This window comes from Chaetodon auriga, chromosome 10 (genome assembly GCF_051107435.1).
Source record: "Chaetodon auriga isolate fChaAug3 chromosome 10, fChaAug3.hap1, whole genome shotgun sequence".
NCBI lineage: Eukaryota > Metazoa > Chordata > Actinopteri > Chaetodontiformes > Chaetodontidae > Chaetodon > Chaetodon auriga.
Genome location: NC_135083.1, coordinates 13,276,920 through 13,391,927, shown reverse-complemented (window position 1 = coordinate 13,391,927; position 115,008 = coordinate 13,276,920). Strand labels below are relative to the sequence as shown.

The following is a 115,008-nucleotide window of genomic DNA, read 5'->3' as shown; positions in this document are numbered from 1 at the left end:
CCACAGCTTGATTTAACTAATTTAAAGTGTCACAAATGTCGATGGAAATTGTAATTATGGCAAAAGCTGGAGAAGCAAGGGACTGGTTGAAAATACCCTTTTATGGCAGATTCAGTAAAACCTGAAGAAAATAAGCAGTAAGTAGCATAGGTAGTTTATTTACACTATGTACACTTCATTTGGATACTTTATCCTTTTTAACTAGAGAAATGAACACTGCTAACTTAAACACTGCTAAATTCACTATCACTACAAGTTCCCAGATATTTTAGCTATCTGCTGGTGTAGTATAATTTTTCCAGCAGATACGTGATGATTTGAGAGAACTGACAGAAAACACTGTAACCAATGGTAGATGATAGTAGCTGATTTGTTGAGCATTATATTTTAAGCGAAGATGATTTATTTGATGCGATATTGTGATAATGGTTCATGTGCTTAGAGTGCAGCTGATGCTCTGAATATGACACTGCAGAGAAGTGAAAGAGAAGCAGAGAGATCATGAAATCACAGAGTCACAGAGGACCCTTATCAGGACTCTCTGGGACTTTCTATGGCCTTGCAGGTGTCTTTACAGCTGCTTCTTTGTGTGGCTTTATGTAACCTTACTGTTTGAACAAAGTCTTTAAACATGTATTCTCTTATAACCCATATTTGTGTGTTCTACTATAACTACTGATAGATTGAACGTTCATATAATCACACTATGATCCAATATATAATCTCACTATGATTTAATGCAATCTCAAAGTGCACTTAATGACAATAGTATTGTGTGATATGCCTTTATACTTTATAATATGCATTCTTAGCTGCTATAATAAATTTTGTAAACCTTCTTTTTAAAAAAAAAAAAAAAAATCAGGATGTAAAAGATCAAACGATAATGGTTAAATTTGGGAAGAATAGAGAGAAAATAAAAAGAATGCATCCTTAGGATGCACCTTTAATGTATCAATGCAAATTTGGGAAAGATAGGGAAATCCAAGGCAGAACAGCTGCCAAAAGATGACGTAATGGTGTAAAATTAGAGTAACCTTAGAGAAAAGAGAAGATGCCCCCAGGGGCGTGGTAAACCATGAACTGAACTGTATAAAATACAGAGCGCAGACCATCGTAAGTTCGGAGTTCGCCAGGATTGCATGCTGTGCGTTTCTGAGCGTGTTCCCCTTTATTGTCGACAATAAAGTATTTTGCTCCTCGGACTTCTGATCCCTGCAGATCTTTATTTGGACACCTTCAAGAAGATTTTTTCTGAAACAATTGGACAGCTGAGTTTTAGTGTTTTTGGCCTTTGTGGTTTGTGCATTTGGCCTTCACATTCCACGACACTGGTTTGGTACTTGATACAGAACTGGCCTTTTACTACAGTTGGCCTGGGGACGAGTTTCTGCTCCTCTACTAAAAACTAAAATACAGGAATTAAAAATAGGACAAAAAGTATTTTTATAATCGTTCAAAAACGTGTGTTTGCAGAAGTTGAAGTTATTCCAGGTCACAGTGACTCATGTTCCTACTCAAGAAATAGAAGTAGTGGGCTATTCCTTTTCACCTCTGGTGTATTATTTGCCTCTTGACCTGAATCTCATTTAAGTGGACACTAAAACCAGCTGCTGAAAACGCAGACTGAAAGGCTACAGAGGGTAGGATCCAAGGGCCAACATGCTTGCTTTTGCACAAAGTCTGAAAATCACAATTTCCACGCCTTTTCCACGCCTGACCCTAGTACACATATTGAAATCTGCTTTTCTGCATTTCTTCACCAAATCCTAAACCCCACCGGGTTAGTTGGATGACTTGGCACTGGTGCAGTGGAATTTTCTATTTCTAGCAAAAAAATATCTCCTGAGTAAAACTGATCATTTAGGGGCTGAAGAGGAGGCTTGCAGGGCACGGTACCCCTAAGGTAAAGCCAGACAGAACACAAGAGCACACAGCCAGTGTGGAGTGTGGAGCACATCGCAGTGCTGGGAAGAGCGACTCCAATCACTACCGCTGTTCCTGGCTGAATTTCCCTGGCTGACGTCAGCTGACTGCCTCGGCTCTCCGCTCTCTCCGCTCCTCCGGACACAGCGCCGCGTAAAAATGCTGCTCTCTGTGCCGCCAAGGACAGGAATCAACCCATACAACGGCTACACCGGCAAAAACAGCAAGAGGGTGAGTGAGCCTACTTCTGCCCTCTCTTTCCCAGCGTCTGACCGTCTCTCGACGCGGTGTTTGTTCGAGCTCTGCCTCCTCAGTTAAAAAGCTGCTCGGCTGTTTAAGCTGCAGTGTCCTTGAAAAGTGGATCACAGGCGACGTTTTAAACTCTCTTGCTTGCGGTGACAAACCTTTGCTGTGGGCTTTTTTTTTCGCCTTGCTGTGACACTGTGGCGAACTAGCACGGGGCCCGTTACATTGTTGCCTGTAGATTACCACAGTTTGCTTTCGTTTTTTCCGACACGGTCGCTGTTCTCTTCCTACACCCAGCCCGCACACAGAGTACGGCTTACAAATGTGCCGGGGATGCTCGCAAGGCTCCGAACAAGCTTCTTTTTTTCTCTCTTTATAAGGTTAATTCGACTTTCATGTGAATTCGCGAGGTTTCAATCGGCTGCATCTTCGCTTAGGTAATGTTTTCATTGAATAAACCACAAGTTAGTAAAGTTTTTTTTTCTCTTTTACGCGTCCCGATATGCCCCACCCCTTCAGTCTTACTAATGATGACTGAGAGGTTTGCATGGCACTGCGAGAAAGAGGAAAGTTAAGGATCCCATGCAGGAAGCCTAATATATGTGTAATATATGTGACTAAATGTGCAGATCAGTTCTAGATCGGTGGCTGAAGAGCTGGAACAATATATGAGGTCTGATATTGATTAGTTTGTGTTCTCACGTGAATAATTCATGAGGTGACATTGTTATCTGTTTCCAGCCACTTCTTTTCTGAGCAGATTAGTTAGATTTTTCATGGGACAGCTAGAAATCCTTGGTTAAAGCAAACTGTTTGTCATGTCAAAGACCTGGACCATTTTGAGTGCTGATTAATGAGGAAATGGTTAAACTCTTAAGCTTTCAAGCCAAAATGTGTCTTAAAACTGTTGCGGCTGAAGCGTGACTGGAATGCCGTATGAAATATGTTGATGCCTCTGACTCTCAGCATTTCTTGAACAGCATTTGGACAAAGCTGAAATCAAATACCTCCCTGCTTCCCCATGTTATTCCCTTCCCTGCCTCAAGGCTGGCAGGAATTCAGATAGCTCAGTTTAATGACCTGGAATTCCTGGAATCCTGGATTCAGACAATGTGTGCATTTCAAGAGGGGCTCTACAAACTCAAAAACCTTTTCCTTGAAAGAGGACAAGCATCCTTTTTTTTTTCTTTGCACATTTTGGATTGTTAGAGCGCCAAAGTCACACAGAGGGAAGACTTGTAAACCCAGCATCAAGTGGTAACCCCTGGTCTGTGTCTTTTACTACAGGGAAAAAGGGCGGAGAGAAGAAAGGATTAAGAGCCCCCCCCCCCCCCCCCCCCCCCCCCCACACACACACACGCTTTTCTCTGCTTTCGATTAACTCCTCCTGTCTTTTTTTTTCCTCCCCTGTGTGTTTCACATACCTTGATTTCTAGTCTGTCAGTGGTTCAGTTCACATGGAGAGGAGAGCCTGAACATTCTTCCTAACCGGTGAATCCCTTGTCCTAAGAGTTCACTTTCTGACTTTCTGCTCTCTACAGGGTGCTCGATACCTGTTGAAAACAGACTTTTTGTAACCGTCTCTTAAGATTTTTTTTTTTTTTTTTAATGAAACTGGGTTGAATCAGGAGAAGGAGAACAACGAGGAGGAGTCTCACCTTTTAGCCACAGGACCCAAGGATTTTTATCACTTTTACTTATTTGGCTCTGTGCACCTTGCTGACCTTGCTGTCTTTTTTGCGTGCAGCTGCAGAAATATAATACAAAGACATTGTGTGTGTAGCGCTATGATCTTTTCCACGGTGCCTTTTAAAGTTTCTTTAGCCAAGCAGGTAGGACTCCACATTTAAGCTTTTTCTCTCTTGTTCAAGATCAAATGTGTCATTAAACATATACTTGTTGCAGAGCTTAAATGATAACAATTTTGGCAATATAGAGATTATGATTTTGACTTAATGCTACTGTATGGCAATGAGAAGTACCATTCTGTTGATAGTGACATAAAAAAAATACTAATTATTTTGGAACTAATTCAAATAATTCTTTTTAAAATCAAATTCTTTATCTTGGGACTTTGTAGGCAACTACATACTAACAGGGTAAGAAAGATAATTACATGAAAGAACTAAAGGGAACTACCTTAACACAATTTTGTAAGATTGTTTCAACATCCTCATTATCAGTTGCACAAAAGGTGTGTGTTGCCAGAGAGATGTGACATGCGAGCGTCACACAATCAGACTCATGTCTTTGCTATTACTAAAGATTTGGCACTCGTCGTTCTCTCTCACTTGGAAAAAGTCCTTGAGTCACCTGCGCTCCCTACAGACATCACCTCTGCTCCCTCCAACTGTAATCACCTCATCAGTCTTCAGCTGCTGCCTGGAGCACACTCCCTATCCCTGCATCACGGTGTAGGCCACTTACTGTCCTTAGATAATAAATAAAAATAAGGCAAGTAGCTGATATATCTTTCTGCAACTATAACTGCTTACTCTGTGATAGTAATGGGGATGTGAGGAGTGGCTAGAAGCAATTGAGCGTCAGTTGGGCAGGATAGGATAAATTAAAACAAGTGCCTCATGTTTTTATATCCATTTTTGTATGTCGGTTTAAAATCTTAATGTTGTATGTGCACAGGAGGACTTCCTATATTTATCAGGGTTGATCTTGTCTTGTCGAGAACGCTGGTTCCCACAGAACTGCGATGCCTCAAAGAATGTAAATCAATTTAATGATGACATCTTGAACTCTAATCTTAAACCCAAACCATGTCCCTCATGACCCCTGTCCACTTCAAGGAGAGAAACACAAACATGTGTGCATTGCAGAGGAACGTGAAGAATGCTCAGGAGATGACAGTGTGATGCATGTCAGGAACAGTGTAAAAATATGTGGGCGGCTGAGTAACAAGTAGGAAGGAAATCAGCAACATGCCAGGAGGTCAGGTTTTGAGCGCAGACTAACTGAGAGGATAGGCAACCTCACAAGCTGAAAAAATGAGAACTGATTCCCAAACTTGCACATTTTAAACTCTTGTCATACTTTCTGACCTTTTTAACTGCATGTCTGTTATCATCATACACATTTGCTTGTGTTTGTACCAGCACATTAGGCATTACCTTACAGCGGTGGCAAAACACCTGGAGCTGGTATTGGGGCAGATGGGGAGTAGGTGTGGATCTGATTCAATGCCAGCCTTTCCTCAGAAGGAGCCTAGCAGAGCGGTCTTAATGAGACACTACCTTCTGACTTGAGAGCACATGAGAGGGATTAGCACTTTCCGCTAACAAGCTCAGATCCCAATTAGACAGGCCTCACTAGCTAGGCTCGGGCTCGGACTCGGTCTCCCGTCAGATCCTATCTCCCCAGGCCTCTGCAGGTGCATCCCTCCTGATAGTCTGCGCAGGCTGCCTACAGTGAAGGCAAGGGAAAGCACAGGAAGAGGCTGTGATTGTGGAAAAACAAACAGTGTACTATTGATGCTAAAGAAGAGAGGGAGATTAGAGAAGAGGGCCAAGATGAATGGGCCCTGTGAGTCACTGTGAATTTCTCAGCTTGACTAAACAGGGAGTCTGAAGACCGATTCCTTTGGAAACAGTTTGGAAAACATAAGGCAGTTTGGTAGCGTGGATATAATAAAGCTTGCAGAAGAATCACTGGAGATGAATGTTGCTGTATTACACATATATACAGGTTACAGGCAATAGATATCAGTATGCACTTTCCCCGTATTCAGGGTTTAGCCGTCAGGTAAAAATTGCTTTGTATTAGGGAATACTGCATTCATGTTTCACACATGCATCCTGATACATGCATCTTTAATAATATGTAAATTTTCCTTGCTATCCTTACTAGACAGATGGTTTGAAGTAGGCTACTACATGGCTTTACATCCAGGTTTGATGTTAATTTGGTCTATGTAGAGTGAGCACAATGAAAGAACTTGTATTGTATAAAGGCTTCACAAACCGGAAACACGGTCAGTTTGACTAGAGAAAAAGTTTCAACTATAACATGGAGTTATATTAAAGATGTTATAGATTCCATGTCTGAAAGGGGCGTAGAGTTTGATCAGTTTAATCTTATCCAAGAGTGATTAACTTTACGTTGAACACCGTTTGATAGGTGTCAAGAACGTAAACTACCGTTCGACCTGAAGAAAACGTTTCATTTGCGCATCTCAACGTAAGGCTACAGTGTTTTGAAAACTAGCTAATGCTAACAGTTACCTCCAATGGCCGGACATCCAGCTAGCTAGCTAAATGTTAGCTTCGGCTTTCACAGCTCAGGAACAACTTGTCGTGAGTTAATATTGTATGACACGTCGCCAAAATTACACAGAAGCTATTTAGCAAACATTCTTCTTCAGTCTTAATTTGATGCAGCTTTACCCTGTTTCCATGCAACAGATTTGGGGCGTTGTTGTCGTGGAACTTCTGAGCTGACTGACATGACATGTGGCCAATAACAAAGCGCTTAGGACGGACTCTTTTAGTGGATTGGTTATGGTTTGTTGAAACAGACCCGATTGGTTGACTTCGTTCTTCCCACCCAGGCATGTTTGTCTGGTACGAACTTTGTTTTCCTCTCTGTCCCAAATCTTTCACACGTTATGTCATCCAGAACAGATGTAAATCTTTGATTCCCAGAATTTAGTTTTGTAACATAGAAGACATTAAAGTGCAAGCATTGTGAGTATGAGACAAACATTCATACTTTAGTTTTAAGCGTTCATGTCCTGTTCTTCACTTTTCAAACTGCAGTTTGAACGGTAAAAACTGGCTTTAAAACGTTCAAATCTTTGTTTTAATGCTGTGAAATGTGATGTTCCCTCATAGCTTTGTATTTCTGGAATCAGAATAAATCTTAAAGTACAGCTGGTTAAAACAGATCCACGGCAGAGAGCAAGAGAAGTCATAATTAGCTTGATTCCAGCACTCTTTTGACAACTCCCTCTCTGTTAATAAGCTGGTGCTCCAGTGCTGACCTTGTGGTGTCCAACAAGCCATCCCATTGTTCCCTGGGGCCAGGCCTGCTGACCCTAACTAATCAAACAGTTCCTCCTCCACCAGCACTGAGGGGAAGGCATTACCAGCTGACATTTTACTTCCATGCAATTTGATTTAGTTTATTCCAGACCATGGTCCATAGTATTAAAAGATTTTTTTTATTTAATGCAAACATTGGAAATCTTATAAAATTGTTATGCTGCACATACATTTAAGATTCCCTGTCCCTGCCTGAACATACCATGGCACCAATAACATGCTTATTGCATACATGGTTAGCAGATTGTCTGCGTACCAATACTTTCATACTTTGATTGTGGCAAAGATATGTGACCATAATGCTTATATTCTCTTAATAGGTCACTTTACCCTAATCTAAAAAGAAAAAAGAAAAAAAAAAATACTGGTATTTGGCCATTGAGATAGTTTAGGTTTTGAGTTTTGTGCCACCACCCCAAAGACAATAGTGGTGAATGGAATTTGTTATTGCTGCTCAAAGCACTGAAAAATTCAATTTGAAAAAGCCAATATAAGTTTCTCTCCAGAAACAATGTCCTGGTTACTGTGAAAAAACCACAGATCTCCCTGTGAACAGTTTTGATTGGAACTATGTCAAATACTCCCAATGAAAACTGTTCGCAAAAACACTTCCAGCTTCAGCCCACAACATAAAAGCCTTGCTCTCAGCAGCGTGGAGCTCTGCCACTTAAATTCCAGAAAGATTTAATATTATACACTTTGTTTTTACATTCATAAACGGGCTCAGCTGCCATCTCAAGATAAGCAAAGCGTAGCGCCTATGTATGCTACAAATGTTTGTAGTTTACATTCCTGCAAAAAGGCAGTTCTATACTATTGAGAAGTAGGTCAGTTTGAATGGAACACTTAAATATATAATAATAAAGGTAAGATCTCAGCATTTACAGTCAAAACAACAGGTTTACTGTGCTTCGTAGATGACCTGTGATGGAGCTCTGTGATAATTAGTGTGCCATGTGCATTCGATATACATACACAGCGCTCAAGCAATGATTCTGTGTCCCACCCTTCACTAATGCATTTAAAATACATTTACTAAATAGAGTAAGGTCAGCATCGCTACAGGACAATTTGAAATGTCTCGCACACACATTTTGTCTGAAACATTTGCATTGAAGTGAGTGAATAAATAACATCTAGTAGTCTATAAAGATAGTCAATCTTACAACATTAAAGACTGGATCATACTGAATATTCCAAAATATTGCCAGCCTCCCTCTACTTTTGTGCAGACTCACAGTCAACATTGACTTGTGGGACAACCATTCATTTATCTCCTGCCCAAGCAGTGTGTACTGTATTGCTGCTGGCTGCTTGTAGAGGAGTTTGATTAATTTTCACAGTAAATCTTTGCAGTATCTGCAGTACCTTGTAGCTGATGTTTATGATTCCCATCACTGCTGAACTAGGACACATTCAGAGCCTGTAGTACATTGCCTTACACATCACATGCAAAGCTATTTTACATGACCTTTTAATATGAACGTGTGCACATTCTGCTTGCGGTACATGTTAATGATGCATATAAACTGTGTCACATTAATATTTGTATTATATCACTTATTTGCGCTATAAATATAATAATGTTAATATATTGGATAGGAATTGGAGGTCCTTGATATACATCTTTTACATTTTCCATCTCATCTCACCTGACTGGTCGGGTCAGACAGAGCAGCTAAATTACCATTGTTATCCTGACTCTGACCCCATTTGGATACTTTTGGCACCATATCATTTGGTTAACCAGCCACCGGTTGGTCAGCCACCGTTGTCCATTTTCTTGCTTACTGTGTAGAAGTATCTGCTTTGTGTATGACTGCACCATCCCAAACCTGACTGTGGCCTCTGTTTGTTCTGCAGCAGACGTATGTGTCCCCCTCCAACCATCAGATGGCTCCTCCAAGCCCCAACAACAACAACAATAGCAACTCCACCAGCACCTCCATCAGCAATGGCAGCAGCAGCAGTGGGGGAGAGCAGCTGAGCAAAACCAACCTGTACATCCGTGGCCTCCACCCAGGGACCACAGACCAGGATCTGGTCAAACTCTGTCAGCCGTAAGTTGCCCAAAAAAACTGTTGCTCTAACCTCTACATGTGCACCCAGTAAATCTCTCTCTCTTCCCGCTGCGCCCATGAAACAGATTGCTGTTGCAGAGTAGATTAAGATAGAACAGAGTGATGGGTGCATGGATAGATGGGCAATGACTGGCTGGCTGAATGCACAAAGGACTGCATGATTATATACTTGCATGACTTCCTTACACTTGAGGTGCACGTGCACACTAAAGCACACCTTAGCAGGTACTTCTGATTGAAGAAAAAGGCCACATTTTCTCTCAGACGTTTTCAAGGCCCATCATTTAGTGGCCTTGTGGAAAAACCAACAATCATTTGGGCAGCAAACTAAGACCTTTCAGTTTGGCACAGCTAAGCACAGACTTTCCAACAACTAGGTACAGAATGTTTAGTCTCCCTCTCTGACGCTAATTCTTTCTGTATGTCTCCTCCTGCTCCTTCTTCGACTTTCAGCCTTCTATGAGTTATCGCTCTTTGTGCCTTAGTCTTGTAGATTGTCATCATACAGTTTGATGACGATGAGACTCTGCTATCATAAGTCAAAGTCATACTCTGCACTATAAATACCACACAATGTTGCTCATCATTGTGAGTTCGAGTCTTTGAAAGCTCTGTTGTGGGCAGCATGTAGTCAGAGATCAAACAACAGCATCATCCAATCCATCTGATATGTTTGTTAGGCCTTCAGTGGAAGACATCAAAACAAGTAGGGTTGAGATGAATGATCTGGGTTCACTTAATTGAATTCTGAAGCCTGGTGATGAGTACCAGAAGAGTAGACGAGAGGGGTGAGAGAAAGAGGAAAGGGGGCTAGAGAGGTTGAATAAGGGAGAGCGGGAGGGATAAGCTTGCTATTTTACAGCTGTCTGGGAGATATGGCTCACATGAGGCTGCCCAACCCTACAGGAAACGGCGAGCCCAGGGGAAAGGGAAAGACAAACAAGGGCAATGGCATGGGGGGGGGGGTTGGTTGGAGAGAATCAGAGGGGGAGGAGTGAATGGAGTTCAGGGTTTGTGTGTCAGGTGGTGTTCTGTGGGGGTAGTTCTCATATTTCTGCTTTTACAGAGCAGATAAAATCACTGCATGAAATTTGCCTTTTAGCAGAGCACATTAAGGCCAATGTAACTCTCAGTTAAGATAGACTGAGAGAAGATACTGTATGCAATAATAGTTAATAGAGGAAATGCTTGTAGATAAGGATGTAAAACAGTAGGAAAGACAAGTCATGGAGGGAATTTGGCTTTGCTGAACTCAAGTTTGAACAGTAAATGTGTGCATAGTGTTAGGACACAACCCCTCCCCCACGCTGAGAGTTGTTGCATGCATGCTCTGAGATGTACTGTGTTGGGAGTGAGGGATGAGAGGAGGGGATGGGGGTTGGTTGTCCATCTCCGGCCCCTGCAGTTGTCTCTCTGGGTGCCTCGTTGCCGCTCTGGTTCTTGCCCCAGTCCGTCTCTGGTGGTTGACCATGGATGGACATTGGGCAGGACTATGCTGTGCTCTCTCACACATGGCTGAGTCTCTAGCCCCTCTTTTCGCTCTACATCATGTAGTCAGAGTTCTTGAGCGCAATTAAGTGAACGGGTATCTCAACTGTGCAAGCAGGGGACTGCAGCAAGCCCAGCTCGCGGCTTAAGTGTTCCTCATAATGTGAGGTCCAAGACTGGATTTCTTCGTACCCACAGTAATAATGCATGTGAATATATAGGAAAACAATGTTGGCATATCCATCCAGTCCAGTTGGTGGTATCTTATCATGCAGAAATCATAAATGCATCATGAAATAGTAATGTCATATAGGAAGTCAAATGCATAATACAAAAGAACCTCAGTTAACCAACACTGGATGGATTCAGTTTACAGAGAATTTGAGAGACGTAAGTAAAATGTGAACATACAGTGTATTTAATACTTCAATATTTATATTCCAAACATGTAGTAATGTCATCTACTGCTGTAGCGTCCAATTCAATAATTTAAGATAGTCGAATACTCCCCTAAATGTTCACCTGTGACCTTAAGCCACCTTGGTAAAGGAATAAAGATTTATTTCTCTTTCTCTAGAGTGAAAGTAATTTTAAATTAACTTAAAAGAAACAACTCAATTTCCAAGTTGGAGTAATCCAACAGATCAACTGTCTGATTACAGTTTCAGCGGCTTGTCGCTCAAGCCTTATTGATATCGTATATTTTGAAAGTGGACTTCTCTAGCCTGGATGATATGTGGCAGTGGTGCAGTGTCACTGGATGAAAGCTGGATTGAGTTCTGAGGGGCACTAAGACCCAGTGGAGGGTTGAGCCAGAGGGTTGCTGCCTAGAGGGAAGCTGGTTAGTAGAATGAGAGTATGGCTGGAAGCCAGCCTTGGACAGGACAGCCAAGGAGAGGCATATCAGATTACACTGCATGCACATGCCTGGAGAGATGGGAACCGATAGACCCTCTGCTGCACAGAAGCATTTTCCCGAGCTGGGTGTTATCCTCTGCATCTGCAATATCAATAGCCGGCCAGCAAGAGAGATGATGCAGGATTTTTATATTGATAGAACACTGTGAAGTAATCTGAAATAGCAGCAGAGACACTGATTTTTGCTGTATTGTCACATTATGTTGGATTCCCCTTGAGTTATGATCCCTATTGACATCTGTGTGTGAGCTGGGATGAATAAGATATGGGAAATCTATAGTTCCTTGTAACATGCAGAAACCCATGGGACGTTACTCTTATTCCATTCAATTTATGTCCCACCCTCTCTGGAAAGATTTCTCTCATGCACATCATTATTATCAGATTGTGTAATTCAGTGTCATTGCATTGGATCTGTCAGGTGAATTAGAATTCAGTCATCATGGACCGCAGTCTCTTAGGGTGTGTTAGGTTTAGTGAAACATCACATTGCCTCAGCAGTGTTGCAATGCTAATATTGAATGTAAACAAGTCATTATTTTCAGTACACAGTGCAAGGACAATCCTTGAGTGTAAACCTCACTGTTTTTCAGATACGGGAAAATCGTGTCCACCAAGGCCATCCTGGACAAGACGACCAACAAGTGCAAAGGTGAGGTGTGAAGGCACCAGCTGCTTGAGAGCAGCTGTTGAGCGGAGGTTGAAATGCCACTTCATACAGAGGTGGAAAAGCAAGCTCATGTCAGTGCGTCAGGAGCTTCAATGGGAGAAGGTCCTATTGTATGAAAACTAAAATTACAGACAGGTTATTTGTAACTTCAGGGTCAGTAAAACCAGAATTTAACGGTCTGGGTAACACATTTTGTCTGAATGAGAAGAATTTTAGCATAATAAGTACTTGCCAAAGTAATATTTAGATTGTTCATCCACATTTAAATGTATTTTGTTATGACAATCAGTTTTGCTGGAAAAATGACTGGTGGAGAAATCAACTGGTTGTTGCAGCTCTAATTATTATTGTACATCCTGGTTGTATACCTTGCAACTCTGAGGTCAGTGTGAATCTGAAATCAGAAAACAGGAAATCCCTAATATTTTTATGTGGCTACAAATTTCTTTTAACCACCTTTTATGGCAGAGGAAAACAGGGAACAGGGAAAACAATTCATTTTCCACGCGTGGAGACTATGTTCTGTTTTCCCTGATCGCACCCATCCAGTTCACAGAGCTGCTGCTCTATTAATTAATGCCCTGAGTAGCTAATGTATTCATTAACACCATACCTTGTCAGCTGATGATTGTTTCACTGCCTATCAACAACAAAGTGGTGAAATAACACCACAAGCACGACACTACACCGTTTCTCTCCTCTGATTGAATGCGTGGAAAGTTACAGATTGAAGTTATAGAACAGTATTGATAAGATCTATTCAAGAACGTTCTTTGCTCTCAGCTGCCAAGTGTTTACTCTGTGCTAAGCTTCACGTTATACCTTCCATACAGGTGTGTATTATGCGACATAATATAGGCATCGTTGTATGACTCCACATCTGTCCTCCATGGTGAAGCACAGTCCAAACATAGCTGGCTGTCTCCTCAGATCCAAACCCCGTTACTGTGCGTGCTTCATGAGTTCAGATTACATGCATGTGTGCATAGAGTCCTGCGGTATGCGTAACTCATTGTCATAACTTGTATGTCTTGCCGTATGTCTCTGCAGGGTATGGCTTTGTTGACTTTGACAGTCCAGCCTCGGCTCAGAAGGCAGTGACGGCCCTGAAGGCGGGTGGAGTGCAGGCTCAGATGGCCAAGGTAACATGTCAATATTTGGTGGGTTTCTTTCTTAAAACGTGGTGTCAGCGTCACTCACATTGTTGGTCAGAGTTAAATTCTCAGGACAATGAAAGAAAAAAAAAACCTTTTCATACATTTTGATAGTGACTCAGCAAAAAGTTAAAAGATGAATTATTAATTACAAATTAAATGGTGAATTATTAACCTTGCAGCAGAAAGGTTGTTCCTTGGTCTCTGCTGTTTCCTCTGAATTGCTCTTTTAAAAGCTGTCTCGAGAGCTTTCTCCCCGTGTTTTTTGTTATTATAGGAGCCATGGTTCAGGACCCTAAGTCAATTAAGCCTCAGTTTGTGTGTGCGTGCACGCGTGTGTTTTGCTGGGCGGTGCTCTGCATGCACATGTGGGTGTGTGCTTAAATCTGTGTATTTATGGGTATTAATGCACTGTAGAATATGTGTGTGCACAAACAAGAGGGCGCGGATGCACACAGGTACATGTGTGTGCACATGTGTGTGTGTTGTGCTTCATAGTGGTGACGGTGTTGAGGGAGTGTGTCCCAGGGCCTGCTCTCTGAGCTTCATGTACAAAGGACCTGTCTGTTCTCCCTGGTGGCATCTGACTCAGTGTCTGAGCAGCTCCCCAGTCAGCAGGGCCCTGTGCCCAGCCACCCTCCCTGTCAACACACACACGCACACACACACACACACACACACACACACACACACTTGACAATCACACATGCACTTCACCAGCCTTGCCTCAACCGGATTATGACACACACTCGCAAGCACGCACACGCACACCACCAACACCCTGGGAAAGCTGATCTCTCGTTAAGCTGGATCACTGACATTCATACGGCTCTTCGCTCACAGAATAACTTGATTCCACTCACCCCTTCACTCCGGGTTTACAACAAGACTTAATGTTTGCGTCAGATTTCTCTCTGACTCATTCTGACTCATTCGTGGTTGAAACCCGCAGCAGGTCTCCTCTGCTCGCTCTCATGGGTTCGAGCTCCGTCTGCAGCTTGTGCTGCTGTGAAGGAGGCAGAGGAAGAGGGAGGCGAAGGAGAAATCACCTTCAGCACAGGTCACAACGATTACACATGCATTATTCATGGGATGGAAATTAATTCACACCGCATTTACAGGTTTTTAATCACATCTGCACTCTGAGATAATGAATATGCATAATGGTTAGAGGGGGATTCAGATTGGTTATCTTACAAGATGCTGTTGGTCAAATGAAATTTGTTTGAGTAGGAGGCAAAAAAGGGGAAAAAGCCTACAGAATACTTCAAAGCATAAAAGTAAACTGTGGCACTTTAAGAGTTTCTTTCTGGTTGTTTTCTAAAAATTTCAAATTCAGATTTGGAAAAGCTGTATAATGTGTCTGATTTATGCAAGCCAACAGAGCCGGCCCCTGTGCCTGCATTCAAGGTCGGGATTACCACACGGATCTAACTGCTTGAATGCAAGCGACATATTATTACCATGACCTAGGAAACAGGATGATAATGTTTGCCTTGTGGGGAGATGATAGTGCAATGCTTTAGATGTTCTGCAGATTATTTCCAAAGGTCTCTGTCCAGAGCATCTTTACTGTGATTCCCCACCCAGCAAGAGCACGGTACCATTTAAGATCATCCATGGATGGAGAGCCACTTGAAATGTAATTATGCTTTGATATCACATTACCTGGATCCTGTGCTTTCATCCTCTTAAGAGGCCAGTCTCACACAATGGGCCTGTCTTCTACCCTTGTGGTAATAACACATGAGAGAGGAGTGTGAAGACAAAAAGGAGGGAGTCGGATGAATAAAAGCATAAGAGGCAGATATAGAGTCAAAGTGAGAGAGAAGTTCAGCTGAAGTCCAGCCAGGAGATTATCTCCACCGTCACTGAATATTTCCCCTCAGCTGTGGAGCTCGCTTTCTCACACAAGGCCAAGATGAAATCCGTGTTTTTTTAAAACTGTCTAACGTCCTGCACCTGCTACCCATCCAAACATCAGACGTCTCACACACTTCCTGTTAAACATTATATAGATTCCCTCACACTATTGCTGACAGCTTTTGCACGGTTCTTGATTTTTGGAGAGCTGCTGACATCGTGGTTGTGATTCCGCTACAAGAAAACAAAGAGCTTTGTCTGCTCCCCGTCCTCCTCCTTTAATCCTCTCTTGGCTTGTGTCTGTTCAGCAACAGGAGCAGGACCCCACCAATCTATACATCTCCAACCTGCCCCTGTCCATGGATGAGCAGGAGCTGGAGAACATGCTGAAGCCCTTCAGCCAGGCCATTTCCACACGCATCCTCCGCGATGCCAACGGGACCAGCCGAGGAGTGGGCTTTGCCAGGTATAAGCGTTGGTTATTCAGTCACGTGTATTGGGAAGGATGGTTTAAGTGGATTAGTGATGGTGAAGCCTTAAGTGCTTTGAAGAAAACATCCAGCCTGGCAGAGGAAAATGTGAAAATTAGAGCAGTCAGTGCAAAAGTTACAGATAAAGTGTAGTTCTTCAGCATTAATCATGGTGAGTGAGCCCTCTGGTGGCCAGTGCAGGCAGAAGCTCTGCAACGCGCAGCGCGATACCTCATACCTGCTACAGTTTAACACAATGTTTTTAATGAACACTTAACTTTTTCAAATAGGATGGAGTCAACAGAAAAATGTGAAGCCATCATCCAACATTTCAATGGAAAATATATCAAGACTCCACCTGGAGTTCCAGGTGAGTTTTCTGTCTTTGAGATGGCATCTTGTTTTTGAATGTAGCATCTTCAAAAATGTCCCATGACACCATATTTTCTGGCCGGTCCAGTGCCGTCAGAGCCCTTGTTGTGTAAATTTGCTGATGGAGGCCAGAAGAAGCGTCAGAGCCAAGGAAAATATCTGCAGAACGGCCGACCCTGGACGAGAGATGGGGAGACTGTGAGTTTCTGATCATTCCTCACGTCCTCATATACCTGTGAAGACGATATGTGATACATTGATCAGCCTCAGAACGACATAACGAGTGCTTTGGGGTTTTTTTTTTTCTCCAGGGAGGAATGACCCTTACCTATGACCCCACCACGGCCTTACAGAACGGGTCAGTACTCCTAGTCTGACAAATCCTTTGTATCCCCAGAGGGGGTGCGATCGTCTTGTGGCGACTCAAACCTGTGTCTCTTCCTGCAGGTTCTATTCCTCTCCCTACAGCATCGCCCCCAACCGGATGATCGGGCCGACCTCCCTCTCCCCGTACATGCATTCACCTGTGTCCACCTACCAGGTAGCTTCAGACCCTCAGAGCTGGGGTGAAAAACATGAAACTGCGAAACGCTGGTTGCTTTAAATCTAAAAACAACACAGTTAACTTTACGGGGACTTGCTTGTCTCTTTTCTGCTTTGATAGAGCCTTTTGTATATTGTGTAACCTTATCTTTGAACATGTGTGCCTTTCTTGTTCCTGCAGGTACACAATCCATCCTGGTTACATCACCAGTCATACATCATGCCGCCCACAGTGAGTATCTTGAATTTTTAAGCTGCTGGCCTTCCTTCCTGTTTTTGTTTCAGGAGAAGCGTTTTAATATTCTGCTGCCTTCACGTTAGCCTGTCTGACTAACAGCCTCTTTGTCCCGATGGCAGGTGCTAACATTGCTGTATGTTTTTTTTGCAGGGAGCAGTCCTGACGCCAGGAATGGACCACTCCATGTCCATCCAGCCGACCTCGATGATGGGACCCCTGACACAGCAGCTCAGCCACCTCTCTATGGGCAGCAGTGGCACAGTCAGTAGAGAATTTGGCATTCAGCTGTCACTGACTGCATTTACCAACTTTCAAGACGATGGTTGAATGAATGAGAGTCATGTCATTATAAATGTCATTGCGTTGTGAGGCTGCATGTAAACGGAATAATAGTGGAGTATTCATCTTCATTAGACATGTAAACAGCTTAGTAGGAATAGTGTCTTTTTCAGAACAAGGGCAAAAACCAGAATATTTTAAACACAGCCGGTGATATTTAATAGCTACACTCAGCAAAGTGGCAGCAGAAAAATGCTTAAACTCAGACATGCAAAAGTCACGGGAGGTGATGTCAGTAAACTCCAAAAAGCACACTTGTGTATACAAAGCCAGCCAGTCTGCGATTGTGTCATCCTCTCATTAATTCACTGCATTTAAGGATCTGCTAAATCCTCATGATGGAGATAATTAGACTTTTGGGGGAAAATTGGGTAAAAGTTTGAGATTTGAGTGGGATGTTCTTCTTAAGTTGCAGCTCCCTGTTATAATTTAGGCTATTAAACATAGGTCTCATTTCACGTATAAATCTTGTGCAGTGCATCCTTATATGACACTGTTATTGCAAATGTTGCTGTCATGCCTGATGCACTCCTCGTCTCTGTTCTCCTGCAGTATATGCCTGCAAACACATCTATGCAGGGGACCTACATCCCCCAGTACACCCAAGTGCCTGCCACCAACATCTCAGTTGAGGTACTGACCTCTGTTTTCTCTCACTAGAACAGTTTAACATGAAAGCATGAAACAATCTCTCGTGATTTAATATTTGCTGCCTCCCTCTCAGGAAAGTGCCGTCCAACAACCCGTTGCCATAGAGACACCCACAGAACACACAACCTACTCCTACCAGCATAACAAGTGAAGAGGCGGCACAGGTGGGTTTTGATCATGGCTGTGCTTGTTTTGTGTCTCTGCACGTGCGTCCATTGAGATGCAGAAACTTTTATTGTGCCGCTGCGGTGTCGCTGCACAGGGCGGCGGCGCAGCAGTCGCTCTCGTTTCTAATTGGCTGGTCTTGTCGCCTTGTGTCAGATCTTCCTCTGGCGCCGGAGTGACTCTCAAGGGGCCCGAGTGCTGAAACTCGGCACGGTGACTCTGCACGTAAGGCTCCAGACACTCTGGAGGAACACGGACTGTTACACAGAAAGGACTAAAAAAAAAAAAAAAAAAGGAAAAAAAAAAAAAGATATTTTCTACAAACTCATATTTTAAAACAGACTCTTTTACTCCAAGCAAGCAGGGCTGGAGGGGGGCAGGCGACGGGAGTGGAAGAACAGAACGAGGAGCGTCTATTTTGATAACGGTCGAGAAAAAGGTCTCACACACACACACACACACACACACACACACACACACACACACTACACTCGTTTAAAAGGTTTTTCGAACGCTATTCATATTCTTGATACAATACTACTCCGGGGAGTGAGAATGAAACCAGGAAAAGAACATTTCAACACCATGTTTCATTTTGAGTCATGTTTTGTTTTGACCTTTTGTAAAATATGCTGATTTTATGTCACTTTTTTTTGTTTTTTTGTCTGATACTTTCAGGCTTTGAACCTGCCTTTTTGTACATAATTCTTTGTTTTGGTGTTTCTAGCTTCATGTGTCCTCGTTTGACTGATTGGTGCAAATATTCAAATACAGAAGGCTAAAAAAAAAAAAGTCATTCAAAAAGACGATGACTCATACTTTTGACAGATATGGTGCTGACTTGGATTAGCGTCTCTTGAAGTGGCAGCCAGTATATCAGGTGTGAAACCTCACCTGAAGTGGTTAATCGCTTCTTTTTTGGCACTTGACTCTCAAATAACCTGTAGTTCCAACAATCTTGACAAAGCTTCAGACAATCAGAAGATTACAAAAGTAGTGAAAATAAAGAGACGATGGTCATTAAAGACTTCTTGAAAAGAGCTAAACAGATTTAAAGCATTCCAGAGATTATTATCACAAAGTTCTGAGCATCGGTTCACTTTGAGCTGCTCCACTTGAAATGAAATCCAAAGTTGTTGAACAGGGATCACGTCTCACACAGAGCTGCCTGTAAATAAGAGATTTAAATTTATTTAAGCTTTCTTTTGGTTTCCTTTGATCAGGGTCGTAATGCTTCACTTGTTTTAGGAACAACCTAATACCAAATTGTACCGAACATGGCAACTCACGCATTGCTGTGTGTTTTTCTGTTTTTTCCTCATGTCCCTTTTTTTTTAAAAGGGGAAGCTGAATCTCCTCTAAATCCCCAAATTGTATTTTCTGAAGCAGGAATCAGATGTTGTTATCAGAGTATGAAGTGGTTGTTACGTAGGCGTGGAGATGAGCTGGTGAAGCGTGGCTCTGCCCTCTTTTATCTTCAGAAAACACTATTAAGGTGGATTATTGTGGCCAGCGTAGAGAAGCTCTCAAACTGGCCATTGCTGTGTTTGCATCTATTTCTGTTTTTCACCCTCATGTTTTTTTTTGTTTTTTTTTTACATTTCTTATTTAAGGTTTTCATAAGTTTTTTTTTTAATTCAGTTTTAATACTTTTAAGATAGATTGATCCTATTTTTCAAAGAAGCTTTGATTTTATTTTTGATAGTGTGTTTTGTGCTTCGAATAGTGAGAAATAGACGTTTTCAACTTTTTTTTTTTTAGTGATTTGTTTGTATGTTTGCATACTTCTCTTGTTCTGGTTTCAGTGTTGATGTCAAAAAGGCTTTAATGTTTTCTACAGACATTTCCGTTCTGTCTGTGTCACAAATGTTGGCACTTTGTGAACATGACTCCTGATCATGGATTAATTATGTTTGCTAGGTTCAGATGCATTGTTACAGAGTTGTCGCCCAAGCAGTTGGGAGCAATGTCAGAGAAATATATGTTCAAAACCTTGACTTACCTCATCCTGCCAGAGCAATGTAGATTCAGTTTGTGTACAAGGTTCACAGGCAATAACCACCTACAGTAGGTCTCATGGCTGTTCACAGCTGGTACTGTGTCCACATCCTTTAACTCTTCCGTCCAACGTTCGGAAAACACGCCCAAGGTCTGATGATCTATGCAATTAATTTATTATCCTTATAAATGCAATACTACAGATATCCAAGAGACACCTCACATTATGACAATGGATCACCTCACAATATGACTTCACATTCTGGCTCACATGGCTTTTTACCTTTCATCACACACACGTTGAGATTTGTTTCTTTCTGACACGTTCGCCTTTGGTTCATGGTTAGTCAACTTGCCGCATTAAAAGGGAACTATTTCAAACCAAAACGTGGTTGTTAATATGACAGTAGTAAATGTAGGAACTCTGAAGAAAAAAAAAGAAAAAAAAAAAAAAAAACTATGGGAGTTGTGCTTTGTGTGAATGAAGGCAGGTCGCCCACTCGTCTACCCGACATGTTTTTTTTACTTACATTACCATCGGGTTGTGTTAGATGTGCTTCCCCATTCCATCCAGCTGCAGCTTTTCTCTTACCGTTCTGTGTGTCCTGTCTTGTCCTGTGTGTTAACTTGCTTTCTTGCTGAGTAATCAGTGCTGTTTATTTGAAACCATGAAACAGTTCATTTCCAGGGGAAAATTAAACTTCACAGAAATGCCTTAGATTTCACTGGAAAGGATCGTGAAGTGCTTCTCACATTTGGTGGGCTTGACCTCTGACTGGATTTTATTTTTTTTTTCCATGCACTGCTAATGTTGAAAAGATTTTTGTTGTTATCAAACTGAACATAGATCTATGAAGCAAAGAAATACAACTTTGAATTACTATTTTGTGTCCAAAATATTGAAGAAGACCTGAATGGTGGCTTGTTGAGTCTAAAGAACTATTGCTGCTAACTTTGGATTGCTAAGTATTTAGAAATCTTTTAGCTGAAAGTCATTCAATATATCAAGTCAGTTTGCAACTCATGTTCAACGTCTGTGCAGTCTTGTTTTGTGCATCAAACAACCTCTCCTCAGTAAATGTTTGTCTGTGCCATGATGCAGGTCTTTGTCTTCTTAATATAAAGAAAACCCAACAGCTATTAAACTTTTAACTTGGTTTGATTTTGAACTTGTCATTTTTTTAATAAAACTTTTTTCACTGTGGCTTGCTTGGTTCTTATTACACAAGACCATTTGCACTACATGGCACACACACACATCTGTATATGTACATGTGTGCAGTTCAAATAAACCATGACACGTGTCCAGGTTCTCTCATGTTTATCAAATTATCAAACGTGGCAGTTTTTATATCAAACTCAGATAATTTTGAGGTAATACACAAATAACAGTTACAATACATGAGAATTTATTTCTTAAACAGACTTGAATCTAGATAAAAATATAGGAAATACGTAAAGAAAAGTATATTACACTGTTCAAGAGGCTGTATATGTTTTACGTATGTACAAAGTTTAAAATATACTGATTATGGCCAACAGTTGCTGTCTAACAAAAAGAGACTCTGAAATACATAAAATAGACTTTGAACCTTAATTTACAATCTTTTAACAAGACTAATGGGTAAGAATGAAATGGCAAAACTTTTTACCCTGCAGTTTTAGGGTGTAACAGAAAGTTTCCACTTGCAAGTCAGTGGCAAAATAAGACATTCTGTTTAACTATAAATCACACTCTGAGGCAATGTCAAATTTGAAGACTTTTGTGCAATTTAATAATCAAATTGAAAAAATATCCTGCTTCAGGTGAAATGCTCATATGGGAAAAAAACAAAAAACAGAACGTCTCAAGTCAAACGAGACCGATTTTTAGACAAGATGCCATTCAGATATCAGTTTTGTGGGCATTCCTATTTTCACCATCAAATCAATTTTCCTTTGCACATACCAGAGTATCAAACATCGACAGTGACGCCAAAATGTAGCATTACTGTCCTTATAAAAATGATGCAGCACAATGTGCTCATCTCCCTGTAAGACAAAAAACATGTAAACTTCATAGATCTGCATCAAACTGAACATTGCAGCTCAGAGTATGTAAGTCAGCATGAGCGTGACTTCAAAGACAGGTCTGGCTGGGTGATACAAAACACGCATTGTTTCAACTGCTGTACTGACGCTCCATGGGCGCACCAAAAAAAAAACAAAGTGGAGTAGAGTACTGGAGGCAGTGCTTGGTGCTCCAGCATCATCCCGTCAGCAAGGATCAGCTGAGGTCTGAGGGGATGCAGAGCTGGTTCCTGATTTGATGAGCTGGTGTGCAAGTCTATCCCAGAACAGGACTACCGTGAAGTGGATCCTGCTGTTGAACGTAGCTCAGCCATCATCGCGACTAGTATTTCCAACACTGTGAACCAACTATATGAGTTCACAATCCTCATACTGACATCACAACAACTTATGGTTGACAATCTCCCACACCATCCTTCTTCTGAAGTAGGGCATGTGTTTCTGTGAAAAAAGAGAAGTCATGAGCCACTTATAGGCCACTCCCACCATGATTACCAGTTACGGTAAATCTCCTTTGTTAATGTGGTTTGTGGTTACCTGTGTGAATGTGATTGGCTTGTCTTTGGTAATGTAATCTGCATATTTGCACGTGAACATTCCACAGTCGCTACCATTCATCTGCTGTGGGATTTCCTGAGAGTGAAGGAGGAATAAAGATGTTAGCGGGCATTACACAGAGGAAAACGACTAATTATCAGTACAAATTTGACAAGATATTTGATTAGCAAGAATGAAAATATAATAAAAATGTCTTTTTGTCCTCATTGAGCTGTATGTCATTTTTTTCTTATGCAGGTACACTGAGTGCAATACAAGAGTCCTTGTATGTGCACACATACTTGGAAAATAAAGTTGATTCAGATATATTGTCCAACAAAAGTAGTTATTGGTAACAATACTGCAGCGCAGCATGGATCAGGACAAGCTGACCAAGCCTGGAGGCACCACCAGCTCCAACAACTATAATCTGGAACTGTCTGCTGATAACTGTGCTAATAAGTGAAACCCATCCAGAATTCCTAAACGCATGCAGTTTGATGACACAGCATGACATGGAACAATGGAAACAGACTACCGAATGTTCTTCGCCCCTCACGTGTGTCGGACTTACATTACGCTTTTTGCTGTGGAGCGTCCAGCCTGAGGTATCCAGTTCTTTGCCCTTCTTGTCCTTACTTTCCTGTTGCAGGTAATCACTGGGGAAACAAAATGAATGTCTTCTATACACTTTGATGGCTCAAGAAAATCAATTTGCAGGAGCTACATTTAGCTCTCAAAATACACAGACATATCTGATACCGAAACTTACAACAATATTCTGCATGCTTCATCGTTGTTTCCTCCCATAGAATCAAAGTACAGGATAGCCTTTTTGCGGAAATCCACCACCTGCGAGAAAGAGATGCACAATAAGAAAACTGCAATGTAAATCCCACGATTGTGACTTCCAGGTTCACATTTATGTGCATTAAGACTTACAGAGAGGCACCAGTGTACCCCCAAGTGGACAGGAACCAGCAGGATATCTTTAGAAAAGATGTCCATCTTTTTGGTCCAACGGCGGACAGCAGAGTAGCCGCTGCTGCGCAGCTTGGGATAGAAAAAAGTGTTGAACGTGTTGACTGATGGCAGGCTGGGGTCCTTGCTGCGCTCAACCAGCAGGTTCATGTAAAAGTTGATCACCTGAGAGATGAAAGAGGAATAATTTCAATCAACTGGACAGGCACTACTGTATGGCTCAGCTGTGCGACAATTATTAAATGCACAATTTAACCATGGCAATGGTCACCGATTTCACCTTGAGAACACGGTGCACTCACCTCGTCATTGAGCCAGTTGAGGTTGCTGAGGGTCTGCAGGTCTTTGCGTGTGAGGCTGAGACCAAAACCTTCACTTAGTACTTCATGGTAACTACCTCCTCTGAGCACCCTGTTCACCTCAGCCTCCATGTCCTTCATAGAAAGATACAGCGAAAAGTAGGGAATGTTAACTTAATCGTATACTTGTTACATATGATTTTGTGTGTGAACAAACAAACAAACAAACAAACAAGCAAACAAAAATATGCAGATTTAAGCCCAGCAGAAAGAATACATAGCCAATACTTGTAATACCCTGTAATATTCTGGATTCTCATATTTTACTTCTGATCTCAGCAAAGCAAAGCCACCATCGAGGCAGACATTTAGTCTTCACTTTCAACTGCTTTTCGACTTTTAAAAATATGAAATGAGAGCAAGTCTCTTTGTGTGGGCCATCTAAATAAATTCCGTATATGGTAAACACTACATACACTCTAAGATACAATGACCACACCTCTGTGAGTTCAGGGAATTCTGGTCGTTCTTCCAGAGGCTTCGGTTCTTCTATCACAAGAGTCAAAGGAACCTCCTTCTCCAAAGGAACTCGAACATGGACCTCCACATCTGGGCTGCGTTGCCCCTCTTCAGACAGACGCTGGGAACCGACAATATCAATGCACAGATTGGTGAGGTCACAAGAGGTCAAGAAGCAACAGATGTGATATAACTGAATGTGAAAGACGGCTTCGGTGGCATCCACTCACCTGTCGCAGCAGCTGGGCAGCCAGGGCCTCCTGCTCTTCTATCTGTCTCCGTCGCTCTCTCGCCCGAGAGTCATACATACTAGTCCTTCAGAGACAAAAAATACATGATTTCCTTTATTCAAACACAGTATCAGTGAACAGTGGATCAATTATATAATTTAACACACAGGGGGCTACTTACAGTTCTTTGATCCATAACTCAGCCTGGAAACATGGCACACTGTAAAGACAGAGAAGTATGTTACTGTGTATACAAGAGAAACACTTGAGCTGACAGCTTTGTTGACTTAAGTCATTGTTTTTATTCCATGTACTCACACTTAGGTATCATAGACAAAGGCATTGTGTGTTGATATGAATTCAGTTTATATTTAAAATATGAACGAACTCCACAGCATCCGGCGTGACATGTTTAGATGTCTACATCTTGGATCATGCTTGCATAACTTGTTATCATATTACACATTACTATTAATGATTTGTAGATTATGATAAAACAATGTAAGATAAAAAATACCAGGAATGAATAAAGACAAATACTGACCTTGAGCTGTCTTGTTTTTTACCCTTTTGCTCATTTACAATAATTACAGAGTCACCATCATGAGCTGCAAGAAAAGACAAGGAGATTACAACCCAAGAAGAAATACAGAAGCAAACAAATATTCCATTCACTTACGGTATCCCATCACACTATGCCTACGTTTCCATGAAGTGTACAAGGAAGTTGGTGAGAATTGTACCTGATGATTGTGTGTCCTGAGAGGAGTTATCCTGCAGAGCAGATGGGGAGGGAGCTGATGTGAGAGTAGCTGCTCTGCTGGAGCTGAGGTCTGTGTCCAGAGACCATGTCTGAGTCCCTGGCCTGTTGAAGGTCCCCACTGGGCTGTGGAGGTTGCTGGAGCTCTGGCTTGACATGCCCCTGGGACTGGGGGGACTGCTGGGTGCCTCTGAAGTTCCTCCTGCTGCTGACCCAGTGGGGGAAGAGAACTGTAACAGTCTGCGGCTGGTGGTCAGGAAGCTGGTACTGATGAGAAAAAGACAGCGATTAAGCACAGCACAGTCCAGTGATAAAGGATAGATATAGCACTATTAAAATGTACTGATCGTCTAAATTCGCTAACCTATATGTAAGGGCAATTGTAGTAAAGCCTCATACAAAGTTGTAGTTGTTTCCTTGCATGCCAGTTCCAGCTACAAAATATATAATACATGCAACTACCATTGAATATTCCTCAACTATGGCACAATGGTGAACAAAAGATGGATTAGGTTCAATAACTACTTAAAACTTTGTGCATATACTGATACTAATATTGTTCTGTTGTTGTGAAATACAATCATGGTTTAACTTGACTGAATCAGAAATTTCTCTTTGAAATCTGAAGGCACCGCATTGCAAGTAATAACTCGTTTAATCTGACATCGCAGACTAAACAGAGGGGAGAGTTTTTGAACACTGCTTTCAAGTCCAAATGCTTGTGGGGCCCCCCACTGGCCTGTGACTGAATTCTCTCAGTATTCAATGCACCCATAACTCTGCATCCCTTTACATATTTCATTAATGGTTTCAGTATGGCATTATTAAAATCTACTGCATTTGTAAGGATACGTACAAATCTCTGTGTGACCTCATGATGGCATGTGAGTTGCCGTTGTGCAGGAACGATGACTGACCACCAGAGACCATGGTCAAAAGCTGCCTGTAGACCTCCTTCTCCTCTTCAAGAACAGACTGGACAAACACAGAGGAGAACAATGAAGTTAACCAAGATATGCAACAACTGATTTAGAAGGAATCACTTGGTGCCAATTTTTAGACTGATGTCTGACCTCCTGTGCTGTGCATTGGGGCCTGACCCTGTGTGCACGGCCAGATGAGGTGCTGTGTGTTGGACTCTGCACCACTTTGATGGGAAAGGTCTTCTCATACATGCTGGTGCAAGAGCTGCTTGCCAATCCACTAAATGAACTGCAGACAGAAAATGACAGAGTGGTAATCAAGCATCATCTGACAGTAGTTTGCACAGTATAATGATACATGATGTAACAAAAAACAATTCTTGAAATGTCCAAAGTTTTGTTCTCCAGGGAAAAACTGAGATATAAAGCATACCTTGGCATTCCATGTGGTCGGAGGTTTAGCGGCCTGCCTAACCGTGGAGAGGTTTGCAATTCAGGGGTGATGGGGTTTGGCAAGTTGAATGAGTGCCCATTTGTTTTTGGCACTTCACGATGTGTCGGACTCATGCACACTTGTCGCCTACAGACTTTTGATCCCATAGTTGACTTCTCATTACGCAAGCATTCTAAAGCTGGAAAAAAAAAACAGTAGAATAATTAACTTATCTCCAAGAGCTTAAAGCCTCTACAAGCACAACCAACCTTGATCAAAAGCTTATACAACGCTTTAAGTGGTAATCTTACCTGATTTGGATGATTTCCATGCCAAAGTGGTGGAAGGAGCAGCAAACGTCTCATCCAGAGAGTTCCTTTCAACAATCTTAAAAACCAAAAACAGACATCTTCAAATAAAGGCAAAAATGTTTTGACATTACCTGCAGTAAAGCCCCAAAAATTAATTCCTTACCGGCCTCCCTGCCCAGACAGCTGCTGATGTTGAGGGCTGTGGTTCTCCAGGTGGGGGACCAGGAGAGGCAGGCAGTATATTTCTCAAGGTAGGGCTCACGTTGTTCCTCATCCATGTAGCCACAACGGAGCTATGAGTCTTAACCCCTTCAGCTGCAGTCTTGACTGAATCAATAAGATCCCCTTGAGAAAATTGACACGGACCAACAGATAACACTATAAGTAGGCTAATACTGATTTAACTATATCCTCACACCATAGCATGCAGTCATTATTTACCCATTCGAGATTTCTTTATCATTAAGCCATCTTGGTCGACGTTATGTCCATCTTCCAAACTTAAGGAGAGAACAGATTGATGCCAGACAGTTAAAACACATTTCATTCATTTTGAAAATCTCTAAATAAACTGTTTCGTTCAAACTCTAACAAATGGTTGAAACACTGAATGAGCACCGAGGTAATGAATGGCGGTTTTACAGAAATGGCGATTACACTGAGTCAATAAATAACTTAAAAGCAACTTGGGGTCAATTTAATTCCGTGTCTTTTTAAACACACCGACTTTCGATTACGCGCTCTCAACTGAATAACGCAGTTACAGCACATACCATTCAACTGGTCTTTTCCTCCTCATCTGACCATCTCCAGGTGCCCGGTGTGCACCAGAGTGCTCCGCAGCTGGTAAACCATTGCGAAGATTGGCAAAGCTTGTTTCTATCCATTCGTAGATTTTATTCAGCATGGCTCAAAAGTTTTACAAATAACGCCGCTGGTTTAAAGATAAATCGCTATAGCTGCTGCTCTACCTGTCAATATAGTCAAACCAAATGAGGCTAATGCGCTTCATTCGACTGAGGCGGGTTGGCTGGGGCTACTTCAAAGGCTAGCACTCTTCACAAATAACATTTTTCTTCCCCACGAAACGAGCTAACCGTTAGCTAGTTAGCCGAGAATTAGCTAGTTGCCTAGCTAGCACACTATGCTAACTACCTTGCTAGCTAACGTTGTTAGCTAAACGGCTAATTTATAGAAGTATGTTTAAATTCCAATAGGAATGCGATAAGTCGCAACCAACGCCTTCGAAAAAACGGCTTTCATTTTCAGTCACACCCTAACTCATTTATATATCCTTAACGTGACTTTAAAATGCATATAAACTCGTTGAAGAATATTATCTCCCGCTTCTTCCTCATTCAAAACCACAACATGGCTGAACCGGACGCTCAACCATCGCACAATGTGATTGGATGACTGGAAGCTCTAAGTCTGAGTGTACACCAGTTTTACTGGTTGATTGCAGACTGGTGGAGACCATTTAATATTACGTCACATTCACCGGCATCAACTTCTGAACACAATTTTCTCATCTCTATCACATGTGGACACATGCATTTAGCCTTATCTTTATCACAAGTAGATCTGGTCTCTTCTGATTTTAATCATATTTTGAACGAAATAATTATAGGACACCTATATTTATGGCAAACATACGGTCATAAAGTGTGTTCTCACGTCTTAATCATAATTAGGCATAACATATTCTGATAGATTTTGAGAATGTATCTTCAGTCTGTTAACAATTACATTGTCAGATAGCAAAAACACAAACCAGGAAGAAAACATGTTCAGTCCAAAGCAGGCAGCTACATACTGCATATGACCACATATATTTACTGAATGAAAGTTAAAAAATACAAAACAGAGTGTGATATCAACTAAGTATGACAAGGTGTCATAATCAGACAACATCAGGACTGATGAGTTAGGAGGTCCAGGAAGATCACTGGTTCAGCTATGTATGGCCAATCATTGTATCATCTGCACATCATTACCTGCCAACGCAGCACCACATGGCCCTCATCTAGTAACAGGCTAAAAATAAAAGCAATGTAGAGGAGTTAAAGCACATTGTTATTTAATCAGAGAGAGCCAGCGAGTGAATTCATACACATTCACCATTTAATAAATTAATACAATAACACCAATGCTACAGTGAAACGCAGGGTGCTCTAAAACAATACACTGCATCAATATCATCAAATACAGGTAATCCAAGGGCACTTTAGAAGACTTATAAATTCATTTCAAGCTTCAAACTCAGCATTTTATCTCACACACTTTCTAAAATATATCATTGTGTCATAAGAAAATAAACTTCAGATGTCATGAAATATAGCATTCAAGCCCCTCCACATATGCAGGCCTTATCAAAAGTTATTGTAAATTCACACGTGTATGGCACAGTTCGTATGTATTTAATGTTATACTTAATTAGCATGTCACCCCTTCAAACTGAAAAAATAAGCTTAAATAATATTAAGATCAAGAAAATATAATGCCAACAATCACAGTTTGTTCAAACTAAATATCTTGCATGAAAGATTTCAGGCACAAACTCGCATTTTAGACAAATAATAAACATTGCAACAATGTACAGACAATCAATGACAGCCTCATAGTTAAGTGGAACTATACTATACACTGTTACAAACCAAGGCATAAATGAATAGCAACATCCAAAATCCAATAAATAACATTTTCAGATTGTCATTCAAAAAGCCAGAACATGTCACATACTCTATGCAGTGTGTCTTGTAATTCACAGTATTGAGACAACTTTGGATATGATTGAGAACACAAGAGAAGTATTTAAGTTTTTGAGGCTTTTTTAAAGTAACATGTGCTTTCCATCACTAAATCTGTACCTACAGCTATAGTCCAATGATGTGATGACTATATACACTTGGCATAGTTAGGGCTTTTTTTAAGAGTCACGCATAATGTATTACAGATCAAATACCTCTTAGAGAGCACTGACATCTATTGTTTGCAGGAGATTTGCGATATCTAGGCAGTCAAGGAACAACAACACCCATACAGCTTCAGATGAACACTCACAGTTACAATTTATCTACGTTAAATGGAGGGCAATCACAGATCACTGAATGCGTCTGGCTGGTAAAGCTAGTAAGCTAACTCCATGATGTAGGTTCACAACATGCCAGAGAGGAGGGAAAGATGCTCGACATGTTGGATGTGAATACTGACGGGTCTATGTACATGTATACCTGTACAAGAAATTCCCAAAGTATTTATGATCTTATTGGTATCAGGCAAAAAAACACAAAACAAAACACAAAACAAAATGCCAAAAGCCATTGCAATTGGAAGCACTGTCATCACCATCACCAAAATTTTAAAAGACTCTTGTCTTGTTTGCCTAAATTGCCATACTGGTGCATCCCCTGTCTGTAGGTGAGACAGGTAGGGTGACGGTTTACTCCCGTTTTGTTCCAAAGATTTGGAGGAAGAAGGAGAAGATGTAGATGATATCTAGGTAGATGTTGAGAGTGGCGAAGACGTACTCCTCTGGACTCATGGTGTAGCGCTTGTTCCCCATGAGAAGCTGGGTGTCAAATGCCAAAAACTGCAACAGAAAATAAAACAGCAAATAAGACATCTTTTTGTTTGTTTCTGATTCTGATAGTTTCCAATACATGAGTATTTCTATCAATAATAGCTTGACTGTCTTGACCATATTCTTACCATGGTAAACAGTATGGCCCCCAAGGCAGCGTAGATGCCATCCAACCAGGGTACCTAAATGGCACGAATGACTTGATTAGAAGTGATTCCAGTATTTAGATCACAACATGAAAGGTACACTATGTAACATCTGAATGCATATGATGGTACAATTATTAAATATGATCTCAATTTACAGATGAATCGACATTTTTCTGTCAATTACATTCCTACTTGATCTATATCTTGGTTGTCTGAAAATCCTAAATTTTTTTAACTTATATGACACACAACTAGTGCTACCTTCATCTGGATAGTCATACTTACATATTGAAAGGGGAGGACGAGTGCCAGCACCAGGCCTGAGATGAACATGACCATGCAGAAGACAAAGAGCACGCCTTGGTATGATGTCACGTCAAACTAGATGGAGAAAGCACATGAAATCAAAGCCAAATATGTTAAACCAACATATACATGGTTTTTGTTTTCAACATGCATAAAATACATCTGATAATATATAAAGTACAGAAAAGGAAACATGTTATTTTTCTCACCTTAGTTTGGAAGCTGAAGATGGTGACCAGGAGACAGACTGCTGCTGTGATGCCCAGACACATCACCACTGACTTGGTGTTATAGTAGCTATTAAAACAAAAAACATACCATTGTGCTAGGTCTAAAGGAGCAAAACACAATGTAAAGTAACATGAGACAGTCACATAAGAAAACATAAAAGTGTACCTGGACAACATCCCTGTCATGTAGGACAGCGACAGGGTCTGTAATGGAATATATGAGAGTCGTGTGAAAATGCAAACATTTGTTAAACTCTCTTTGGACAAGTTGTGACTGGAGAGCATTCATTTAGTCTGTAGGTTTGACTTGAAAACAGTGCTTATTTAATACAAATTTCAAATTGAGAAACAAAATTGAAAACATTTATTAAAAACATGACAAATAGCTGCCTTGAACTTACAAAGATGGCAAGCAGAATCAGATTCCATGGAAACTGTCGCCTGTAGGCAAGAATAAAAGACTGAAGTTTCACTTCACTGTTGGTGATTTACCTCTTTTTTTAATGTTGTATATTTAATTTTGAAAACTTTAACTTACCTTGGTGCAGAGCAGCAAGATAGGGTCAGATAAGTGACAAAGAATACAGCACTGTTAAACAAAATAAATATTAGATATTTTGTTAGAAGTGACATCAACAGTACAGAGTAGCTGTGTATTACTACCGACACTTGTTACTTACTAAGAGGCCCAGTACCACCCAGGGTTGCTTTGAATGTAGTCCTTCACAGGGTCACTAAAAGTAACATAGTCTTAAGTAAGTACAAGTGAATTTTATCAGAATAACTGTTAAACATGAAAAAGATTGGACTAACACTTACCAGAATGTGAAAAGAGCCACAATAGCGAGAGTGACCAAAAGCTGGATCATCAAGATGGTGTACACCTAAAAGAAAGCAAGTTACAGTGAAAAAAGATTGCATGATTACACATCTACTGGCATGGCAGTCCTTTCATGTTTAACAATGTTTTTGAGATTAATTATCAGTGAGACACAACATTCATAGCAGAGCTAATACTGTGACCAATGTGATGATGAAGCTTTTGATACCTTGCGGATGAAGACCCTCCTGATGTTGCGATCATCCCAGGTGAACTCTGTGAGCATCTCAGCGTCATTGTAGCAAGGAGCACTGGTGCCTGGAGAACACTTATATTTAAGACTTTTTGGTGGTTTAAACTTACACTGCCAACATATACTTATGTAATCCCATCACTACCGCATTACCCCAAAACATGAACATTTTTTTTAAATAATGCCACACTAACTTTGATTGAATAGAAAGGGACAAGGTGTTGTCATACCTGCAGTGGCTTCCTCATAGGTGGGAGGAGCTGGTGACACCAAGGCTTGTCCACTGGAGGAGCCATTAGTGGTCTTGTTTGCAAGTAACAGCTAGTAGGCCAAAAGACGAACAATTTGTTATCTTTTCGATTATAGTCTGCTACTCACTTTAGGTGAAGGTAAATCAATATTTGGAGGAAAAAAAATCTACTTTTAACCTGAAATTTAAATGTCCAGTCTTGAATGCTTCATTGTGCCAGTGTTACACATACATGCCTGTCTCCCTGAAGACATACAGCTGTATTGTTATTGTTATTGATCCACATTAGCTAGGCTACAGTTAGCGCCACTTTGTACCTCGCGTTGTTACTATCATAGATTGGGGTCACGGAGCATCGGTTTGTCGTAGCTACCCGGCGATGCTTAAACCCCCGGGGCGTTCAAAAACACATACCAGTGTTCTGGCCATATTGAATCATTAAAAACTCTCTGGAAGAAATAAAGTGACTAGGGGAGCTAACAGCGGGATTTAATGGCACCATTCACCAGAGCTACAGAAGGAGATGGGTTGTCGTGACGCAACACGGTTAGAGAGCAGTGACGCAGTTCACTCAAACTCAGGTGGCCTAACACGAACAGTTTAGCACTGGACAACACAAAATATATGTCAGCGTCATGGAAAATTACAGCAGGATTCAGATACCATTCATAACCTGCTCTGTGTGACAGCTCTTGAATCCTGTGGGATTATGCGGGCAGGAATACTACGCACGGACATTAAAACCCACGAGCCACGGTCGAGTTACCATTCATTAAAATGACTAACTCTGGAGGTGTTCACAACTGGACAGCCTGCACTGCTGTCCAGCTTCAAGGGATGAAGCAGGCAAACGTAACAACTGTTACGTAACAATCCAGGCCTCATACAGAAATTCCAAATACAGAACTGCTTCTACTGACCGTAATTAACTGTAGATGAGAACAGAAAGATTAACTGAAAGACACGATGAAAGCAAGATCATACCTTGCCCTGTGTCATTATGGCTCTTGGTCGTCCTGCAGTGGGTTGTTCTGTTCTGTATGTCAGCCGGTCAATGGGACTCTGGTGTCTCCTTTCTGAGTGATGTAGTTCTTGCAGAGTCTAGCTGAACTGTGAGAGGGGACCTCAGACTGATAACGCTCTTCTTGCCCGCTCGGACTGAACACCCTCTGACGATGTAGTGATGCAATCCCAAAACAACGCAGTTAAGAGTTGTGCAGATACCCCTCCCTTACCCACAGAGGGATGTTCTAGCAGCATCCAGGTGAAGCTGCACCATAGAGAAAGGCTAGGACTGTACCACAGCAGCAGGAAAAATGGGGAGGATGGAAGCCTGTTTAGAGAAACCTAGAAATACGGTCTGCAGCAAAGCTGAGAGGGGGGGATTGCAGGGGCTAAAATATTGTGAAAATTCCAGATTTACAACTTGGACCAATGCCAGTTAAAGTGTTTTCTGTGAATTTAAATGGATGTTTGATGTTGTTTTGCTAAGTTTGAGCTATATAAAAATGTAGTTATAATCTGCTTGGGTAATGTTTACTGGGAACATATTTTCTCTCTCAAAATACAATAAAATATGTGATATTGCACCAGTTTAGAATATTTGGAAACCTCATCTGATACCTCTGAATGCCAGTTGTAAAACATCAATATGCCACAAAAAGAAATCCCAGTGATATAAAACATAAATAGTCATATACAACATGTACACTTTTATTTAAAAGTGTCAAGAACAGAAATATTAAGACAATACAGAGTATTGTATACAAGGGTGGAAAAGGCATTCAAAGTAGAACTTTTCATTAAAACTACATAGATGCTGGAAAAAACAAAGAAATCAAAGACTTGTGGAAAAAGTACTGTAAGAACTGACATTCAGATACTGGTCTACATGTTAGTTGTGATTTTATTTCTTTGGACATTCACTGAGCTCTCTGGAAATTCATATGTCTGTTTGTTGTTGTCATGTCTGTTTCTAAACATATGATGGAACTACAACATTGCTGATCCTCTCGGGCATACTGACAGGTGATATTAATTATATCCTGTCAAACATATTACCCCATCTCCTTGTAGGTGGACACTAGAGGCAATAACATATTATATGTAATAGTTAATGGAATGATACAGGAGTTTTGGACATATCCAACATAGTTTCCAGAAAAAAAAATAACAAGGCAAACATATAAAAACTGAAATTCAAGTGAATTTTAATCTACCAAAACATCTACTTTTGACTTTGATTTCCTTCACTGATACATTTGGTAAAATGTAGACTTATGACTACTCCAGTGGAACACATTAGATTTCTACTTTCAAATACACAAAACTGGCACAGTATTTGAAACCAGTCAAGCATGAATGGATATGTAGTCTAGCTCCTCAGTACATCTCCCCCTCTCCTCTGGTTCCTTCCAGTCTCAAGTCTGTATCGTTTCTGCCCAGGGTGAACAGACTGACAACAGCCATCAAAGCCGCCAGCATCATAACTGCACAGCCTCCAAACATGTGTCTGGTGCCACTGCCGCCCTCCCCTCCACCTGTTCCTGACATCTCCCCATGGAGCGCCAGCAGCCCTAGACAGGCCAGCAGGTGCAGAGGCAGCCGGAACCAGGCCAGCACACCAGCCCGCTTCTCCTCTGGGATCACCCTGGCCTGCAGAAAGCTGACAGCAGGGAAGTAGAGGCCACAGGCCAGCTCCAGTAGCAGGAAGGCCAAAAACGATTCATGAGGTCTAGGCTGGCCAGGGGCAGTGGAGAAGGTCAGCATGAAGAGGGAGAAGAAGGCCATTAGCACAGCCAGGCAGAGTACATGGCCAGGTTGTAGACGGTAGCGTGTGGAGGTGGCTAGGCGGTACAGCAAGGAGCCAGCCATGCTTGCAGCCATCAGGCAAGAGAATACTATTCCCAATGGAGGCCCATGCGGGTCCAGTACTGGGGTCCACAGAAAAACAAAAATGTATAGGACACTTTCAAACAGAGCCTGTACTCCACCCAACAGCATGACTCTCCTGTCTGACAGCAGGCAGCGCAACCCATCATGGCAGCTGCGTGAGAACCGGGCCCTCGCAGACAAACGGGTCACACCTCCATTTGGAGTGCCAAGAAGCAGCGTTTGTTTGTCCCCTTCAGAAACTTCATCAGCCTCTTCCTTGCCCCAGTCTGTTAGCACAACCCAGCCACAGCATGCCAGGCAAGGAACAGCCAGGAGAAAGGGAGCCACTGGCCCCAGGTGGAGCCACTCAGCCAGCAAGTTAGCCACCAAGCCTGCTCCAACAGCAAGCCCATGGTTCCAGGTAGCAACTTTGGTGAAGGTGTTGGGGATCCACTCCTTTGGAAAATCGTGGACTTCTACATGACGGTGAACGTACCAGGCCTCAAACGTGGTGGCGAGCAGGGACGTGGACAGACCCCCCAGGACCCGGCCCACAATCAACACAAAGTAGTCTCTAGACAGCTTGGTGAGACAACAAGCGGAGTACGACAGGCAGAAAAGAAGACACGTCTGTCTGCGGCCCAAGGCTTGAGGGAGCCAGCCTGAAATAGGAGCAAACAGAACACAGGACGCCAAGCCACACACATATAAGATGGCTATTTGGGATTCCAGGAAGCTGTAATGGCGGTACAGTTTGTAGAGGTAAGGACCCTGGAGCCAGTCTGCCCACAAAGCCAAAAGGTATGCCCGCAGGAATATACTCTGGAAACGACGGAAAGCTGGGTTGGCTACAGCAGTGGGAGCAGACTGAGGTGGGGTGAGGCGGCGTGCTGTGAGCTCGAGGACAACACACAGGGCCAGCAGGAAAATGATGGCAAGATATGCTGTCACCAACATGGTGTGATAAACTGCACCCACTTGAGGTCAAACCTGAGGTCCTGGGGTGTTTTCAACTCTTCTCCTTCTATAGCTCAGCACCTGAGAAGAGACAAAGTGAACAAGTACGCTTACATACTCATAAAGACGTTACCACTGATTCATTTCATAGTTAGTAATTCGCTATGCTAATTGTAGCTAACTTAAGTAACGAGCTTTTACTTTCAGTATTTAGCAACTCAACAAAAACGGCATTAACAGTTAACTACTTGGCTCCAGCAAAGTTAGCTGTGTCAATGTCGGAAAGCTTGACTAGCAACAATTTAGTTTATTTTACTAATGCATAATTGATAGTGCTCAAATGTACCTGCAAACTATTGTTGTTTAGCTAACACGAACCTACAAGCTAACGGCTACTAACGTTAAGATAAAGTCGTTTTACCTTGCGTCACTATTCGACGACCATAGGTTTCCACTATACTGTACTAGGTGATATATCTTACCGTGCTGTTTGACGGCGGACCCATGTTAGTTACACGACGGACAGGAGTGATAACATAGAACACAAGTAAGATATGGTGCAAAATACATGCTAGTCAATCGTGCTTTCAGCAAACAGACCACCCACTTCCGGGATCCGGGATCTATATTTCACCACAAGGTGGCAGCCCTGTGTTGCTTTTTGATTTCCGGAGGTAGGAGAAAGTTGTACTATGCTGCCTGATGGCCTGTGCAGCAATTTTATCGGAGAGCCCTCTTACGGTTGGATTTTTCATAGTTTCTAACAGTTCGTTATTTGAAGTACGCAGTGCTCTGTAGTTTTGCCACGTCTACTGATGAAATAGGCACACAAACTCCAATATTACACAGACGTGTACACGATTGTATAATGGTAATGGACTACGTTGTTGTACGCTAACATGCTCACACTAATAGCACACAGGATATGAACCTGTTAGATAATGCCAATGTGCATCTAGCTTAATTCTTGTGTGCCAGCGTACACTTTCAGTTGCGTTGCTTGAGATGCATACTGAAGTAACTACTCAGCACATCTTCCTAACTGCATTTTGCCAGAATGGACACAAAAGGACACGCACGCAGAGTCATAGATAATTCGAAGTTTATATCATTTCTATTTAGGAATAAAGATTTACAAAATGTACAAGATGTCCTCAATCAGCCATAATCAAACAAGCAAACAGTGAGAGGACCAATCAAATACGATCTCTCACCCAATAATATCTCTTGTGTTTGTATGACAAACATCAGGGGCAGAGGAAGGGTGCATGTGGAGTGAGTGCTGGTGATTTTAGGGATTATGCTGGTTGGTTACATCATCTGACAGCAGGAAGTGGGTCTAAACCATCTGAGAATCCCTACTAAATATTTTCCTGTGCAAAGCCCCCTTGGCATAGCCATAGCCCCACCTAGTATAGGAAGGTCAGTACATTCTTCTTTACACCGAACTCAGCCGTCCGATTCATCATATCAGTTCAGTCATTGATACATAGACATTGGGGTAACATAATATTTACAGCAACAGAAATAAACAAAGGAACTACAAAACCCAACATGCACGGAGTGTCTCCATCCAGTCCAGATGTGATACAATATAGTGATGCAGACACGTTTTTGTGAAATTCTATAAAATGCCATTGACCTATGAAGTTGGCATATTTAAATCCAAGGTCTGCCAAATGTTTTCTGGAAGATCAGTTAAAAGTATAGTAAGAGACAGAATGCATCCTATTGTGTACAAGTGACACATTAAAATAGTGGTCTCATTGCAGTACTAATGCAGATGGCATGTGTGTGAAACAATGAAACACAATTACCTTAACATTTCAGATTTTTGCTATGTATTATGTACAGGTTCCCTTTCTCTTACACATGAACTGACACATAGTCAATCATCACTAATGGTCCCTAAATAATAACGGCTTGGAGCTACGATATCTGTCTTTCAGGTGCTGCTTAGTGATGGCCTGTTGATACTGTATGAGTTAAGGAATAAACAGAAGTGAACTGGCTTTTATTCTTAAGTACACTGGATATAATGAGCAAGTGCAGAGATGATTTGTCCAAAAGGGTAATAGTAACTCTACATGATAATTGCTGTATTGGATCAATGTCTCTGAAGAGGTGTTATGGTTTATATGTATACATGAGTTTATATGTGTATGTTTATTTGTCCCAAAACATTGCATGAAGATCAATAACGAATCAAAAATATGTTTGCTACTGCCCTCATTTATCTGTCTGAAAAACACTCCTCAGATTGCACAATTCCTTGGTCCTCAATTTTCAAGGAGGTCCTGCCCTTGGAAGATAATATCTATGTGTGTGTGTGTGAGTGTGTATGTGCTGTATTGTATATTCTTGTGTAAAACAGTTTCTGTTTCTGTGCTTGATGAAGAAGCAGTCTGATCAAGGGTCGATGCGAAAGGCCAACAGTTTGTCGGAGTGCAGGTTGTTGAGTGTGCGAAGGTCCGGCAGGCGCAGGAGGAGTTTGGGGAAGAGGGCGCTGTCATCTGGGCGACGGCGGGTGATGAGTGACCGTAGGGCACGGATCAGACCCTCCTGTAGCTGCTCCACAGCCTGCATGTCCGAGATGCCGGAACGGTCTGAGGAGGAAGGAGGATGGCAGTGTGAGTGCTTGACTGACACAGTTACTATGTGAATTATTGGTTCATTAACAAGGTGTCATTGCTATGCTGCTGCCGCGCTAAATAGTGCCCCTCTCTCACCTGCAGAGACCAGCACCACAGCCATAAAGAGGGCCATTTCATCAGGCTCTAGCCCCAGAGAGCCCAACTTCTCACTGAACTCAAACATTGCGTCCAGCAGAGAGCCCATGCCCAAGGTGCGCAAGGTGGACAGGGGGTAAGTTTGGCCATTCAGGAAGGTGACTGTTCGCTCCTCAGCATTGAACAAGGTGCAGAACCTCACCATCAGAACCTAAACACACACAGAACAGAGAAAAAAACAAGAGAATCCAATTGAGACGAACTCTTTACACCAATAATATGTTTGAACACACAAAGAAGATATTTTATATTTATGACAAACAAAATAACTCATTAGAAATGTGTGTCATTACCTGGAAGGTGCCTGATTTGAGCAGCATGACCTGGTCTTGTTGGCTAAGCTCTTGAAATCCTGGGATGCCCTTGGCAAACTCTACCACCTCCTTCACAGCAGGAGTGAAACACTGAGAAAAGGATTCCCATATCTCCTGACTCGTGCGCTCAGCCCCTGATACAGGCCATGCATTGAGAGGACAGGCCTTAGAGAAAGACAAAAGGCGTAGAAATAAGCATAAATTGTTGGTCAGACAAGATATATCACAAGAGTCTTGATATAATGTAGTAAGCTGCCTGCACTTACCAGCACTTTAGCTCCTGGAGCTAATTTCCATGGGCAGGAGGGCTGATTTTGGGTCGTTCCTGCATTGTGAAAACTGTTATGGTTGGCAGAGCTGGCCCTTTGACGTGCAGACTGATCATGATTCTGATTAGTTGATACTAAGTAGGTATAGCGGTTGTTGTCCACACTGTGGAATGTGTGTTGGTTGTCATTAGGGGCAACTGGACATAAAGTGGCAGGTGCAACAGGGCAAGACTGATAACTGTGGGCAGAGGTGGGGTGAGAGGAGACTTGTGGAAAATTGGCATCCTGAGAAAAGGGAGGTGTGTTGCTGGTGGTGGTAGTGATGTTGGCCCTCTTGGCTACTCTCTCCTGGCTGCTGTTGCTGGTGAAGATGTCACGGTATGCTCTGGAGATGGCTCCAATGGCCTCTTTTGAGTTGCCATCTTCTGTGCTGGGGGGAGTGTCCCTCACTGAAGAGGGATCCATTTCCATGGCAGCTGACTCATTTAGGCTGTTCATGTAGCTCTGCATCTCATCCAGAAGACGCTGCTTCTCTCTCTTAGGGATGCGGCCAAAACGCACAGCTAGGAAAGACACAAGCAGTGAGGACAGATCAGTTTCCAGTCACTGTGACAACATGGACATTTACGCTGGATGGGTTTTCTGCTCTATTTTTTCAGATTTAAGTTTTGCTGGGACAGGATGCTCTCTGAAAGATAAAATCACTCTGATGACAACCAAGGAAAACACATTTATGAAAGCTCGACAGGCCTTGATCTATGCAGTGGTGTTATGAAGGAAACACATGACTGCTATAGTATCTTACAGCATGCTGTCTATAAACTGAAGCCAAGGACGGTGAAAAAGCTACCCATTACACCTCCTTATACAAATGTGGAATGATTTCAAGGAGAATCATGTAAGTTGTGCGATAAAAACTTGTCTCTCTTCATCCGTATCCCCATCCCCCTTCCCACAGTAACCATCAGCTGGAGAGACTATTTATAGACCCCCTGCTACCATCTGCCTCATCCTCTCCTCTATCCACCCCTGTCTCCTTCCTCTACTGCTCCCTCTCTCCATTTGTAAGTAGGGCAGTGGGGCAACGTGAGCGTGATGTCACCGGCACTGAGATGGTGAGAGGGAGAAGGATGGGAGAGGTGTGCTTGAAGCGCAGACCTGAGTTGAGAGCGAGAGTAGTGAGAACATGAAGAGGACTGACGTGACAGACGGTGATGCATGGAAAGTGAGAGTGTGTGTCTGTGTGTGTGGGAGGTGTATGTGCATGTGCAAGGTGGAGTTGGATGAGGCAGAAAAGTTGAACTGGTACAACTTCAAATACTTTTGCAAGTGTGGGATTCCTGATTTTTGTGTACTAGAAAATCTGTACGGCAGCGACACTATTTCTAAAGCAATGCACTGTCATTCCCATATATTGAATATATTTACATAAAAACATAATGACACTTTGTTGGGTCAAGTGAGGTGATTTACTTGGGCCATTAATATGCACAGCAGATATTGCTATGTTTACCAAATGAACAGTAAGCTGTTCGTTGCCTGCAGTATCCCTTGATGAGGATGGGGCCAATAACGTGGCATGAGATTAATCCCTTTCATCATGGTTAAAAAGAAGCAGAAGCGGACGACTGAGCTGTTGCTCTAAAAATGATGCTCTGGTTAGAGGAAGAAAAGTGTGCCATCATGCCAACGGACTTAAATATTTGCCTATATTGCAGAGCCAAAGTTACACAGCTGCCTGGTGTGAAATCAGGGTGTACTATTTATTGTGGGCTGCAGGCAGTTGCATGCGGTTTTCCTGTTTTCGTAATGGTTGAAACGGAGCAAAAAGGGGTTTCTAGGTTGTGGTCCTTGACGCTTTCGAAAATCTCCTCTAAAAGGGTTGACCTGACTCTTTGTTCTCTTGTTGAGTCGTATTTTGCCACCCTATTTTCTCTGTGCACCAGAAGTGTCAAGCACATGCAGAAATAACACTAACCTCTTTACTAGATTAGGAAATGCTGGGTACTGGAGGGTGGAGATAAGCAGAAACCATACAGGGAGGAAGAAGACAGGCAAACTACACCAAGTAGGTCATGATGTATGGGTACATCATATGCCCAATTCTCTATTGTTTTTCTAGGTCAGACCAGCTGTTTTCTTAATCTGTGATGATGGATGATCAATCACTGTTCGGCTATCAGAGCTAAAACTAGGTGATGTGAGTGTCACGCATGATAACTCTTGTCACGACATCTTGCTGTTTTCTGCATCCCTTGCTTAATTGTTGCCCCATCCCTCATTAATTGCAGTAAGATGTTCTTTGGGCATACACAAGGTAATCAAGTTGACCCTGTTCCAATTTCCTAAAATAATTCTTGTGTTTGCTGCAGTTTTCTAGATGATAGATAGCTTCGGGGACTTCAAGGCTCCTCTCCTCATAAATCATTGTCTGAGGGGGAGATGTAGGAGAGCTGAGGGAACATGGTGGGTACATGGAGTGGGAGGGGCTCCTGAACAAGAGCACAGAGGTAACAGTGTTGTGGGAGGATGCTGCAAAGGGCAGGAGAAAGACACTTGGAAACTTAAGAGAGTGATACAAGGCCAGATGGTAATCTTTGGCAGAGCAGTGGCACAGGAGAAGGGCAAAGCAGGTGCAGGTCTGCTGTTAAAGTGAGTGACTGAGCTACTGGCACGATGACCTCAAAAGACTTTCCGCATTACATTTTTCACACAGACCTACATATCAGTGCTGTGCCTCTTTCGGGCTGCCCATTTCCCTGCTGCTTTGGCTAATCAGAGCACTGTGGCATTCTGGCAGAACCGCACGAGGGTCTCTCTCGATAAAAATGTGTCAGGATGTCTCACCATCTCTCGACATGCCAACAGAGAGGCATTTCTTGAAGCGGCAGTGCTGGCACCGGTTGCGGTTCATGCGCATGATCAGACAGTTCTCATTCTTCACACACATCTTGTAGTTGATGTTCTGCTGGATGCTGCGGCGGAAAAAACCCTGAAACAACGAACAAAACAAAATTGCGTGAAACAGCTGCACCCAAAGCAACCTTCTGTGGAATCATTCCACACTGATGATCATTGACCTGACTTTTTTGATCAGGGGCTTACCTTGCAACCCTCACATGCATGCACTCCATAGTGGAAACCAGATGCAATGTCCCCACAGACTTTGCAAAGCAAGACCATTCCACCTGTCTCTGAGGAAGGATAAAGAGACAGGTAAGCTCCAAAAACTTAGATCAATTAATATTTGAAATCTTTATGCATATCGACAGCGAGGAAGCACTAACTTGTGAAAGTTCCTGTGAACCCGCATGGCCTTTTCCCCGCGATGGGGTGTGCATAGGTATGCTGTGGAGTGGCTGCTGCTGTGGGGCCACTGTAGACCTCTGGGAACTGGAACACCAGTTTGGAGGATGGGGTGGTGCACCCACCTGCCCTCTGTTTCAATGCCCCAATCTCCGTGAAAGTAACCTCCTCTGGAGATGAGGGCTGGGAGTGTGAAGATGGTGACTGTGTCTGGTACCCACTGGAGGGGCTGCCAGGGCTGGGGCTGGAACTGCCAGAGGAGCCTGCGTACAGGATGACTCCACCTCCTGCAGACAAGGAAAGGAAGGGGCATGAGACCTCTGAGCTGAGAGTTTGTGGTCATGTGATTCAAGTTTAAGCTCTTAATTAAGGCATATAATGTCGTTCAGATACTGATAAGAAGTGGCATTCGTTTTCGTGTACCACACATGTAACTCAGTGGAAACTGTTGACTGACTTAAATGAATTATAAATGGCATCATAAGCTTAAGTTGGCAATCCATATTTCCTTCGAAACCGTTCTGCTACTCTACAACTTTGGTTATGATGTGATGTAATGTTGCACGACCTCTGGGCAGCAGAGAACAGCTCTAAGAAACTGCAGCGTCGTTGCCTCATCCTGAGTGTAATATGCGTAATGGTGCGCTCAAGCGGATAAGTGAGCGCTAAAAATACTGCTGGTAGCACAGCAACAACGCAGGAAGCCTTTCACTGGAAGCACCAGAGAAACGCTACTTTTTGTAAATAATTCCTGCGTCGCGCGAACACAGCATGAGAGCGAATACGTGTTGTGTTTTTTATTTTTTTATTTTTGTAGTGGTTGTTTCTGAAGTTATCCTCGCAACAGCCCCCCCTTCCTCTCTCTCTCTCTCTCTCTCTCTCTCTCTCTCTCACTTCTAGTCATGCGTTGTGGATGAGCTGAGACACGGCCTCACGTGTCTGCGGGGTCTGCTGCCTCCTCCGCTCCAATAATAGCCTCGCTCCCCTGGCACCGTGCCCAGCGCCAGCTAACAGCACGACACCTGACCGCAGCCTCACATGCATGGACTCCTGACACGGTTACTGCCCGAACCAAATCCGCAGTCTCGTGTTGAAATATACAACAATCCGAAGTCAGATCTGTGTTTACAAACATGACTGGGAAGCTCCCCGGGCGTGAGATGGCACCAAGGCTCTGCCGTTCATGCGCCACCAACAGTCGGAGAATTGTGAGTCACGTTTTTGCAAAGGAAAAGCCTCAACTGTAAGGACTGGGCTGCTGTAATGTTGGACTAACCACACCGTGTACAGTAGAACCCAGCAGAGAGACGCCCAGAATGACAAATTATATGCAAATTATGTTACATATTCAAAATTGGCTAAACAAATATGGGTATAATGGAGAAATTCAAATAATTTGTGACATCCAAAATGCATGCCATGATACACTTCTTTAACCTACTCGGCCTTGCAGTGGGCTTGTCCCTGTGTTGCTGTGTAGCCCTTTGCTGCACAAGGTATTTGTTTTAGCTCAGATGTTTTGATAATCCCTCAGCCAGCACGTGTTGGTGGTTTGTTGACTCATGCCGGAGCCATAGACAGACTCAACAGATGTAGGCCTGAGCCTCACCTCTCCCAGAGCTTACGTGCAGTCAGTGGCCCAACCCCCCATTCCACCCAAACACATTGCATGTCCACCTGAAGGCTCACATGTACAGTAAGTGTTTATGAATGACCCCTAGAGCCACCCTGCTGTAAACACTGTCAATTAACAACCTGTTTTACAGGCTGCCTTCGAGTAGTGATGGCTGGATACTAATAAACTATCACCTGCATGCCTCCAGCATCAGAGTGGGCAGGTTAATACAATTTAAATATATACTCTGCAGACTCTGTCTAAAATACAAATTCTTCTTACTTTTATTGTTATGTTGGGATCATAGCATTATCGCCATGTATGGTCAAAGTCCTCAGCGTGGTTGATGAAAAACACAATATTCTATATTTTTCACGTAAACATTGCAGGAGATTTGAGTTTGAGTTGCCAACCACCAGTCAATTATGTGACAGGCAGCATTGCTCGTCTGTAATATCAACTTCTAAACTTGGCTGGATTGTAGATGTATTCATTTATTTCAGTTTATGTGTGTCCTTCCTCACAGACCGTCATAAACTTAACCTACCCGTGCAAGGACTAATCTGCCTGGGACTGGAGGCAGGCAGAGAAACGTGAGCTCCTCTGCTTCCTGTTTTTCTCCTGTCCTTCATCTCTTACTGTTGCTAGCTCACCTTAAACTGCAGGACAAGGAGAGACAGCCACAGAGAGCCTACAGTTGAGGGGACCATAGTGTTTATTTGCCCTTTTGGTGTAGTTTATAAACATGGCAGATGGTTGGCTCTCTTATAATAATGCAGTGTGTATTACCCTGAAATAGAAAATTATATAGGCTGTGGCAAATAAGAATGGTTATTGTGTGCCACTGAACATGGCCACTCCGTGAGCAGCACTTGGGTGTTTGCTGCAGACTTCATTATCTCGGGCTTGTGTAAGTAGGTCAATATCACAGGAACTTGATAGAATTGTGTCTTTGTGCCTCTAGCACTTCTCCAAACTGATGCTGCATCACACACCAACTCGCGCAATTATCAGGAGAAACTGTATTAGATTATCACGGTGGATAGCTATAAATTAGAAATCTGCGGTCTAATGTCCTGGGTTTTACACTTGTGGTTGCTTCATGTCTGGCACGCGCGCTCTGTCAAACATGGATTGAAAAACATCCGTTTCAGGGCTGTGCGATTTGATCGGAAACAGAGATGCCTCCTCCGTGTTTTTAATCCGCTATCTGATTCGGCGTCGTTTGGAAAGCGCAGCGGAGGAGAGGAGAGATGTTACAGTATGTTTAACAGCGGAGTCACGTTCCAGCTCAAACACGCCCTGAGCGGATGAGTTGGGGACAGATGTTGCAGAGTCAAGACCGAGTCAGCTTCTTGCGTGGTCTGTGATTCAAACGAGTGCAAAAAAAAAAAAAAAAAAGCCTTTCAGTGCAAGCAAGAGGCGCATGAGGCGGGAAAACGTGACGAGAGAGAGAGAGAGAGAGAGAAAGTTAATGCATGGAATCGCTGACCCACTGACCAAGCTCTTCCTCACCATCACCGCAGGCGGCATCAACACAGAAGCGTCCGTGAGAGCGGGGAAGAGGCGGGAGGAGGGCCTGGCTATGTCTCACGCGTCGCACGCGGCTTTGCAAGGGAAGCCACGTGAGGAGGCTTTTGACGGAGCTTTCACTGGGAAGACATGAAGCTGCGCTCCAGCCAGGAGCCAGAGCTCCTACAGTCCGCCAGGGGCTTATAATTAAAGAGCCAAATTAAATAGAGCAGCATGTTATGTGGCGGGGTGGTCTGACTGTGCACCACCAGCAGCACCGCCCGCACTGTCAGCCAGGCACTGCACCTCCACAGGGGGATCTATTTGATGTATCAGTGTGTGTGCAGACCCAAGTTTATATGGTACAGAAATGCATCTGATAATGAAATTCTTCTATAATGATAAATCATTTCTGGTGAATGGAGTGATAAATATACATTTTTAATCTAATTCGACAATGATACTTTTGAATATAATAGAATAGGTTCAGTTGTAACATAGGTCAGTTGAACCACTCAGTTTCTTCCATTCAAAGACTGAGCCCAGCCTGCATTGCATGTCCTGAAAAAGACACACTCATATTTTCATGTCCTAAGTTGCCCTGTGCATCAGCGACCAAGCTATTCTGGTTTGATTTTGGGGAAGTTTTGCAAACTTGCTCTAACTGCCTATTCAAAATGGGTCAAAATAGGTCAGAATTGAAGCTGATGTCCTTGACGTTTCCCTCTCTCCTCCAGTCATCATAGACGATGAGAGAGTGATTTACGAGGTTGAGAAATAGAACATCTTATTTGATCCTCAGCATCCTTTTTTTTTTTATAAGGATATCCTCAAAAAGGACGAGGTTGGAAGGAAACCAGGGAGCTGTAGGGAGTTACTGTCCTCCAATAGAAACAAGGCTGATGAGAGGGAGTTTATCTCAGCACATGTAAGCTCGCTCACAACCACACCTCACCACCACATCGCTGCATGTCTGGTTTTGGTGTACTACTTTTTCTAATTATATTGTCCATATAATTTGGGGACACTTTTTGACTTGTAATTTGAATGGATGTGGATTTCATCACCTACATTTACCGTCCTGCAAACTAACATGGTTCAGTTTCATTTTCTGGATGTTTTTGCCAACCATGTAAAACTTAATTATGGTCTTCTATTGATGGTGAGGAACAGTCCTGAGTTGGATTCTGGCTGTTTAAACCTCTTCAATACAGCTTCAGAGTAATGCAGCAACCCTCCACCAGGGGCGTGCCATAGCAGGTATAGTGAGTCAGAGCATAGAGTGCATGAAGTTGTGCAGTGCACAGTGGGGACAGTCTGTTTTTATCATGTGAACATCATTTGACAGCTAAATGTAATCTAGCTATAACGCAAGTCAGCAAATTAATATTGGTGTCAAGAAAGTCTAAATACTAATACACCTCAGAGCACAGTTAAACCCTCACATGAGGATGTACAAGTTTGATGAAAATACTGATTTACATATTCCAAAATATGTTCAACTACTTGCATCGTGAAGATGTGCAGATATACAGCGATTGCTGAGTTTTGCATGTAAGACATGCGATAATTTTAATTAATTATTACAATAACCTCTTCGGTGAATTCTGCATTTACATGCAACCCCCCAACCAAATCATCTCTGCAGGTGAAATGGGGGTTCTGTGTCAATCTGCTCACACATGCACACACACACACATACATACACAAATTTATTTGCTCGACTTTATGAGGCAAGCAGCCCACCACTGCAGCCATATTTTTGCCAGGTTATGATGATGTTTATGGGCTTTGTCTACATCACTACACTGAACTCATGAGTGAAATGAAGTCATGTCTATTCTAATAACGTTATTGAAACATTAAAGGTCAGTAAACCCAGTGCAAGGTGGTCACTTACATTTAGATCAATGGGAGGAAGAATACAAGAAAACAGCTAAATGTAAACTGTCATTTAAAGAAGATACAGACAATTGTGTCAACTGTAAAAAAACAAACAAAATAGAAACAAATAAAGACCTGAAATTGCCCTCAATCACACAAACAGCCTCCAAACATCAATAGAACACCACCAGAAAAGGCCAGCATGCAGTCGTCATCTTTATCTTGTCACTAATACTACAGCTATTCTCTGTGATTACTCATTTAACTGCCTCCCTTGTTCAGTGCAAAAACGCTGGCCTAGTTTACCAGCATAAATAGAAAGTCATAACCCGGTGAGTGGGTTTAGTGCTGCCGTCAGATTAGAGTAGACTAACGTGTTGAGGGAGCACAGGCTGCGCCCATCACCTGTGCTGGAACGTGACCGTCGCTGCTGTAAATGATTCACCGTCAATTAGGAGAGGGAAGCAGAGAGCATGTGCACCTTTGACTGACCTCGAGAAAACGCTGCCTAATGCCACTTAACGGAAGTCCTGCAGTTATCAATGTTATGCAGACACTTAAGCAATGCCCTTGTAACAAACACAAACACGCCCTTTACGCCAAAGTTCCTTTTTTTTTTTTTTTTTTTTTTTCCCCTCTTGAGATTACAACTCGCAGTTTAAGTTCTAACTGACAGATTATGGTTTCAGTGACAGCGCCACGTGAGTTTGTTTTCATGGAGAGAACAGGAAGTGACCAGCCTCACTCACTACAACCATATGGTGCGAGTCTCTGTCAGTCGAGCTGCAGCCCAGTCGCCGCGAGTTGACGTTTGAACGCAACGCAGCAACTTTCTGACATGCGTAAAGTCGCACTGTTATTGAACTTCAGAAACAAGTGGAGTTGGTTACATGCTTTAAGAGCAAACTCGTGGATAAGCTTTTTTTTTTTTTTTTTTTTGGTTACAATCACGTCAAAATCACTGAGCCCAGTCGGACACTTTCATGTAAAATTTGATTTCGTGCACCTATTGATGCATGTAACAACTCACACTTAAAGCTGCACAAAATTGCCAATTATGCACATGTAAGGCGCAAGTAAATTTTGAGCTTTAAGTGTTTTACACAATCAGCCAAAGAATAAATAATAGACATGCCATTTTGTGTTATATTAGTCAAAAATGCATTACATTTAAAATTTTATTTTTGATTTAGGTTGAGTCACACATATAGATAGTTGTCCCCTATTGATTGTTGGCAGCAAAATGTATGAACTAAACAATGACTGTCAGTCAAGTCTGACTCGTTATAATCAGCATTGCTATTATCATGGAGCGTTTCCTGCATGTCAGAAATAATGTTGAAGTTCATCTTACCTGGGCTGTTATCCATTTCTCTTGTTAATGTCGATGACTTTTAAGAGACTTGAAGATAGACGTCCGTGACTGTCACTAAACTGGAACAAAAGTCTTTTGAAGACAGGTGAGGAAGTCAAGAAACAGTTTTGCGTCAAACACCTGTTCCATGGAGCGCAAAAGTGGGAAGCAGTGATGGAAATGTGTCCGGTGCGCGTTAAGATTTCCCAATAAACGGCAGACAGGTGTCTCTGTCAATGCTCAGCTCCGATCTGACGGAGGTGAGTTAGACAAACTCGTCCCCTCAAAGATACCTGGATGCTTTCTGCGCTCTGGACACCGCGCCTTGGCTCGAGCGCGCGTGATGTTGCACGAGCGAAGATTAAACGTTTCTCATGAATTCCAAGAAAGTGGAGTCAGCGTATCTATGAGCGGAGTGTCAAGCATGACGTACACACCCACTAATACAAACACCCACATCAATCACGTTTGCAGGTGAGTCGGAAATGTGACCGCCTTTCCGCCCGCTCAGCTTGTGTTGTGTCTGTTTGTGTGGGATTTGGCTCGCACTTTGTATCTCGCGGAGTCCGTTCTCTCCCTCTCTCTCCTTCACGCTTTTGTGCATTTTCATTGGCGGGGATCTGGAGCTGAGGGGAGTTTGATGCGCTTATTCGACCGTGGTATGTGTTCAGTAAAGCCACGCTACATGTGCGCTCTGCATGTGCCGGGGAGAGCGCTGCCCTACTGATACACATTTTATGCAAAATACAGAGCGCGTGGTGCGGAGGGATGGAGAGATTGGAGGATGAAGCACATGGACAATAGGCGTGGCTCACCGTGACTGCTTGTTCTCTGACAGGCAGCTCTGCAAACGGATGGTAAACACAGAGACATGCCAAACACTGACATGCCAAACAAGGAGTAAGTGCCAAGTTTAAAGCGCGTGAGCCAAAAGGAAACGGTCGATGCACAACTGGACACATGAACAACATGCAAAAACACTTCATTGCCAAAAAATGTAAAACCTATATGTGATTATTTCTGCACTTTTGTGACATTAAAAAAATAGACCTATTTTGTGAGCTTGAGGGTAAAGTAGATTTTCATTTTTTATTTTGCTCCTAATTTTGAAATGTGTTTCGGCAACAACAAGTTCTCTAGTTCATGTTCTATAACATTCAGTCAACAACACGCCCTGTAGCCTGCGGTATGTCTCAGATCATGCAAAACCAACTATACACAGCTTGTGGAAAGCGCCCCTTAGTGGCAAGACGTGGTATCGGCACATATGCAATTCTATCTATCTATCTATCTATCTATCTATCTATCTATCTATCTATCTATCTATCTATCTTAGAGGTATCGATTTAAGAGTACACTTTAAAAGTGATAACACAACTGAAAATCAAACCGCCTTTTTCATAAAATATGGTCTTTTTCAGTTTTCATTCACTAAAATAATGATTCATGGCGAGCTACATGATTGTCTAAGGCCATCAGAAATGACTGATTGAACAGTAAGATAAGTATATATCACTGATAAATCACTGCTTTTAAAAAATCAGGTTTTAAGCAATAAAAAGATATTTTCATTGTATTAAAATAAACCTGAAATGGTCATGATAATCTATAATGGTTGTATTACAAAGCTTTTAAAAAAAAAAAGCTTCATATTATTAAACCTATTTCCATTTCCTTTCTGTTATCTATCCATCTGGTATCTTAACTGCGTTAATGATTCGTTAACTCATCAATATTCCTTTAATTCCCTTTCTTGTGCTTACTCGCACCATAAAGACATTTATGAATTGATAAATCCCGCAAACTTTTAGTCACATTCACAGGAAAAAGGTAGAAAACTGAGTATTTTATTTACATGCATTTTGTCTTGTTAACATGTAATATTTGCTGTGCACCTCACTGACAGGATGTGTGCTGCAGTCCTCTCTGGCGTCACTAGGGGGAGTCACAGTGCCAGAAATGGTCGCGCACGGTAGCTCTCATCAACGCCCCTGAGCTGCCGGGGACACAGTGACGGATTGGCAACAAACGAAGGTATTCTGACAAATGACTGAAATGATCTCTGAAGCGAAAGACCAAAAGGCGCGATCTTTCCAAACTGCTGTGCTGTAATGTAGAGGATTTCCTCTGAAGACTGCTCATGACTTTGCTTTGTCTCCTTCACAGCAAACTTCGGTGTGCGTGCGCTTGTCATAAACTATTTATGTTTCAAACTTCTGGGGGAATGTGCTCGCTTTTGAAGCCGAGGCTACTCTAGGCGAAGAAGGTAGGACTGTGTACTTTACATAAATCATCTCCTGTCGTGATTAATTGGATGTGTCTAAGAATAAACGTGGCTCAAGCTGCGTCAATCCGGGTGTGTTTACTGTATATGTGTGTAAGACTCACGCACTCATCATGAGAACACGTTATGGCAGGGCACGGGATAATTACAGGCTGCTGAAACTGTTTGGGGATTGAGCAGAACAGAAGTCGCTGCCAACATACACACCTGCAAAGCACTGCTTTGCCCGAGGCTTAAAAGACTGTCTTCATCTCCGTCTGTCTTTCTGTCTGTATGTCTGTCACCCCTAACCACCCCCTCCCTCACACACCATGTTGACTGTGTGCTCTATGTGAACGATGCCAGTTAGGTGTGTGGCTGATGAGAGACTTTAGTTTATTCCAAGGCTGAGCCTCCCAGTTTGTTTTAGATTAGCTTCCAGGATGGTTGATTAAGCTCAGGAAAGCAAAGCAAATGAGCAAAGAATGCAGAAAATTTTCCAGGAGTAGACTGTGAGGAGTAAGCCTCATGATCAGCAGAGATTTTTTTTTTTCTTCATCTGTGCAGAAAAGTAGCAAAAGCAGACGTGTATTTAAACTCAGCATACTTAACGTGTACCGTATACATATTAATGTGCCAACCCTTCATGCCAAGAAGCAAAAAGCAAATGAAAACTTTGTTTTTTTCATGTTTCCTGCTCAGTATTTAGTGCCCAACTTTCTCACAAGGGCAGTTTTATGTGCAGGGAAGGAGGCATGGAAAAGAAGACCTTTCCTTTTGAGCTCACAGATTTGCAGTAATTACAGAATCACTTCCATATGTGGCTCTCTGGCTGCCTTCTCGCTGCCCCCACCACCCCTCTCTTCCCCAGTGTTCTCTCGCTTTTCCCTCTCCCCTCTTTCATTTGCATTCTCCCCTATTCCTCATTTTTTCTGCTTTTATTTTTTGGCTTCCCCTCGTGCACTCAGAGCATTTTCTTTGTCAAAACCACAGCTTAAACAAAGTTTATGATAATCAGAACATCCTGGCATTTTTGGCAAACAAACTGTGCTTTTTGGTGATTCAATTAGACCACGCTTGCCAAAAAAAAAAAAGAAGAAGAAGAAGAAAAAAAGTTTGTGTGCTTAAGTGAGAGAGGAGGCAGAGAAAAAGAGACATGGACAGGAGAGGGGAAATGTTGAAGAATACGGAAATATGAAAAAGAAGGAGAGGGAAAGAATGGGAGCTCAGTGAAGAATTTGAGAGGCAGGAGTGGAGCGTGAAGGAGGGAGAGGTGGAACAGAAAATGAGGCAGAGAGAGGGAGGGCTGGAGTAATGCTTTTTGACAGAGGTGGGTTCAAGATGGGTTCATGGTGACATCATGGCTGATTTTTGAGGAAAGTATAGACAGGAGAGCCGTTCACCTTTCATTGGACACACATGTTGGGGAATAGGCAGAGCGCTCAAGTGTTGGCACACACGCTGGTAGCCGTCTCGACAGCCTCTGAATGCACCCCAAAATATGCACAGAAAGCGCACGCTCCTCTTTTTATTTTCTCTTTCCCTCGCTCTCCCCCTTTCTGTTTCCCTTCGTTTCTGCTGCAGTAAAAAAGCTTTTGGCTCCCTCTCTCTCTGTTCCAAGCTTTGTGCTCATTTGTTTTTGTTAGAGGAGTACATAGCGGTAAATGCCCTTCGGTCCCTAACACATACATTTCTCCTTTGCCATGAGTAACTCATTTTCCTGTGAGTAGTATTCCTCCGTGTATGTTTTCACTTCAAGGCGGTTGGACTCTAAATGAGCGCACTTTGCCAGGCTGGATGAATGAGCTCCTTCATTTCACAGGATGTGCGTTTAAGTCTGTAACCAAGAAAGTGCAAGCAAGTGTATATTTGTGCGTTGTGTATGGGAGTGTGTGTGCATGAATGTGTTTCTGACTCTTGAGTGGGGTGTGTGTGCGTTCGCTCTGTGTCCCCTGTCTGTCTCAGTGTGGCACCAAACTTAACATGACATCAATCTGAATGTGGGGAAATAGTGATCTCATTACAGGCATCTTGTTTCTGATTAAAACCTGCCGCCACAGGCACCAGCTCCCCGCACCCCTTCTCACCTCCCCACCACCAATCCCATCAACCCCACGCTCCTATCCCTCCCTCTGCAATCCGTCCCTCTCTCCATCTCACCCTCCAGTTTTCTTTCCCTCCCCCTTTCTGTTTCACACCCCTTTCTCTCACATTCCCTGTACCACTGGCCCTCTCGCCTTCCAACCCGACTTTCCTCCCCCTCTCCCCATCTCTCTTTAACCCCTCTAACCTCACTTCCTCCCTCTCTTGCTCCCTCCATCATCCCCCCTTTCCTCCTTCCTTTCTGCCTTTGCTGCCTTTCCTCTGCCAGCCAGCCCTAGGCCCCTTACTCCACAGCTCTGTGAATGCAAATACGTTGAATCCAAAGTGGAAACACACGACTGAGTATGATGTTTCCATGAATATTTCATATCTTCATAAACACACCCAGAAAAGCTGCAAATCTTGGTGCTGAACAATGCCTGTGTTTGCCGGATGGCTTCCTGTGAGGAATGGCTTCTCTGCGTTTGACTTTTTGTCAGAGCATACTGTGTTAGGATTGATGTCAGGGCAGTGCATTATGATGTCACAGGCTGAAGTTAATGATACGAGAACGGAGGGGGCCACAGGCCATGTTTCCAGTGGTGCCCTGAGAGAGAGATAGCACCCTGATCTATCTTCATTATCCCCCACTCTGCAGCCTCCCAGACACAATGATCATAAATCTCTGCCAGGAGCACACTTCACTGACACTGAAACACAAACACTAGTAACCTCTGACCCTCTCGCTGCTACTGCCTACGCATACTCATCCATGCACACAGGCACAAGCGCACTCACACATATTCACAAGTGCATACGTGCATGCTCCAAGAGCGCGCACATGCACACACACCCCCTGCTCAAGCTCACTGTCATAATTTAATAAGGAGCACAGCATGCCCTGTGCACTGACACACACGCGCAACTATCACCATGCACTTGACTGCACATTCTGACACAAGTGCATGGTCTCAGTCAGCCTGATGGCATCACACTGACTCTAAATTCACACTTTACACTTCACGTCACACTAATGCTAATATGGAGTTTTTGCAGCGTCCTATGGCTGTATTTACCTTCTTGTTTCATTTTACACAATTGCTGATTTAGTACTGCTATGCAAACAGTCAAGGGATTTCTATTAGCCTTAGTGGCCTCATAAGCAACACATAAATCAAATGTAAACGAGATAAGGATCAGCTTGAAGCGCTTTTCGCAGTATGGCTTAGATCTGCGCTTCCTGAATATAAGGTTTCTGCAAAAAGGCAACAGCGCCTCTCACTGCTTATCCATTCATTCACCCTGATTATGTACAAGCAAATCCACATCGAAAAATGTATGAAGGAACTTTTCAGTTGGCGTCTGTAGACCATATGTGACTGTAAAGGTCGGAAGCTCATAGGCATAACGAGAGCAAGGCTGGGTACAAGAGTTTTTCTTATCGTGATGGCTTGACTTTATCCTGGAGACATATTGGGGTCAGTGTGTTTGGGGATAAGATCTCAGTTAGTGTGATTTACAAACAAAATAAGATCCAGTTATAGCAGGTCTTAAATGTACAAGTATCTTGGAAGGCCAGGCTGCATTGGTTGGCTTCTCTGCTTCAGACTGTGAGTTTTTAGAGAATGTGAAGTGAAGCATGGCCAGTATGCCTGAAGGACATCATTTTTGATTAAGTTTCAGAATAAGTAGTGCATGTATAAGTTTTTTTTTAATACTTCCTGCACCTTCTTGGTTTAGACATTCATCAGATTTCTTCTTTGACTGTTAAAGAAGCTTGCATGCATGTATTTACATAATTTTTTTCTTTTTTTACAAAGTGTAGTTTATCTTTGCGTCTCTGCAGAGGTAAAAGTGTCCGTTGAGGTGCCAGTTGAGGTGTGCCTTCTCCTCCCTGGTCTGAGGTTTGAGGTGCTCCTCATAACCAAAACAACTTGAGAAACATTACATTCAGAAAAACAGGGCACACGCCCAGAACCACAAACACATAAACACAGATCTGAAACATATGATCTCATATGGAGAGAGGGGCACGTTCGGGGGCACACCCAAGTCTGTTGCTGCTGCCGCTGCACAGTTCTGCCATCTCACACGGGACTTCCCTGCAGCTGATGTGCCACCGCTAGTTTCATTTTAGAAACTGAGGTGCTTTAGGAACAGACAGCTGCAGGTTTTTGTTTTTTTTTCCTGAATAATCTTGATTTAAAAATATTCGTAACTGCATAATGTTTGGCAGGATGTTGACAGATGTTGTGTATTCTAAAAAATGCTAGATTCCTGCTTTGAATGCCAAATTCTGGTTTTCATTTATCTTCAATGAGAATGTTTCAGATATTCTATCATTTTTCTTTGTGTCCAAAACTTCCTTAATTAGTTTCACAAGGGTCCTCGTGCTTGCTTTCGTCTTTAATATTAATTTCTATGAGTATTAGTAGCGCCATGAATGTTTTTAACAGTAGTGATTTATTGTCAGTGATCCGGGAAGATTGTCACAGAAACATGACAAACTGTAAAGCACAGTGAGCCACTCAAAAACAGCACATATGCCTGCTGAGCAGACAGGTAGAGCAAAAGTGATTATGATTATTCCATAAATTCATCACCGGGAATGAACGAGTAGGTGAAACCACGCGGACTTTCTTGGAAGTATAAACCTATTTGCTTGCCATTAAAACAGCATCTGTGCTAAATCAAAACATCATAATCTGTGTTGTTCAGGATACTCAGACATCCTCTCCTATTAAACTGTGAATTTATTGATTAAACGCGAATGATCTAAGATCACGACACGGCTCTGCGTTTCCACGTGCGCAAACAGCTTGTAGGTAAACTGACCGTTTAGAGCCAAGGAGATGAAGTAGAGAAAAAGAATTCACCCGAGAGACAAAGAAGGGAGAGAGAATTAAAAACAGAAACTTAAGCTCTCTGGGCCTTTTTCTTCCCTCCAGGCATTTTGTGGCTTGTGAAAAAATGTGCTGTATATTTGAAGTGTTGGGTCACGTGACAAAGGAAGGCTTTATGAATCAGAGAGTATAATTATTTCTTAGTGAGTGAGAGAGTGAGTGTGCGCCTGTGTTTGCGGAGTGAAAGAGTGATTTTTAAGAGGTAGAGACTGAGAGAGGAGGAGGAGGAGGAGGAGAGAGTGGAAGAGGGGGAGCGAGGGAGAGAGAGAGAGGCTCACTGCTGCTCTGTCTTTGCTGTCAGAAGGACTCTGATGAACGTACACACATCTTTTCTCCTTTTCCCTGGCTAGCTCTGCTCATCAGACTGTTCCGTCAGCTCCTTCATCTGTCCGTCTGCCTCCCCAGCGCGCGAGCCGGTGAGTAATTTGTACTTAAAAAGTTTTGAATCAGTAACTTTAGTCAGTGTTTGTCCTGCTTTTTCTCATCCTCGCTCTGTTAACAGAGAGAAAGAGGGAGAGAGAGAGAGAGAGAGAGAGAGAGAGACTGCATTTTTTTGGGGGACGGGTCGACAGTTTTAATTGAAGACAGAGACTGAGTGTGCAAAACACTTGAGAGGCTTTGAGACAATTAATCACTGTTTTCCCGAAATCTGGCCAGATTTTCGCGTGTAAACACTAAACTGTCCTAACACACGTTTGTTTGCATGCAGTATTTTAGTCTGTTTGTTTCTCTCTGCTTTATCAATGTGAGAGTGACACTGAGTTTATATGAAAACATACTTGAGCATGTGTGTGTGTGTGTGTGTGTGTGTGTGTGCCTGCATCAGCCAGTGTGCGCATATGTGCTTATTAGTGAGTGTTTCAAGTGTTACCCAGTGCCTGTGGAGCTCTTTATTATTAGCATATGTGTGTGTGTTAGTGTGTACACGTTTGCATGTGTTTGATGTGTATGAATGTGTATTCACCGGAGGAGTCACCAGTCCTTGACCTGTTTCTTTTTTTATAACCAGCATATGAGCACTTGGAAAAGAGAAGCATTGTTTTCCACCTTTTTTAACAGCTAAGGCTAATTCCTGTAGAGTGAGTTGTGTCTGAAACTCTGGTCTTAGTTTACATGGATGTTTATTCATTGTGTTCCCGTAGTTAGCAGCGTGTCAGTGAAGATTATTTATTAACGCTGGCACATGTGCTAGGTTAACAGGTTCCACTTGTTACAGCCATGTGTAACACAGTGCGTCTAGTGATGTGTGATTTGGATGTCAGACGAAGATCAGGGACCTGATGTCAGAGTGTAGCTTTCCACAGTGCTTTGTTTTATTGCTCCAGCAGCGATTGGTCAGCAGGTAAACAGCTGCAGCTGGACTGCTTTGGTTTTGCACCTGCTGTCCACTGCTTATATCCCCTGGTGGACCTGACATAAGTGTGAGGGACAGTTTAATTGAAGTGAATCGAAAAAACACCCACACGGTCGAGTGAGAGGTGCCTGCTTGAAGGCCACTGATATCTGCGTCCGCTGTCATCTGGTCTATCAGTTTGAGTCAGTGACATCTGGAGTGGAAGAAACGGAGCTCATCTCTGAGGCAGAGTGATATCACTGTGCTCTCCTCCTCCAGAGCACCACCCATGGGTCTTTTCTGAGGACAGGCCGTACATACAGAGCAGCTTTACCTTCATGGTGTTCAGTCACCGCATTTTGCTTTCGCTATAGGTGACAGTTCAGAATCAGTTATCATTATTTGTGTTTATGCTCCAAATGTCTCATTACTCATGATCCCTGTACCTGTGATCACAAGTATTTTAGCTTTATCAGCCTCAACAGAAACATCCTCCCATTTTGGTGGTTGTAAATATTTACACATCAAGTTACAGGCCATAGTTAAAATTCTTAAGTCAATGCTCACAGTGTCATCTATCAGTGCAGATCAGCAGTAGTATACTGGTAAAATGTGCTGTATGTCCATGGAACACACTTTGGAACAGAAGCACGAAACTGAAGCAGTGTGATTTGTTAGTGTTTTTAAGTCAAATGTGCCTTAAATGTGTATGGTATGGATGCAAAGGTTAAACGTTATAAAAAAAAAAAAAACTCAAGTGAATAATTGCTATTTCATTTGTTAGAATCAAGCTCAAAAGTGCCGAAAACCGCACCAACAGGTATACATTGGCACTGATTTATGCAAAAATTACAAAAGCTGGCGTATGATGTGATCATACTTTTCAGGTAAGGATAAATCTGAGGTTTTGTGGGAACTGCTGAAACAATAGTTGACCTGTTAAAGCTTATGTATTGCAAAATCTGCTAACAGTCCTTCTTTGTGACATGACTTAGAGCAGTAAATCTGGGAGTTGTTGATACCTGTCTTTTTCTGGAATTTCTATAGCAATTAAGGCCAAGCAGCAGGGAGGGGCTAGACAGGTGGTTTTAGGGGAATCGAGGGGCTCTCTGCTGCAGCACTATAATTAACAAGGAAACTATCTGGACACCATTTCCTATGTCTATTTTTGCAGGTGTCCGTCTCTGATTGTGAGGATTTCCATTTTTCATGCTGCCTCCAAGCCCTCATTAAAAGATCTTTTGGCACAAAGTTCGGCTTGTGTGGATGTGTGTTGTGTTGCGTGCTGTGCTTGCATGTGTGTGTTTGGTTCCTTTGACTCCTGAGGCTAAAAGCAGCGGTGGTGAAACCCATCCATTATGCATCTCTTTATACAGAGAAAGGATTGTTTTCTCTCCACACTGAGGGAGGGAAACACCTTCATTGCTGCCCGCGTGAATCCTCTCTCAGTAATTACAGAACAAGACGTATGAGTGGTACCAACTTGAACTTTCAAATCCAGAGGAGCGGCCATGCTGGAACTTTCTTCTCTTGCTTGATTTCCTGTCTCTCTCTGGCTCTCTGTTTATTTCTCCCAAACGTCTTGCCATCGTCTGTCTTTGCCTTTTCCTGTTGTGGTGTGTTTTCTTGTTTTGCTGGACCCACTGCTGGAGTCTCCATGTTGAGCAAAGAGCTCTACCACATCATGGAAAACAGCAAGCTGTCAGGATGACTTCATCATGTCACAAAGTGTTTTATGTCTCATTGTGAGCGCTCACTCTTTCCATGCTTCTCTCCACCACTGCAAGTCAACGCAGCCTGTTTTGTGACATTTTGTTTAAACAAAGAAGAGAAAGAGAGACCTAAAAGAAATATTCGGCAATTAATGCTCAGTGATTTATAGATATAGAAATGAGGATTGCGTAACGGCACTCCCCAGTGGCAGTCAAGAAAAATAATACCTCTTCAAGTGACAAATGATTACACAGAAGTGTTGCTCTGCATTGTTGCTGTAGGCAAATGCGTCTTTGTGTGATGCCAAGAGCAGGCAGATGTCAAACAAGTTTGCGGCAGTGGAATGCAGGTTTGTTTGGAGACACTGGACCGTCTGTCACTAGGTGTCCCTCTCGGAGCCATTAGCCAGCCACTTGTTGAAAGACTGAGAGCTGTCAGCTTTGCATCAGATAATAGTGATGAGGATCTTGTTTGCACAGCCGAAATACTGCCGACGCCAGCAACAAGATCAGATAAAGCTGTCATGATCCTCTTTCAATATGGACATTTACATTCGCGACAGTTTGGAGTCCATCACCAATGGATATATTTGGCTCTTTGAGCAGTGAAGACGACACTAAACGTTAATTTTGCGCTGAGTGGTTGGAAAAGCCAGTCTGTCAACTCAGGACACATGGACTGTGAAATCATTGTTTAACTGCTGTGGTAATATCTGTAGATGTATTATTAACTTCACCCACGACCCAGAACTTAAACATAACGCTCTCTGCTTCAAGTCATTTCCTTTACAAAGTGACTGAACATAAATCACTCTGTGATGTTGAAATTGGGAGGATGGTGCCTGGAAGACATGCACAGATTTCTGTCACAAAATGAACAGGAGTGGGCAAGTCAGAGGTGGAAAAAGAGCGTGAGGACTCAGTGATTCTGCCAAGCCTTCCCTACCAGGATGCATGGTACGGTTCATTTATGTCGGGCTGTGAATTTCCAATTCAGTCCCTTCAGCAGAGGTTTTGACTTGCTGCTCTGTCTGCTCTGATTGACACATATTTTTAGTTTACCTGGCAGAAAAAGTCTTAAAATTGCATGTTGTGGCCTTCTTCTCAAAACCCAAAAGAAACACATGTGAACTCGCTCCATCTCAGAAAAGTGAAGCAAACAGTGGAGGAGTTGTGAAGATTTGACTTCAAAGGTAAATATCCACACAGACAAACCCGCACTGTACAGTTATAACTTAGTGCACACAGTAATGTGAATTTCTTGTGTTTTCTTACTGTAGTAAGAAATGTCCTCCGGTTAACAACCCGTGGCAGCCATGGCACCCAGAATCCTGCTTATATATGCCGAGTAATCACCTGTGGTTTCTTGTGCTGACTAAAACAACCCACTGCCTTTCTTGGTTGTGCGGTGCAGAGCTTCCTGAGATGCCGTGATTTATTTGTTATGTTTGAGTGCAGTTCTTAGTGCCTGAGGGGCCTCGCTCCGTCACAACGGTTAAGGCACAATTGTTGTTTTGCTCACAGAGGATTTGATACCCTTTGTTTGACAGACATTCAATCTGTGGGAACTGTTCTCTCTCTCTCTCTCTCTCTCTCTCTCTCTCTGTCTTTTCTACTCTGACTCGGTCCTCTGTTCTGTTCCATCTTCTTGTTGAAATCCAAACTCTTCAGCAAACAAGAGAATCTCATTCTCTGTAAGCGTGCCTTGTCTTGTAGCGCCGTCTCCAAATTGTCAGCTTGATTGATTTCATTTCATTTTTACATGGCATTCTGTCCCGATAAAATCAGCGGATTATCTCAAGTGTAACCAATGAGTCTGCTTTAGCGTGATGAACTACTGTGAGGTCTGACACTCTACTATTTACAGAAACAACCAAAGTAAATTTAAACTGCTACAGTGCACCTCTTCGGGAATGATGGAAAGTCCCAGCAGCAGCCGTGAACCCACCCATAGCTGGCCCTGGTGCTCCTCGCCTGCCTGGCCGCCTGCTGCCTCCTGTGTGCCCCCCAGGCTCAGGGGAAGTGGGGAGGCCCTCCATGCCCATTTGGCCCTGGCTAACGGGATGAGGTCACTCCAAATTCCCCTTATCCCCTTATAGCCCCAGACGGGCTGGCGAAGTGAGCCTACCACAGGACCCAACATAAAACATAAATGGCTCTGTAAAAAGCTGCTGGGCTGATGTGACTCATTAAAAAACACTGGCGCCAACTCTTTTATTAATTCATTATTGTGTTTGGGAAGAGTGAAGTTACTGGGTTCAATTTTAAAAGGCTCTGTCTCTCTCTGTTCTCGTTAGTTCGTTTTTTCTTAGTTTCTTTCTTAGTAGTTCTTTCTGTATGTCTCTCTTTCTTTCTTTCTGAGTAGTTTCAGACATATTTGCAAACACACAGTGGTGCTGTGGTTTACTGTGCTCAGGTAGTGTGGCTTGAAACTCTTTTAAAGCTTAATTTTTGGATCAATATACTGTTGTTTCCCCCTGCGGGAACCCAGAAGTCACATGCGCACAGTCCTACTCTCTTCCTTCTTTTTCTCACACATCTTCTCTTTTCACTTTATTCTCCTCTCTTCTCCCAGCACTCGCAGACAGATTGTGCTGCCTTTATGAGGCCTGGTTTGAGTTCATGAGGCAGATACCCAATCGGGCTAAACGCCGGCCAAGTACATACTCATAACACACATGCATACGCACACACACACACACACATTATGAGCCTGTGCGTTGCTGGCAGTTTTGTTTTTCCAGTCTGTACCTCTTCTCCCATTAGGCCCACTGTGAAATCTTTAGTGATGTTTTTGTGTGTTAGCCACACAGTGGAACCGCTGCACAGGGTCATGGTACAAGTTGTATAAGCAGCAGAGGGATGGAGATGAGGTGCGGGTGGGGGATGCGGGGGAGAGGCTTGGGTATAAGGACATGATTATAGAGACGAGATGTGGGGTGGGTCAGAAAAGGAAAAAAAAAAAACTTCAAGTAGTTTGGATGAGGGAGAGTGAAAAGGGGAATGGAAGCAAGCGAGAAACTCAGAGAGAAAGGAGGAAAGAAGAAGAGAGATGGCAGTATGGCTGTGTTGGCAGGATGGGGGTGGGTGCCTATCGGCGGCTGCTCCTTCCTGAAACGTGGCCACCCGAGCCTGCCTGGGCCCTGGAAGCACATGTGGAACAGTTTACTGTAATGGAACTCTAAATTAGTGGTGGTTTGAAGCTGCCTGCAGCAGTAGGGTGTAATTAACTGGCTCTGTTGAAAGAGAAAGAGCCAGAAAGAGAGGCAGGGAGGGAGCCAGAGCCCTGGAAAAGGCAAGGGGTGAGGTGTGTGTGTGTGCGTTAGTGGGTGCTCTCACACGTGTTTTTTTTTTTTTTTTTTTTTTTTTTTTTCCAGTGCTTGATTGCATGTGTATGTGTTTCAGACTGTGTGGTGCATATGTGTGCGTCTTGGGGAGCGTTCCCTTTTTTTCCTGGGCATGGCGCCACCTCTTAGTGCCCCCCAGTGCCCAGACCCTGTCACTGTTCTTCCATGAGTTTTCGCTCAGTTCAGCAGTTCACCGGTTCAGCCTTAGACACCCCCCCCCCCCATATTTCTTTGTTTATTCCGAATTCATTACCAAGATTTTTTCCCTGTCTTTTCTCCCGGATTCACAAGCCACAGCAGTTCCAAATTCCTTGGCTCTGCTCTTTTTCAAAGCCACATTTAAAAAACAAGCTGATCACACCACCCACTCATGAAATCACGCTAGGGAAGCGAAAGGCAAAAAGAAAAACATGAAAAAGAAAATGGGAGGCTTTACCGGGATTTTTTTTTTCTTCTCCTTGTATTAACAGTCAACAGTGGGGCATAACGGCAGCCTTGTCCACACTTGAGCCTGACTTGTCTGTGCCTACTGTGTGGAGTCAAAGTGACGAGCGGGCGGCAGGAGGTTAGAGCCAAAATGACTCTGTGGGATGGGAGCCTGACCTCAAGAGAAGATAGTTGGAAGTGACAGCAGCAGTTAGCAATCAGTGGATCTCATTTTCCCTACCCTCTACCCCCATCAACCCCCCTCCCTCCCTCCCTCCCTTCTTCATGCTCTGGACCCCGTGTCTGGGCCTCTGGTCCTGGGGGAAAGAGGCAGAGAGGCAGGCTGCTGTGCTAGGCTGGCAGCAGGAACAGAGGAGCTCTTTATAGTAGAGTTCTGGTGATTTAAATCATATGGCATAGCCTGGAATCACTGTAGAAGTCTGGAAGCTCTTCAAAACTGCAGGAACAAGAGCTCTCTCTCTTTTTCTCTCTCTCTTTTTTTCCCCTGCCTCCCTCCCTCCCGCTCTTCCCTGTTATAACTTTTTCCAAACTTCTTTCTTATTTTCTTTTCCCCTCGCCCAGTCCCAGTTTTTCTGGCTTTTCCTCTCACAGCTCACTCATTCTTTTTCTCTCACGTCTTTATCTGTTTTGGTTCTCGCTGTCCTTCCTTACTTCCTCTTTCCTTCCCGTTCTCTCATACCTGTTGGTAATAAGCTTGCACATCCTTCTTACGTTAGAACTGTGGATAAACTATGCTCTGTCCCAGGGCGTAGATGGATCATGGTCTCAGAGTTGATGTGAGGTGAATCGGGTTCAGAGAGGATCTCAACACGAACCACTGATTGTCTCATCTGTTTCATGCCAATCAGCAACATTTGCTGCATATGGTGAATTTCTTAATAAGAAATAACACATTTCTCTGTCTTCTCTTCCTCAGAAGACTGAGTTGGATGACTCTTCATAAGTGGAGTCCGACCTTCCCTCAGTGAACTAGAGGCCTCATCATCACTCGTCCACTTTCCCACGTCCTGAGAGTCTTGGAAAAGGACAAGGATTTCAACTTTTCCGGGGATTTCCAGGTGTTGTGAGAACCGTTACCTTCACCCAGCGGCCTGCTGCGGACCTCTGGGTGTGCTCCGTCGCCATGGCAACCAACAGGGAACAGCAGGTGGGTCACATGACCGGCTTCCCACCTGCTGTCTACCCCTTCGCCTTCAACTCCATGAGAAGCCACTCCCCCTTCAACCTGCTGGCCAACAGCAGCCTGTTTGGGAGATTTGGTGCCGACCTGCCCAAAGAGATGGCCGCTCTCTGTAAGTCATTCTCATTTCTGTGTGCGCCTCACTTTCCTTCCCTCTCATGTATCACTTTCCATTTCTACTCTAACTACATATATGGCCCATACCTTCATTTAATCATGTCACATTAAACAATTTGATCATGCACTGGAAAGAGGAAAATATGGCTATTTAAATTGCACTTCATTATGTGTAATTTTGTGGAAATGGAAAACCCTAGGGTCTGTTTGTGATATAGGATGAGTGGTATAGAAAAAAAAAAAAGAAAAAGAAAGCGTGAGGAAAAAGTCCACTTTCTTCAATACAATGATTACTCTGCTCCTGTGGTTTCCTTATAGATGCTTGTAGATGATGTGGTTGTGACCACAAACTCTGGATCAAGCTTCACTGTTATGTGTCTGTGTCTGTGTGTGTGTTCGCTTGTGTGTGTGTGTGTGTGTGTGTGTGTGTGTGTGTGTGTGTGTGTGTATCTGGACCTCTCACAGAGCTTTTGTGAGGCAGGCAAACCCGCAAGTCTGCAATTAGAGACAAAACAACATTCTTTCAGTGTGAGGTGATGAGTGCTGTGAGCGTCAACAAATATTTGAAAATGAGCACAATTGTGATTCAAAGACTTGTCTGACTGTTTATTCAGAATAAGCATACTGCACACATTTTTTGGAAAGAAAGGTGAGCAGAAGACCGGATTCAAACAACAGCTTAGCAGACTAACCACAACAGCGTGCCCTGATAGTGTCAGACTTGTATTTCAGACCTGACCACTGGGGGCACTGTTGTATACTGAAGCGCTTAGATGGAATGATGTATGAAGCACAGAGCACAAAGAGGAGATTGTTGGCAACGCAGAGTGTTTTTTTGTCGTTGAAAAACTAGCCAGATTACACACACGCTGCATACATACATTGCTCATTGTTCAAAACACCTGCTAGTTTCAAAATGCAGTTTTGTTTAATCAGCATCAGGATTCTGGGTCAGGGAGTGACCTCATACAAAACCACTGCTGCAAAACTGGCTGCTGAGGATGTCAGTGTGAAGGAAGACAGACAGGGAGAGAAAAGAAGGAGCACTCTCACTGAGGTTAGGGCATGAGGTAAAGGTAAGCAGGAGTTATTTGAAATCTTATCTGGGTGCAGTGCTAAAGGGGCGGCAGGTGGTGGTGGGTGGTAGGTGGTGGAGGGGCTATAATGGGTGTTGGTGGCAACAGCTGAGTGCAGAGCCTGAGAGCCCCCCTGCCTGTGTGTGCAGTCCCCCCTCTCTCCCCTACCACAGCATGCCTGAGCACCTCTCCAGCCTTTCAGCCGTCAATCACTACCTCACCCCCCTTCCCCCCTTCCTCCTCGCCGCTGCTGCCCACCTAATCCTCAAGGTATGTTCACAGAACCAGAGAGAGAGAGAGAGAGAGAGAGAGAGAGAGAGAGAGAGAGAGAGAGAGAGCGAGCGAGCACCTGGGGGTAATGTCTTAGTGTGGTGGAATCCAAGAACACACCCTGCTAGGAAAACACACAGATACACACATGGAAACACACCACCAGAGACACACTTCCCACTCGCTCTCTCTGTGTCTCTGTCTCTCACACAGAGCACTTCTTTCATCTAAAAACTAGAAACATACCCCTGACGCAGAATGAAATCCCACAGCACCGACAGATGGATTCTTTTTGGTTTTTGTACTGGCATCGGTTAAAACAAAAACAAGTATCAAAGCACAAACAGACACAGGCAACCACATGCACTGGGGCTTCATACGTGATTGCTTGTACTGACACATCCACACTGGCAGCAATATCGTTTGCAAGGGTTAAGGACGACAGTTATTCGGTTTAAGCTCTGTGTCAGAGCTCTGTGTCAGAGCTTAAACAAGGCGGGGGTCAAAGATTTAAGTCGGGATCACAGTGACAATTAGCTTTGACTCAGCTTCGTGTGTGGAGATTGACATTTTTTTTTAGTTCTTCCTTTTTATTAGCGGATATCGGCTTTACAAATCAATGCCAGTATTGGTCTAATATTATTTAGTGTGAATATTAATATCAGTATTATAATGATTCTTTTCTAGTAAACTGTTTCTTTTTTGCTCGATTAGTTACCTTCAAATACGTATATCAAGGGCTATGACTTAAGACTTGTAACTTTCTGGTTAATTGAGAAATTGTTTTCTCTATAAAAATGTCAAGAAAGTGAAAAATAGTGAAAAATGATCCTAGAATCCAAGTAAAGTACTCAGAGTTCTTGTTTGCCAGCCCAAAACCCAAAAATATTCAGTCTTATAAATGATTTAAACAGAGAAAATCATCAATTCCTCATATTTGAGAAGCTGCTATCAGTGAATCTTTCACAGATTTGCTTGATACATCACTTAAATGTTTAATAAGTCATGTTTTCTGTCGACTGACTAATCAGTTAATCGAGTGTTTCAGCACTAGACATGTCTACAGCTTATTTGTGCTAAGGCTCATACAAAAATACATCTGAGTATCAGTTTAAGTTTTGGCCAGTGGATGGAAACTATCAGCTGTTAGTATCTGCTTTTAAAGCCTCCCTTTGGTGTATCCCTTGACAAGGAATGTTACAAGTCATTTTACTGACAGCAGTCTCATTCCCCACTCTCTTAAATGTTAGTGGGGAAGACAAAAGGCCTTGGTTTGGACATTCCCCAGGCCCTGTTTTTTTTTTTCTCCTTCTACTTCTTCTACAGGAGTTGGCTTAACAGGCCTGCTCATTGTTGTCAGGGATGTCTGTAGGCCAGACTGAGAAAGTGCCTTCCACATACGGGGAGTAGCACTGCAGATATTTCTTTCTGTGTGTTTGTGTGTGCAGTAAATAGCAGCGCATTCATGCTCAGCTTCAGAGCTTCGTGCATGATTATAGTTCGAAAGGTAGCCGAGGTGACACCTACCTTTGTTGGGTGGGTGTGCACGCTGTACTGACAGGTTGGAGCACCTCCCGTGGTGGCGCTCTGTTTTGGCACCACAGTGTCTTTGGAAATACCTGTTTTGCACAGAGGTGGGAAGAGACCGGAGAGGGGCGGGATGGGGTAGGCGGACTGTGTTTGCACATGTAGAGATAGTAGGCTTTTCTTCAGTTGTAATGCATACATGGGGGAAGTGCACCCAGAAAGCACTTCTCTTGAACGTTCAAATCATGTGTGGATGAGGTTCTGAGAACACGTGGGTGTACTGCAGGACTCCCATCCTTACCACCCGAGTCTTTATAAACGCGCAAAGGCCCTTGTTCATCCACGAGGGTGCCTGATGGCTGCGTGCGCAGTGTGTAGTGGAGGCTGTTATCAGTTGATCCCTGTCATTATGGGAGCCCGTCAAACAAACAGTTGGAAGCCCATTAAGGCCACTTACTATGTGATACCATCGCCACTGAGCCCTGAAACACCTCTCTAAGCTTTCACCAATCAGGGCCGGAGCCCTGGCCCCAAAACCAGCCACAGGGATGTTTTGAAAAGCTAGTAGGTCATTTCCTTCAGCCCACATGGCTCGCACTAAAACCTGAAGTCCTTTGCTGGGCTCTGTCTTTCCACTCGGACCATAATTTTTAACTTTTGTGGAGTGATGTGTACAGAAACTCACAAGAGCTGTGAGAGTTTTCAGCTGCATCACAGTGGGATGAAATTAAAGCATTGTATTAATAGAATGGAATGAATAGCGTGTTGAAACTTGTCTAAAATCTGCCTGGGTCTGCTCCATTGTGCCTCCGGTGGAGACAAGGTGAACAGCTGTATTGTTTATGGAAAGTGTGTGTTGGGCATGGATTTATACACCACACAGACACACAGACACACAGACACACACACACACACACACACACACACACACACATTCACAAACATTAGCATACCGGCTGCCAAGCATATAGGCATGCATGCATGTGTGCACACACACGTACACACACACAAACCATTAAGTCAGGCAACTGTGAAAAGGACCAAAATGTTCCAGCAGAAAAAAATATCCTCATGCAGAGTGACATAATTAAAAACACTCATTGCATTCTTAAACACACACACACACATACGCACACACACACACACACACACACACACACACAAGGAGGTCATGTTGGCTTAGGGAGCTCGGGGAGTTGCGTAAAGGAGCCATTTTGGTGGGAAATGTGGTATGAGAGGGAATGTAAAAGCGAACCTTTAAATGGAGGAGAGGGACAGCAGGGAAGGATGTCGACTAGCCTTCCCCGCTGGATGCGAAGCAGAGCACAAACAGCACATTGTATCGCATTATTTATTTTCATAAAGGTTGAAGTGCTGGGTTTCAGCCCAGCCTACATGGTGGTAGGTAGGTACGTGGCTGACTGTGAAGGTTTGGATTTGTCTGGGTGCATATGTCTGCACTTATGTGGGTATACTGTATATTTGAGTGAAGGGAGGGAGGAAGACGAAAGAGAAAGGGAGCTATGTATGGATATGAAAATGATGAGCTCAGCCCTCACTTCCTTTCAGGCACAAGCTTCCCTACAGACACACTAAGACAAAACTCCCATCTCTGTTTCTTATACTTCTCTTCCTGTGTGCTCTTCGCAGACCGCGGTGTCACCCCTGTTTGAACGTTCGGTCTTCTGTTTGCTCTTCACAGCAAAGCCGATCCATCTCTGACCTCAATCCTGTCATTGAATGATTTCTGTTAGACTTATGGAAGGATCAGAAAGAAGAACGGCCTGAGAAGTGGGGGTGCTGTGTAAAACAGAAATAAGAACACAGTGCCATCATTTGCATACAAACCGTGTTTACGTACAGCGGTTTAACCATGTGTTTCTAAGCCCATGTAGTAATATCCTTCATACAGTCATCTAGGTGGTGGACCTTGCTCCATCCTCACTTGTGAACCACTGAGCCTTTCATAAGCAATCATGATACTATCACCTGTTACCAATGAACCTGTTTACCTGTGGAATGTTCCAAACAGGTGTTTTAGGAGCATTCCACAACTTTCCCAGTCTTTAGTTGCTCCTGTCCCAACTTGTTTGAAACGTGTTGCTGCATTCAAAATAAGCATATATTTACAAAAACCAATGAAGCTGATAAGGTGAAAGATTAATTATATTGTCTTTGTACTGTTTTCAGTTGAGTATCTGTCAACAAGGATTATCAAATGATCACATTCTGATTTATTTATGTTTTACACAGCATCCATTCCATTTATTCTTATTCACCGAAAGGTGGTCATTGCACACAGATCGTTTAAAAGGCTGAAATAGAACAGTGAAAGTGAGTTTTAATGATATATGAGGTGTGTTTGATCATGCCGTTCACTGTTATGAGTGCCAAAACTTCATCAGAGAAAAACGCCATTATAGAGCCATGTGCTCGCTGGCACCACGGCTCCTGTGACCCTGATCTACATAGCACATTAGCAATGCTCGGACTGGACCATTTGTGCGTTCTTGAGTGTGTGATGACAGCGTGTGTTGCACAGTTTGGCTGTGTCCTTGATCTATCAGTGAGACTGGAGCCTCCTCTGCTTTAATAAACAGCTCTGCATCGTCTGACATCCCTGCTTTCATCTCCCTAGGCGATCACTAGCCTCAAGATGACAGCTCTCTGAGACGCTCCGCTCCTTTTTGGAAATCGATTCCCCTCACATTGCTCTTTTTATGTTTCAACCCATGCTGGCCACGATTCAATAGATCAGAGGGAAAATGGACAGAAAAGTCCAGTTTGTTTTTCAAGTCAATTTAAGCACCACACTGAAGGAGTTTTTGTGAAACTGAGTGAAGTATCTGCTCCTCCGCTGATATCCACCTAAACCCTGTCGGCTTATGCACTCTTGAATTCCCTTGCTCTTTTCTCTCTCCTCTTTCTCTCTTTCTGCTCAGCCTTTACCTTGGATTTCCTCTCGTTATCCCTCTGTGCAAGTTTGAGCCAATTTGCCCTAAGTGCTGGAAACTTCCTGAAAGTTTTGTGTGTGTTTGTATTTTGTGTGTGTGTGGGTGCGTGTGCTTGCATGCCTCCATGTGTGGAAAGTCAGCAAAGGTTGCTGGTAAGGGAGAGGCCACAGAGTGTGCTACAGCTCTGACATGATGACAGATGAAGATAAAGAGGCTACTATTAAAAATGGGAGGCGTCTGTTTTCAGATGGGCCTTTGTGGGCACGTGCAAGACAAGGAGCACGCAATGGCGAGAAAGGAGGGATGGTCCGTGCGAAGGCGTGGGAGGGCACACAGGCGCAGGGCGGGCCTATGAGAACAAGACAGGGGGTTCGTATTTTTGGCTGCACAACTAAAAGATCTTTCTTTTTTTCCCACAAAACATGGGTTGTAAAATGTCATGACAGTGCAGATGAAAGGAGAGAAAAAGACAGAGAGCAAAAAAGACTTTGCTGAAAGATGGCCAAGACTGATTTTGCTCTGAAAAGTAGCTCTGTTAGACCTTTGGAGGGACAAGCATGTGAACAGAGGCCAACATGGCCGCCGCAGAGAAGCAGGCTCTCTCATAAGTCATCCCTCACTTTCCCCATGTCCCTCCTCAGTGACACATCAGGTATCTCTCAGAGATATATTGTGAGAGAGTGAGGTCGATGAGTGGGTAAGATTACATGTCTTGTCAGAGCTGAACATGTGTAAAACCTGCGGCTGGTGGAGCACTTGATGGATGTGATGAGTATCAACGCTAGGATTGTGCTGTTTTTGCTGACGAACAGAACAATACACCGTCACTTGAGTAAGAAAATCCCTTTAATGCCATGAGTTATAACGTTAAAGAACAGAGAACTTTTTCGGTTACTTTGTTAGCTCCTTCATTAAGCCAGTGTATTCATAAAAATGGCCTGTGTACAATCTCTGTGTGTTTCTGAGTGGGTGCGAGTGTGTGTGTGTTTCTGAGTAACCTGAATCTGGCTGTAGTGGGAGGGCGCTCTGAACTGGTGTTCAGTGTCTCTATCATCACCGGCAATCTGTTTCAGCACGTCCACACACTGCACACATGCTCACATCAGCAATGGAAAAGCTCTACATTCCTTTCAAAATCACCATGCTGCATTTAGCTCATAGCCATCTGAAAACAAGCTGTCTTTATTGCCTCACACACCACTGTGCTGTTGACTGCTTGGCTGGGACCTGAATGGCTGTATACAGAGGAAGTGGCAACAATGTGTTGTATACGTCTTATCTGTAATTGGCATCAGAGTGTCAGACAGTAGTAAAGCCTGATTTTCCTGGGCTCCGGCCCACGTGGAGCTATAAGCAGAGTCCAGCTGACCGAGCGTCCCTGTGTACTGTATGAAGAGACGAAACAACATACATATAAAACCTTATCACAAAAAGAAACATTTGAATATCCTGTATTTATTTAGTATTTGTTGTGTGTAAACGTCTGATCTAATCAGTTCAATTAAACATGATTGAAAGCAGCAGTCACACGAAATGACCGGGGAGTTGGCAGCCACTGAAAATGAAATATTTCCAAAACCAGAAACAAAAGCAGAGAACTTTGTCAACGAAAAGAAATCATGCCGTCAGGAAAGAATGGCCACAGGGAACTTGATGAAATGAAGAGAGTATTTGCAGAAACAGAGGGGGAAAAAAAGAATTAAGGAGAGCGATGGAGAGACTTGTGAGCCAGAGAGTGAGGGAGAGAAGGAGGGAGGGCAGGATAAGTTTGGGGGGAAAGTTAGTGGCCCAGTGGGGGTTTCTTCTAGAGTTCAACCTCTCTGGCTGGGGAAGGAAGGGGAGGGGAGGCAGGGAACGGCCTGGGTCAGCAGCAGTATGGAGTATGTGTAGATTAGATGTCTAAACTCACTCCACAAACCCTCTGAAGCGCTGGAAGACTCACAGCTCATAGTGCTGTGTGCCAATAACCGGAGAACCTGGGGTTAGTGGTCTGAATTATAGTTTCAAACACAGCAAAAAGAAATGTCAAAACCAAGAGAGAGTCGGATAGGCTCCATAAATCTCCATAAACAAAAGGGTTTCAAGTGTGAGCGCGTGATATTATAAATCGATGGCGTTGCAGCTCGCCAGTCCAGGGAGCAGCCCTGGCAAACAATGCTGATGTTACATAGAACATTTAAACACCAGGGGATTGGCCAGTTTTTAGTTTCCAGGATGCTGTATGAAACTAGCAGCTAGGAGGGAAAAAAAAGACAGGAAGGAGACGAAAGACGAGTGTGAGAAGAATGCTCGAGGATCACAAAAATGTGACTCGGGGCAGTGATGATTTAATCTGAAATGAATCCAGATCAGCTCTTTTTTTTATTATTCTGCAAATGGGTGGGGAGTTCCAAAAAAGAAAGTCATTTTCACATCAAGCTGTGAGCGGGGGCATCTTTGGTAGATAAGAGTTTGTTATCTACCCTCTGTTCTTCTTCTCTTGCTGTCATAAAGCTTCCTCTTTATGGTCCGACAGCTGTATGAAGAAACACATGAAAACTACTGATGTTGTTTGCTGTTTGATGCAACAAAAGAGCTGTTAAATGTCTGTTTGTGTGACTGAGTGTGTGCCCGTGCGCATGCGAGGATTGTCAGCCCACATGTGTGTGTGTATGACTTGCATGAGCGTGCCAGCTTAAGAAAATAAACAAGAGACCTCAGCTGAAGGAAAAGCTTTTAGGTCAATAAACATTTTAATCGAAATCATTCAAAATGGCCCAAAATGTGAAAGCATGGTTTCTTTCATGAGACAGGAAAAAGAGTGAAGTGATAGACAGAAGGGGAGGAGTGGGTGGGGGGGGGCACTGTGTGTTTATGGAGAGTGTAGCCAGCAGCACAGATTGACAGGAAATGTTGTCTTTTTTGCCTGCTGGGCTGTACCACTTGTGCTGGTCTGACAGGGGGGAGATGAATGTGCGGGGCACGCAGACTGAAGCCATTCTATTATCATATATCTCCCATTGTATCAGGCTGTTTGCTTTAGCCCAGCCAGAGTCTATTCGTCTGCTGAGCAACAGTTAGGACCAGTGACAGGCTTTTTTATCGACCACAGACCGCCTATTGATTTCCTTTGATTTACCGGCGCTGTGAGGGGACTGCCATGTTTTAAATTAAATTGTTTTAGCGCTACACAGAGGAGTCTGTGTCGAAGAAAAAATGTGGAAGGCAGATTTGTTTTTTGTGGTTTGAGTCCCAATGTTGTACATTCAGGTGGCTTTTGATACATGAAGATTAATTGCTTGCGCAACCGCATCACATCTGCATTCTCGCGTCTCTCTTTATTTCTTTGCAATGGTTGCTCGGAGATAAATCACAAACGAGGTCAAGTGAACCTGTGAGAAGTGTGTCCAGCACATGGTGTGTTTGTATATTGGGGGTATTTGCCTGTGTAAATGCACTGCGGGGATTGAGCAAGGCAGCCCTCATTCATCACTGTTAAAGCACTTCCAGACGGAGAGACAGAAAGAAGTGCCCATCCTCTGTTCCCTCAAACAGACAGAACCAAGGGAGGGATTTACCCTGGCATCTGGTTTCTGGGTTCAACCACAGCACAATGTTCTCCCTCTCTCTCCCTCTCTCTCTCTCTCTGGCTCTCTTTCTCACACACACATACTCACCCGGCCAGTGGCTGGACTTTAATATGGTTATGATTAGAGACGGGGGCTCAGAGAAGGGAGGGGAAGGGGCTCATATTTACTGCAGGGGAATTGGGGGAGGTGCGATGTAAAGACAGACAGAGACAGGGACCAGATCTGAATGGGACACGAAGGGAAGGGGGCGCTGAGTTTGTTTGCGTTCGGAGCTGAAATATGAAACACAAAAGCAGCACAGACAAAAAAACAAGAGAAGAATGAGAATAGAGTTCTGTCCTCTAACCAGATCAGTTCTTCCTCCAGTGCTGGCCAGCCCCCTTCCCCCCCCCCACCCCTCCCCTCCTGGGTCCCTCTCTCACTCTATCCCTCCCTCTCTGGCATTCTCTCTCTGTCTCTCTCCACCCCCTCTCAGAGCGTCATGCCGAGGCAGTTGGTTCGCTCCGCCGTGTCTGGGGCTCAGCGAGAGCTGTGAGAGGCTGTTATTTAGGTCTGTTACAGCAGACAGGGAGCAGCTCACCCAAGGGCAGGGGAGAGTAGAGAGTCAGAGTCACGCTCAGCTCAGCTCAGACCGGCCAGGCAGGAACCAGATCCAGCTGAGTGGGAAGGAGGGAAACTCCGTCGGCAGGAGAGGCCAGCAGAGAGAGTGACAGCGAGAGATAAGTGCAGGGGGAGAGGGGAAGGTAGCAGATCCAGCTAGCTGTTGCTGCAGTTTGTTGTTGTCACTGCCTCAGCAAGTGACGTGAGCGGTGGAAGCAGGGCAGGACGCAGGCAGGACTGAGGGCTCGTAGTGATTTTTGCCGAGGGCGGGGGGGTGCCATGTTCGACTGTATGGAGGCTCTGGGAATGGGCCCCCGTCAGCTCTATGATGTCACCAGCCGCGGTGGTTGCATGCTGCGGAAGGCGAGCCCCTTCTTTGCGGGGTTGGACCCCTTCGCTTGGACAGGCAGTGCCAGCGTTCAGTGTAAGTGGCATCCTGTTTGGATTTCTTGTACGACACAGTCATCTCTCTCTCTCTCTCTCTCTCTCTCTCTCTCTCTCTCTCTCTCTTCCCCTCTCTCTCTCATTGCTGGCTTGCTTACCCCTCAGGGCTCGGCCAAGGGGTCTGCTGTCAGGGGCTACAGAGCAGCACAGGAAAAGACTGGGACAACCAGTCTCCTCTCTTCTCCTCTCTTCCTCTCCTCTCCTCTCCCCTCCTCTCTTCCTCTCCTCTCCCCCCTCACAGCCCACAGCCAGTTTGAGCTGCTCAGCCATCTGAAAGAAACTCTCTGCTATGATATGATATGCACGGTGTGTGTGTGTGTGTGTGTGTGTGTCCATGTTTGAATCGTGAGTCTGAGTCCATGGAGTCAAGTTTCAGTGACAATGTGAGCCACCTGAGGTTTGACCTTGCCAGGTGCTGTGTACTAAAAACAAAACTATGAGTGTGCACAGATGAAAGAAAGGGGGAAAGAGTTGCTGAGTGACAGGAAGAGAAAACCGTGATGCTTTGGATTCACATACATGTTCCGTTTATGTTCCATTCATAGTGCTCGTTCGACACTTGAAGTTCCATTTCTGATGTATTTGTCATGAAAGGTTCTTGACGAATGTGGCCTGTTCGATATCACGGATGTTAGGAGTTCTGTGCAGCCTGCTGCAGTCCTCATAGGTCGTAGGATTGTTTACGCTCCTGGATACTAGATGGATAATGATATTCCTCGCGAGCCAAACAGCCATGAATTAATAAGTAGATTAATTATTTAATGGAGAAATGGATGAATAAATTAGAAATGCGGAATGCATACACTGACTTTAAAAAGCTGAGGGATATTCTGGCCAGTTTCCTTTCCTCTGTCAGACTCTCATTTTTTTCTCCCCATCGTTCTGCCTCTGACTTCAGACAAGGCTCTGACTCTAACAACAGGCCTGTCTCTGGACAGACAAAACTGGGGTCCATTTCCATACACTTCCAGGGGGCCGCTACTGCTGTGAGAGAGCGTGTGAGAGTGGAAAAGGAGTGGGGGTGTATATGCGTGGTATGGTGGGAGAAGTGCGGAGAGAGCAAAGCCAGATATGACAGTGGAAAAACAATCAAGAACACAGAAGAGATAGAGCAGTGGGATAAACAGCAGAGCAGTCTTCTTGTTTTTGGGAAGCTTTTTGAATTTGGTTCTTGGTTTTTGTGTGTTTTTCTGTTTGTTCGTCCTCCTGCTTTTTGTTCCTTTTTACTGCCTCTTGGGGGGGGGGGTGGTCATCTGTCTTCATTAATCGTGAAGACACCAGCGTTTCAGTGGCTGTCATGCACACTGGCTGAGCTTTAATGAAGACAGATGCCCTGTCAGTGGAGGCCGAGGCCAGGGGGAACTCCAGCCAGCCCAGCCTGCTCTGCTTAGCTAGGGGAGCCCTGATGATAACAAGATGAGATTTGTTTATTTAATCAATCAGGCCTCTAAGGCCTCTCCTTTTAACCCATTCACACACATGCACACATTTAAAAATTAGGCCTCCAGATTCCAGAAGTACATTTTTCTTTTGGTTCTTTGTTCCAGAAACTCAAAGAGATAAAAAGTCCAGAGAAGCTGCCCTGAGGGTAAGGGAGCTGAGTCTAGCAGAGCAGAGCAAAGTGGAGGCGGGTGTGGTGTACTGTTTCAAGCCCTCTGTGCCCAATAACCTTTGTAAACAAGGCTGCCCTATCCCCACACGAGGAGCCATAATGCCTCTCTTTACTGAAGCAGTTGCCCCTCATTGTCCTCATCAATGAGGCTGATGAATTGATGTTTGAGTCTGATATCTCATTAAGCCGGCCCAGCTGCACAACAGAGGGACCTGTCTGACTCCTAATGTCAGGCTCACACAAGCACACATTCTGCACACCAAAATAACCACCGGGTTTGTGAAGAGAGTCACCTGGTCCTGGCATGATACACAACAATGAATTACTGTGGTCAAACTGTGCCTTTGTCTGTTTATAAAAACAACGGTGTGAAAAACTGGAAAAGTGTGCTGAGAGGTGATTTTCATAACAACATGGATGTTCTTAGAAGTCTTAGTATTGTCAGCATTTGTTTGAGAACCTGTGGAAAATGCAATAAAAGATGTTTGTCCCCCTAAATCTTAAACAAAATGAGTATATCCTATTGTCCTGGCAGTAAATCTCCTGCAGTGATAAGTGTCACCGTTGTGGGCCATTAGCCCGGGACAGGCGGAGGACTTTAAAGTGTGTGGTCAGTTTTCCTGTTTTTTGTTCACCAGTGGGAGACCTCAATGTCAGAGGTTAGTCAGAGGCTACGGCCTGGCCAATGTCAGATCTACACCATGTGTGGTGGCCTTGTCAACTTACTGAAAAGGAGACCCTTTCAACCAGCTCGCCATGTGTAATGCTCTTAAGTGCCTTCTAGCACAGAGCTGGTACTACATCTGAGCTGCCCTGCGCGTAAGGATAATGGACACTGATTTAGTCATACGTCAATGAGAACTGAATTAGTCAACTGCCGGGGAAGCCATTTGAGAGAGCCTATGCAGACCAATCCCCACTCTGTCAATGTTAATTTGCGTAGAAGAATGAGGTAGTTACGCTTAGCAGTTCTCCAGGGTCAGAAGAAGGGGAAGTGTGTTTTTCTCACCAAAACACACTCATAGCTCCATCTTTTTGAACGCTGTTTGGATATTAACTGTGATGCTTACAAGCGATACATACAAGAGAGTAGCATTGCAGTAACAGCTCGCTGGAGTAATCCATCACCGCGCGTGCAATCACACACACACACACACACACACACACACACACACACACACACACACACACGCACACACATCTCTTTGTTTTCCCTTAATGTGCTGTTCAGATGTGAATTGAAGAGCTAATTGAAATGGGGGTATATCTCGGCAGCAATGGCAGAGAAATAAGAGCTTCCTGTGACCGCTGGCACATTCTGGCCCCGATCATTTTCTCCCTGATGGAAGTCCGCAGTTATTTCATTATAATTACAAAAGATTCAATTAAAAGATTAGAATGCCTGAGGGGGCAGGACTGGGAATAGATAGTGGTATCTTGGTTAGGGGGGTTGGGGTGTGTGTGTGTGTGTGTGTGTGTGTGTGTGCATGTGTGTGTGTAAGAGAGAGAATGAAGGAGACTTATAATACCGTGGTTGCAGTTCTAATGAGGACTTGTCAGTGCTGTTATATATACATAGACCTTGTTGATCCTTTCAAGATAATGTCAAATGAATGTGCTGAAGTTAAAAGGGCTTAAGTAGTCAGCTGGTCCAAGGTCACTGAGTTGTAATTGATATGCCCGATGGAAAAACCTTCACTTGTCTCTGAAAACAGCTATTCAAATGCCACTAAATGAGCTGTTTGAAGTACAAAGTGAGATGAACGAAACACTGAAGAGTGAGAGTAACCTTTTCTGTTCTGTAATTACAAACTGTCATCCTGATTTTAGAGTGCAGTTAGTGGATGGAGAACCCCTCTCTGACAGGCTGCTCTCTGGGTAAAGATGTATTACTGTGTATGCATATGTGTAGGTATTAACATGACGTACATGTATCTGTGTGTATATGCACAGGCTTAAAAGTAGGTATGTATGATATATACTGCACGTAGGGCTTACTAAGTCATTATTTTGCAGTAACTCGGGCAGCTGCAGAGATCTTACATACATTGACTTTAATTTATTCTAACGATGTAATAGTTATTTCATATTTACTACATTATATTACATTATAACATGGAAAACATTAATAGCATGAAGCCATTTTCAGTAAAAGAACTGCTTGTGTTGCAGTATCACACCACCAACAGATCTGTCTCAGCCCTGCAGTCGGCCTAATAGCCAAGCCCATTAACAGGCAGTGCCACCTATAAATAAACAGATTCAATCCCTGCAGTTGCTTAAAGTTTTTTTTTTTTTCCACAAACTGGCTTTCATGAGTGATTTTGCTAATGCATAAATATGAGAGTGTCAAGCTGTGCTTGTGTGTGGCGTCTGTCTGTTAACTCCTATATGTCAACGTATGTAGTGTTTACGTGGCTGTTTGGCTGGCGTTGGGCACCCAGACTGCTGCGTCAAATCCAGAGACAGACAATGTGCCAGACTGGATTCCACAGGCTTGTGTTGGAATCCAGATCTGCTCTAATAGCAGTTTATAGCCCCTCAGCAGTGTCAGTCACACCACTGTAAATAAAACTCATCAACCGTCATGTGGAGCCTGAGTCCGTCACCTTGGACCGTCTGTTTTTCTTTTCCTGTCCGTCTTAGTGAAATTCTTCAACAGTATTTCACAACAGCGCCTACGCTGAAGCATTACGAGGAAATTTTGTGGAGCACAACATGACAGAACAGGCTGTTATGAGGCAACTTGGCCAACAGTTTGCCCCTTTGTATCAGCGGAGTATAAAATGTGGACTTTTGTAAGTTCTTTCACAATAGTTTGCTGGTCACGGAGGTATTGTGGCTGCCCACCCTAACACCCGTGTCTGGCTGCTGCTATTGTAGCAGTTTACTGAGAACAGCTCTTTGCCTGCCAGGCACATTTTCCCTTGTACAAAGGAGTGGGCACTTGGCAGGCAGTGTGTGCATGTGTGTGCACCTTGGCGTTTGTGTGTGCGTGTTGTACTCGTGCATGCACCTGTGAGAGTTTATTTCACTGGTCAGCACGCGATGTACTGTTTCGCATGTGTGTTTGTGTATAGTGCATATAGGAGTATGCGCATGTCAGCTCTGAGCCATGTGTGAACTGAGTGTGAAGAGAGCAGTTCTGCTACCACCGTGTTGTTGACTGACGGCTTGGCTCGAGCGTTGCTAGGGGTTCACTGTTATGAGAAGCGGAGGGCTCGGACAGCCAAGCCGGGACTGGAGACCCAGACCAGCCCGACTGTCCTCCCTCTGTGTATGTGTGAACGGGTTGTGTTTACGCAGCCGACAGTGTTTGGCAGGGAGTGGTGGGCGGCTGGTGTAGTACAGCTATTATCGGGGCTTACGGGTGGAGAGTGATGGAAGAGGAGTTGGCCAAGGGAGGGAGGGGGATGGAAGCCCATTGGCGTTGTTTTCACTTGGACATTAGTCAAATTCTGCCAATGTGCGTATGTGCAACTGCCGTGACCACTTTTCTGGAAATGGTGCAGGAGCTCATTTGTATACAATATACTTGCTTTGTTTGTGTGTATATTTTGCCTGTGTGATCACCGAGAAGGACAACAGGTGTGTGTGAGATGACAAGCCTGTAATTGCGTGCTTAGCTGACAGCCTGGCACTTTTAACAGGGAGAACATAAATGTTAATGGAGAACTTGACAGATGCCTCTCTGGACATGTGTGTGTCTCTTTCTATATGTTTTTACTCAATATGTTTGCATGTAGAGATGAAACCAGATTATTAGGAGAAATATTAAATGTTGATATGTTAATGTATTATGTATTATATTACATTTATTAAATATTTACACACAGCTGGCCAGTAATCAGATTTCTCTCCGACCTGCTGTCCTCTTTTTGTACCAAGGCTGTCAGACCACACAGGTCTTCCTGTTACTGTGTGAATGTGCAGAATGTTACAAATAGTCTCCGCTTTAGCTATGGAAACTGATTTATTTATTTTAGTTTCTGTTTCTGTTTTAGTCAGAGTTTGGAATTATTTATTTTGGATGCGGGGATGCACAGTTACAGTAATGGTCTTTCCTTTCATCCCAGTGCATTGCCTTCGCAGCGATGCATTCCCTGTGCTGGCTCTGTGTCATGCACACAATGTAAAATCCCTGTTGTAAACATGGCTACAAAATCAGGTTTGTTATGTAGAAATGTTTCTAAATCTTTTTTTCTTTTTGCTTTTTTTGTTATCTGTCTTAAAAAGAGGTTACTTCAGAGAGCTGACCACATTTCCAGGTGACTGAAGTGCATGTAAACACACCCATTGTTTCAGTGGGCCCCTGCAGGAGATGTCTTGCTCTGAATCTGACACAAGAAGTGCATTCTCACTTGCGCACATGACACAGACTCACGAGCAGGCATGCATGAAAAAAAAAAGCACATGCTCTTCAGTGGCTACAAACTAGCCGAGAATACAGTACGTCCAGGTCTTCACTGTAGCGTGACCTGTGATCGAATGAGAACCGGCTTTAGTCATCCTGTCAGTAGACCCAGATTTATCAGCTCCTGCTCCACTGTTTTGAGCACCTCACATTGCCAGAAAACACTGAGAGAAAACCAGACAGACAGCCAGTTAGACAGGAAGCGATCCAGCAAAGGAGTTAGGGGCTGCTTGGGATGATTTATGCCTTGTTCAGGAATGCTGAATGAGTTCAGGGTGCACTGCTGTTATGGGAACTGACTGAATGGACACTGCTTGCTTTCTCAGTGACGTATTTGTATTCTCTGAACGGTAATACTCAAAATGTCAAAATGGGACGTTATTGCCCCAGATTAATTTCACATGAAACTTCCAACACGTCGAGAGGCAGACAGAGAAGGAAATGAATCACTGCATGGCCCCACTCTGAATTTCTTGTCAGTGCTCTGACAGCCTCCGCCCAGAGACAGAGTTGGGCAACCTGTTGGCGGTTGGTTGCCAAGCAAAAGTGAAAAACTCTGATATGCATCACTGCTCCACTGAACCACTCAAAGCAGAAGTTTCTCAGAGTTACTTCTACATCTGATATGACTTTGAGTGCCTGTGCCAGTTTTAGGGGACTTTGTGCCAGTGTTGCAATACCACATACATATATATGGACTGCAAATCAAAGACACATCAGGAAGTTACAGTCATTTTCTGGCTGCTCTCTCACTCTTTATCTGTCTACCTAACTCTCTATCTCTGCTTTTGTCTCTTTTGCTGCCTTTAAAGTCCTTTCCAGTGAATGCAGGGAGAACATAGCTGTAAATGTAAATCTGGACTCAGCAAAATGTTAGAGATGTGAGATAGATGGCTGTGTCTCTACATGATTATATAAAACAGTCACTGAGCTGCAGCATAGGCCAAGGGGAAAAAAAGCAAGGGGAAACACTTAGTGTAGTAAGTGCAAACTCTTGGGCACCGACATTTACATGTTGAGTGGGAATGAACTGCGTCCTACTACTTGTGGATGTGCTTGTTCCTTCCAATAAGAGGTTTGTGTTTGCACGCTTTGGTCTGCGGTGCTTCCCCAATGAGTTGGAGTGAATACTACTGTTGTTGTTTACGTTATCCTCCTTTCCCCTCACTTCCTCTGACAGAGCCAGGCTGCAGCTACAGCTGGGCTACTTCTACTTTTGTAGGTTTCTATTGTTGTGGGGAGGAAGCAATAGCAATTGAACGAGCGCTAGCGGCCTTGCCAGAGACAGACAGGTGAGAGCCAGGGCTACAGATGGTGAGAGGAAGTCTGGGAGGACGAGAAACAACCTGAGGATCAAAGAGTCAGGCTTTGCCTCGATGACTCTCTTCTCTCCTCACCTCGCCTGTCTGCCTGCCTGCCTCCGCTCTCTGTCTGCTTCCTCGCCTGCCCGTGACTTGTCCTGTCCTCTTGACATGATCAACGGCCCAGGCCTGCACCGGGTTGCCAGGTTTGGGTTCACTCTCCAGTCACTGGAGGAGAGCTGTGTTCCTCTCTGTCTTCTGGTGGGCAGATGAAGAGTCAGCTGGAGCTCACCACAGGGATGAGGGGGCACATTTTTTCCACAGACCTGCACTTGACTGTCTGCTTTTTCCTGCGTGAGCCATAAAAGGCCACCAACTAAAATCCTTTCATTGAAATTATGTTTCCTTTAATTTTCCCTGTCTTTTTAATACCTCCTTCCTCAGGTTTCGTACAAGGACATTTGAAGGAAACTTTTGCGCCGGGTTCATGGGGGACAGGCAGCGTGGTGGGCAAGTTTGTCTGTTTGAAGCCAACTTGTGTGTTTCTTGACAGGGTTGTGTGGTGCAGGAAAAGGGGGGGTGCTTGCTGCCAAATGTTGGCTTGGCCGACTCCATCAAGAAAATATCAAAAGGCCCTTTATGAGGTGCTGTAAAGAAGAAAGGGAGTTTTGAGAGCACCACCAGACTGCAAGGGTAATTCCACTTTTTAAAATGTGCCCCGAGGATACAGGCTTATCCCACCTGCTGCCTCTCCTGCTCTGCTCTGCTTGTGTGTTTTCTTTGGTGGAGCATTAGATAAAGAAGTGTGTGTGTGCGTTGGCAGGAGTTTTGTGTGCCACTCATGTTGTGTCACTGTCAAAAGTCTGGAGTATTGTGATTATCACACATGGCAGCGATGAACGCAGTTCAAAACAACTCTACATATACAGTATGTCTGAGCTGAGATTATGTATGTGCATCATGTGTGCTCACACATGTGTCCCTCACTGTCTGTGTTTCATGACTGTCTGCTGGTTCTGACAGAAGGGTGTAAATTCCTGGAGGGGTGTGTGTGTGTGTGTGTGTGTGTGTGTGTGTGTGTGTGTGTTAATGTCTGGTTTCTCACTACTCCTTGCCAGCTTGGTGCTTTTTCACTGCTCAAGCCAGAGCCATCTCCTGGTCGACGGCCCAACTTTATCATAGACTTGTGTTTTAAAAGACAGCTTAGCTTAGCGGGGCCTCTTTACAGGCATGTGTTTGTGTGTGTGTGTGTGTGTGTGTGTTGGAGCCCAGGTAATGAGCTTTCTGACAGCTGTTGAAAGGTGTTGCTACTGCTCAGCACCTTTAATGAAAGCATCCCCCCTCCTTGTCAACACACACGCATTCCTCCCTCCCTTCCTCCCAGCTTTTGACTTCTCCACCGTATAAACAATTTCTTTCTCAGCCAAGTTGCATTGTGAGCACTTGTGTAACTCACACAATCGAAACTTGATAGACCTCCCACCTGAAAGCTCACAGGTGACTCAACCGTGTGCGACAGAGCTTAAACAGAGCAGCAGTACTGCTCGACCTGTGAGAAACGACAGCACATGTAAGGAGGTGTAGCAGCGAGGGACACAGAGAGGTGCCTACAAAAGCAGTGACGGAGATCCTCCGGAAAGACTGGTACTGACAAGAGGAAGGAAACGAGTCTGCTGTGTGGAACCTTGTAGCAGAAGCCTCTGAGGGATGGCAGGAAGACGTGGGCAGAGAAACAGAGAAGGAGAGTGAAACATGCTGGCACCACTGACAAGGGTGTGGTACTTTCTTTTCCTCTTTCATGAAGCCTAGTTCTTCATGGAAACCTTTCGGTGTGCTGATGGTCACTCAGTGAGCACGCTGTGGTGCTGTCGCCTCTGCCATGGGGTAGAGGGCCAAGGGCACCCTCAAAGGCCCCACCTAGTGTGCCAGCAAGTCTTCCAGCCCACTGTTCACCATCCTCTCTCAATCTGCTCCCCTTCTGCCACTGCTCTCTGCCCAGTACCCACCCCTCTTTTCACAGTGAGCCCTACTGTGTGCCCCTGTCTCACACACACTGCCTCCAAGTCTCAAACACTCCTTTACTGCTCAATGCATTCGGCAAGAACATGCAAGCTTTGCAGGCTGTTTAATGAAGGTAGAGATGGAGACAAAGGCCCCACATGCCCGTGCTTGCGGTTTAACACGAACACAAAAAAAAAAGGAACACAATGAGACACACACACACACACACACACACACACACACACACACAGGAGGATATTTTAATGAGGAACTGTGGAGCCCACTGCTGCACGGTTAGGAACAGTCCTGCATTTGCAAATCAAATAGAGGCTGCAGCGAGCGGGCAGTGCCCGTAGTTGGAGTGGCACATACGCAAATGGCATAAACGCAGAAGTGAACACCTACAAACGTGCCTGTGCCACTCACTCATGCGCTGCCCTGTTTGCACACTGTCCTCACACAGACACAGCCTGTCCATTCGCTCTCACATGCCAAGACTAGACTTCTGGAACAGCGTCCTACTGAAGATTCAATCGCACCAACAAGTCACGTAGACAAAATCTGCAGGCCTATTGTGAAAGAAAACTTGTTAGCCTGCCAGAATGTCATATGCTGCTCTGTTAAAAGGAGTGTGTTGCAACATAAAACACGAGCTGCATAGTCATGCCTTTGCTCACATACATTAGAAACACTCCCCTTTCCAGTCGAGTGAACAACAGGCAGCTTCAGTGTTACTAGTGTTCCCATGTTTTTCTGTAGTATTGCTTCCTATTCTCTTTTTCTCTCCTATCGTATCTGTTGAACCTAAAGGGACGTTGAATGGCCCAGCTGCCTTGACCTAGAATTTAATGTAATTGACCTAGTTGAAGTCACCTTCAGCTAAACAGCTATTTCTGTCATGTGCAGTTACATTTCATAACTAATGAGGTTGTGGAGAATGATGTACTGCACACCCCACTTCAGCTGAAGCATTTTAGTGTAATTTAGGAGGGTGCAGGTTGTCGTGTGCTTTGTTCTAGTTTGTAGCTAGTGAATATTATCCTCCTGTATGCATGTGTGTGTAGTTTGTAGCCATTGAATAGTATCTCTGTGTGTATATGACCAGGGGATTAGGCCTGGTCAGTGCAGCTGGGCCACTTGTGCACAGAGAGCATTGAGAGAAGGGATTAGGGAGTAAACTGATACTTAGCAGGAAACAAACAGTGGCTACCGGTAACTCAACTATGCCTCCTTGCCTCTCTTATCCTCTTCTCCTCCCCCAACAACAGCAGCCACCCACCTATCCCACTCCTCTCATCTCATCCGTCCGTCATCAGCTCACAGGCCTCGGCCAGCGGATTGTCATGCAAATGGTGCCCCAGGCCTCAGAGCGCTGATAAGGAGGGCCTCTCATTTCACAGGGCTTTGTTTTCTAAACAGTGATGAGCTGAGTTGAGGAGACTGGGTAAAGGGGCTCAGGGCGGCTGCCTGAATGGGCCCTCTCACTGTGGCGCCCTGGGGTAAGTGGTGAAGGGGATTTGGATGGAGCAGGCTGAATGAGGCGAAGTCTGGGAGGCGGGTACAGGAGTCATGTTCTCTGGCAGGAACCAGGTTCAACGTGTTGACGGAGCCTGATGTATTTTCTCTCTCACTGCTGTCCGGGTTTTCTCCATGATGGCCTTTCTCTTTTTGGCTTTGGCTTTCTTTCTCCATTTAGATGTTGTCAGTCACTGTTCGTTAGCTGACGCCACATATGGTTTGTCCTTTTCTAAGGGGTTGTCAGCGCTCGGTCTGGAGCCTCATTTGCTTCTGTTATTATTGCATAAACACAGAGGTTCATGGCACGTTCAGAGGGTTTCTGCTCTCCCACTGACCCTGCTGCTTTGTTACATTCTGGCCAGGGAGATATGAGAACTGCTGTAGAAACATTCAGCGGGCGTAAACTTCAGGTTTTAGATTGATTTGCACATTTGGCTTGGGGATCGCTCTTAAAACTAATGGAAAACATCTTTGCCTCCAGCAAAGTAAGGCTTTCAAAGGAGGAATTTGAATGTGGATTCTGAATTGTCAAATATAAAAACACATATGAAAAACAGATGTTTGAGCAGCAGTCAACAAATGAAAATGTCTGACATATTTCTGTTACTATCATTAATGAAGTAGTAGCTGGCCAGTCACAGCAGCTGTAGCAGAAGTGGTCGTAATGGTCTGCTTGGTCTTGAACAAGACTTGCCCTCAGGAGCAACTGTGTCCTCTCCTCCCCCTTCCCCCTTCTGCCCCTTTCTCTGTTTTTTATCAAATTCCTCTTTTTATGCCCCTCTTTTTTTCTTCTTTTTGAAGTCTCTCCTCTCTTGTAAAAAGCCAAGCTGGTGGTTTTTTGCTTCAGCCTTGGGTGTGAGGGGGGTAGGGGTGGGGGGGTTGTAGGTTAAGTTTAGGCTAGCCCTCTGTGCTTTCCATTGAAGGTGCTGGGGGGAGGTGGTGGCAGTAAAAGTTAGAATTTTAGAGCCTCCCTGTTTTTTATTTTATGATTGGCTTTTTTTACGGGCTGGGAGCTACAGCTGGTGGTGTGAATAGCTGCCCAAGGTGACCGAGTCCCAATAAAGTTTCGGCCAGCCGAGCTGGGGCCTCCAGTCCAGCCATGGGACCGCCTTTACAGGCCGCCTTACGAGCCTAGGCCTCTATTAAAACCTGGCAGGGCTGCACTGAGGAATTTAGGGCCAGGAAACAAGAGAAAAATAGGGTTTGTGTGTCAGGGGGTGGTGGGATGCAGAGTTGGGGGGTTGAAGTTTGAGGGTAACCAAGGGTGAAAGTTGAAAGAGGTGTTGCTGGGTAAGTGCATGTTCAAGTGTGCAGCGTATGGGTTCCATACTTCCCCTGAACAACATGTGTGTCTGAGTTTGTGCAGGCTAACATGTGTGATGAGGGTCTGGTTCTGTGTGTGTTCAGCAGCTTATGTTTCTCGGGGGAAGCATGGAATCCATACGCTGCACACTTGAACATCCTAAAGAGCTTATATGTGTTCCACTTTGGAATATAGTGAAGTTTAATGCAGCATAGCAAGTACGTGACTGGAGGTGGCGCCGGCGTCACTGTTGTGTTCTGGTTTGAAAGGTAGAGGGGAGCTTTTACACCAGTTTTGCACTCATGTGTGTTTGATGTGTGTTTGACGTGTGTCTACTCTCTGCGTGCAAAATGTTATCATGTGCTGTTGTCATTCTGTGGAATGAGGAAGAGCCATGCTTTGACTCTTTGCCGCAACAGCTCACTCTGCTACCTGGCCTTATCAGAGAAGCTGTCAATCAAGAGCGCTCTTGCTTAGTGCATTAAAACAGTTTTGTCTCTGCTGTCATCCACCCTTTGTTTCTTTGTGTTCGCACAACACAATAATCTCCCCAAATATGCACGTAAGTGCTGCCCCTTAGGGTGGTAATTGGTAACTGTCTGGACATAGAAGGTGTTGCCTGTAGTTCATACTTCATTTCTCTTTCTCTCTTATCAATTTTGTCCCACAGTGAGATGAGCTATAAATGAATAGTGTGATAATGTATCTCAGTCCACCTCCAGGCAAAATGCTTACAATCTAAGCATAACTGTTGCTCAGCATTGGAGCTCAAATGGAAAAGGAAATGCTGTTAGTTGTCACATCGTGTTTGAATGCAGTTAAACACACTTTGCTATCTGCTATCTGCTACATGTATTGACAAGTGCACATGTGACGTTTCAGACTGCACGGTACCTGTCGGACAACGATTTATGACAAATGCTCATGTGCTGTCTCTGCTCTCTTTTTCTTTCTTGTCTATAGCGGTGGAGACCCAAAGCACCAGCTCAGAGGAGATGGTACCCAGTTCTCCGTCTCCACCTCCCCCACCTCGTATCTACAAGCCATGCTTTGTGTGCCAGGACAAGTCCTCAGGGTACCACTACGGTGTCAGCTCCTGTGAGGGCTGCAAGGTGAGAAGAACCTGCCAGATCCTGTTAAGGTCTGCTCTGTGTGGATTTATGACACACGTTTGGAAAAACGCTGGGTTGCAAGAATTATTAGTTATCTGCCTTTCCATCAAGATAAGAGAGAGCGTTGTAGGCAGTCTGTAGCTGTGGAAAGAAAGTGAAAAGTTATAATAATGCAAATGCTCTTTTAGATTCAAGTTAGGGAAAGAGTTTAAAGAAGAGCAAGAAATGAAAGAGAAACAGTTAAATGTCACATCCTTGATTCGATGACTTGACTATAAAACACAATCCCTCTCCCTCTCGCCCTCTCCCCTTTTGTCTCTTGCTTCCTGATGCTTCAGGGTTTCTTCCGCCGCAGTATCCAGAAGAACATGGTGTACACCTGCCACAGAGACAAGAACTGTCAGATTAACAAGGTCACACGCAACCGTTGCCAGTACTGCAGGCTGCAGAAGTGCTTTGAGGTCGGCATGTCCAAAGAAGGTGAGCCCTTCAGGACTGGAGTCCCAAGAGATAAAGGGGCCCACTTCCAAAACAGAGATATTCACTCTGGCACTCACAAAAACAGGCACACGCTGACACACAGACACACACAAGGCTGCAGATTCTGCCTTGAGATATTTCAGACATAGATCAATGCACAGTATGATGTAGTACCTTGGAGTTATTGGCAAGCAGTTGATATTTAAACTCCACTTGGCTTACATCTGATTTTTTTTTCTACCACCAATCTAAACATCTGACCTGATTCACACAAGGAGAACTTATTGATTTATTAATGCTCAGTCATAGACTCTGGGAAACTATGCAGCAGAGAGACAGGCGATGAGCCTACCAGGGGTGGTGATCGGGGCGAGGCTGGGCACTGTACCAATCATATGACTAATCGCTTCATGAAATCATCCTGACTTCCTGTTTCGCCACAAAACCTCACCCCTCTGGCCTGCACAGACACTGCTTTCATTCATAAAGGCCGCAGAGCAGAAAACTAAATTCTGAGTTTTGAAAAAGAGAACGGCGACAGGATTCACGCTGTTCGCCGAATCAAAGACACAGTTTTGTGCCCCCTTTAGTTTGACCTTGTGTGTGGATGACTCTGTGTAAGTGGCAGTTTCTTGCCCTTCACAGAACCCGTGGGACATGTATGTGGGTGTAATGTTTGTGTGGGATGTGTGTTAAGACCGGGATCACATTGTGCCTCTGCTATTACTGGATATCCTGAGAGGAAGGAAAGTATGGGAGGAGGAGGGAGAGGAGGCAGAGAGGGAGAGAGTCCGGGACTGGCTTATGTGCACCGGTCAAGTGGATAGAGAGATGGACAAGGAAGAGAGCGGGTGATAAGAAAGAGATAGCCAGTGTCCGTGTCGTGCTAAAGGAAATATGTTAATACTGTTAAGAGCAACCTCAGTTGAGTTCTGGTTTCCACCAGCAAGCACAATGTCCTTGACAGACAGAGAACATGAGTGCTGTGGATGTTTTTATATGTGACCACAGATAAAGAAGAGGAACATTCTGTAGCTGATCTCTGAAATTGCATGAGTAAAGGATTTTGTCCACAGTATCGGCGAATCTCTTCAAACTGTTCTGTTTTCTTTATAGCGGTGCGTAATGACAGAAACAAGAAGAAGAAGGATGTGAAGGAGGAGGTGGTGCTTCCAGAGAGCTATGAGCTGAGTGGAGAGCTCGAGGAGTTGGTCAATAAAGTCAGCAAAGCTCACCAAGAAACCTTCCCTTCACTTTGCCAATTGGGCAAATACACCACCGTAAGTGTCACACACACACACACACACACCCCACAATGCCCTTCACTCATACTGTGTGTGGTAACATTCTCAAAGCTATGTCATCACCGAGGCCTCTCAGATTGCATGCAAAGACGTAAATTCACCGTGGCTTTCCCAACATAGTGGTGGTTTAACTAATTCAGTTCCCCATTAAGCCATCTGTGTGGCCTCTGAATGATTGATGCAACATGTAAATGTTTTTTTTTTCCCTTGATTGATGTAAAATGTAAATGTGTTGTGAGGCACGCTCATCCTTGATGCAAACCGGGTTGTACAGCGCCTCTGTGACGACACACTGATCTGTGTGTGTGTGTGTGTGTGCGTGCGTGTGCGTGTGTGTGTTCAGAACTCCAGCTCAGACCACCGTGTTCAGCTGGATCTGGGTTTATGGGACAAGTTCAGTGAGCTCTCCACCAAATGCATCATTAAGATTGTGGAATTCGCCAAGCGGCTGCCAGGTTTCACCACCCTCACCATCGCTGACCAGATCACTCTACTGAAGTCAGCCTGCCTGGATATACTGGTGAGGAACTGCTGTCTTTGTTTTTCCCTTTTGTCCTGTTCACTTTCTGTGACAGCAGATAGTACAAATATATGCTTGAGAGATGAGTTAATACTGGCATCTGGTGGTGAGTGGTGGTAGTACAGGAAGGTTTATCCAGATAATACTGTGAGAATAGTTCTTCACACTTTGAGCTGATGTCTGTCTGTTTAGCTGCCACAGATATTTTGGTGTTTGTTATATCACCTTTACATCATATTTTGCTCAATGCTTACAAAGTTTTTCACCTGCTTGTGCTCACAGATGCTGAGGATCTGCACACGCTACACCCCAGAACAGGACACTATGACCTTCTCAGATGGCCTGACTCTGAACCGGACTCAGATGCACAACGCTGGCTTCGGACCTCTCACAGACCTGGTGTTTGCCTTTGCTGGCCAGCTTCTACCGCTGGAGATGGACGACACAGAAACCGGCCTCCTCAGTGCCATCTGCCTCATCTGTGGAGGTACTGCAGCATGTGCATACACAGTAACAATATACATTTAAAAGATGTGGTTGAGGTGATAGGATTAGTAATACAAAGTGAAAGAGCAGAAAAATTGTTTAAAATTATTTCGAACAGAAATAAAAACGTTCTACTGTGTAATTTGTTATGACAATTGACAATTCTGGTAAATTATGGAGAATCTTATGTGTTTTCTTCACCATTCATCAGACCGTATGGATCTAGAGGAGCCCCAGAAAGTTGATAAGCTGCAAGAGCCTCTTCTTGAGGCTCTGAAGATCTACGCCCGCCGCCGTCGCCCCAACAAACCTCACATGTTCCCCCGCATGCTGATGAAGATCACTGACCTCAGGGGTATCAGCACTAAGGGTTAGTATGAAATCCTGATTTTGAAAAAGGCCTGACTGCTGTCATAACCTTTTCATAACCCACAGTTTATGAGCAAACATATGGAGTAAGACACAGTGTGTTTAAAACAGGACCGCTAATTATCGACCGCCACTGTGATTTCTGCTTCCAGGTGCAGAGAGAGCCATCACTCTGAAGATGGAGATCCCAGGGCCAATGCCCCCTTTGATCAGGGAGATGCTTGAGAACCCAGAGGCCTTTGAGGACCAAACAGAGTCCAACGATAGCCCGCCGCCTCCGCCCCCGCCGCTACCTCCACCACCAGCCCTGGTCCTGAAGCAGGAGGCTGAGGATGAGGAGGACAGCTGGGCCACAGAGAACGGCAGCGAGCCGTCGCCGGAGGAGGAGGATGAAGACGACGATGACGACGTGGGGGATGAAGAGCGAGACAGGGGCTCGGACAGTGACGGGGAGCCCTGGGGGGCTCTGGATGCCATAGATCTTTGAAGAGCTTTCCTGAGAAGATATTCAGAGGGAAAGAGGGGTAATCAGAACTGGCTGGGTCTTCCTTAGCAGCTACATATGCTTAGCTGGGGCTTTTTTTGGGCACTTTGGCTCACTGTGGATGTCAATGATAATCAACCCAGAGGACTCTTGTTATGTTGCAGTGAATCAGTTTCTGTTATCAGGGAATTGGCATTATTCTATTTTGCTCTCGTTGCAGCCAACTAATGCTGTCAATGTGGAAAGTTAAGTATCTTTGTGCCAAAGTTAGGACAGTCATCTTCGGAGCATGAGTTTGACTACTGGCAGGGACTCCAGCCACGATCCAGAGATCCTCACAGCAGAGCGTTCACTCACTCACGCACATACACACACTCCTTTCACTCTACCCTCAGCTGCAGCGGATGTGCCGACCTGGCGTCGAGTGCCCAGACAGAGATTTACACTTTACACCGTATATGTAGCACTTTTGTGATCCTCTCTTCAGTGCGGCACATCTCGTTTGCTGAGAGTAGAGTTGCTGTCTGTGAGGTTTTATCGTTAGCATATCCAAGACAACATGGCAGCATCGACATAGAAAATACAATCAATCTTGGAGCGCTCAGTCAGTGGTGTCAGTAGAGAAACACACTTTCAGCACGGACAGAAACATCCACTCATCGTAGCAACATTATGCATCAACACAACGATCAAAAACATATGCAAGTCAAAAGCAGGAATCCTTGTAGAAGACATTTTGGAATCAGACTCAGGGCTTTTCAGTAAGGACCAAACCCTAGCTGCTCTCAGGCAAGCTAGAAACAGGCAATATTTATGTGTGTATTCTTGACTCTGTTTTGATCAGCTCAACCCCTCTGCGTGTACATAGAAGGTGACAAGTCTGAAAAACAGCATGGATGCCAGTCTGACTCTCCCAGAGGGGGACAAATCATCATCATCCTCTTCATCATCACTGCCCCACCTGTGCTCGCGCTGGCATCCATGCAGCAAACTGCCTTCTCATCCCAAAAGCCATTATATCATCCTGTCTTCTTGTGTATATCCTCGGCTCTCTTTAAAGGAGCCGTGGAGGATTATGTATCTCATGTATCATTTCTTTATTGCCAAAATGTCTCTGTTGGCGATCAGCTGGGAGAGAGCGCGGCTGATGTACAGAACAGAGCTTTTTTTTTTCTGTGTCTCTTTGAAGCAATATGAACATTCTCTCTGTAGCGGTGAGAGGTCCCATCTCCTGAATGTGGGCAGATCTCCTTATTTTGAGTTGAATATGTGTGTGCGTGTGTGTGTGTGTGTGTGTGCGCGCGCGTGTGTGTGGGTGTATGTGTGTGTGTGTGTGTGTGCGCGGGCATGTGTGTGTGAATGCTTCAACATGTTTTCAGTCATTGGGTGAATGTCCTCGGCGTGGTGCTGTCATGCAAAAACACTTGTGTGATGACCTCATCACTCCTCTCTCTGCTGAGCCGTCGTGATGTTAATGACGGTGACGCGAGCAGAATATTGAGATTATGTTGTTTTATGTTTTTGTTTTTCAACATGGCCAAGGTGTTGTCTACCCTCTGTTTATGTCAACTCTTGTCATACAAAGAAAAGCCATATAAACAGTAAGAGGCACAATAAACTACTTTTGTGAGATTACTGGGCTTTTTTTTATTTCATTTTTCTTCTTCGTGCAAAAATTTCTTACGTGATCAGCAACCAACCCCAATTCCAAAAAAGATGGGTCGCTGTGTTAACATAAATAAAACAGAATGTGATAATTTGCTAATCCGCTAAAACTGAAAACAGTACCTGGACAATATATTTAAAGTTTTACCTCATCAGCTTCATTGGGTTTGGTAAATATCTGCTTATTCTGAATTTGATGCCAGCAACCATTTAAACAAGATGGGACAGGAGCAACTGAAGACCGGAAAAGTTGTGGAATGCACCACAGGTAAACAGGTTCATCGGTTCATCGGGTGATAGTGTCGTGATTGGGTAAGAAAGGGGCATCTTCAAAAGGCTCAGTTGTAGTAAAACATGATTGTGAAACACATAATTGTATAAAGGATATTATTACATGGACTCAGGAACAAACACATTTCATTTGTAAATGATTGCCCTCTGTTTTATTTATGTTTTACACAGCACCCCAATGGTTTTATGTGGAGTATGCAGTCTTAACACTGTAAAGTGGTAGCCTTGAGTGAGTATATCCACGCATTACCATGATGTATCAGTAGAGGGAGCTCTTGAACCATGACTGCAACGTGTCCTGCTTGCAGCAGTGTTCACCCTGCATGGAGGATAAGAGCAGGGTCTGTTGGGTCATGGGGAGGTGTGGGTGCAGAGGCTAATAAATCACAGCCTCCTGCTGAACAAGGACATCAGATAAAGGTCTGTTCCTAAGATTTGTTCACTCTGCAGTTAGGGTGAGAGGAGTGCAGGTGGGTAACATTAAATAAACAATCAAAACAAACAAACAAACAAACAAACAAACAAAACAAAAAAACAGCAAGACTTAAGTTTTTCCTACAGTTTTGTCTCGAAGTTAAAAACTAAATCTGTCTTACATGATTTATTTCTTGAAATTCCACAAAGGTGGACAACATACACACAAGAGGAGTTCAGCCTGTTAAGATGTGCAGCACCACAAAGCAAGTGAAAAAAGAAAGTGCAAATCAGACCGAAATAATGTATCTCAGTATTTAGACTTGTGATATTTGATCATGAGAGCATCTTGGATCCAAACTGAGTCTGTTTTGGTAATGAGCTGTGAAATGTGAAAGGACATCAGAGCCTCAAACTCAACTCACTCTCAACACAATATAACACAATATCTCAACAACCAGATCACAGCAGTGCAAACCACATTTGAAAAAAAAAAAAAAAAGCTAATGATTAAAACAAGGAAAGCCTGTGATGGCCTTAAACATTTTTCAGATTGGCCTTGTAAATGTCACCGAGACCTAAGAGTTACACATTTGTCGCAGGTTTTATAATGCCTACCTTGAGTACATCACTGTCACTGATAAGATCGGGCTCTCTTTGATATCCTGATAAAGAACAGGAACCTTCTTAGTAAAGGGTTACCGATAGTAAACAGCTCTCTTTTTTCAGCGTGCCAGTGTGGGATACGAATGCCTCACCTTGATTTTATTAATAGAGAGACAGAGAGAGAATCAGAGGAGGGTGATAAACAGAGATGAGATTCTATCAATTATACGATTGCTTTAATTAACTATCATTAAAGACAGATCAATAACACCAGACTGGATTTAAAATAAGGTCCATACATTATACACTATTTTACAAGGAACAATCAAATGGCCTCATATACTGAGCCCCGGAAAGATGTTGCCATGGGAACCCACGGGAGGGTTTGGGTGTGCTTGGGGGAATTTAAAGGAGCCGGGCAATATTTCTATATACTCACCCTTCCACATCAGTGATGCTTGATTAACTAATTACTTCAGGTAGGAAGGGGAAAAAATAAAGGATGGAAATGTATGAAGGGAGGGCCCTGGGGAAAAAAAGGTATAACTGTACGATGAATTAATAAAGGGTAAAAATCTCCCTTGTAATATTCTTGCAGCCACAGGACATCAATTATTCATAAAAAATAGTAAAGAATCCATAAAAGTAGGTCATGAATGCGGCATACCAAAGAAATTCATTTGAATATTTAAACCCGGAGAGGGACGCTCCCGCAAATCCGCTGAGTTTGCTCTGAGCATAAGCAAACTGCAGCGGTACCTTAGTCAACACACAGGAGAGATAATGGAGCAGGAGAGGCTGGCTCCTCAGAGAGCGATCAGGAGGATAAAGCTCAGTGAACCCAAGTGCTCCTGGCAGCAGTTAGGGAGGAAGGGCCCGGGCTCAGGGTGTGATAAAGGCAGAGAGTGGAGGTGCATGTGACCTGGGTTTGATGTGATAAAAAAGAAAGAACTGGAGGGTCTTTCTATGCAGACCTGAAGCTATATACAAGACGGAGAGGCGTGTATGTCATGTGCTGGATGCATGGCGTTGGGAACAGGGTCATAATGTGAAACAGCACATCATTTACAGTGTGTCTCCTGCCTGGGTCAGAACAGACAAAAAGGACACGTTCGTCATTTGTTAGATATGCAGTGAATCCACGGAGGGTTGGGAATCAGTCAAGGGAAAAGAGGAGAGGTGAGGGGAAGGTGAGAAACGTTTTCAAGTGCAAAGACCATAAATTTAACACCTTCCCCCTGCGCGAGCGGAGAGGCAGGCGGGCGATCTTAAAGAAAGGGTAATGGAGAAAGTGATGAAGAAACGGGTAAAGGTATCTGTGACAAGAGTAAGAATGGAGGGTGTGCCAGCAGGAAGGCAGAGGAAATAAACAAGGCCAGGTAGAGGAAGGGGTAATTTGGGAAAGGGGAGCGAGGGCTGAGGAAGGCAGGTGCCGGGGTCATAAAAACTAGGAGATGTGTTCTGGCCTCTGGGTCTTCATATCTTTTACATTTCTAATTAAAAGAGATAAAGAGTGAGGGAGTCATCAATCCCACAGTGATTTCCCAGTTAAGGTTTTAGAGGGGGCTGTAAACTAGGCAGCCCGGCATCATTGATTTTATAATTAGCTATCGTCACCCCAGACTTAAGATGGAGGGAGTGCGGTAGAGGGGCAGGAGGAGAGCTCAAAAGACGGAGCAGGAGACTGCCGGAGGAGCGGGGAGGCACAGGGATGAAGATGATGAGGAGGTGAGGCCCGAGGGGAGAGTGCGGGAGAGCCAAAGGTGAGTGGAGGGAAAATCCAGAATGAGGAATGTATCTGCAGGCAATGAGCCAAAAGGGAATATAGGTTATATAGCTGTGTGAAAAGAAATGGCATAGTTAATTACCAGTGAAATGTCATGTGAGGATCAAAATATTACTATGATCTTTGGCCAGAAAAAGACACATTAGGCCCAATAATGGATACATAAACTGTTTTATTATGCAGAACCCCACCCAAACCCTGTTACATGACTGATAAGAAAATACACGGTGGTGTACATAACCTTCACACACAAAACTTCAAAACAAACCATAACCACTGGAGCTTTATTGCAATGGGAGACAGTGTCCTGACGAGCAGCACTCGTACTGGAGCTCCCAGTGGAACAACAAAAAAATAACTTCCCTAAGACATAAAGTCAGATTACAACCACAAACGAAGACTGTGGAGAATACATGTAGTGTGCTATCATCTGGGAAGGAATACCAGGCTCCTCAAAACACTCCTACTTGTAAATAAGGAGAATCGACATGTACTGCAACACCAGGAGTCCCAGAGACACAAGGTGAACGACAGGCTGGACAGACGTTTACTCCTTTCATGACTACTTAATAATAATCCAGCTGTTTAAACATGAATTTATCTTCTTTTGCAGATTCTCACCTCTACCTTACACTCAACACGCTGGCATCATTCCCGTCCATTAGCACCGATATCTTGCACCAATACAAACTCAAACATCGACACGCGTATGTGAAAACAGATGATACAAACAAAAACGTGTAGATAAAATATGCGTAAACACGACACACGCTGGTAATGATTACGATAATGATGAAAGGACACGACTGACATGTTAAGGATCCATATATCAACTTTTCATCTAAAAACTCTTCTATAGTAAAAATAGGGTGCAAATACAGCAGATAAAATCAAGCATCAAAGTGTCTAGCAAATCGTCTTAAGCCAAGCATTGAAAATTTTGTCACACGCTGCACGAACAGCTGTGAGAAAAACGAACACCTACTTCAAACAAAACCTGAATATAGTTTCCTTGCAGCATAACTCAAGTTAATTATAAATAGAAAATCATGAAAAATGCATACAGTATTGATTAAAAGGTAGGCAGCAATTTTTATTAGGCAGTATATTGCCATAGGGCTCGGGGAAAATACCAACACCACGTCATGATGTCAGGATCTATAATTTTCTTTGACTCTTGTCTCATTATTTTAGGCACAAATTTAGAATTGCATGGGTGTGAGATAAGATTCCTGTACAATACAAACTGTAACAAAGACCAACACTAAATATCCAAACGGCTAGCTAGTAAATTAGCATGTATTTTGATAGTCATGAAATGTAAAATCCAGAATCATTAGCGGGTAAAAACTGCAGGTGATGCATAGTGAAAAGCTTATGAGCATTAATTTCATAATAATGACGATATGAAGTTACTGAAGTAGAAAGTTGCATCTGGCATCTATCTTAATAGACTTTAAACACAATCTGTTCAATAAGCTCTCTATTTCAAATGCTTGTCCGTCTTAAAGCGCCTGTGCGTCGCTAAATCTCCTTAACTGCATCTGCACGACGACAATCAACTGCTCACGCGTACAAGAAAGTGCATATCAAACTTAAGTTCTGAGTAAATGGAGGAGTAATATGACGTCCTAGTCCTACATCGCCGCAATATAATTCGAGCGTGATGCTGTATCTTTACTTCACGTTGTCATGAATAGTGTTCAAAGCTGCTGTGGAGAATTTAATGCTGGAAGAGGGTTTTGCCATGATTTCCGGTGGAGCCTGGCCTGCACAAAACATCATGATTACAGCGCCTGTCATGACTCCTAATCACAAATGTCATAAAAACAACACGGTATCCGTCGTAAAGCTCTCGACATAGCAGCGATTCAACAGAAATCATTCCGCTACGGCCTGCGAACTCCAAAACGCCAGAGCCCCTGCCTAAAACTGTGCAACAGTCTGATGTCAGTCATAAACACGGCGTTGACCCGCCACCACAGGCATTAAGACGCTCCTAACGAGAAAACAGCTGGGGGCGATAACACAACAGTCTAGCAGGGAGAAGCTAAGGTTCACAGCGGAAATAATGTATATTGCATATTAACATTTTGTCTGTGTGGTGAGTGAGCTGTGTATGTGCTTGTTAGTGGAAGCAATGTGGGACCACATTAACTCCAACCGAGTCCCCCTTCTCCTCTCCTTTTCATCACTCGCCGGGGCTGTCGCTGGATGGTTACCATAGCGAGGTGTCGGCCAGATCACTGGAGGAGGACACAAAGCAGAGTGTGTGTGTGTGTGTGCGGAAAAACTGAAAGAAACACACATTCTGGTTGAAAGAGGAGGTTAGGCTGAAGGAGTGGGTGAGTGGGAGAGAGAGGGCTTTAATGATGCTGAAAATTGGCCCGTGACTGCAGTACACCCCTCAGGTAAATCATTGCTACAGCTTGCTGTCAACTTATCTGTCCCCTTGTCCTCCCATCTCGCCCCTCCCACTGGCCAGCTCTGTCTCACACAGTCTCCCCCGCCTCACCCTGACTCAACTCTTTTACGACCACATATTCAAAACTTCCATCTTCCAGCCATACTCACCCTGTCACCATAAATAATTGCTCTCATGCGTCTGTGTGCATTAGCAAGCTTTGAATTCACAGTGTTGGCGTGAAACCACTTCTCCGCAGGACCAGAGGTGGAAAGTAACTAAGTAGATTTACTCAGGTACTATGCTTAAGCGCAGTTTTAGAGCACAAGTATTTCACTCTTCCATTCTGACAAACTTAAGGTTCTTACTTTTCTACACCTAGGGAAGAAATATGTTTCTTTTTACTCCACTGCATTTATCTGGCTGCTGTGTTCACAAATTACTTTGCAGAGGTTGTACACACAAATCAAGCCATGAGCTCATAAAATATGATGCATCGCTGGAGTTTAAAACCAGCCAGCATGACAGGAAGAAATTTGTTGGCTTGTTTGGCCTCAAAGAAATTTTCATTTTAATATGCAGCCAGTAATGCAAAGCTCCATTTTTCAACATTAAATCTTCAACTCTGCACCATTTTGTTGTGATCGTCTTATCGCCACTTGCCTTGCCCTTCATTAGACGAAATACACACTAACCTAAATCCTGCAGTATATCTTAAGGACAGGCAAGTAGTATGTCCACGTGTCACATTATTTTCCCCTTTCAGACCCTATGACAGCAGCAGTATATGAAATAGTTACATCTGTTGCAACATTAAATACTCTCATGCGTTTCACATGTTAACACCATGAAAGGCAGTGGTGGAGGGAGTACTCAGACGCTTTAACAATACCACTACAACATAAATATACTCCATTACAAGTAAAAGTCCAACATTCAAAATGACGAAAAGGTGAAAGTTCTTGTTCCACAGAAACATGGGCTCTGTGTCTGATATACCTCTTTTATATGTTGTTATTAGATAGTTAATACTCATGCAACAATGCCTAAACAGCATTTTACTATTGCAACTGCCCGAGGTGAAGCTACTTTTAACTACTTTGTGTAAAGTAGTTTAGTCCAGTGATTTCCAACATGAGGTGAGGGTCCCTCTGCAGCGTCTTAAAGCCTTGAACAATTTGAAACCACTTGAGAAGTTTAGAGGGGAAATCCTTGTCTGGTGGATCAGCAAACAACTCACAGACATCTACAACACGACAAGAGGCCTCAGCAAGACACTGCTGTCTGTAACAAGTCACGGGCCAATAGGGTGAGCAACCACTGGCTGAATCTTTCACAGTGCACTGTATTTTACAAGGAGTAAAAAGTAGAACATTTCTCTCTGACATGCAGTGGAGTAGAAGTATACAATAGCATAAAATTGAAATACTCAAACACAGCACAAGTACCTCAAAACTGCACATGAGTAAATTACTGACTTAACTATCATCTACCTCTAGAGGAAGGAACTTCTCCTCAAATTGACAGTATACATATATACTTTACATTGGTAATATTGTGTGTGAGTGCATGACAATTTATGTAGGATTACTCCTTTTATATTTGAGAATGATGGATGTACGTTTCCCTCCTCCTGGGTGTCTGTGTGTGTGTGTGTGTGTGTGTGTGTGTGTGTGTGTGTGTGTGTGTTTATGTGTATTCTATGTATGATTGATGAGGTGGGAGGCTGTACCTGAGAACAGCGTCCGTGTGCTCAGGCAGCAAAAGTGCTGTTTCCTCTCCAGAGCTGTGCCTTCCACACTGAAGTGGATCAGATTCCTCCTCCTTAACACCAGAGAGCAACACACACACACACACACACACACACAAACATGCGCACGCACAGAAGCACACACACTCTTAACACATGTCTGTCCGGCAGCTATTACAGTCTAATAACTTGGAGACTAGCGGCCTAATTGCTTCTAGGAGATAACGTCTATATCAAACGATCCACTGCCCATGTTTAACTGGTGTGCATGGTTATCAGCATGAAGACATAGCTCATTTTCAGTATCACATATAATTATACAATGGTGACGCTGAACGGCTCAGATAGCACGTCTCACCGAATCAGAGCTGTGCCCCACGGTGTCGGCGCCGGCCTGGTGTGGCGAGGAGAGCGGCGCAGGCTGGTTGATGACCACCACGGTCCTCTCCACCTCCCTGGGCGAGGGAGGAGGGGTGGCCAGGAGCAAGGAATCAGGCTCGCCCTGCTCACACAGGCTGTAGTGTCCCAGAGGTCTTGGTGGACGGAGGGGCTGCAAAGCCTCCGGGTTCTCGTCCTCAGAGTCAGATAATGCACTGCCAGGCCGCCCTGCCCGATAGAAACATTGACAAAAAGAAAAAGTGTTCACTTTCCCTCAGAGCACCGCCCCTGTCGCCCATGACTTAGGCCGTTCTGAACAATATTTAGTGTTGCTGCTGAATGATAGTTAACACTTTTATTGTTCACATCTGCAGGGCATACAGTAGATTAATGCTTGGCTCCGCTCACCTGCAGAAGCACTCGAGGCAGCGCTCCACTTGGCACTGGCCACTGTTCCCATCTTCTGCTCCAGCTGACAGATGTACTCCATCAAGTCCTGTAGTGGGAAATACAGCCATCATATCACACACCCAGGCAGGAGTTTCATCATGGCTTCAGCAGCCATCACCCTCATGATGCCCCCACTTCTTCAAACCAAAGCCACATAAAATGCTTACACAACAAATACACAAACACAACATTTGCTATTATGTAAATATCATAATCATTGTTCCATAAATACGTACACATTTGTTTGATTTATGATGTGCCACAGACTTGCTGCCATGCTCCCGGATGGTTGATGTTAAAATTAAGCTGGACACTGATTTTAAAAACATTGACCATCTACTCTGCCAGTAGCGGGCGAATGTGATGGTGGTTAGCCAACAAAAACTTTGCAGGCACTTTAACAGCAGCAGCACTGACTGCCCTGAAATCCACTGATTTATATTGCACTATAAACAATTTATACTGCACAATAACAACTAAGAAGACAACAACAGACAGAAGATTCCCAACACCTGGGACATTCACGATCCCACTGTGTATATGTTGCCTCAGTAAGCTTTAGGATATGAATATATTATTAATGCAGAGTTTCAGAATAACAGTTATTATTCACAGGTGCACTCGAGCTTGAGGTACAAGTTGTAACTAATCTTGTATTAAAGCTGATAATGAGCGAAGGGTTGCAGCTGTGAGCTGATTAGGATAAAACACCTCCGATTGACTTGTTAATCCATACAAGCCCTTTGTCAGACTTTATCAGCTGATAATGAAAACGGCACAAAGTGAGTGCCTGTGACACCGTTCATGCAGCGTTAACACATGAATATACCAATCTCATTACACTACAGTTGTTTTCTCAAACAGTGTTTCTGACCTGTTTCTCTGCAAGTAGCTGCTCCTTCTCTTTCTGGGCGACCCTCAGGCTGGCCTTCAGCTCCTGCAGCTCCCTGCGGGTTTCACTCAGCTGAACCTGAATCATCAGAGGACAACAGGGTATGTCAGGACCGCCTGACAGATACTCTGACTGTCAGCTGTGTCGTATGCAGAGTCAATCTCAGGAAAGTTAAAGGAATAGTTTGACATTTTTGGAAATACGTTCATCTGCTTTCCTGCAGCAAGTTAGATGACAACATTGACACTACGCTCATTTGTCTATGATAAATGTGAAATCAGAGCCAGCAGGCAATTAGCTTAGCTTAGCATAATGACTGGAACCAATCACGGTGATGATAGGACTCCAGAACGTCACTGTACCAGGCCAAGAGATGGTTACAGCATGCAAATTCCCTTAAAACCACAAGTTGACATTTTCAGTCTTCTGTTTGTGCACAGATTAAACAAATGAGATATGACATGTTTCTTAATAAGCTTTAAAGCTGCAGACAGGTGGATTTTTAAAACTTTAGAGAGAAAGCCAGGTTAGCTGTTTCCTCTTGATGTGTCCTCAATTTTACTTATCAAACAGACGTGAAAGCGTTATTGATCTTCTCATCTAACTCTTGTCAAGAAGGCGAATAATGTCAAACTTGAAAAGAATGTCACAACTATTAAATTCAGATTTTGTGCATTTCTACTTGTATACACGTAGCTTTATTTACTGCAATCACACTGAACTCGCAAAATGACCCTATAACAAGATAAACTGACTGCACTGAGTTCTAGTTCTCTTTCTCACCCGGTTGCAATCTTTTTCTCTCCCAAGCTCAACCTCCAGCTTCACTCTCTCCATCCTCTCCTCCTGCAGCCTCTCCTCCATCCTCTGCATCTCTGTGCTGAGTTTCTCCAGACGCTCGTGGTCCTTCTGTTAAGGTCACGCACACACATTTACTCAGTATATGACATCTTCAGGTTAAAAACCTGACTCAGCTGCATAGCTACGATACACAATAAGTTTTTACTTAGGAGAGCTATGAGAACAATGCATCTTGAAGCCATTAGATGCTGTTTTGAAGCATTATGACATCTAGCAACATAGCTCAGATGTCTGGACAGCAATTCAAAACTTTAACTGTACCACTGTCCAGATATATTTAAATTTCCTAAATTCTCCACTTCAGACCCTCTGTTCACCTCAGCAGTGCGCTGCAGATTCTGTCTCTCCTGGGACCAGCAGGCTCTTTCCTCTCTCAGGGCCAGACTGGAATCTGCGAGCTGAAGGGTGAGCTGGGCAGCCTGCAGACGAGCCTGATGCAGTTCAGCCTGCCCGTGATCCCTCTGCACTACCATGGCACTAAGATCACTCTTCAAGCCCTCTGCAGCACGCTCAGCCGTGTTCAGACGCTCCCGCAGGCTACGCATCTCCTTCAGTGTTGCCTCGCTCTCCGCCTGGCCATAAAGGAACAAGAAAGGGTGTGCTGACCACATATCTGCAACTGTAGGTGATTTGCTGCATAATGCCAGTCTTGAATATGACTAATGCTGAATTTGAAATGCCAAAGAAAGGTTTTAGAACATGCTGATTAATAACTCTTATTTACAGCTAAGCATATTTATGAAGAAATAAATCCACGCATCAGCCTAAGCAAGGGTATAATAGAAAACAACATCCCATCTGTTGGAATTGAGACCATGTCTGCCCCAAATGAATTCTGCTGTCAGGTGCAAATGCTTCTCCGCTTATAATGCATGCTGAATTAAAAATGCATGCAAAACTGTCTGGTCCAGCTTTCACTATCAATCCATTTATCATTCCCAACCCTCCTCTCAATTGTGTCGCCTCGGTTTCCAACCTCTTTCCTGTGGGCAGTGGTGAGTTTCTGGGTGAGGGTGGTGATGGTGCTTTGGAGCTGCAGGACACTTGTGTCTCTCTGGGCCAGTGAATTCCTCAAGCCCTGGAACTCCTTAGACAGACTTCGGAGTTCACCCTCCGTCTGTTCCAGCTTGGTCTAAAAGACAGAAAATAAATGACACAGATGGGCAGGGAGAATGAGATACAGAAGAAAAGAACAGCAGAGACACTGGTTTTATTATGACATACAGCATGTTCTGAATTATAATGACCTGCAGGCTCTTTCTCTCGCTCTCCTCTTCTTTTCTCTGAGCTCCAGCCCTCTTTGCTCTTTCCTTCATCCTGCACATACACAGATTTCATTACTGACTAGTGAAGACCCACAGCTCCACAGAAAACTAAAAGGATGAGGAGAGGAAACAAAGAGAAAAAGAAATAAAACATATCATACCTTTCCAACTCTGTCTCTCTTTCCACAGTTCTCTGTGTCAGGGTTTTGATATCCTCCTCCAGCTCTTTGATTCGCACTTTGCTCTCCTCCCTCGCATCCAATAAAGTACTTTTCTCCTGGGCTAGTGATTCTCCTAAAGCCTGCTCCTCCTAACAGACCAGAGGCATTTTTAATTATCATGAGGAATTTTAATTTATCATGACATAGACTATGAAAATATTTCACATTTAACATTTTAATATAATAACGAAGACATTTTATTGACTTACTATTTGGAATTTTAGATTGAAAAAGACAGGATACTGTTCATGCAGAGACTTTTGGAGAGTAAGGACACAGATGCAGAGAAAAGTATGGAAATGGTAACAGGCAAATTGGTCCCAATCAAATGATCTTGGCCCTGATTTGCCTAGCTCTATACACCACCTTCTGCTTCCTCTCCATCTCCTCCATCTTCTCTCCACTCTCCTTCAGCTCTTCCTGCAGTTTGGCGATATCACTTTCTAGCTCTCTGCGTCGTCTGTCCCAGGCCTCCCTCGCCCTCTTGTACTCCACCTTCTCTTTCTCCCTCTGCCTGTTTGTCACCTCCTGCACCTGCAGCATCTCAGCACGCTCTCGCAGGCATTCCTGCAGCCGACACTGATAAGAGACAGAGGGAAGCAGGCAGTGGATGGGGAATCATAATTGTGCTCTAGTCTTTGTGTGCCAACAGTAAACAACAGTATTGATTCCATACATGTGTTCATGTGTTTTATGAGCTATCACTGGTTTAGCAAAAACTGAAAATATACTCTCCTTCACTACCTTATGTAGTCAATCTGCTCTATATTTGTAATGTTTACCTGCAGCAGTTCAGCTCTGGGCACTACCAGCAACATGTCAGTGCCTCCATCCTCTCCATGCTGCTCTTCCTCAAGGGTCACCAGATCCTCAAGTGGCTTGGGAGCACAGAAAGTGAATTTGGAGCTGCGGGAGCACACTTCCCCCTTCGCACTGATATATACAAACTCATACTCTTGGGAGTTGGGCTTTGGTAGGTAGGAGGCTGAGAAGTGGAAGAAAAAAAAATACAATAGAAACATGTTAATTAATTTGCAGTGAAGAATAATTGTGTTCAAAGTAGTCAATTTTTTTTGTTTTGTTTTTGAGCTGGCTTCCAGTTATGCTATAAATAGTACTGAACATGAATGAGGTGGAAACTCAGGGCATTTAGCTAATGTCATTTTGGAGATGCTGATTACCTTTTAAGATTACTGTAAATCTTAATGACACAGATCTGATTTGCATTCCTACAAGCCTTGAAATTGTTTCCACGTTTATATGGCACCGTTATTGTAATGCATCAATTATTATATTTATGAGCTGAATTTTAGTTTTGTGAGAATTGTTGCAATACACCTTCCGACCACCAGAGGCAGCACTCAGGTAGTTCAGCGCAGGTGAGTGAGGGCAGAAAAATGGCGGTGGGCGCCATATTTAATTTCACAGTTGTCGCAAGGACTAACAGTAATTATGCGCACTCTTTACAATTTTTTTCCCCCTTTTCATCACCCAGAGAATGACTTTTTCCATCCTGATATATCGTCAACAAGTCCAGCTTGCTTTGAGTAAGTTCCCATTTTCGTCATTCTTCCGTTTAAGTACTAAATGAACCTCTGAAATACGCAGGTCGCTTTAACGCCCCGTATCAGGGCTAGCTAACTCCTGACAAGTGTTTCTTCGCTTTGGAGATGCCTCTTAAATTGGAGCTGCTTTATGAGCACCTGTACTGCTCAGATAAATGCTCACATTTTGTAAGATATGCTTGTTTTCTGTCTTTCTGTGGGGTTCGAGAATATCAACTTTCATCTTTTACTGTTCGGGTGTGTAACTGGCCCACGACATGTTAAGCATGAACGGAAGTAGAGGGAAACACTTAGCGTTAACCTCCGCCCACCGTCTGTTTAATAACAAGTCAGCCATCAACACATACAACTATCCACTGCATCTTGTTCAGAGTTGAGAACGTCATTAAAGCCAGTGACTTCGTGGGAACAGGAGGTGCAGCCGACATTCACGGGGCCCTGCTGTTTTGCTAAATTAACAGCTAATTAACATTAGCTCCAATACTCCAGTAAGCTCCAGCAAGCTAACTGCTCATTTACCAGCCTTTCACAATCTGCTGTGTTTTCACCCACATTAAATACGCGATACCTCAGTTAATAACTGTTCTTTGCTTCCAGTGTTTGTGCTAGTCTAAACACATAGCAGAGATACTGTGCTCTTCTGAAACCTGAGTTGAAAGTAATAAAAAATCTTTTATCAAACACAACCATCCACTAGGCCTATTGGAGCAAACAGCATCCAGTTAATGATGCTATCCATGCTCATTGTCTGACAGTAAGTCTGAAGTTTGCTAGCTGTGATTATGTGCTATTACCTGGTTACCTTTTACCTTGCCAGGCAGCTGGAGATCACGCAACGCGAGAATCCAGTTCTTGTCATCTGGCGCCGCAAGGTTAGGCACCCTGACAACTGTCTTCCATGTTATTTGCTAATTTAACCATATTTGTCCATATCTCCATATTCATGATTTACTGTCCTTTGATTCAAAAAAACAGGCAGGAACCGATGATGTTATGCTTCCTGCTTCTCACTCTGACCAGAGCGTCATCCAGACCGTAAAGTAAGCTAACCTAATATTATCCTTATCTCACACAGCCGATAGCTTCATGTTTATCATGATTTACTTGAAATTCCTGTTTCACAACACATGTACAGTAAAGGGACCAGATGGAAAACAGACAGTAGGAATGACATACAGCAAGGTTTATGAGCTGTACTGTAACTCACAGCACCAGCTTGGGTCACAGAGCAGGCAGACTTCTTTTTAAATCACTGCACCGTGGATGATAAGGAATCCTCAGCAGTTTCTTTAGACTTTCCTTCCTCTGCTCTTCTTCCAAAGAAGAATGACATTGACAGTATGCTTAAGTTAGTGATAAATCAGAGGTCAATGCCACACTTGCCGCACATGTGTCTCTCTCACTGAATCATGCTTATCAGTTGCCACTGACAGACAAGACAGAGTGAACACTGTACTCTCCAGTGAGCAGTAGTCAGAGCAGGCTTTCAGCCATTGTCTTTGTCATCCTCATTATTCAACCTCCTTCCCTCCATTCCCTCCATTCATTCAAACCACGGCAGAGACTGTGTCTTTGTTACAGACCAAGCTGAGTGGGATATTTGTCTTCTGCACGGGATATTTTCCCTTTTACATCTGTGGAAATACTCTTTTAAGATTGGAATAACTAACATGATCCTCCACTCAATACACCAGTTGCCAGCCTTTTGTATACAACAGAGCAATTCAATTTACAGAAACATAAATCCCCTGCTGAAGGTTTTATGTGCGGATCCAAGCACTGTACTAGTATAGATCCCGGCTAACTGTGGGAAATAAAACACAATTAGAAAACAAGGGCATGACTACCCTGGAAGTGCACACAGCAGTTGACATCCGTGCCCTCTTGATAGTCAGGCGGGGCCAGTGCCCAAACAAATGTGTGGTAGTCCTTCACTGATGACCATCCCACCTGAGGAAGAGAACATGCACACACTGTGATTGCACCCTTGAATACATATACTCTTTATTAACATGATTGTGGTGACAGTCATCAGGTTGACAATACCTTGAAGAGCCCTATCCAGTCATTGCTGGCCCAGTTGTGCTGTGAGCTCAGTGTGTAGTGGCATTCGACTCGGCTCTGAGGGAAGTAACTGCAGCCCACGTTTCTGAACTCCACCAGCCAAGCCTTCTCCATGGCAACACACAAGAAAGGCAGGCTAGTTTGCACCTATGAGAAAAAATAAAATGTTCAAACTTGTGTTATTTTTTTTAAGGTAATTTACTCCATGTTCAAGATAGAGACTGACATGCACAGTTAGATAAGCTCACTGTGAAATAGGTAAGAGGTGAGCGCTGGAGTACAAACAAGACAGGGGCAGCGCTCTGTGAATATTTATTCAGCGTAAGAAGATATCCTGACTGGGCGCACACTTGAGGAAAGGACACCAGAACTAAACCTCAGTGACAGCCTAGCCTTTGAGCAACATGACATATTGCGTGTTTGTCACCGCGGCTATTTCAGTCATCGTCAACATCATTTGCTATTGTACACCGTCACGTGTGAGCATGCAGCACAAGGTGTCTGGGGCCTGGGGCGAACATGTGGTGGAGCTCAGATTCCACTGGAAAATACTCTCTACTTAAATTTTGAGGAATTTCTGCCTGCAATTAACCACACCACCTAGAGACAAGTGTGTCTTACAGAAAGCATTATTTATTCATTTAGCATTGTGTGGGGTATTGACACCACCATAGGTCATATGTGCCCAACTGTTGGATGTACGTGGTAGAAGTTCAGACTCTATCAACAGTCTAATATGATAACACGTGCAAGCAAAAAGGAAAACAAAGAAAAACAAAAAAACACTTATCGATAACTTTAAAAGCCATATTTGGGTTTATAGTGTACATATGCTGCACTTGCGGATTAACAGTGACTTTACCACACTTTATATTTATCTCCCGTTGTGCAGGCGTAATCCAATGTAATTGTAGGGGCGTTGAGTTTTCTATCATAGTGAAGCATCCCTCTAAACGGGGGCACCACGGTATAAACTTTTGTAGTGTAACTAATGCAAAGCATTTTGCAGATGCCGTCGAAAAGCCTAGATCCATGACGAAAATATACAGTAGCTTTCGGAGGGTTCATATTACACAGCACGAGGCTTGAGGCCCAACAGTAGCACATGTCGAGAAAACAGTGTGCCATGCACGTCGATTCGAGATTAGGAAGACAAACGTGTAATCTCAGCCATCACAGGTAGATCTCAACCTGTACTCCTTAATTATCATTGTTCAATTAGTTAACGTGCTGCGCGTGCACGTCAGATGAGACAATAACAGGCTTTGTCAACCACAAAAGACATCTGCGCACATCATCTCTCGGCCGTCTCTGGTGTCTCCCTTACCTTTTTTGTTATCGTCTTCACTTCTTTGTGGACAGTCTAAACGAGGTGTCTCTGTCAGATACAGGAGTCACAGTCGGTGAGGACACAACTAAAACACGAGCGATACGATCGAGCTCTCCTCGTCGGGCTCTGTTGCTCCACTAACCCGAAACAATAACAGAGAAAAAAAAAAACTCAAAGCAAAACACAAGCATGACAGGCTCCCTTCCACTGCGGAATTATGGGAGCTGGTGTTCACCACGTAGGTAAGCCCACGCCGAAATATCGCACTTTAAACTACAATCCCCAAGCTTGAAGCGGAGTGGCAGATGTAGCGCTGTACGTAATATGATGCCCCTCATCGACGGCCGTTATTTTTCTCATCGAACGTGAAAGCGTAGAGCGCCATTGGTTGTTCGAAACAGTTGCAAAAACTGACCAATGGAAATGCGCATCGTGTCTGCGATGAGGAAAGCGACGGTCGGCGGGCATGACTGTGAAGCAGATGTGTGCAGAGTGGGGGCACATTGACTCTTGTTCATTTGCTGGTGTGACATATTTTTCATTTAGGCTCCAAAGAATCTTTGCAGATGTTTTCACTCTGACTGCTTTGATGTTGTCAACTTTATAATGAGACATAATTTTCTATGCAGCTGGGACTGAGATTATGTATATTCGAAGGCTGTTTGTTTTCAGTGACAGTGAAATACAGTACTATAGATTCATAATAATATATTGTTGTCTTGAAGGAGGTTGTTCCAGTTAAACCGGTCTACTGAGTTATCCGCAGTGGTGGAAGAAGTACTCAGATCTTTTACTTAAGTTGCAATGCCACATTGTAGAAATAGTCTGCTACAAGTAAAAGTTCTGCATTCAAAATATTACTTAAGGAAAAATACAAAAGTTTTACCACCAAAATATACTTAATAATAAAGCACCAAGTGCTTGTTATATTGTGATGCGTTAATGTGTAAGCACCATTAATGTTGCAGCTGGTAAAGGTGGGGCTCGTTTTAATTTATGCACTGCAGCAATGCTTAATCCATAAAAAAACACATCAAAATATAGTGGGTGATTATAATTTGTATTGATAATAAGACTCTGCAAATTATGAAGTAACTAAAGCTGTCATAAATGTAGTGGAGTAAAAAGTACAATATTGGTTTCCCAAAATGCAGTGGAGAAGAAGTATAAAGTAACATAAAATGGAAATACTCAAATGAAGCACAAGTACCTTAAAACTGTTCTTAAGTACAGTACATGGGTAAATGTACTAGTCACATTCCACCAGTACTTACCTGTATAACTTCGCTGAGCAGATCTGATGACATCAGTCCTTGTTTCAGATTTGGTGGGGAGTTCAGGTTTTATTCAAACTCAGCAATCCTGCTTTTTGGAACGCGCCCAATTTTGGCTATTGGTTTGAGAGGTACTTCACACAGTATATCATGCCTTTTAGTGAGGGAAGACAAATGAAACAGCACGATGATGTTCCAGCATTGGGCAGCAGATGGCAGTATACCATTTTGAAAACCCAATGCCTCAGATTCAGGCTGTCACATGCAGACCATAGACCCTAAAATCCTACAACACACAGTCAAGCTCTCTAGCCCCATGAGACTTTCTCACTGCCTTGTGAAGTAATCTTAGCTCACATGTTTTGTCCTTTTCCACAATGTAGGAGAGACATAAGAAGAAATTAATATAATACTTAATTGAGCTGTGGCATGAGATTTGACATGGAAAAAATAAGCTTAAGGCCAAAGACTCCTTACGTTTTTATTAATTAAGCCTTGTGCAAAAGGTTTTCCAAATATTACTACAGGGACATCAAAGTACGCGGCCGGTCAAGTAGGTACATGATCACACCCCAGGATGTGGAAGGAGTCACTGAATGGGAGTATATTACAATAATTTGTTCAGTTGTTTGCCTTGGATCAAAATGCCTATTTGTGACTTCTTAAAGTAAAGGCATATTTAAATAACGGCATTGTAATTAAATGTGAACTCAGTCTCAATCAATTTTAAATTTAAATCCTAATTAAAAACGATGATGAAGGCAATGTCCATTGCACTACACTCAGTAAAAGCAAAAACCCAGATCACAGAAGTGGAATTTATAGTATTTAAGATTTAAGGTTATCATGCCTCAGCAACAGCAGCTTAATAATGCTTATCCTAAATTATTATAGTTATTGATGTTCTTCCCACAGCCTGCTTATTTATCTCTGCTCATTGACGAGTCAATCCAGTCGCACAGTACTTTACTCCTCCTCAATTAGTAAGTCCAGTTTGGCTAATTTAGTCTGTTGAAGACACTATAAGGACGCTTCATGTAATTTTATGCCGACGGACAGTCGATGTTGAGACCCTATAAATTGTGTTTAAGTGGATTAATAGTGTGCTGAGCCTGTGTGAGCAAAGTGGTGCTGGAAGTAGTTGCTCTCTATGCAGTTGGATAATTAAATAGGTTGTACTGCAATGACTCTTGTATTCAGCAGCCATTCTTTACACGTGTGTTTTAGACTAGGATGTTAGGAAATGTAAATATAAATAAAATGTTCTTCATTTGATTTAGTTGCAGTTGCGGTTTCCACAAGTCGTTTTTTTAAATTAATCATATACTCTAACTCCTACTCTCTGTTTTAGTAATTGCTCGGTGTTTTGTGTCACTGTTATTTCAGAAAACGTTACAGCACACTTCAGATAGCCTTGACTTTGAAGCCTTACTGTTGTGTGAAGTTAGAAGATGGCCGTGCAGAAGGAATGTGAGGCTTCACCCTAATAGAGACTAGACTGAAAGTGGATTGTCCATGAAACTGCTTGATCTTGACCTGGCTGCCTGCTGTTATGGCTCCTCTGTCTATCATAACCCCCACCCACACACACACACACACACACAAAACACACACACACAAAACATACACACACAAAACATACACACACATGCACATACACACCATGTGAATTTATATATTTTTTCTTTTGACGTGTGAGCTGGACTAATATCAACATTTCTAAACGTCAGGTATAAAAAATTCCCACTATCAACTGTTCTGGCACGAAATCCTCAGCATGCTGTTTATTTATCGGCTGTCGTCCTGTTCCGCACAAATTTAATCCCTGTCGTATGCTGATTTCCAGCAGCCTGGCTTGGAATTCCTCTCAATATAAGAAAATGGTACAGCCCCTGAGTGCTACTGCAGTTTTATTACCTCAGGTGGTCTGTCTGAATATAGCTTACCACATGTCTCATTCAAAGGGAATGGCAGGTATGTGTCACTAGTCATAAATTGTAACTTGCCTTCAGCAGTAATCAGTTGCCAAGGAAACCTCCAATGGGATTATGACCTTCTGTTGTGTATAGGCAAGTAAACTGTTAGAGCTGTCGACATCCAAGAGGCAAACATTAAAGATTTATGTCAGTAAACAATTTATTTTCTCATCATATTAAATTAATGTGTGATATGTCTTGTGAGAACGGAGCTTTCAAAACTACAAGGCTGTGCAATTTTTTTTCAAGGATATGGTGTAATTTAAAGCAATGTGAGCACTTCTGAGTTAAATAACGCCTACCGCTGTGAGGTGAGTGATGTAATCAGTGAGGGCTGTGTGACCATCTAGTCGAGGAAAGGCATTAGAAGGGTAGAAAACAAAGAAAGAGCGAGCGGGAGCAGAGTGCCTGGAAGGAGGGTAGGGTGTTGGGAGGGCGGAGATAGAGAAATGGGGGACGGTGGTATTTAGTATGCACGGCCAAGCTGCCCCATCTGCTTAGCGCAGCAGTCCCTGTCGTATAACTGTCTACAGGCCGTGGGCCACATAAAGAATGTCTCAGATTTGATGTAATTCCGCAAAATTAATGACAGCTTTACTCGGTATGGGCCGTGAGGGAATGATTAGTGTTTGATCGTCCATCTGATCAGTTCCCTTGGCTGGCTGCAAGAGAGATGCTCCACTATATGCCGGCGTGCTGCCTATGGCAAGCACATACACACACACACAGATACACCTATCCCAAACTCAGTCCTGGGCCCCCGTGCTCTAGTTTAGGTTTGAGTTCTGGTTCTCTGTTCCCACAACACTGACAACCAATATCTTGTTAAACTCTCTGTGCTGTGATACTTCACATCAAAATGAACACCTACTGATGGGCTGGATGCAGGTCCCGCTGGTGGTGTGATTGTACACAGGGCAGCTTTTATTTCAGGCTGTGCAGTATTTCAAAGGAAAGTGGGCCAACCAGCATCCAATTTAGAGAACTCCGAGGTCACACTATGACCTTTTACAAGATATGCTTTACTGCAGTTGTGATTGGAATTGGGTATTAGTTTTTAAAAGAGATTGGGAATGGATTGGGAATTTGAGAGAAGAAATTGATCCACTGGATGGATTGCAGGAGTTGGACAAGTGGAATTCCTCTCCTCCTTTTAATTTCAGCCCCACCTCAGCAGGCCCAACCCCCATCTCTTTCCTCCTCTTGGGCTGCTGCGTTTACAAGCGAAGGGGGCATTCTGTTTTACAAGTGAGCCTGGTGCGTCTCGGTGTGCTAGCAACATTAAAATTGAACCCGCCTTATCTGTGCAAAGCGTGAGGCTTTACATCAGAGGCTGTCATGCTGCTGCCATGAGGCTCCTGTGTGCTTTTATGTAATGCGGTGCAGT

General features: G+C 43.7%; 7 protein-coding genes across 10 annotated transcripts; 2 read left to right on the top strand and 5 right to left on the bottom strand.

Annotated features, from left to right (window-relative positions):
• The first annotated feature begins 2,031 nt into the window (after positions 1-2,031).
• Positions 2,032-18,464, top strand: LOC143326894 (RNA-binding motif, single-stranded-interacting protein 2-like). Of its 2 annotated transcripts, none has more exons than XM_076740930.1 (14): positions 2,032-2,157; positions 9,087-9,283; positions 12,304-12,362; positions 13,431-13,522; positions 15,706-15,863; positions 16,158-16,237; positions 16,328-16,437; positions 16,551-16,597; positions 16,687-16,780; positions 16,964-17,014; positions 17,171-17,281; positions 17,912-17,992; positions 18,084-18,174; positions 18,332-18,464. In XM_076740930.1, the coding sequence occupies exons 1-13, from the start codon at positions 2,086-2,088 to the stop codon at positions 18,159-18,161; spliced, it is 1,230 nt and encodes a 409-aa protein (XP_076597045.1). In that variant the 5' UTR covers positions 2,032-2,085; the 3' UTR covers positions 18,162-18,174; positions 18,332-18,464. The 2 variants fall into 2 exon arrangements, with proteins under 2 accessions (XP_076597045.1, XP_076597046.1); XM_076740931.1 differs by lacking the exon at positions 2,032-2,157 and adding an exon at positions 3,937-4,004.
• Positions 18,465-21,477: 3,013 nt separating this feature from the next.
• senp1 (SUMO specific peptidase 1) lies at positions 21,478-28,630 on the bottom strand. Of its 2 annotated transcripts, none has more exons than XM_076740928.1 (18): positions 28,010-28,630; positions 27,678-27,736; positions 27,400-27,581; positions 27,237-27,312; positions 26,926-27,124; positions 26,643-26,781; positions 26,426-26,544; positions 25,553-25,836; positions 25,354-25,417; positions 24,991-25,029; positions 24,810-24,894; positions 24,560-24,700; positions 24,064-24,195; positions 23,723-23,926; positions 23,553-23,632; positions 23,355-23,439; positions 22,781-22,876; positions 21,478-22,684 (listed from the first exon to the last, which is right to left on the bottom strand). In XM_076740928.1, exons 1-18 carry the CDS (start codon positions 28,141-28,143, stop codon positions 22,622-22,624), a joined length of 2,181 nt encoding a protein of 726 aa, XP_076597043.1. In that variant the 5' UTR covers positions 28,144-28,630; the 3' UTR covers positions 21,478-22,621. The 2 variants fall into 2 exon arrangements, with proteins under 2 accessions (XP_076597043.1, XP_076597044.1); XM_076740929.1 differs by having other exon boundaries at positions 27,400-27,563; positions 28,010-28,284.
• Positions 28,631-29,338: 708 nt separating this feature from the next.
• Positions 29,339-34,116, bottom strand: LOC143327137 (protein lifeguard 2-like). The gene is made up of 12 exons (XM_076741336.1): positions 33,812-34,116; positions 32,808-32,898; positions 32,554-32,642; positions 32,324-32,388; positions 32,185-32,238; positions 32,043-32,093; positions 31,906-31,945; positions 31,671-31,708; positions 31,484-31,571; positions 31,254-31,349; positions 30,948-31,001; positions 29,339-30,828 (listed from the first exon to the last, which is right to left on the bottom strand). The coding sequence occupies exons 1-12, from the start codon at positions 33,824-33,826 to the stop codon at positions 30,679-30,681; spliced, it is 831 nt and encodes a 276-aa protein (XP_076597451.1). The 5' UTR covers positions 33,827-34,116; the 3' UTR covers positions 29,339-30,678.
• A 396-nt stretch (positions 34,117-34,512) lies between these two features.
• slc61a1 (solute carrier family 61 member 1) lies at positions 34,513-37,265 on the bottom strand. Its single transcript, XM_076742200.1, has 2 exons — positions 37,141-37,265; positions 34,513-36,739 (listed from the first exon to the last, which is right to left on the bottom strand). The coding sequence occupies exon 2, from the start codon at positions 36,656-36,658 to the stop codon at positions 35,210-35,212; it is 1,449 nt and encodes a 482-aa protein (XP_076598315.1). The 5' UTR covers positions 36,659-36,739; positions 37,141-37,265; the 3' UTR covers positions 34,513-35,209.
• A 479-nt stretch (positions 37,266-37,744) lies between these two features.
• Positions 37,745-50,248, bottom strand: nr1d4a (nuclear receptor subfamily 1, group D, member 4a). Its single transcript, XM_076742064.1, has 8 exons — positions 49,702-50,248; positions 43,318-43,623; positions 43,136-43,224; positions 42,878-43,022; positions 40,028-40,593; positions 39,741-39,926; positions 39,388-39,598; positions 37,745-39,264 (listed from the first exon to the last, which is right to left on the bottom strand). Exons 1-8 carry the CDS (start codon positions 49,715-49,717, stop codon positions 39,068-39,070), a joined length of 1,716 nt encoding a protein of 571 aa, XP_076598179.1. The 5' UTR covers positions 49,718-50,248; the 3' UTR covers positions 37,745-39,067.
• A 1,619-nt stretch (positions 50,249-51,867) lies between these two features.
• On the top strand, positions 51,868-94,061 carry rarga (retinoic acid receptor gamma a). Of its 2 annotated transcripts, XM_076741295.1 has the most exons (10): positions 51,868-51,967; positions 57,300-57,365; positions 64,705-65,080; positions 88,638-88,786; positions 89,125-89,266; positions 90,383-90,546; positions 90,914-91,090; positions 91,373-91,577; positions 91,788-91,946; positions 92,098-94,061. In XM_076741295.1, exons 3-10 carry the CDS (start codon positions 64,912-64,914, stop codon positions 92,430-92,432), a joined length of 1,500 nt encoding a protein of 499 aa, XP_076597410.1. In that variant the 5' UTR covers positions 51,868-51,967; positions 57,300-57,365; positions 64,705-64,911; the 3' UTR covers positions 92,433-94,061. The 2 variants fall into 2 exon arrangements, with proteins under 2 accessions (XP_076597410.1, XP_076597411.1); XM_076741296.1 differs by lacking the exons at positions 51,868-51,967; positions 57,300-57,365; positions 64,705-65,080 and adding an exon at positions 74,971-75,505.
• Positions 94,062-97,343: 3,282 nt separating this feature from the next.
• calcoco1a (calcium binding and coiled-coil domain 1a) lies at positions 97,344-110,544 on the bottom strand. Its single transcript, XM_076740881.1, has 15 exons — positions 110,369-110,544; positions 109,024-109,188; positions 108,825-108,927; positions 106,195-106,397; positions 105,779-105,991; positions 105,353-105,501; positions 105,174-105,243; positions 104,903-105,058; positions 104,244-104,498; positions 103,849-103,974; positions 103,048-103,143; positions 102,132-102,219; positions 101,704-101,951; positions 101,328-101,419; positions 97,344-99,437 (listed from the first exon to the last, which is right to left on the bottom strand). Exons 2-15 carry the CDS (start codon positions 109,153-109,155, stop codon positions 99,410-99,412), a joined length of 1,959 nt encoding a protein of 652 aa, XP_076596996.1. The 5' UTR covers positions 109,156-109,188; positions 110,369-110,544; the 3' UTR covers positions 97,344-99,409.
• Between the last annotated feature and the right edge of the window lie 4,464 nt (positions 110,545-115,008).

What these genes read in the sequence shown, in the direction of transcription:
- LOC143326894 (XM_076740930.1), top strand. Translation starts at nt 2,086, where the DNA reads ATGCTGCTCTCTGTGCCGCCAAGGACAGGAATCAACCCATACAACGGC. An exon ending in CGAGGAGTGGGCTTTGCCAG is followed by an intron (nt 15,864 to 16,157) that starts GTATAAGCGTTG and finishes TTTTTCAAATAG; the next exon opens with GATGGAGTCAACAGAAAAAT. An exon ending in CCACCAACATCTCAGTTGAG is followed by an intron (nt 17,993 to 18,083) that starts GTACTGACCTCT and finishes CCTCCCTCTCAG; the next exon opens with GAAAGTGCCGTCCAACAACC.
- senp1 (XM_076740928.1), bottom strand. Translation starts at nt 28,143, where the DNA reads ATGCTGAATAAAATCTACGAATGGATAGAAACAAGCTTTGCCAATCTT. An exon ending in CCCAATGCACAGCACAGGAG is followed by an intron (nt 26,545 to 26,642) that starts GTCAGACATCAG and finishes GTGTTTGTCCAG; the next exon opens with TCTGTTCTTGAAGAGGAGAA. An exon ending in AAAAAACAAGACAGCTCAAG is followed by an intron (nt 25,030 to 25,353) that starts GTCAGTATTTGT and finishes CTGTCTTTACAG; the next exon opens with TGTGCCATGTTTCCAGGCTG.
- LOC143327137 (XM_076741336.1), bottom strand. An exon ending in GTGGCTCTTTTCACATTCTG is followed by an intron (nt 32,239 to 32,323) that starts GTAAGTGTTAGT and finishes TGTTACTTTTAG; the next exon opens with TGACCCTGTGAAGGACTACA. An exon ending in TCTTCAGCTTCCAAACTAAG is followed by an intron (nt 31,350 to 31,483) that starts GTGAGAAAAATA and finishes TTCTCCATCTAG; the next exon opens with TTTGACGTGACATCATACCA.
- slc61a1 (XM_076742200.1), bottom strand. Translation starts at nt 36,658, where the DNA reads ATGTTGGTGACAGCATATCTTGCCATCATTTTCCTGCTGGCCCTGTGT.
- nr1d4a (XM_076742064.1), bottom strand. An exon ending in GTTCACAGGAACTTTCACAA is followed by an intron (nt 43,225 to 43,317) that starts GTTAGTGCTTCC and finishes ATCCTTCCTCAG; the next exon opens with AGACAGGTGGAATGGTCTTG. An exon ending in ATGCATGTGAGGGTTGCAAG is followed by an intron (nt 43,023 to 43,135) that starts GTAAGCCCCTGA and finishes TCGTTGTTTCAG; the next exon opens with GGTTTTTTCCGCCGCAGCAT.
- rarga (XM_076741295.1), top strand. Translation starts at nt 64,912, where the DNA reads ATGGCAACCAACAGGGAACAGCAGGTGGGTCACATGACCGGCTTCCCA. An exon ending in CAAAGAGATGGCCGCTCTCT is followed by an intron (nt 65,081 to 88,637) that starts GTAAGTCATTCT and finishes TCTTGTCTATAG; the next exon opens with CGGTGGAGACCCAAAGCACC. An exon ending in GCTCCTGTGAGGGCTGCAAG is followed by an intron (nt 88,787 to 89,124) that starts GTGAGAAGAACC and finishes CTGATGCTTCAG; the next exon opens with GGTTTCTTCCGCCGCAGTAT.
- calcoco1a (XM_076740881.1), bottom strand. Translation starts at nt 109,155, where the DNA reads ATGGAGAAGGCTTGGCTGGTGGAGTTCAGAAACGTGGGCTGCAGTTAC. An exon ending in AGAGAGACAGAGTTGGAAAG is followed by an intron (nt 105,244 to 105,352) that starts GTATGATATGTT and finishes GTGTATGTGCAG; the next exon opens with GATGAAGGAAAGAGCAAAGA. An exon ending in CACACGGACGCTGTTCTCAG is followed by an intron (nt 99,438 to 101,327) that starts GTACAGCCTCCC and finishes GTCCTCCTCCAG; the next exon opens with TGATCTGGCCGACACCTCGC.